Here is a 144179-nt window from a genome sequence, read left to right on the forward strand (position 1 = left end):
TCACTGTGTATTCATTATTGCCAGTTTAATCTAAACATTCAGTTGTTATCAACTTAAATTTTAAAAGAAAAGAACCTCATTGTTTATTAAAATACATATTAAAAACGTAATTCTGTCAGTTATAAAAAAATGTCATAAGTTAGTTGCTTAATAATTACAAAATTTCGGGAATAAATGTTTTTTTTTCACTGAAAAACATTTAATGGCTATGTGCTAAGATTACCTTGTAAAACAACATGTTTTTCACATTAATAAAATAATGGATTCTGAATTTACATGAATGACAAGTAAATGAACCTTGATTGACATCCACTGCAATAATATTGATGCTTGGATAAGTCATTTGTGTCATAGTATATTAGGAGTTTTTGGGTATTTCCACAACTTAAACTTTGGGTTTTGCCTCCCATCAGTAAATTTGCAGATGTTTGCCTATTTAATTCTTAACTTTTTCGAATTATAGAGGTTCTACTGTATCATTTTCAAACTGCATTATATGAATGTTAATATTTATTAAGTGAAATAGCACCACGGGCGCCTTTATTTTACTAATGGGACAAAATTGCAGTGTGTTCATCTCGTAACTGGTCAATCCTTGATTTTGATTCCTCTTCGTCTGGTGTAGAAACAATTATTGTACATGTGCAAACAATGTAATGTGGCATTATGTGTGGAATCTTTTTTCGAAATGTACCATTCCTTAGAAGTGTATTAAAAGTGATATTTCGGTAAAGCGACTAAGATGTGAAGTTTTGATAGTTTATGTAGATTTTCAAAACAACATTAATTATTATTAAGTGAAAATGTTGACAAAAAAATAGAGAAATGTGTCAATTTGGTAAGTTTTCACATTTTTCATCATTCTATGCGTATTTCATATTTTTCAAATGATTTATTTTATTCCAAAAATAGCTGGCATAGCCGTATCCGCCTAATAAAATTTGGCTGGCAGTGAAAAGGTTTAAGATACGTATATATAACAATACCACATCTTGTGAAGGAAAGGACAATGGTTGAATTAAAAAAAAAAAAATGATTAACAGATTTATTTTCTTAGTACCTTACTCTACAGATATACTACACTAATTATATATAATATATATACACAGAATGGGCCTTCTCAATTTGGAAGGGTAAGTGCACTTGGAAGTATATTTTCTGATAATCTTATACATGTCATATTATTACCCGATGATATTTCTTTAATATAGGTATTGAATTAATTATTAGCGAGAACAATATTTTTGATGTCGCCTAGTAGTCCAGTAGTCGCATAGTACAGCTTTTAAAATACAATAAATACAGAGGTAGCTACTAAAATATTTATCCAGTCATGTGTAAACTTAACTTAACTAAAAGACGCTGTCGACTGTTTATTTATATAGTAATGGCAATCTTTAAACACGTCAATGTTAATGAGCGTCTCGCTGAGGAATCGCTGAATAAAATATACCAACTTACTTTTATTAATTTATACTTTGACGACCGAAAATGATCGAGTAGTCATTTTTCATAAAAATAATAGACCTTAAAAAAAATACAATTTATTGGCAAATTTCATAAGGATAAGACACCCGATGCGGAGTCTCGGTCATAATCATGAATACGATCTGAAATTTAGATTGTCACGTTTTTGGAATACAATTTCTTACAGTTAATATTCGAAATTTACAGCGAACGAACATGAAAACATTTTTTGATTACGAGAAGTAGTCTGAATCGCCGCGTGTCCGTCTCGGCTTTCAGGGTTTCGGTAAAACCCGGAGAGCTTCTCCCTTCGGCGGCGGGGCATGACAACTGCCACCGATGTAGCGGTTTCGTCATAAGGTACGTCATATTGTATTACGGCATTGCAAACGAAAGCACTCAGGCTACGTTGATCGCTTCGCCGCCTCTTAGACTATCGTTGAAGTAGTTTGCGTTGCCGTACTGGAGCTGAAATTTAAATAAACATTCATTAATTTACTTTTTATCATTGAATAATTCAGTCTTACACACAAGTAGGTAGGTGGTAGGTGGTTGGTAACCACTTGCTTATATAAAATTTAATGATCAATGTTATTATTCTTATTATTGATGATACATAATTTATGTAGGCGCGTCTAAAAATGAAAAAAATTAATTATAGCATTACTGAATGATAGCTTGCAATTGCAAGTGTGATAATTGACAACATTAAAATAAAGTAGATAAAATATATTTGCCATTGGCAGTTTAAAGTTCCAATCTTTAGTTTTATAAGCCCCGCACAAAAATTTACACAAGCCAAAGTTTGTAACTTTAGTTCTGACAAATATCTACTGACATAATTTCTCTCACATAATAGTTATTAAAAATGACTGCTACTGGATAAGCGGACAACAATATAATTGCTGTATAAAATCTTATTACCAAAATATATTTTAGATTATAAATCGGCCATAGCAATGGACATCATTATTATTTCACTATCTTCTGTATTCATCGGAAAATATTAAATTAGCATCAAATATTTTGAGGCATTCATTATCAATAAAAAAAAACCACAAATTTAAGAAAATTTGATTGACTTGTTATTCAATTTCATATCCTACTAGTTATTAAAATATTAAAGTAGGTACCGTCAAATGGGGCGTCATTGAAACCGAGGGACTACTTTGATACTTTAAAAATATTTTTGAAATTGGCAACACAGTACCCACCGGAACGTTATAATTATAAGTTACCGGTCTATTTTAAAAGATGTATCTATGGTCTACCTGTCAAACTACAAATACGGTAATTAAGTATCCGATTTGTTGTGTATCGGAATCCGTAAACATCAAGGTTACATCAAACACAATTATTTGAAGAGCTATAAAATGTGAGTACCCTTTTATTATCATCGTAGTAGTCCAATGATTATTTAAATACTATAGTGATATCACTATTTCTCTTTCATATTTTAAATTCAAATTTATTGAGGTGAAGTACACTTTTGTGTAACATGCTGATTTAGAGTATGGGGCGTCATTGATACAGGGTATCAAAGTCGCCCCCACACCTAATACCTATACTGAAAATAGTTTAGTTGCTAAATTTTAAGCTTTTAGGTTTAGGCGAGCATCAGTTTTCCCGATACAAACCGGTTTGCGCAGGTAAGCTTGTCGTAAAGCATGAGCGTCTAGCCAGCACTTTAGAGAAATAAAATAAATATAGGGAGTATTTTATAATAAATTACCGCTTAACAAAACTCCTGTGGCATGATTCTTTTGAGTTTTGACTAATAATCTTCTTTTTAAATGTTTGAAATGCAAAGAGTTATATTAATCATTTAAAGTGTATACAACATTATACCGCATGGCTGTAACCTAGTCATATCAGAGAGAGGTCAAGACCTGGCAGTTTTCCCCGGGCCTCATGATTTCAACTCAGTTACAAAAAATTGATAATTTATTCGCGATGCTTAATTATAAATCTCATTGTTTTACAATAATAATTGATTAACACAGTGTTAATTATAGCGATTCAATTTTTTTAAAACCATATTTGTGAATGTAGAAATAGGAAAATCGAAAATTTATTTGGTTACCACAGAAATAAATCTTCATTAAAAAAATCGGATGCTTACTAACCAGAAAATTCTGTGGAAGGTTTAAACTTTAAATGGAATTCCACCGGTCATCTTTACTAACATGATAGTTGAGAATAATAGAATAACCGGATAAGAACAATATAATGTTGACGTATACCTCATTGTCATCTTCACTGTCGCTGTCACTGTCACTGTCTTCATTCTCGGATTCGTCTTCTTCTTTCTGGTATCCGGCAGCGAGCAACTGTTCTCTGACCGCGCCCTGACCGAGCTGCAGGGCCGTCCGACCCGCATACGTCCGCGCCCCCGTGAACACCAGAGTCTCCGTCACCAAGTATCTGAGGAGTGGCAGGTTTCCGCACTCGATCGCTATATGCAAAGCTGTTTTCCCACTTTTGTTTTCCTTAAGAAATGAAATAGAAATGGGTTTTTCATTGATAACAATTCATTTTGCAATATTAGAATTCACTTCATTTCATGAAAATAAAAGTACAAATATTGTTAATGAGAGATAATTTTACAAACTATTTATATTTAGCTCTTAATGCATTCAAAGACGGTTTAAGTGTTACATATTTCTCGACATCTACTCGAGATATATTTTATAGCGATATAAAGAGACGCCGCATCATCAGACAGAGTAGATTCCAAAATTAATTTACACCGTTCCATTAGAGCCTTTCTTATTTATACATGTAATTAAATTTTGATCACGGATGATTGATAACAGCAGGTTAACTGCTTTCTCTCTGGACGCACCATTTTAAATCACCTGCACGGTCTGCCACCGCCCACGATGACGTGGTTCGCTTTTAGCAGTATTGACAGAGGTCATCGTCAAGAGCTGCTTGCTACAACCCGGGGTGGCTCTTACTCTCGACTTCCTCCGACAACCTCCGCCTGCCTGTGTATTGTGCTGAATTCTTTATACAGACCGTAATCATATCTTCCCTTCCGTATGTTGCCGTCTCTGATTATCCCATAAATACAGTGGACATTGACTTACAATAATATTCAGGATATGTTTCCGTACAGATTTCCGAGGCATATCTTGTGAAGAGGAGTTTTTAGTTAGGCGGAACTTAAAATGTCGTTATAAACCAAAGTGATTCACTGACATGATTTTGTCATGTCCTCTGTGATATCATTATGTCAGTTCAAAAGAGACTCGAGGTAGATGAAAATGTATCAAACTTGTTCGTACCGATTACCAATTAAGGTACAGATTCATGTGGTATCACAAAGACAGGAATATATTTTGTTTTAGCCTCGTTTATCTGTAGGTATGTCCATTCTTTTACCTTAGGGTGAGGCTTACTGTGCTGCAAATGTCTTAAGCAGTGCTAATTCTAACGTGGCAACGAGACCGCACTCTTCCATTAAAGAGCATATCGTCGCCCTCAAGGAAGAACTCACCAAATACAGTTTTTGCTCAAAATGAGTTATTTATACAGAAAGTCTTGCAATTTTTAACTCTATCTTAGAAAAAATCACCAAAATTCTATCTATAGGTTTTATGTTAAAAATTACAAAAACAAAAAATTCACCAACTACATAGAAAAGATATTTGTGTTATGGAAAAAGTCAGGAAAAAGGTTACATGTTTTAAATGTAATGTACATAAACATACAAAAAACCAATCAAACAAAAAAACCGTTTCCTTCTATGTATTTTCGTTTTCTAATGAGAGCAATTTAAAATTTTCAAAAAGTTTAAAAGTCGATTATCTCAGGATTTTACTTTTGTTGGTTGGTGAGTTCTTCCTTGAGGGCGACGATATGAAGAATTTTAATTCTAACTGATCATAAATACCTCAGGTAATCTCAAAAGCTGTCATTAATGTATGTTCTATGCTTAGATTATAGGTTCTATGTATATATTGTGGTTAAAGTATGTATAGAAGAAGTACTCACTGTGGCATTAATATTTGCTCCGTACCAGACCAAGTATCTCAGGATGTCAATGTGCCCTCCTAAAGCAGCCAGGTGGACGCAAGTTTCTCCTGTAATTAAAAAACAATATATGTATTACAGTGCGCTTACAATTGCATCGGGGTATACAATATTATTATTGATCAGTGTGTCAAATATTTCCCCCCAAAATATGTCTCCGGAGAAGGCAGATAGGAAAACAATGTTTTGGAAAGGCACATTGTCGACCACGAGTGAGAGCGAGGCCACAAAAGCCTTGCCGGTGCGTCCTCACTCAAATTACATCGCGCAAGAATTTCGGACCTTCAATCTTTTTCGGATAGCGCAATTTGTTTGATGTCGAACAAAAAACCATCGAGCCAGATGGTACACACGTTGACACATGTTGGAATCAGCGTAAAACCATCAAGCAAGCACGTGCGTGTGTACGTACTATTATGTTCAATCGATTGAAGGACAAGTACGAGGGCGGCTGAATGCAGAGATCGCTGGAGAAATATCAGCAAGAATTTTAAAAGCAATCAGGATAATCAATAGTGAGTGACGCGACACCAGACATATAGAAGAATACCACACATTTAAGGATGTCTTGTTATTATAAAATTTAATCGTCGTTGTGTTTCTAAAAACAGTTAGGCTAACTGACTGACTAATTATTTATTATTTTATAAACTTTCATTTTGAAAATCTACTGCTCTGCCTCGTGGAAAAATTTAAAATTGCATTCCGTTGATGAATTAAATTCGGTTTCAAAGTTTAATATGAAACTTGTCAGATGCATATTGTAAAAATAATATTTATGATATAAAGTAAACATCTATTTCTATAAAAAAAAATATGCTTTTGTGTTATTTCGCTGCAATTCAATTTCTAATCAAGTTTGGCCTTCAGCGAACAAATTTCGTTGCTATACGAGCAGTGATTTGAGTGATGTCCTATATGTCTCAGGAAGAATATGCACTGCTATATAATAAAGTATAATATTTCGAAATTGTATTTATAAAAAACCTTCTATAAAAATGGAGCCTAAACGTATGAAATTGAAGCAAAAAAGGGACCATAGTCTACTGATTAAGTTAGCTACAAGTCATCATGCAAATTTTCCAACAAATTATTCATTATGGGAAAACCTAGGTTGGAATGCCATTCACGGGATATCAGCGTATTCAGTATTGTGATTGAAGAAGACACCGATAACATAATTTTTAAAGATAATATTTTAGTTTCTAGACCTAGGTACCTATATTAAAAAAAAAAAAAAACACAAATTAATTAGGTACCTAAGAACCTATAACCTTTGTGTAATCTTAATAAGGTATCGACTTCTGTAAACAATTTATAAATTAAAACATAGCCATCTTTATTCATGATTCTTAATAAAAAAAATTATACAATAAATAAGATAAAACTTTAAAACTAAATTTAAAAACACAATTAATTACATGACAATTTAATAAAGAGGTATTTGATAGAAATTCATTTAGTTTCATTGAAACAGATTTCACTGTATCTTTGAACTTTATACAATTTATTGTCATGGTAAATATAATATATGTATTTAAACAAAATGTTGATGTTTTTCCTTGAACATTTCAAATGTTTAATTCAGTACTTCTCAAACTGGGAGCCGCGAATTATATCCGTATTTGAAATAAAAATCATAAAAACGTGATTACTGGACGATACCTGATACAAATCAGTCAAAATCTCGAGGTCGAATTTTCACACGAACACAATACTTATCCGATATGGTTAAATAATCTACTAATATTTATAAATTATTTAGCTTTTTAGTTAATTTTTATTGGTAGACAAGCAAGTAAATGAAATGTTCTATTATTTTTAATAAAATGTACCTATAACATGGCCCCCACATACCAGGATCTTTGGCGGGCCCCCCTACACATTAATAGCATGTGTGATGCACAGCATAAGCATTTTCAAAATTGTGTTAGAGGTAAAAGTAAGGGCCTTCAGTTTATTTTAAGCGATTTTTTGCAGTTTTAATACATCTACTTGAATTATGGAGTTCAAATATGCAATCAATTGAATTGAATTATGCAATCAAAAATTCCATCTTACATTCTAAATGTTATTAACCCTGTCGTGAAATAGCGCCGCAGGCGACTTTTTTTCTATTAGAGCATTGTAATGTGTGTTTATCTCACATATCCGATTGACCCGGCACGCCGGGCCCCTAGGCTAGAGCTCTGTCAGACCCCCCCTTGTGGGGGCCATGACCTATAATACTAATGAATAGTAAATAAAGTACTGTCGCGAAAGACTAAAAGTTTTGGGGAGGGGAGCCTTGGATTTTCTTTTCTGATTTAGGGGGCCGTGGTATAAAAAAGTTTGAGAAGCACTGGTCTAATTGACATTGTTTGTATATTACTATATTGCATAGCAACCAATGATAGCAACTGACAATGACAAACTGACAGTGGCTTCAGCTATTTTGAATGTAAAGGGAAGGAAAGAAGCCTACGTCTCGTATATGCAACATCTTTGGTCCTACTCTTTAATAGAGACGGTTGTTAGAAGTCAAGTAGATTTGAGTGGGTATATAGCTAAAAAGTCGAGCGCACTTAAATATTTTCGAAAAATTATTGAGAGAGAGAATACCTGCGTGAGATGATTTTTGCACATCGAATGTGCATATTACGTACACTTCAATTATGACATATTCATCAATTACTTACCTACCCAATTAAATGAGATGGCTCCGCTTTATTTGTATTATTTTTATTTCGTCGCGGGTGAGCTGCGCTACAGAGTGACGAAAACACTGTGCTACATAATTATATGTAACATGTAATAGGAATGTAATAATAATATTATTCTATCTATCTCTGATATGATAATAGTATTATTTTTATTATTATAATCGAATGTGCGTAATGCGTATGGTAAAAAACAATGCGTACCTATCGTATATTATTTTAAGAAATCTCTGACGGTTAATTAAAACGATAATATGAAAACGTCCAATTAAATCAAAACATTCCAGCGAAGGGGAGTCATTGGGTAAATCCAAAAATAGGTACAAAGCTCGTAAACTTTCTAATGAATGTTTTAATTTTATAAAACCATTTAATGGCAGCAACGATTCCGTATTATCTAAATTTATTCTAGGAAAACATACTTACATATTATTGTATGTCCGCAGTGTGTGGGTGTAAATTTATGTCATATTCGAATTGTGTGAAAAGTGCAAGTCACGAGACCATGACCAATGATCGACTTCATCGTAAAAAATACTTCATTAGGTAATCATAATAATATTGTACATTGTTCTAACACCTAGTCCAGACAAAAATACATCGGTTCGAAAACAAAATATGAAGGTTCGAAACTAGGGGCGGCAGGTTATATGAAAGTATGGTGAAGCAGGCTGGTATGGTGAAAAAGTATGGTGAGGCGGGCTGGTAATCAAGTTGCGGCAAAATTTCCACGTTAATATTATATTATATGGGTACATTATAATGACTAAAGTAAACCCTCCGTGACGCCCTGAATTTTATTTATCGCGTCGCTATGTCTCGTAAGTTGTCGGCTATTGTTGGCCTGCTTCATTCAGTTGTATGAGAAATCGATTCCTTGCCACATTTAATACCTCTATGATTCGAAAGTTGTATTAAAATTGTCTCCGAACATTTGTATACAGTCTTTTAATATTATGTTCTAATACTAAATGTCTATGTATGTTTGTATTCCAATGCGGATGGAAAACATTGTTCATGTACCTGTTCTCGGTCTGAACAAGGAAATAATATCAGATTAAGAGTATATAGGCTTTATTGACTGTCAGGGGTGAATTTACCAGTACGCAATGTTGTCCCGAGAGCCCTCAAATATAAAAATGTCAAAAATAATAACCGAAAATAGTCAAATCATTGTACTCCGTTTAAAAAATATTAAAATAATTTTCTTCATTTATTTTGTAACTCTTTATTACATTAGTACCTAAAGTGACGCACAAACCGCGGCCCAAAATGGCATTTGTTACAGCCCAACATAACAAATACTTCATCGACAATATGTAATTACTATTAAACACTTTTAACTACTGCGGCACGTGAAAAAATAGAAAATGGATAAATTGGCCCTTCGTCCAAATAGGTTGTGCATCACTGCATCAGTAGAATGAATGCAGTGGGTTATCTACCTACCTAAGTAAATATCTGCAGTAAAAAATTGTCATCAATTAATGTCTGCAGAATTATTATCTTCTCTCGAAACATGTAGGTATTTTCGAATGACGTAAGGGTAAATAATATGACCTTTGGGTATTTTCTATATCTGTGAGCTACCTACGAATATAATCGAATATATTTTCAATTATAATACCCGTATGAAAGAAGATGAGTTATTATTGTCATAACTATGGTTTTAGCTAATAAAAAAATAGGAGATTGGATGGCAGCAAACAATTTATATTGCACGGAAGACAGCTTAATTTACTTTGGAGCGACAAAAAATTAAGAACGAGGATATTAGCGAGACGTATCGATCGATAATCTGCGGGAATGGCGTTCGAATTTCGAAATAGACGTCTCAATCGAGCGTCGTGAAAATTCTCAATAAACAACGTCACAGCTAATGGCGGAGTGATGAGCGTATATTTGGCTTCGGCGTCCATCGGATGAACACCGCATAAGGAGTCAAACGAAGAAGCGATTTCCCCGCGCGTTTCCAATGCTTTTCCCGTCGGCAATCATGCGCCTGTGAATCACGGCGCCGGATCGGGAGCAGGATATATTTAGCCCACGGATTCCGCAGCATTCTGTGCTATTTCTGCACGGAGGGCAACACTGTCGGCAATGTGGCGCGGACCGACGCAGCGCGGCCGCATTTCCGACTGATCCATCATACTTCCACTAAATCAGCAAATAAAATCATTCACACCGCGCTGATATCGCCAAGAAAAAATTAAAGTAGAATGGTAGGTATGTAGTGAGAAAATATACGAAAATCGCAGAATATCAGCAGGTCCATATTCCTACCTAAAAAGATAATGAAATAGCGAAAAATTGTGTAAATTCGGGGTGCTGAGGCTATATTTATAAAAAAAAAAATCACAATGTTGTTTCACACTGCACACTACACTCTACAGGTCGTTCAATGGATTGATAGAGGGACGCGGACAATGCGACAGTGGCGGCAAGAGGGGGAAACATCTTAATCGAAAACTCCGCACGTTGACCTTCGCGATATTATAAAAAGCGTTTGTAAGCCGTCTCCTTCATTTCCGAGCAAAAAAATACAATATTCACAAATCGATGAATGACTACTTGTTAGAATAAAAATGTCGCGTCGGCCTATAACGTCGCGGGTCCCAGGTTCGAATCCCGGATCTGGCAAGTACTGCACATCGTCGGTGTTTTATAAAAAGGACGAATCAATCATTTTGACGAAATTGAGATTTTAATGAAAAATAATATGTACCTCACCAGCTTTGTTGTGTAAAAACGGCGAATTTGTATCTCCACAGGAAAGTACTTAAAAACGATAATCGTAAGGGCGAATTTCCACTTAGTGTTACGGATAAAAAGCGAATGTGACATATTACGTATTATTAAAATATTATAATATAATGCCTATTATAAAGACAGTATTCTTTCTAAGCTTTCAACAATTATAATCATCCACAGTCCACAGGTAATTAATAAAGAAATGTCAAAAGTTGAAAATCCTCCTCCTGTAAAATAGCATTTTGGTCAATTCGCCCTTTTTTACAAAACATCGACGACATATTGTTTTTCAAGTCGTGCATGAATCACCCAATAGGTTGAGCAAGTGGCCAACAACCGTTTTTCGTAAAAAAAAAAAAAAAAATTTGGTAATACAAACCTCCACTCTGTGGAGGCCCATATGATCTTATTAGAATCGGACATGGTCACAAAAATAAGTACTTATCTAGATACCTCAGCTGTCGCCTGCCCTACGAACAAGCAGGAAACTATGGAGAAAAAATCAAGAAACCATATAAAATGATCATGGAGACATTATGAAGTCAGACAGTACACTGATGAAGTCGTTATCTGCCCATGTTTTAATCAAAGCTGATGAGAGACGCCACAGGAGGCCGGCACAGACAATGATTCCATAATTACAATAGTGAATACCTAGTCTAGTTATAGAAGATAAAAAAAATAGTTGCGTTCGCAAAACGACCACCCCGGCCCTGCACGTGTGGCATGCTATGCTATTTCTGTTCGCTCGCTCGGCACGCGGAATCTCTTGGCGTCGTAACGCGTCTCGCCTCAGGAACGATGGGGTTTTCCCAGACGCGTGTGACGGCGGGGACGAGATTTCCGCGGGGCGGGGAGACCGGCGGGGGCCGCGACCACCGGCTGGAGACCGATTGAAATTGAAAACAAAAAACACGCGCCGAACGCAGATGCAAGGGAATTTCGAAAATAGAACGCGCTATTCGAAATGATAAAACACTTTTAAACACGTAGGCATGCGAGGGTAATCTGACAGGCGTGGCATTAAATAATAAAGTGTATTAAAAGTGACTGAATAAATAAATATGTGCACATAATATTCACAGGTAGGTACGATAAGCGGAACAATGGGTGAATACGGCAATTAGCGCAAGAATGGAAACTAAGACATTTGAAAAGATCGTTTTTTGATTTATATCCTTGCAACAATGTGCTATGGAAATACACGTTATTTCACATTTTAAAGTTGACCTTATAAAAGAGGTAACTACCTAACCATCCAGATGTAATAGCAATTTTACAGAATGAAGTGTGAATCAAATTTGTTGTAAGAATCATGGGTCGTCTTCATAAATGTAAAATATTTAATCATCAGCGAACAGAGCGTTTATATTTTCATCTGTAAAAATCCAACGAATCATTTGAAACAATAAAAGTGAAACACGTACTACGCCATTGGCAACAAACAATAATTATGCTTCCGCTAGTAATTAAGGCTATACCTCAGTTGAGGCATGGTCTAAAAATATCGTGGCTATGCGATGCGCGGATTGCGGGTGCAAATGACGCATGCCGAACGAAATATAAATCCAACATGCGTCCATTTAATGTTCTGTTTATTGTTCTATTAGTAACAATCATAGAGGTATTAAATTAAAAGAGGGGCAAGGAATCGGCTTTCTCATAAAACTGAATGAAGCAGGCCAAAAATAGCCAATAACTTACGAAAAATAGCGACGCGATAAAAAAAAATTAGGGCATCAGAGGATTTACTTTGGTCATTATAACGTACCCATATAATATAATGTTAACGTTAAAATTTTGCTACAAATTGATTACCAGCCAGCCCCACCATACTTTTTCGCCATACTAGCCGGCTTCACCATACTTTCATATAACCTGCCGCCCCTAGGTAACAATAATAATATATTCATTGACATGTTTTCATTTTCAAATAAATGGGTAACGTTTTTAGTCATCTTTAGACGATTTAAGAATTAATACCCCAGTCGCCATCACGAAACAAATTGACGCGTTCCCAGCTCGACGTTCTCTCTCCGAATGACTGCGAGTCCAAAATTTCGTCATAAGTTTATCCCATGCCTGTAACCCGGTAGCCGGGTAACCGGGTAGACACAAAATTAATGTTGAAGATTATGAAAATTATTATCATTTACTTTTACACAATATTAGCTGTACACTGTGGAAAAATACACCTTTTGTAATTACCTACCTACGTACATATTATTTAAATTAACAATTAATTTTCACTTTAACATGTCACATAATTTTATTATAACAATGATGTTGCCGTAATAATATGAAAGTGAAGCTGAAAAACGGTTACTGAAGCTAATGATTAGTAAATTAGAAATGGCTAACAATGGCTTACCTCGAGGTACAGTCCACTCTTTATAGAATAACGAGCGGATAAAATAATTATTATTAGGTAGGTATGCAAAAATAATTCGACCGCGTAAGTGGAAGGGATTTAGGTAGAATTTGAAAAGTAAAAAATGTACGGTAGATATCCGAATAATCCAAATGGAGAATTTCTTACGAAATCGAGTCAGCGGCCTTTGACCGTCAGCGCCGTCTTTAAAAGACCACATATCTTTAGAGTGACGGAATGAACAAACAACATTCGCGGATTTCCCCAAAATTCAAGCATCCAATCAGAACAATGCTACTTTATCCTCCCAACAGATTCCACTCGAGATAATTCAACAGCATTCATAAAATATGTCCGTGGAACACTTGTATTATTTTTATTCACATTTAAGATATTCTGGATCGAACAATACAATGTACGATACAACGTACAACAGTGTAGAGTGCCTACGTGGTATTATAGTGTTTTATTTTTAAGACTCTCGCTACCTCTTTACATATGATACCTATATTATAATAGTACACCTATGAGATGACTGACACAAAAATATCAATAATATTGTAAAATATACTTATAAGGTTTATCACCCATCAAAACTATACGGTTTTAAATGTTTACTAGAGCTCCAAACCTACATTTTTTGTTATTTCTATTGATAATCTTGTTACAAAAACTTTATTAAAAAAAATGATGAGTATTGAAAATAAATAAGTACCCCTCTGAAATGACAAACATATTAAGTACCTATATATCAATCTTTTAAATCAGGTTTGGCGATCGCTTTTGGTCGATCGCCCCACATGTCATACAAATCAAGCCGAAAAAATGTAAAAAATGTTTGTAGGTATTCAGTTGTAATATATTAAAATAATGTGATTTTGAAGGGTAAGCCATTCATATGTTTATTTCTTAATCAACTTACGTGGTCAATTTTCCATGAGGAAGCGCGCGCGACCCGTAATAGCGCTTGATTCGCATTGTTTGACCCCGCAGGTGCCACAGGAGTGAGGGGAAGAGCAGATGTCAATCCTCGCACTTTAAATTGAGGCAAAGTTTCCCTTTACCGTCGTGCAGCAAGCTCGTTGCACAATTTATGATAACGGTTTGACAATGAGTACCCACCCAAAAGAAGGCTAAACAATTTAGTATTTCTTTGCCACGGTGGAAGTCATGTGTTGTAGTTTAATAATTGTCTGAGTCTGTTAGAGTAAAAAATTACAATGGAAGAGTGTGATAAGACGACTGCCTGTTTTGCTACTGTATTATAGTACATCACAGACAGCAGAGATAGTCAAAAAAACAAAAAAAAACTTTCTTAACTTTCTTCTTTAAGCACTACGGTGCATGGATGCAGCATCAGTCCGTGCGGCTCCGTCTCGGGACAGAATGAGCACTTAAAATCACTTCTTTCAGACACGTTTAAAGCGTCATGGAAAGCGGCCGTGCATATCCACGGCTGTGCATATATGACGGGTGGTGGAGGGAACTTTAACGTAGTACTTACATCACAGCATACTTGAAGTTGAAAATGCTGTTTTAAATAAATTCAACTATTTGTAGGCTATGAAATATAATCCCAAACTCCTGCGATTTTCGCTTATGTTTCACATCAAATTGGGATTGCGCTTGCAGATATTTTATAAAGTTGACTGAGAAAAAACAATAAGAAGTTAAACACTGACCGAAACATTATATCTACCGGGAAGTTCTCAGCGTCAACACAACCATTGCTAATAGTACCTATTAGCAATGTCAATATCAATTCGATTGATTTTATGATAGTTAAGTATTTTCATAATAATCAGCTGGGCATTTTGTATACCCAAGCCGCAGAAGGCGTCGCTAAACCTAATAGGGTCATCTCTCACTATTGGAATCCAATCTGGCGCGCACATAAGCAACGATCAATGGAGGTTGCTAAAACGAAAACAGTTAATAAAAAACCTGTTTTCACTTCCACGTGAATACGTACCTACTGGATTTTCTTATTCATGCTGCGGCAACGTTTATTCGGTTGTGAAGCAGATATAAAGAACCTATCTTCTATGATAACATGTATGATGATATATGATAAGTCATTGATAACATACAGCACATTAGTTTATCGATAACTAGCATGTCAAAGTACCTACTATAAATAATAAAATAATTAAAAGAAATAAAATACATTTAATTTTTGGGGGCATTCTTATTTGGTGTGCCGCTAAACAAATTCCTGTTTACCAGTGTGCCGTCAGTGTAAGGCCCGTTTCAGACGGGACACCGGTGTCGCGCTCGATATAATATAGGGAGGCCTTTGTATTCGAATAAAGGGGCCTTTGTATTATGTTTATGAACGCCCTAGGGCTAATGAGTCAACGCATAATTTCTCGTTATAAATTAGAATATCAAACTGGCTGCGGTAATAAAAACAAGTGTATCAACGGCTTGAGAATGTAGCGGCCGACGGAAAAGTGTACCGGACACGCGTTAAATCATTAGCCCTGGAGCGTTCATAAACAAAATACAAAGGCCCCTTTATTCGAATACAAAAACCTCCTATATTATATAGAGCGCGACACCGGTGTCCCGTCTGAAACGGGCCTAAAAGATTGGCAGACACTGATTCTAAATAATTATTATTATACGATACATATACAACGAATATGAATTATCTACTGTTCAGAGGTAGCTCTACTAATCCACATAAATTTACCTACGGATTTCAAAAGTAACGGTAAACTACGCTTTTATTTCTGACGAACTCAATATTACTCTTAATAAACTGTGTTTAATCACTTACATAATTATTATGTCCGGGTTCGATCCCAGTGAGGACACAATATATTTATATGATTTTCTCAAAACCTGGGTGTTTGTGATTGTTCAAACTACTAACAACCACCTTGTACGAAAAAGCAATGGCATGGTTAATAAAAAAATAAAAATATGCTAATTGTATAATTATTAAACAAGATTCCACCCGGTATTCGTAAAGTAAAACATAACACGGAACAACGAAAACGGAATTTACTCATCGCAGACATGAAAGGTGCTGACAATGTAAATTTATTTCTTTGCGTGGAAATTAAAAATAACCAAGAAATACTTTGGTTTTCCCGAGCGTCCCAGAATAAATCAATTATACATTATAAACAATCCGTCGTTAGAAAGTTGAGGAGTGAGGAGTGCGATAAGCGGAAATAGAAATTCACATTCACATGCATATTCATTTAAATTTGACTGCGGCGACGAATGCTTCGTCTGAAAGTTTTGCATTGTTGTTTCGTTTCGTTTCATTCCATACCCTGTCCGTGCCAAAGAATATGATGATCATTGATCAGTATCACTAGGTACCTATCACTTACCAGCTACCTACAGATCGACGAAATAGTGAGACACAGACACACACACTTTCAAACAATTTTATCGTACCTATATCCTAACGGTATATTAATATATTATTATAAAACATCGGGGTTTCCCCAATATTTCGGCGGTCAATAAAATATCGCATCCCGATGTTGAACAAATTGATTGGGCGCCAAGGTACATATTATTATATATTTTATAGATGAATTATATTATAATTTATAATAAGTACAGGCATTGAATAAAACCGTAATATTATTAGTTATTACTTATTAGTTATTACGAAGCCAAGCGGTATAAAACATAAAAAAAAACAAGATTTAATATTACACCAATATATTGCTAAATAATTATTATACTATTAAGCGGAGCACCACTTCCCATTGGGGGGCTGCATCCTCCCGCCCTTCGTCAGAGCTTCTACCTGCCCCCGAGGCATAGCTAGAGCCGTCTAGAGCCCCTCCCCTACCCACCCTATGTTTATGTTTGAAAACCGTCGAAAGAAGGTCGTATTTCAAATGTTAGTAGAATGTATTTTCATCGCATTATCACCTGTGTATCATGACGAAAGGTGATAAAACCTGACAGAAAAGAGTTGCAGATTTTAAATTATAGATCGGATATAGGTACTCCAAACTACAATAATGATAAACAAACACAAATAGCATACTTAGGTACCTAGGTACCTACTTATCAAAATACAGGTATCACTCGGTATCAGTATTGAATGACTAACAATAAAACTGATTATTATCACTGGAAAAGTGAGATAGCGAAAATAATAAAACCGTTATTCGAATTGATCAATATAGCAAATCTGCACCTCACTAATCAGTCTAATCACATTTGGAATTAACATGGGAATCCCCAGTTTCTTATCGCGGGCAGGTATCACCCATTGCAAGATAAATAATTCACAAATAATATAATAAGTATTAACAAATAAACAATAGCATACAAAACTATCAGGCTAAAGCTAGAGATTTAAATCTATATTGATTGTGTACCTTCGTCTTGTAGAATTTTGATAGGTACGAGGGTGGGTCAATAATTCCTTAGAAAAAAGCATTAAAACAGTTTTTATTTTTGTATTTTTTTTATATTTCTCAACATAATCTCCTTGGAGCTCAATACACTTGGTTAGACGTTTCTCAATTTTTTTTAAACCGTCAGAAAAATAAGTTTTCGGAAGGTCCTCAAAATAAGCATTTGTCCGATCGATGACTTCTTCATTTGAAAAAAAAACGTTGTCCACTTAGCCATTTTTTTATGTTTTCGAAAAGGAAAAAGTCACTGGGGGGGCTAAATCTGGCGAATACGGTGGGTGGTCGACCAATTCGAACTTCAATTCTTCAATTTTAGCCATTGATCGTAAACATGTGTGAACACGGGCATTGTACTGATGAAAGAGGATTTTTTTCCTGTTTAAATGAGGCCGTTTTTCTTCAATTTTGTTTTTTAGCTGGTCCAATAAAGATGCATAATAATCCCCTGTTATTGTTTTTCCTTTTTCCAAATAGTCAACGAAAATAATTTCACGTGCATCCCAAAATACAGTAGCCATAACCTTACCAGCTGATTTCACGGTTTTCGCCTTCTTTGGACATGGTTTGCCTTCGCAATCCACTGCTTTGACTGTTCTTTCGTCTCGGGAGAATAGTGGTGTATCCATGTTTCATCTACAGTCACAAAGCGACGAAAAAAATCATCCGGATTGCGTTGCATGAGCGACAACAGGGCTTTAGAGGCCACCACCCTATTGCGTTTATTGTCGACTGTGAGCAAACGCGGCACCCATCTTGCAGAAATATTTTTCATGCCCAATTTGTCATGTAAAATAGAAATGACGCTACCTTTTGAGATCCCTGTAACCTCAATTATCTCACTCAACTTTAATCTTCGGTCACTTAACACCATAGCGTGGATTTTATTGATCATTTCTGGTGTAGTCACCTCTACAGGACGTCCTGAGCGTGGTTCATCCTTTGTTGATGTACGACCACGTTTAAATTCATTTAACCAGTTATAAATAGTTGCAAGTGAAGGAGCAGATATGCCGTGAACTAAATCCAACTCATTTTTTATTTCCTTTGCTGTTAACCCTTTTATATTAAAATGTTTAATAACAGCTCTAAACTCAATTTTCTCCATTTTCCATTTTTCCATTTTCCACAAGCAATTTTTTTTTTAAATGTACGAGAAACACACAACAACCCGACCAATCTGATTGAAACTTCGCAGCATACTGAATCGGTAGTGCCGCTGCATGAAAACAAACCGCTTACAGTTTTAGTCGCGCCACCTGTCGGCTTTTCTAAGGACTTATTGACCCACCCTCGTACCAATGAATCAATGAATGACAGACGAAGAGTTATAATGAATATGCGTACCTGAATAGAAGGTAGATGCGCACTATTACTAACATTACTATACTATAATTGATTGATGGGACGAGTTAATTTTCGATCCATTGACAGGTATAGGACATACCTAAGTGATGCAAACTGCAAATTGAATGGGCCCTTAAACGAAATAAATATTTTATTTTTAAAAGTACCACTACACCTACACCCTAGGGGCGGCAGGTTATATGTAAGTATGGTGAAGCAGGCGGGTTAGTAATCAAGTTGCGCCAAAATTTCCACGTTAACATTATATTATACGGGTACGTTATAATGACCAAAGTAAATCTTCCGTGATGCCCTGATTTTTTTTATCGCGTCGCTATTTCTCGTAAGTTGTCGGCTATTGTTGGCCTGCTTCATTCAGTTGTATGAGAAAGCCAATTACTCGCCCCTCTTTTTATTTAATACCTCTATGCCTACACCTAACTAGGCATATAGTCATAATCCACAGCCAATACATTGAGAGGCCATCCATGCATGGCATGGGTTTCACACGAAGATTGCAAAAAAAAACAAAAAAACTAGACAACAATACGACAATCAAACGTATCAAAGCAATGGAACGGGAATACCGTACATAAACGATAAAAAATGTTATCGGTATCGAGGAGATAAGATGCCAATAAAAATATTTACATATTCACAGTGAATTTCCCCACTTGTGATAAGACACGCGAATACTAATCCAGCAGAAACCTTATCATGGCTACTTAGGAAAATACTGTTTTGCCTCGATTGTCAGTACATATACATGTATTTACCCTCGCTTTACCTGGGGTGTCATTGTTTCCTTTCATTGGAAGCATGTAATTCGTAATGAAACCTACCTGTCCCCCTTCACATATTATACCTACATCGCAGTGTAGTAATTAAATATTATTTGCGGTCGGCATCTTAATGACCCATTTGAAAGCTTGTCAATTCATTTACCCCGAAGTGCGGTGGAATGTAATGAGCGGAAAATATATGAGCAGCCGAATTATTGGAAAATCCAATTTCATATTTCAGTTTAGCCACAATTATCATTATCTATCTACATATATTATAACTGGAAATGTGACGTTTATCAAACCATAGCTGCTAAACTAAATTAAATGATTATACATAGTATTGATGGAGTTTATATAAGCAGTAGGCACCGAGTTGATATTTGAAATATATCGATTATATTAGTTATTCGAACGTACGTGAATTAGCTTTTAAGCTAATTAACAAGATAATCATAGATAAGTATTATATCTTTATACAAAATAAAGATAGACAAATTGAGAGACGAAAAACAGATAACAACAATAGGTACTATTGAATGGGAATATAGGACGGTAAATATTATAAGTAAGTACATATTTATTTCCAATTAAAATGACTACAAACTAAATATATTTATAATCAGTCAGCTACTAACAAACAATGTAAAAGAGTTGGCAAATGAAGCATTATTAGCTTGCGTAAACGAGAGAAGGGGTAGGAAAACCACGGCCGAGAAAAGTATTATTATTGAAGCAGAAGCTTCAATTCTTATCGCATACGCAACAAGTGGTTTAGTAAACGATTATTTATCCGTTTATCACTAACTAATATCAATAGTTTTTGTCAGTAGCCAAACTTTGGCACTGTAGTTCACTGACATCATTGATTAGGATCTGGCCGCATAGCAAATGATAAAATTAACAATATAAACGGTGATGACTGATGTGTGATGCTGATGACACTGATGACTGATGAGATTGTAAATGTAAGCAATAATAATGATACGTAATCGAGTAAAATTACTTAATAGTTGAAAAAACTTCCTTTCAAATTTGAAGGAATTATATTTTATTATGGAAATATCGCTTCTTTTAATCATATTGTCACTGTTCTGGCAGAAGACACTAATTCGAAAAAATGACATATTGAGTTAGTTATACCAAAATGTTCCTTATTTCAAACTTTACCGTCCGGAAACCTTCTTAATAAATAAACAGTCTTTATTTTAAAGTCATCCTTTTTACGATTACTTAATAAACTCACATGATAGACCATTTCAAACATTTTAACAACTTCAAAGTCAAGTTACTCAAAACTAGTATTCTCCAGTTAGTGTGTTCTGCCAGCACAGAGACGATATATTACGTCATTACTAGGGAATCCAATCCCGAGCCAAAATTCTGATCCCGGGATTACAATTTGACAATCCCGGGACTAGTCCCGGGATTGACATTTTTTTCCATTGAATATAAATTTTTTATATTTACAAATAACATTGATAAAATCAGTCAAAAATAAATCTAGTATAATTTATACTATTTAAGACATTTATTGTTAATATTGTGATATAAATAATAATGTGAATTTAATATGAGATTGCTGTTTCTGATAGTAAAGACTTAATGAATGGGTTAGCGAGATTTAAAATAGTAAAGCAAATCATGGTGTACTTATGGCCCTTCCGCTTCATAAATCTAATTAGTCAGCCAAATATGAAACTGCCGTAAAACGTATGAGATCATGGTGTAATTACTTTGTGAATAGTGCGAAGCATTGTTTTTTTTTCAATCTTTCTCATTTTTATTAATTTATGTGAAAAAATAAAATGCATCAGAAACTTACACGTGGGTATAAATCAAAGTTCATTCAAACTCAGTTTATTTCTAATGTAGTTATTTGTCATTAAAAGTATTTTTTTCTGTTATATTTTATTATCCATAAAAAATTGATAAAAAAATCAATCCCGAAAGCTTCGGGATTATGTTTATCAATCCCGGGATTCATAGGTATCGAAAATAGCTCGGGATCCCGGGATTTGAATCCCTAGACATTACTATGTAGGTACCATTTTACGATTTTTTTTTGTCGATCCTAAGCTATATGGGCCTCTACAGAGTGGAGGTTGTATTTACGATAGTTTATACGAGAGATGGGTGTTGGCCACTTGCTCAACATACTACGTCCACACTCTGGGTCCGAGCACACATTGACAAACAATATGTGTATTTGACAGACCCGGAATTCGAACCCGGGACCCGCGGAATGATAAGCCTGACGATAAGAAATATTTATATAATATCGTCTCTGTTCTGGCAGAACACACTAACTGGAGAATACTAGTTTTGAGTAATTTGACTTTGAAGTTGTTAAAATGTTTGAAATGGTCTATTATGTGAGTTTATTAAGGGGGGACATGCTCGTCGAAGGTCAAAATTGAGTTTTTATTGTATATTCAAACCATGATCCTGGACACTCCTTAAACGTTGTAGATGATCTATTTATATAATTTTGAAGCCTTATTATTTTTTATAGTTATTTTAAACATTTGATGACTGCATGAAGTATTTTTGTTACATAAAATAGTATTCTTTTAAACCTCTCGCTCTAATGTTTTAGAATATAGTCATATTTCGGTACATAACTGTGCAGTGGTGTTAAGATTTTTTACATTTATTAATTTTTAAACGCATTTATAAAACCATTAGCATAATTTATTACGGGATAATTTTTGTAAAATATTCACGATAAAAAATTATATTGATAATCTCTGTGATCCCAAATTTGACAAGAATTAGGCATTTTATTATTCAAAAAATCGGCAAGATTAACACATTTCAAGATGATTCTAAAGATATTTATTATAAGCTATGTCTCTGACCATTCAAGTGTGATAAACATCTTATGAATAATGATTGCTTTATAATAATTATTGACCTAAGAATAAGGTAGTGTTTTTTTGAAATACGCCATTTCTTTTGTCATTCCCCAGTAGTTAAGCTACAACATACGGCCGTAGCCATAAATTGACAAACTATAATTGAAATAGGGAGTAAAATGATATTGACGCGCGTGTTTGAACATGTACCGTTTAAAAAAAAATAAAAAAAAATTCGGTTAGGTACATGTTCAAACACGCGCGTTAACATAATTTTACTCCCTACTTTAATTATAGTTTGTCATTTTATGGCTACGGCCGTATGTTGTAGCTTAACTACTAGGGAATGACAAAAGAAATGGCGTATTTCAAAAAAACACTACCTTATTCTTAGGTCAATAATTATTATAAAGCAATCATTATTCATAAGATTTTTATCACACTTGAATGGTCAAAGATATAGCTTATAATAAATATCTTTAGAATCATCTTCAAATGTGTTAATTTTGCCGATTTTTTGAATAATAAAATGCCTAATTCTTGTCAAATTTGGGATCACAGAGATTATCAAAATATTTTTTTATCGTGAATATTTTACAAAAATTATCTCGTAATAAATTATACTAATGGTTTTATAAATGCGTTTAAAAATTAATAAATGTAAAAAATCTTAACACCACTGCACAGTTCTGTACCGAAATATGACTATATTCTAAAACATTAGAGCGAGAGGTTTAAAAGAATACTATTTTATGTAACAAAAATACTTCATGCAGTCATCAAATGTTTAAAATAACTATAAAGAATAATAAGGCTTCAAAATTATATAAATAGATTATCTACAACGTTTAAGGAGTGTCCAGGATCATGGTTTGAAAATACAATAAAAACTCAATTTTGACCTTCGACGAGCATGTCCCCCCTTAAGTAATCGTAAAAAGGATGACTTTAAAATAAAGAATGTTTATTTATTAAGAAGGTTTCCAGACGGTAAAGTTTTAAATAAGGTACATTTTGGTATAACTAACTCAATATGTATTTTTTTCGAATTAGTGTCTTCTGCCAGAACAGTGACGATATGTAGAATTGTAGATTGAGATGTTCAAGTCTATATCTTTTATTTAACATAGTTATTGTATGAACTAAACAGTAAAAGCTGTAAACAGTGTCGTTATAAGTTGATGTGAAATTTGAATCTTAAGTCATAGTTCATATACAATAATAATTAATCATCATTGCGTGTTTTAATATCAAATAAACATTTATTTATAAATATCTCTATTTTTCGAATCGAAAATCATGTGACCAAGTGTCGCGGTCGGTTTTCCCTCCATATCGAACACGCTGCGTTTTCCCTGGTAAACACAAACAAAGATTATTGCGACGTCATGTTCAGTGTCACCATTTAGGCACCGACGGTCTACTGATTAAGTTTTTTTTTTTTTTTTTTTAAATAATAACCATACCCTTGCTTTTTCGTACAAGGTGGTTGGGTGGGTTAGTTGCACAGGGCTGCAGTCAGACATAAAACTAGCATTCCTTATCAAAGTTCTGCAAGCCAGCATTGAACCAGGTTTCGTCTTACGATATCTTTAGACGTTATACCTAATATGCATTTTAAAAACGTGCATATAATTTCGCCTATTAAAATACGAGTTTTCCCCTGCACAAACTTTCATAGAACATGTCAAATATCACGGGCCGTTTGTTTCTTAGCAACTAGGAAACATGACAAGACAAACATTTTTTACTTCAGTGATCTTGTTGAGTGAACCAAAAAAGGCTCTATCTTCTATATTATGCAACATCTTTGCATAAATGCAATGTCATCTAATGCACAGGAATTGCACGACTGAAGTTAGGTACATCATCACTTTCTCTCGCACGGTGCCCCTCCGATTGTCTTGTTTCGTGTCAAATCTATCAAACCACACGATCATGTGGCATGTTTATGACGATTGAACGCCATGTTCAGTTTTATGTAATACATAATGTTATTAAGACACCTACAATATAATACAAAACATACAAAAACAACAATTTAAATAACTCCATGTATTTTAATATAGGATAATGAAATTTGTTTTTCGTCTCTTGAACAATTGACATTTGGTCTATTCGACAAACCAATCCTACAGCGACGGTATTTGTATATTATGTAATGTAAGGTAATTATGAATGTGGGGTATCTTCAGGACTTAAGTCTGAACAATATATAGACTTTGTAGAAAAGATATTATATCGCTTCCTGAAAGAAAAAGTGAAAAAAGTAGATTTTGAAATAAATATGCCAATCGACCGATGAAAGCTACTACACCTACATAATGAATCACTGAGATTTGTAATACCCCATTTAAAAGAAAAAATGTCGCTGTTGCACTTCTGTGGAATAAATATGACGCCCACTCTTAATAGTGGTATACAAAAGTCCTACAATTATCATCTATTACCTATTATAAACCGCAGGAAAAATAAAATAAGCATAATAATATAGGTAACTATTTCATTTGTATGACACAAGCATTGAAGTTCATTTATAGATAAATCATTCTACAGTTGCACCATAGGCGTTTCGCGTGTGTATTGGAATTGTCTGCTGCAATGCATGATTAAATGCTAACAAAAATTAATAAAAAAAAAATAAAAAAAAATGCTAACAAACAATACCACTACAACTGCAAGTCGCTTTTTCCGTACCCATGGTGCTACTGTAGAATGATTATATACCTACCTCGAAAATAGTATTTTTAACTTAACCAACTTTTGCTTTCATATATGTAGCAATGATATATAGGTACAATATACACCATACATAATAATATTATGCTCTTATTACGCCGTCTCTACTTCCATACTAGAAATTTATCAATGCAATATAAATAATAGTTTATTTTTAATGTACCTTTTCCAAGTGGACGGAGACGGTCTTGATTCATAAATCATAATCAATATTACATGTGGAAAGCTACAGTGGAAAAATAATAAACTAATAACCTAGTTATGGTTTTATTATTTTATTAAGAAATAACAGAAAAGGAAAGTAATTATATTATAATATAGGTATACACCAAAGAGATAATGATTGGACTCCTCCCAGTATACACGTACTAGACAAATGCTAGTTTAATCGATTAATTAACACTCTTTTTATTATGACACCATGCTAACCGGAATCGATTTAAAGATATCATAATGGCTGTTGATACCCATACCAAAATGTAAAGAAAGCGCAATTATAACACAAATCTAAATTAAATTTGCACTTGGTGGTGCCTTACATATCTGGCATGTCCAACGCGTCGATCGCGATCGACCGACATTAACTATTCCTATTTTTATTTCTTTTTTTTTAAAACTGTGAATTAATTTGTTTATTTACTATAGGGCCCTGTTACAAACACTAATAATAACACAAGCGACGAAATAGATCTTCTAAAGAACAGGGCACTCTCAAGGGAAACCAAAACACCCTTAACTATCCTACGCCCAGTATTAGCGTATGGATCAGAATGCTGAGCACTCGGCAAACAGGATGAGAGAAATATGGATATCTTCGAGGAGATTTTTGAGAATAATCTTTGGGGCTGTTTAAGAAAGTGGCATTTGGGGGTCAAGGTATAATGAGGAGCAAATCTGAAATTATTTTTAAACAGTTTTTTGTGTGTGAACAGCCGTAAAGAAATATTTAAAAAAAAATCAAATTTCGAACATTTCTCTATGTCACTAAATCCAGTGAAGGCGCTGTCAAACAATATTTACATGTGAATTGTACCACGATTACAGTAGTCTCACCGGAAAAAAAATAATGGGCGCGAATGCGTACTGTACATAACTATATTTGAATTAAAAGAAACAGTTTTATCTATAAATAAAGGATTAGAAGGTAAGCGATGTAAATACTATTTCGTTAGACGTCAGCAGTAGTATAGTAAAACGTATATTGTGTGCAAGGAAATCTCCATTTAATCTGTAACTGTGTAAGTGTCCAAATCAATTGGTAAACAATTCGTGAGCGCACAAATCGAAGTGAAAACGTTTAAAAATCAACAAAACGGCATTTAAATAATAAATTGTTATTTTGTAGAAGATATTTTGGGATAATAATATAAGATATACCTAAGCATTAGAATCATTCTTCGAAAATCCAAGGCTGTCGAGACGAATGCAAATCGATAATTCGAAATATCGATTCTTTATCGAAAACTTAAATAAAAATACAAATCTGTTTAAATAAAGTTTACATATTTTATTATACGAGTGTGAACAAAGAGTATACTGTATATTGATAAAAAATCACCCGGGATTTCGCCATCAACAATCGGGTGGACGGCATGGTACACCATATCCACTACAGAAACTGGATATTATAATACCTATATTATATTACGAGGGTGGGTCAATAAGTCCTTAGAAAAGCCGACAGGTGGCGCGACTAGTACTGTAAGCGGTTTGTTTTCATGCAGCGGCACTACCGATTCAGTATGCTGCGAAGTTTCAATCAGATTGGTCGGGTTGTTGTGTGTTTCTCGTACATTTAAAAAAAAAATTTGCTTGTGGAAAATGGAAAAATGGAAAATGGAGAAAATTGAGTTTAGAGCTGTTATTAAACATTTTAATATAAAAGGGTTAACAGCAAAGGAAATAAAAAATGAGTTGGATTTAGTTCACGGCATATCTGCTCCTTCACTTGCAACTATTTATAACTGGTTAAATGAATTTAAACGTGGTCGTACATCAACAAAGGATGAACCACGCTCAGGACGTCCTGTAGAGGTGACTACACCAGAAATGATCAATAAAATCAATGGTGTTAAGTGACCGAAGATTAAAGTTGAGTGAGATAATTGAGGTTACAGGGATCTCAAAAGGTAGCGTCATTTCTATTTTACATGACAAATTGGGCATGAAAAATATTTCTGCAAGATGGGTGCCGCGTTTGCTCACAGTCGACAATAAACGCAATAGGGTGGTGGCCTCTAAAACCCTGTTGTCGCTCATGCAACGCAATCCGGATAAATATTTTCGTCGCTTTGTGACTGTAGATGAAACATGGATACACCACTATACTCCTGAGACGAAAGAACAGTCAAAGCAGTGGATTGCGAAGGCAAACCATGTCCAAAGAAGGCGAAAACCGTAAAATCAGCTGGTAAGGTTATGGCTACTGTATTTTGGGATGCACGTGAAATTATTTTCGTTGACTATTTGGAAAAAGGAAAAACAATAACAGGGGATTATTATGCATCTTTATTGGACCAGCTAAAAAACAAAATTGAAGAAAAACGGCCTCATTTAAACAGGAAAAAAAATCCTCTTTCATCAGGACAATGCCCGTGTTCACACATGTTTACGATCAATGGCTAAAATTGAAGAATTGAAGTTCGAATTGGTCGACCACCCACCGTATTCGCCAGATTTAGCCCCCAGTGACTTTTTCCTTTTCCCAAACTTAAAGAAATGGCTAAGTGGACAACGTTTTTTTTCAAATGAAGAAGTCATCGATCGGACAAATGCTTATTTTGAGGACCTTCCGAAAACTTATTTTTCTGACGGTTTAAAAAAAATTGAGAAACGTCTAACCAAGTGTATTGAGCTCCAAGGAGATTATGTTGAGAAATAAAAAAAAAATACAAAAATCAAAACTGTTTTAATGCTTTTTTCTAAGGAATTATTGACCCACCCTCGTATATTTACGTATAAAGAAAATAGTAGGTACTTAAATTGTTTACAGTTTTACACCGTAAACCGTCGTTTCGAACCACACGATAACAATGTTGGATTATGGGTTTTCCCGAAGAGCAAAATGTCAAAAGCAAGTCGGATTTTATTATCAGCCTTATATGGTTTGCACAATTCAATCAACCGATAAAAACATCCCAAATGAAAGTACCTACTCAAAAAGACAAAAAACTACGTGATAAAGTTTATTCGTCAAGTCCTGTCGGGCTCCATATTTTTTTCAAGATTTTTTCTATATATAATTAATAATATTGATATTTTTCTGATGTGTTTCCAAATTACGGATGATCATCATTCATAATTAGCTCTACCAACAGAATAGTTATTACCTCAATTTACTCCACCTATTTTTCCATGCTCTGGATCCAATTACACTGTATTTCACCTTGGAACAACGTGTGAAATTATTGTCGGGCAATACATTCAGAAACTCCTCCTAGCATTCCTAATTCCGGCTAGCTTCCTAGCATTAATCAAATTCTGAATATTTTTTTTATAAACGAAAACTAACTTAATGAAAAGGAAAAATCTTCAGGATCTTCGAGGGCATTTTATTGCTGCAAGTCCACCTCCGATAACATATACAAACGAAATAAAGCGACAGAAAAATTACATATTGATAGTGCTGCGATTTTCTTTGCATTTACATTAGGATACAATAGTCCTAAGTAGGGAATCTAATCCCGAGCCAAAATTCTGATCCCGGGATTTCGGGATCACAATTTGACAATCCCGGGATTGGCATTTTTTTCCATTGTTAATATAAAATTTTAATATTTACAAATAACATTGATAAAATCGGTCAAAAATAAATCTAGTATAATTTATACTATTTAAGACATTTATTTTTAATATTGTACACGTTCAATCTTGGAAATACATAAGTTTAATGGAGTAAAAAATTATGTAATATAAATAATAATGTGAATTTAATATGAGATTGCTGTTTCTGATAATAAAGACATTAGCGAGATTTAAAATAGTAAAGCACATCATGGTGTAATTATGGCCTTTCCGCTTCATAAATCTAATTATACAGCCATATATGAAACTGCCGTAAAACGTATGAGATCATGGTGGAATTACTTTGTACATAGTGCTAAGCATTGTTTTTTTTCAATCTTTCTCATTTTTATTAATTGATATGAAAAAATAAAATGAATCGGCAACTTACACATGGGTATAAATCAAACTTCATTCAAACTCAGTTTATTTATAATGTAGTTATTTGTATTAAAAGTATTTTTTCTGTTATATTTTCGTTTTTATTTTATTTTCCATAAAAATTGATAAAAAAATCAATCCCGAAAGTTTCGGGATTATATTTATCAATCCCGGGATTCATAGGTATCGAAAATAGCTCGGGATCCCGGGATTGGAATCCCTAGTCCTAAGTAGTTAAAAAGCGACGGACGCAATACATTTTACGGGATAGGTTGGCAATAACAATGTAAGAAAGTAAGCAATAAAGCCGACAGATTAATTTGTCCCTTATTATCGCAGGCGAGATTATAGAAACACCAATGAGCTGCGCAGCCAAACGCTTTCACCTTGGCAATAATAATTAATTGTCGTTGAATAAATTGGCAACCTTACATTTTCCACGTAGGTACACAAATCGACACAGCACAAATACCGATGACGGTTGGAAAATCCCAGTAGAAGGAAATCAACTAACAAGATAACAACAATAGGTAAAAAAGACCTTTGGATCATTCCAACAAAACAAGCTCACCTTTAATTGCATTATGGTACGTTTACATCTGACACTTATACCGTTATACTTATTTTATGTGTCCGACATAAAATTTCATTTACTGTTTACACCTGCATGGATCTGACATAAAATTCTGGTATACTTCTCGTTGAAATAAAGTCTCGACACTTTATTCAATGGCAACATTGGAATAAATATATGCGGTATTTGGGCATTTTCGCCAAAGTTTGTACATTGCGTTTTTGGCATGTCCCATGACTTTGATTGATTTTTTCATAGTTATTATATTATAAAATGTTGGAAAGTTATGTACTTTTAACATGCAAATTTATTAATTTACTCTATTCAATCAGTTAAATACAACTATCTGACCTGTATATATTTTTAATTGATTATTTAGATCGAAAGGTAGTGCGTTTTTACCATGTCCCACCCATAAATTCAAATAAACAAAGTCTGATTTCGTCATTAATTTTGAGTGTGTAAAATTAAATTCGTAGTGTTTTCAACAGCTTACATTATATATTTTTGGAAAATATATAGTTTTTTCGTAAATTTGTACCAATATTGAAAAAAAATCACGTTTAAAGTGTGTCCCAGGATATTTGAAAAAGTGGAACTCCACATTCCGTTACCACGATTTTAGCATGAAGGCGAAAAATTTTCACTATAAATATGTTTTTTTTTTAATGTAGCAACATTTTTGTATAACACTGATCGCCATGTACACTTTAAATTGTTGGTGTGTGTCGGTATCGCTATCGGAACAGGTTGCTTTCTGGGTTGGTCATTTAAGAAGTTCCACTACTGTTACCACGATTTATAAGGTAAGAAAACACATATTTCTATTTCACATACTACACATATGGAGCTTATCTTTCATACTACAGATATAATAAAACATATCGCAGGTTTAACAATAAAACTAAGCTAAATTTTGGCTTCAAACACTTCTGAAACAGAATCCGTTACTTCCACTCCGAAACTATATTGGTGGTAACGTATATGTGGAATGTAAAAGTAACGAAATGGCATGCATAAAGTTGGGTTTACAGTGTGTGTTTAGTTCTTCATAGATTATAAAAAAAATTATTTTGTCTGTTCGTATGAAAAACAAAAATATTTTCATTAAAAAATATAAAAAATAACCTGACTATAATATAATAATATAATAAAGATTAAAAAAGTATGTGATATGTCTGAATACGCAAAAATAGCGCACATAAAAGTATGGAGATAAAAAAAAACAACAGAAGGAAAAGAAAAAACACCAGACTGAAATAATTGCGAGACAGGCACTGGCTCTGTCATACTCTTTCTGTTATACGCCACCAAAATTTTAAAACTTCTCCATACATTTTAGGCATAGAAATTTATAAAAATGTATGAAAAAGTATTTTTTTGTCACGTTTAACAGAAATGTGTACTCGATTAGATTTAATACCTAGAACTGTAGGTATTCACGAAATGTCAGAAAAGTACGTCTTGATTACAATCAACCTGTATAGCTACATTTTATGTTGATGAATACAATTAAATTTCAAGACAACATAAAGTCGAACTTGGTTATTACGAGGAAGATGGGACCGACTGAATTTGCTTGTTATAAGCGTTACTCGTTATATCAGAGAATAGGTATTTTTAAATGAGCATGTCACATTACACAAAAAGCCGAAAATAAAAAATTTGGAAACCATCGTAAAAATCCCCGAAACGAGCATGGCATTCATAAACTACAAAAGAAGTTGTTTATTGTAATTAACGCTGGTAGGTACCTACGGACTTCACAAACCTTGGATTTTTCAACCATATGCGTGGATACTTTTTTATTATTGTCGGTGAAACACCAATAAGGTAGGTACTTAGACACTTTACTAGTGTCATAAACGTAATCCGACCCCGGCGGCATCCTGTCCAATCGGATTTTATTGCTTAGGGTCGAAATGTTTTAAAACGGTCGACACATTAACAGTATTTTAGCTCGGTATATCCGATAAGTTGCTCGTTATAACAGTGAAAGAATTAAATGTATGGCGAAAATCATAAACCAATTGTCAACAAATGTTTCGTTATTACATCCGAGATCTCGCTATGTCAGAGATCGTAATAACCGAGTTTGACTATAATTATTTTCGTAAAAGTTATATACTCCGTGCCGCGCTAGGAACTCGCGTCTGAATCCCTTGCTGATTTTTTTTTTCATATATTGTTAATTTGCTTAAAAATATTTTTTATCTGAGTTACAAATAATATAAATGCCAAATAAAGTTATGGTAATGTATAGTGTGTCAAAATTATTACCTACCTTATTTTACAAGTATTGTGAAATTTATTATAAAATATGTCTATTTTAGTGATTAAGTTTGATTTGTTTTGTTATTTTGACGCACGTTGAATATTTATCTGTCTATCAAAAAATTCAAATAAATTTCATAAAACAAAAATTTGTTTTTATGGTAACATGTAACTTAAGCTTTACAAATTACACTCCGTTACCATTTCGTTCCATTCCGAAAATGTCCCCAAAAAAGTTGAACGTTAACTATTTTTCATTTGATTATTAAATAACGAAACTTATTTATTTTTCCAATAAAATTTAGTAAAAGTGATTATTGTCTTTAAAAAAATAGCAGAACGAACATTGATTGGTTTTTTCAAATACTAAAGGAAAAATGCTCTGCCATTATAGACATAGGGTAACGGAGGGGAACGAAATGTGCCCAAGAATTAAAATTCAATAATATTTTTTGACTATTTGTAGTTTTATTTTGAAGTGTATGGTTTTTTTAATCTAATAGAGCTCTTTTAAGTGATAAAAAGTGTTTCATTCATGTTTTAAAAGCTAAGTTTCGTAGTCACGGAACGGAAACTTATTATGCCCAATTTCATAATAAAAATGATATAAATATTGTATTAATCAATATTTTGCTGAAAAATTGCTATCACCAATTCAGCAATAGAACAAGGAATCTGCTAGCTATATAAAAATGGTTAATTTGAGTGAAAAAATAATATTACCCAAATTTCAAACATGTACAAACTTTGGCGAAAATGCCCATTTACATATGATATTGTAATTTATTCGGACACTTATTTTGTATACTTCTCAAAAACGTTATGTCAGTTGTCAATATGGGAATGTTAAAAAAGAAAGCAGCGAATGTTATTATTTTAAGTCTTTTGGCAACAAAAAGGAGGAAAAAATGGTCTAGATGGGTGCGGGAATGGATTCAGCGACGAGAAGAACTAGGTGCCTTCCGTTTAATGTCAGAGTTTAAAATCGAAGATCCAACTCAATTTGTGAACTCTAGTTTGCAAGATTGGACCTTTTGCCAAAAAACAAGACACACAATTCAGAAATGCGTAGAAGAACGATTAACAGTAACATTGCGATATCTAGCACTTGATCGTCATTGCATATTCAATATAATATTATCGTACCTAATACGAGTGCAGGTGTGGGCCAAAATGAATTAGGTAATACCATTTGAAGCGCATTTTTTCTTCACAGAGTGCATCAGAATTAATCGTATGTGCCGAGAACAAGCGATATTTTATTTTCGAACAAAATCCATAGAACACGGCACATCCGATTTATTTCTCATTGTCTATGATTTTTGACAGATCGCTACAGTACATTTATTAACGTAAACGTTGGGCATACATTCATGGTTTACCTATGATTATTGATTGTCCGTTGTTTTAGAAATATACATATGCAATTCACTAGGTACCTGTCAAACTACGAATATTGTGTCAGGTACTTGACATAAAAGTAGACGGTGGTCCAACTTCGGTGATATATCGCTCCAAGTTCGAACTTGTCGAATACGCGGTGTTTACATTTGCGTATATAAGTAGATTGAATAAGTGGTAGGTGAGAGTCGACACACGCAAAATAAGTGGCAGATATAAATATACTTACTGTTTACACTTAAGTGAATATGGTGTCATACATAAATATGACGATATTAGTGTCAAATGTAAACGTACCATTACACCATACGGCATACAGGCATAAAAAGAAATACTGAAAATCAGTGCGTTCCCAAACCATGTGAGACATACGACCGAGGACATTGACGGAAGCTAAGTGTTTCTAGTTATAGTCAATAATTATTATTGTCGTTGATATAAGAGAGACTGACTCTAATATACACCCCCCAAACGTGTAAGTGATTTATTGCAATGCGGTTCAGTTTTTTTTATTATTATTTAGGTGTACGAGATCAACCAACAAAATATTTATATAGAGCGTAATTTGTTACTACTTTCCGTGTGTTACTAACGAATATTTCCCCGGTAAAAGGGTGATAAGTGAAAACTGCGGTGGCTTCCTGGTAAAGAGCGGGCAAAACCTCGAAGCGAGAATGTCATATTATTATGTTCTATAGCAGTGATGACGAACCTATGGCACGCGAGACAGTTTTACATGGCACGCCGATGATTTATTTTGAAAACAAAATAATGACCTATCATTAAAAAAATACAAAAGAGTTTTACAAATACCTAAATTTAAAAATAATGACGACATAGCCATGCGTATTTTCTTCGGTTTTTAATTTATATTTACGAATAATATTTATCTATCGATGCGCAAACGAAAACAACAAAATGCGTAAATGACAGATCGCATTGTATAAAAAAATACCATGCAAATATGTACCTACTACTAATTTCAAGAATAAGCATTACGTTTATAAAATTAATGAAAATATATTTTTTTATAGGTCGGTCTTTATACTTTATGCGCACATATAATATTATCGCACTGACCTCATCAGGCGGCAAGAGAAACCGTCTCGTGAACCTCTGATTTTGATCGATTTACAATGCTTTAAGACCAATCAGGCAATTAAAAATGAAAATATTCAATCAACAAACCTGATTTATCGACATTCGTTCAAATACAAATAGCCGATTGTTACTTTGGCTCAAAACATTATCGCTCAAAAAGGAAAAATATATGAAGGAAGCGTGGTTAAAATGCTTCCACGACCTCTTTGCACGTGGAAACAATTATTCAAAGAATAAAAGATATAAAAAAGGCTAGAAATACGGCGAAAAATAGAATCTGAAGAACTCAATCGTAATTTTCCAACTTTTTTGACAGAATTCTTAAAAATATATTTTTTTCTTTTTTCCCTATGAAAAACTGCTCGGCATGCCAGACAGTCGAAAAATAATAATTGGGAAATTTTGGCACGCGTTCGCAAAAAGGTTCGCCATCCCTATTCTATAGCTAACCGAGCTAGGAAATATATTATTGCTTGCACCTACCATGCCAAATGTCGTAATATGGTAAAATCTCTAGGACATACATACCTATATGCTGTCATTGCACTATTTTTCAATCGTAGTGTTTATTGAGGGCACATATCGTCGGTGTTTTGTAAAAAGAGCGAATTAACCAAAATGCTACTTTACAGGAGGAGGATTTTTAACTTTTGACATTTATTTGTTTTTTACCTGTAGATGATTATAAATATCTAACAAGTTTATAATAAAGCTTAGAAAGAATACTGTCATTATAATAGGTATTATTATATAATATTTTAAAAGGTCTAATATGTCACATTTGCTTTTTATTTCGTAATTTTAATTAATTTAATTTTAGTCGATTATTGTTTTTAAGTACTATCCTGTGGAGATAAAAATTCGCCGTTTTTACACAACAAAGCTAGTGGGGGTACATATTGTATTATCATTAAAATCTCGATTTCGCCAAAATGGTTGATTCGCCCTTTTTACAAAACACCGATGATATTTATTTGCATTATTAATATATTTACTATTAGATACTCTAGATCTAGTATTCTGTCCACAGTAGTATGTAAATTAGTTATTAATTAAAAAGACACCTACTAGCAGTATCTCCATAGCAATAGTTGAAAGAGGTGAGCTTCTAAAACAGGGTTGGCGAACCTTTTTATGCAAGCGTGCCAAAATTTTCCAAATAATATTTTTCGACTGTCTGACGTGCCAAGCAGTTTTTCATGGCTAAAAAAGAAGTTTTTCTTTTAAGTTTTTTGAAAAAAAAGTTTTAAAGAATTATTTATTCCATTGAAAAAATTTACAATTGAGTTCTCGCTATTCTCTCTTTCACCGTATTTTTAGCCGAAGGCATATATTTTATTCTTTGAATATTTTTATCCTTGTTTTCAAAATTCTGAAAGAGGTCGTGGAAGCATTAAAACCAATATTCATTCATATTATATTTTCCATTACTGAACGGTTTTTCATTTTTAGAGATTATGTTTGAGGCAAAATAACAAGCAGTTATTATATTTGAATTACCTACTGCCGAAAATTATTTTCATAAGGTTTGTTGCTTGAATACTTTTATTTTTAATTGCCCGATCCTAAGGACCGACCTATACCTATGCAATTGGATTTTTACATTAAACGTAATGATTAGTATTGAAAGGGATTTGCATGCTATTTTGTATACAATGTGATCTGTCCATTTATGCATAAAATTCGTCGTTTCCGTTTGCGTATCGATTGGTAAACATAATATGAAAAACCGAATAAAATACGCATGGCTGTGTCGTCATTATTTTGTAATATATATAATAATATAAATAAGTACTTCTTTATATATTTATTTGTAAAACTTTTTTATCATACAAACAAATAGTATTGCATAATATACGTTTGAATTAATAGGACTCATTCCCCCCCCCCCCCGACACATTTTATTAAATTAAAAAATGAGCAATGGCCATTTTGACCATAAGGATTTACATATTAGTGATCGTCAACAACTTGACGTCAACAGCAATCTTCGTCTAAGATTAGAATACCTATAAGTATAACAACGAGAGTGGGATACCTATCGCCCAACAATAATCTGTCTGAAACATGTGTAGGATTGGAAGTGTTAAGCCGAGAATAAATAAACTGAAACCAAACAATGATCGCAAATATTATATCAATACATAAATTGTAAAAAATATAAATTTTGTGAAATATGTAAACTAATAAAAATATGGTGTCTAATCGTCTTTGGTAAATTTACAAAAAACATGATTTTTTTTATTTAACCTTTTCAATATACTTTGACACGCGCATAGAAAAAGTTTCGCCATGCCTGATCTATATAATAATCTGGCATACAATATTACGTCACCATATTGCGTTGTTAATTATTATCTTGTCTGCCTACTGAGAGATAATAACAATATGAGAAACGAAGATACCTACGTCATAGAATATTTTGACGAAGAAAAAAGTTCTTTATGATAATAATTATTGATGAGTTTTAACAAAATATACAATAAATAAATAAATGTTAGCGTATTATTGGTGACGTGTGACGTCGTATATGGCAGTGTTTTTTATTTTGCTTACAAAAATATAGTGGAAATGGTTCACAGTAGTTAACTTTACTAAAGACAGTTATGTGACTAAAGTAGTATGGTTAAATGAGGCCAAAGGCACACTCTAACTACTAATATAAGTAAACACTAAATAGACGAAACAATATCATTATGTACCTACATGGTACCTACCTATAAACCAAAAATATGAATATACCTACTCTGCGTATAATGCGTTTTCATAGTCTACCAGGGGTGGTAAACTTTTCGGATGAAGGGCCAAATTCAGGAATTCAAAATGAGCGGCGGGCCGTCGCAAGTAAAATACCATTTTTATATATGTACACTATTTATTATCATAAAAAAGATATTGCAAAAAAAACAATCTAATGAGAGGAATGGAACCGTTTTGCGTCTTTTAACATTTTTTTTTAAATTCAGATGTTAATTTTGTAGTTGAGAAAGGCGTTAAAAGATAAAAGCGTGAATCTTTGTCAAAAATATAATATTGCTCGCGGGCCGCGGTTTGCCCGTGCCTGCTCTACGCCTACATTATTGTGTTACTGTAAAGTGTAAATAGTCAGCGACGCGTTTCTTTAACGCAGATGACGCAATAGATTCGTCATAAGATTTAAAAGAGGGCCTCGAGACGATTCAAACCAGTTTACAAAACACAATTATTAAATTATACTTACCAAATTCTTAAAAATATGCGTTCATTATACAAATTGCGCACAAAATAATACCGAAAGCATAACAAACTCCCTGCAATTGACGTCAAAAAACGTATAAGATGACCACTCAAATAAATAAATAGGTACATAATTGTAGACAAAAAATAAACTACTAATAATCACTAGTGTCACCCTGTCACTGGGGAAGAGATACCTATATTGATATTTTTACTAGGTACATACGTTGGTAGTTAGAATTATTTAGGTATGGTTTTATTATGTTTTGTCATATGGGGCGTCAAAATCATTCAGTGCCGCGGGCCCCCGAGTCCCTGAGCCCACCACTATAAATAGTGTAAATGTAAAAAAAAAATAGGTTTAAATATTATGTTCTCTTTAGTCCTACGTTATTTTCTCTGACCGCATTATTACGCCTTCCTGACATTTTTACCCGAATTACCCGAATAAGGAAAAATATATTGTAAAATTGATCATTTATGTAATTATTATATGGGCTTAATTAAGGAAAAATGAGATAAATCAAAAACACGAATTGGATTGTATTCCTGACATTCAAAAAATCTCAATTTCACATTCATTACAACGTTTTTATTAGCTCGTATTCTTATTTGTCCGGTGGTTGTTTATCCAGTACAAATCTTGCAATCGATTGTTAACTAACTTCCCGACTAACTAGACATTTGAAACTTTTAGAATATATCAGAACATGATGCCAATGCATTCTTTTAATACTTTTAGCCATCTTTAAGTAGAATTGAATCCATTTCCAGTTAATTCTGTTTTGTATGAAAAGTTATTTCGGAAGAAATCTGTAATCCAATCCACTATTATTGGTTGCTAAGTAGGTGGTCCTAGCAACTAAATTATTAGTATATACGTGCGTTACTATGGAAATCAAAATGACATTTCAGTATTCTGTATTTGTTTGTTTTTTATTTACTTCATATCAAGTACAAGTTTGAGCATATTGAGCATAATAATTCAACAGAAAATTTAAAAACGTTGTAAGTATATAAAAAGTTTTTTTTTTATCTTGTATTTTTTTAAACGTATCTCACTTTTCCTCTCTACCCCTACTGCATAATTAACCATGCACATAGCAAACACATTCTCAAACTCAACTCTCATTCTCAACAAACACAAAGTGTATGATTTTTGAGGTAGGTATAGAAATCTTAATAATTTCAATAATATTGTCAAGGGCAACGGCGCGACGGGGTCAATGAATTACATAATACTATTTATTGCAACATAACAATACCTCGACCGCGAAATATTTTTTAACCACAGAGTTTTCCCAACAATGAAAGTTTTCCGCATGAGTCAAGGTTTCGTCTCTAATTTGAACAATGTAATCGGGGGAAAATAAGTGCCGGCAGATTTCTAAAAGAACTTCCATTATCGAAACATTATTAAATATAGAACAAACGATATTCGATTAAATTCGCAGTAAAACAACTGAAAGTCATCGAGCTTCCCGGCCTCACGAAATTTCCCGCACATAAACGACAAATGGCCGACATTCTTGCGCCGTGCATCGGCATTCGAATAATACCTACGGCCGGTATTTATTCTGACCGCAAAAATACAACGGTTCGATGATGATGACGACCGTTCAGGGAAATTGATGAGATAAAAGGCGATAGTTATCCTCGATTCTCAAAAAGAATCATCACAGGTATTTTCCGTCATTTTGACAGATCGAATCTCCAAAATTGTAATAAATGACCTAATGCCGGAGTTGATTATTAATCTAATCATCCAAGGGCCAGTCATGGTCCTAGTTGCGGTCAACGTCACGTGAAGTCCTAAAATGCGTAGAGATACTTTAGAAAATTACGCAAGAACAGGATTCAAACTAAAGAGTACCCAAGTAAATGGGTGCTCCAGAATCTAGCTAGAGAGATGTAGTATTATTATAAATTACGTTTCAACACGGTTAACTGAGTATGTAGGTGCAGATAACCTAATATTGAATTAGTGCCAAACGTTTTATACATTATAACATAACCCAACACAATAAAGAAATGTAATTTGAAGGGCATCGCGCAAAAAAGTACGAGTATATCTAATACAATTATAATCATAATCAGTTGCAGAGTACGTGCAGCAAAACATGTAGGAATACTAAAAGTTTGATTACAAACATATAAAATTTAATTGACAATTATTTATAGTTCCGTATAATTCAATTGGATATTTATAAAAATATTTATTTTTATTCATATTTTCCTGTTATAATTGTTTTATTGTAACATCATCGATCGGAGTCAACAAGTCAGTCGGACTCGGGTGAAATTCATGACTTATGATTTTGTAAGAGCATGACAATATTCTCTAAGGTTTTCTCTTGTCCTTCAATATTTTCCATCCCCCTAACTAAATCAAGATTGAAGTACTCGTACTAAATACCTATGAAGCGTAAAAAGTATGTTACCCATTTATGGTACCTAGATACACCAGCTCCTTCCGACAATGATACATATACGCTAATAGCACACATACGAACACAATACTGTAGCTATCCGTAACGAATGAAGGTATATTTTTATAAGATTTGTATTTGTATATTATATAATTATGTAAGTATACAATCCATACATATATAATGGAAATGAAAAAAATATTGACGATTTTTTCGTAATGTCATACGCAAGGGCACCTTGCGGAACTGATGGTTCCATAGTTTGCAAATACCTAGGGCCTAGGCCAACATAATAATATTGTAAGGAAACATAATTATTTCGATGTTATATTAACGAACAACCCACACGACACACACCGGAATACGACTTGCCAACAATATAAATATCGGAAAAAAACTGGAAACAGATGATTTGAGCTAGAACATAACGGATTAAAAAATTGCAAATAGACCAATGAACAAAATATAATGTATTTCGTGATAACGTAGAAACCGCGATGCATCAGTCATTGATAGGCATCAGTTAACTCGATAATTAGTAAGTTACAGGATTCGAACCATACCGGGTCGGCGAAGTTCCCGTGTTACCATTTGGCTCCAGTGTAAATATGAATAGGTAGGTATACTATAAATTTTATTATAAATTCTTTTTTCTTTCTTTCAACCATGTCCAATCCTAATAGGATAATATGGACCTCCACAGAGTGGAGGTTTGTGTTAATAGATTTTATTTTTACGAGAAATGTATTCAGCCACTTGCTCAACCTATTAGGTCCATACTCTGACTCATACACAAATTGAAAAACAATATGTGTACTTGCCAGACCCAGGATTTGAACCCACTATAGACCGGCGCTTAAGCCACGCGGCCATCGTTGGTGTCAAATATTGTAAATTACCTTAATGTAAACTTTGAGTTCACGACCGTCAATCGATAACCACAAGTGATTAGTTTGTCAAAAAGATATTTGTGACGATATAAGGGTTCATGTTATAATAGAGTAGAAGGGGTGGTTTACATTACTATCAACACTATTACCATTTGTAAAATGGAATTCTACGAAGTAAATGCTAACTCAATTAATGATATTCAAACATACCTTGATGGCTTATTAGTAATCATGTGCATGAGTGTATGTACCGATATCAGAATAAGTAGTAAGAACCTACGTAATATTTCGCACAAAGGTAAACGAACATGACGTATATTATGTGTTGTTACGTTTAAATATGCATCTAATTTTCATATGCATTAGCTATTGAGACATGACATGACATTTACAAAGTTTAGGAATGCAATAATTAGAATATAAACTAATACATAATTAGATTATATATAACACAGTTTATCAGAAATGATGAAAATTAAAGAAAACTAAAAGGAAATAACTAAGTACATACTAGTTTTTAGTTGTAGTGTAATCGGCAGTTCAATTACATGTAGGTGCACTTCTTTCAAAATCGTCCGAATGGGCCGGCCGAGCTGACGCTATTTCGGTGATACTAAACAAAGATATTTCACGATGCCTATAATAATGTAATTAAGTACATATCGTTTGTTCTTGAAAACACCTAATTTGGCGTAATGAAGATTGCATTCTTGGCCGAAAGAAAACAAATTATACCTATAACACAGGTAAAATATATACCTATATTTTTTTAAAATATCGAATGAAGATTCGTGTTAATAGATTCATTGATTTGAGGAGATTCTGACTCATTCATCATCGACGTCATCTCAAGAGCTTTTTTTAATTCGTCATTTAAACGAAATATGAAGGGATCGGAAACGAGTTCCGTAGTAACGTAACGTTGATTATTATAGTCGTCATCGAGAGATAACATCTAGTTATCGATTGTACAAAATCTAAACTAAAAAAAACTCACGCGAATCTATCAAAAACAACAAAAAATCAAGAAGAAAACCTAACGAATATTTTTATTTACATACTAGATACGAGGGGAGTTCCATAAGTACGCGGAATGTGACAGAAAGAAAAGAATATAATATTATTATATATATGTTTTATATTTTTATTTTTCAATATAATCTCATCGGACATGAATACACTTCTTAAATCTATCGATTATTTTTTCTAAACCTTCGTGAAAATAATTTTCCGATTTGCCTTCAAAATGCTTGTTTACGCTACTCATCATCAAAATGTTTTCCACGCAAGTCTTTCTTCAAATTTGAAAAAGGTAATAATCACTAGGTGCCAGATCAGGACTGTAAGATATGTGAGGTAATTCCTGCAAGCCGCATTTTCTCATAGCACCCATTGCAACCCAATAGATTATTTTAAGTGATTTAAAATATTAGCGTTGTAGGTACTGTCCTGTGATGTTAGTGCCTTTTGGTTTATAATGCATTAACAGGATTCCTTGTGAATCCCAAAACACTGCTGTCACAACTGGCTGAACCACCCTTTTTATGCCACTGCATGGACTCCTGTTTTGACTCAGGGTCATAATGATAAACCCACGTTTAATCTCCCGTAACAATGTTGTTGATAAGTTCCTCTTGATTGACGCCAGACAGCTTTAAAAACTGCTTAGAACATTCCACACAGTAATTTTTTGACATCCCAAGATTTTCGTGTATAATTCTGAAAATTGTTATTTTGGATATATTGGAACCTTTCTGTGATTTTGATTAGTTTTAGCCGACCATTTTCCATAAGGGCATCTTCGATTCTTAGTATCATTTCATGTGTAGTGACATCACTTGGCCTTTCACAATGATCATCATCTTGTTTAACTACCTTGTTTAAATAAACGTGACCATTTTTATAAATCATGGTTTTACCACAACTGTCATAAACCAATTTCATTTCATTTTGGATAGCACACTTTTTCTGTATTTTGTGAGGAATTTAATTACTGCACGGAATATTTGACATTTTTAAAATTATCATAGACTTCCATTTATTCATTTGAATATTGGAAGCGATTTAATGGAAAAATCTACTTGAAATTACACAAGTATACCTAAAAAGGATTAAGTAGATACCTAACAATAAAAACATAATTTAAACCCCAATACTTGCTACTTTCACCACCATTCCGCGAACTTATAGAACTCCCTTCGTACTTATTAAGTACAGCCATTCAATAGATCAATGGTCATTAAAATGCTATGTTTTTGTTGTTCGCTGATGACTTGAAACTTCTCATGGAAGTTGTCACCTTGGACGATTGTCGTCAACTCTAACTTGATATAGATAATTAATATATTAGATAGGGGAAGGCGTAACAAACTGGACTTCAATATTGAAAACTTTACCAGTAATAAATGGTAAAAGGAGACAGTATAAAGCAAGCTTCCGTTATTTGCTAGCTTTGATTCGTTTCAAACACAATTAAAGATTAAATGTCTAAACGTCTATTGTATAGGTAGATACTATTTTAGTATATAATTATGATGTGCATTTTGATACACACCGCTGCATGAAAGTATGCGAGCGCATGAGTATTAAAATGAACAGTCTAGTCTGATTACGACGACACTCGCTAATCGGCTAATGGTTCGGAAAAACCTATGATGGTAATGCATACTAATGAAATAACCTGCTCGCTTTACTGCCCGCCGGGGTACGGAGTGCAATATATATTGCATACATATATATGTACATACCTAAGCTCTATTGTATGCGGATGGAATTGCATCACCTGTCCAGCCTGACAACAGAATGACAGTATAGGCAGGTACCGACTGCGTCACATCTTCACGCATTCACGCGAGAAGAGATAGGTACATATGCTTTTCTAAAACCATCTCTTATAATATTACTGCATAGGTATTACTCACATGAGTATGTAAGCCACGATCGAATCACCTAAAATTGAAAAACATCGCAACGAGTGCATACATAGGTAGATAGGTATGCGGTGGTTACAATATGTATAGAAATAATTAATATACTGCAGTGTGAATTTTGACTGGCATAGGTAGTGTTTAGTATTGTTGGAAATAGTCATTTCTATAACCAAAGATTTTCTCCAAAAAATACCTTCTTCTATTAATATGAATGCATTAGCAATGAATACATAAAGAAAAGTTGAAAACTGTTAAATGATCAGAATGGTTGAATTAGCACCAAGCCGATTCGCTGTGCGGAGTTGTATGTAGAAAGCACATTTTTGTCCTTATGAAATGACAAAAGGCACGTCCAGTGTTGCAAGCTCCAGAGATTTTTTTATACGATGCATAACACTAAGTAGGTCAACAATTGCGAAAAGGTCACATATAATCATAATTATAAAAACATTAGTAACCAAAGCGAGTGGCGGTGGATATTCGGTTGCCGTCAAAATAAAAAAAAAAAAAAATTAAAATCGGGATCTAAGGTCGGCCGGAGCCTGCAATTCCACAAAATCGTTGTTGAAGAGTGACTGAAAGCGGAAAGCCCACTGGGACTGTCGTTGAATATCGGACTCTGTGTTGCCATATTTTCAAATTGGAATTATAGTACTGAGCCTCCAAAATTATAGTATTTCGCCAAAAAATATAGTACGCGTTAAATGACCTATACTTTTCTTCATTTTCAAAAAATTACACGTTAAGTGATTAACGAGACCTTTTTTAGACAAAATTGAGACTAAAGTAATTAACGTCACCTTTTTTTAGACAAAATTCAAAAGTTAAGTGATTAACGTCACCTTTTTTAGCAATTTCAAATGTAAAGTGATTAACGAGAGATTAATAGAGACATTTTTTTCCCGTAAATTCAAAATTATAGTATTTTCGGACTTTTATATCGTACATAGTACGCGTGCCAAAATTATAGTACAAATACTATAATTATAGTACGGTTGGCATCACTGAATTCGGAGTTGACGCTGCTCGTTGTTGCTTGGCTCGATGACAGCGGAAAATCCCATCATAATTTAGCAAGGCCCACCCCACGCTCTGTGCCCAGCACCGGCTGCGGAGTGCGGGCACACACACACATACATAATATATTATTACACACACACATACCACGGCAATGTGATCGGAAAAAGAACAAAAAATGATTATAATAACAGCTATAAGCAATAAAAATACAACCTGAGAAGACTACATCGTTGTATGTATATTTTTGCCGTGAAATTAAAAATCGCTTGTTTCGATCGAGCAGAGTGAGAAAATAGTGTTCTATAAACAAAACGTCATAATATATTGTAACATTAATACTTTGGACGCTGAAGACGCACCTGGCGTGTAATTAATTTGCATTTTAAATGTGGTAATTTAAAAATCATTATCTAGTCAGCAGCGAATGAGTTTATTACACCATACCTATTTATATTCTACCAATTCTATTTTTCCATACCTATCCGCTCTTAGGCGTAAAACCCACTTAACGCAGCAAGTGGGGCTCTCGCGCAAAATTTCACAAGTGGCGCATAAATCATCGAAAATACAACGTAATCAAATACGCCAGCGCACACTGGATTTGACGACGCATTGTGCCCGCCTGCCCCATGAGTCATCGTTTTTTGGCGATACAAATTAACGAAAATACAACGTAGTCCATTCATTGAACACGGCTAGCAAAATCACGCTCCTGGCAGCGCCGTCGATAGACGGGCGAGAAGGCATTATTTAATAACAGTGAACTCTTTGTTTAGTTATTGCGTGTCCGATATTTCGCTGGTATAATAATGTCATCGTGAATATTAATTACATATCCCGAGAAATTTAATATTTTTATTGCTTTGTTATGAGATAATAATTATTTTGTGCTCCTTGAGCCCCTTATTACATAGGTGAAGGGTAATGCGCGGGTGGGAGGGGGCCTACTTCGTAGAGAGCGCACCGAGTGCCGCGTTGGTGGGCTTTATGCCTTATACGCAACATACGCGTCCACGCATGACAATATAATATTATAATACACCTACATACCTATGTTATTATATTATAACCCAGGAGCGAAGGGTGGAGGTGGGCTGTTAAGATTTAACATAATCGTAGCATACTAAACTTTGTCAGTCAAACGTACAAATGTTTGTTTTCATTGAACTAGTACTAGAGACTACAATGTGTTGATAGAATTTGTTAGTTTTTTTAATTCAATTAAACCCCGCCTAATCCGAACCATAGTAGATAATAGTAAAAAAATATTCGTTTATCTATAAAATATTTTTTATCGATTATGGTTTGATTTGGGCAGGGTTTAATTCGAATTTTAAAAACTAACCAGCACCTCAGCACAATCTGCAAATTGTATTCCTAGTTCTAGACAAACTTTAGTGTGCACTATTTATGTCGAATCTTAACAACAAATCCCCATCTAACCTAACCTACCTACCGTATGCACAGGGACAACCACTTATTAGGGTGCTGGAAACAGAGAATAACAAATCACAAATCAACATATCTTGCTGACGTTTAGTTAAACAAACCAACGAGTCGATTACCGAAGATATTGAAGAAATCCATATTTTATAGAGATGCGACGTCTCTGTCTTTTAATTATTTATTTGTCAGGGCTCGAAATGAACCGAAACAGACCGGATCTCAAATGCAAGAGAATGACGTTTTATCTCGTGGAAAATGTAAACAATTTCGGTCAGGTTGGTGGATTATTAAGAGCATAATTAAATAATTCAATTCATATACGTACCTACATTTTTTGTTATTCTTGAAGTTAAACACGAAACTTGTTGGACGCATGGTAAAAAATATGACATGGAAAACCCTACTTCAAAAAATAATGAGCGTCTGCGTCTATGATATTTTGTTACAAATAATTTCAATTTCTATTGAATTGCAGCCTTCGTCGAACAGGGTTTATTTTCTATGGGTGTTCCTGTTTACAGACATTGTCTCTGTAATAGCTTACGACTTAAGGCTATACCTCAGCTGAGGCATGGTCTAAAAAGATCGTGACTAGGCGATGCGCGGATTGTGCAAATGACGCGAGCCGAACGAAATATAATTTGTCATAAAAATTCAACATGCGTCCATTTAATGTTATGTTTATTGTTCTATTACTAATAATAATATATTCATTGACATGTTTTCTTTTTCAAGTAAATGGGTAAGGTTTTTTAGTCATCTTTACACGATTTAAGAATTAGTCCCCCCGTCGCCATCACAAAACAAATTGACATGTTCACAGCTCTACTTTCGCTCTCCGATTGCCAGCCAGTCCGAAATTTCGTCGAACCTATAGTTGAAAATTATTTTCTGTTTGATTGAAGCACCGTCGGCGTCGTAATGAATAATTTAGTAACGAATAGGATATGAAAATAATAGCGTTTTAGGTTGCTCCTTAAAATAAACATTTACGATTGTCGGAATTGTTGTGTTTATCTGTGTGAATATTTTGTAGAGATGAGAATATTTCCGCCAGTCTTGCTCGACAACTTTTATCCGACCTAATCTTCGTTAGATATACCTACATGTCAGAGTTTAAAACTATTAATGCATCTATCCGTCCAAGGTACGTAAGTATATAACAAATAATTACAAGATAAAAAGATTTTTTTATATAGGTACAACGTTTTTAAATTTTCTGTTGAATTATTATGCTCAAATTTGTACTTGATATGAAGTAAATAAAAAACAAACAAATATAGAATACTGAAATGTCCATTTTGACATTTCATTTTGATTTCCATAGTAACGCACGCATATATTAATAATTTAGTTGCTAGGACCACCCCCTTAGAAACCAATAATAGTGGATTGGATTACGGATTTTTCTGAAATAACTTTCCATACAAAACAGAATTTACTGAAAATGAATTCAATTCTGCTTAAAGATGGCTAAAAGTATTAAAAGAATGCATTGGCATCGTGTTCAGATATATTCTAAAAGTTTCGAATGTCTAGCTAGTCGGGAAGTTAGTTAAAAAGCGATTGCAAGATTTGTACTTGACAAACAAGAGTACGAGCTAATAAAAACGTTGTAAAAAAATCGAACACACTTTCATATTTGTATATATATATTTCAAATCCTAGTAGGTACTTCCGGTAAGATTGCGCGACAGCACATCACTTAATAAGGTGAATGTCGCACAATGAGGGCGTGATTGCTTACTTGGGGAAGTACGCAACAACCGCAACAAAAAAACAGCTTTTTTTACATGTGGGGAAATACGAAGTAACTGGGTCGTTGCCGCGCCCGCCTAGGTGCATCGCAAATAGATTAAGAGTTGATACTCGGCCGCCAGAATCGGTACATCTCATAATACGATTCATAAAAGAACGCCGAGAAGTGGGTACTGATGAATACGACATAATTACAACAAAAAAGACAACGGGCAATCCGGCGAACACTGCACGAATGAATAAAACATTGTTCGGCTTGCTTTAAATCCAGATTAATATCTCGATGAGAAAGTTCGCACGGTTTGGAAATCGCACAGCCGAATGAAATATTTTAATATATCATGCGTGAGATGATTTTCGCGCGTCGCTTCAACCAACAACCGCCAGACAAGATTATTTTTTTATTGCCGCTAATAACTAGATTTTGAAAAAATAAAAATGTGGTGCACACATAATATACAATACCATATTATTATGGCATATATTCAATGTTCCCTCTAAGGTGCGCGCGTGTGCGCGCGCACACCTGCCAAAATATGTCCGCACACATGTTTTCATCCCCCGCACAGTCCTCACGCAAATATATTGTAAAACAAAGTTTCAAGAAGGGATCACCATATCCGTCCCGTTCTATCGCATGTCCAAATATAGCAATGATCACGCCGGGTCCTCTTCATTTCCTTTGACATATTTCAACTTGCAAGAAACATTGTCAGTACAGTCTCATAGTAGTCCTTATTGTGAAAACATCACAGTTCTTACAATAGTTTTTAAACGGTAAAAGTGATCGTGCCAAAAAGCAGCGTTTTTTACTTAAAATATTTATAATACAAAACTAATAATCAATTTTTGTAATAAATAACTACAGGTGTGCTTAGTGTACGTAACAAACAATTCAAGTGAACAATTAAATTGCTTGCACAGTTACATAATATATAGTACAATTATTATACTTATTAATTGTTATAGAAAACTTATCCGCTAAAAATGTCAAAAAGGAGTGGATGTGATATTTCAAATGCGATCGTTAAGAAATCATGCGATAAATTTAAATTGGAATGGGTCTCTGACAAGATAATCATAACCATGCATAAATACACAGATATTCCCGAGTATTATGCGTTCGAATTCGTCGAACTTTGACTTAGATTTTAAACTTTGTCATTAAAAAATAAATTGCATGTGTATGTTTGTGGGATGGGGGGGGGGGGGGGGTGTAAATTTACCGCACCGGATGAAACCAACCCTGCACAGATGCGTTGATGATCCGCACACACAATATAAAAATTAGAGGGAACGTTGCATATATTATGTAGCCAACGATGGTTATGGGGTGTCGTATGTTTTCTCTCAATCTGTGTAACGGGGTGAGATGTGACTTACCATCGTAGTTTTTCTGGTCGAGCGCGTGCGGCAGAGATCTGGCTGCGGGTACTTGTGAATTGTGGGCGGGGGTCGGTTTTGTCGGCGCGATGAGGGGGGCGGTGAGGGCGCGCAGGCAGTAGATGTCACCGCTCGAGCTTGCCAGGTGAAGGGCTGTATTTCCTTCCGCATCTCGTGTGTTAACCTGCATTAAACAATTCATTCAATTACGTCTCCAACAATACAAGCTAAACCGGAAAGAGGTGATAAATACCAGGCGGTCAGATATTCTATCTATGGATTGGACGTGTGGAATAATAATTGGTATATTAAGTACTACGTTCTAAAATAAACTAGGGCACGATTAACACATTTGAAGATAATTCTTAAGATACTGATTATATAATGTGTTAATCGTGCCCATTTTTTGAATAATAAAATGCCTAATTCTTGTCAAATTTGGGATCACAGAGATTATAGATATAATTTTGTATCGTAAATATCTCACTGTAAAATGTTAAGATTAATTTTACTAATGGTTTTATAAATGCGTTTAAAAATTAATAAATCTAAAAAATCTTAACACCACTGCACATGGATGTACTGAAATATGACTATATTCTAAAACATTAGATCGAGAGGTTTAAAAGAATACTTTTTTATTTAAGTAATAAAAATACTTTATGCAGTCATCAATTTTTTTATTATTTAATTTTTTAAGGATTAAAAAGGATAATACGGCTTCAAAATTATATAAATAGATTATCTACAACGTTTAAGGAATGTCCAGTATTATGCTCTGAAAATACCATAAAATCTCCATTTTCACCTACGTGGCCGTTAAGGAGAGGTACATACGTTAGTATTCATAAAAAAAAACAACTGACAACTTCGGTACCTATCACCTTTGAAAAGAAAACTTTGCAGAAAAATGTGAGATTTTTATTTTATGAGTTTATAATATTTTAAGTAGGTATTGGGAAAATAGATGTATACGTCCATTATGGCAAATATTCTCAGTGGGCTCAGAATACGAGTATTATTATTATTAGCCATACCTACAAATTTATTATTTACCGATGTCGCAAAGTCGTGTAGTTAACGTGTAGTGAAACTTATGGCAACAAAATGAACTGGCTCCACGTTTCTGTTTTTTTAATCAGCAAGCATACATAATATTGCCATTGCCTAGTAAAAAAATGAAACAAAAAGCCAAATGGCCAAGTGGTTACTCGTCAGGCTTATAATGCCGTGAGGAGACCTGGTTTGAGTCCCGGGTCTGACAAATTTTCACAATGTTGTTTTTGAACCCGGCGTATGGAGACTTAATAGGTTGAGTAAGTGACTAACATCCATTTCTCGTAAAAAAATCTGTCAAGAAATCTCTTTGTGAGGCAACCCAGATCTACGTAGGATTGTAGAGCCAATTAAAAAAAACTATTGTATCATACAAAATGAAAATTGTTAGCAATATCGCGTATGATCAGCGTGTGCCGTTATTACACCTGTCCTAATTTCTTTGTATTTATTATATTGTAAATTTTAATTTGATTGCAGTTCGACGATTTTTAGAAAGTTCAAGTTCGATTGCTCAGCTTGACCGCAAAACACTTCTCAGGTATTATCTAACCGCACCAAATCCCGTAATAAGTAATCCCGATCAAACGTCATAATATTAGTAAATTATTATAACACAATTAACATTAGGTAGGTAATTAATGATCCAAACATTTAAATAAATTACTCGTTAATAACACATTGTGGCAGTTTAGTTCGACGAATGGGACAGATCATTGCCCACTGAAGAAGGAAGCCGATACATTACACGGCTGGTCCTACTTTTCGCCCCTCCCGTTGTCAATGGATGACCCGTCATTGTCTATAGAGTGCTCATAATGACGCGTCTGTCGTGTTCACTTGTCGGAATATTCTTAGTTTCAGATTTCTTTCAGATTATTTTAACGTATCTTGGAGACCTTGGAGTTCATCTGATTTAGTGGTTATGTGTTATTAATAATTAATTGGAAGTGACGATCAAAGTAAGTAAACTTCTTTTGTGTATAATAATATCATAATACACTAGGGCATTTGTCAATGTGACAGTCGATTCTAAACGACAATAACTAATAACTTATTTATACTCTTCAGTCATTATAGAATACCAAACTCTGCTTGCAAGTACGTTATCATTAAATAGTATGGCAGTGGACCACTCGTTGCTTGTGCAAAAAGTTATGTTCAGGCTTTATTAATCTAAAGATGGCGGTGGACAGATTCATTGAAATTTACCTTTTACTGTCGATTTCCACAAATAATTTCATGATAACGAATCTACATTCATTTCAAACGTACTTTGTTGATCCCCACCTAACTAAATAATGTTCAATACCTTCAAGAAAAGATTCAAAAGATCCTAAGTGTTATCCAATCAAGTAGGCACTATATAATATACCCACTGATGCACGCCTTTAATTTTATTAATGTTGCCGGTGCCGCTGAAGTGGTGAAGGATTCGGCAATGATAGGACATGTCTTGAGACACGGGTTTGCACCCTGGCTATCTGGTGCGACTCTAGTATTTACCACTACTGGTTAAATACGTACTGCGAGAATCGTTTATTAGAAGTTCAGAATAGAAGACAGAAGACGGAGGGAGAATGTTTCGACAAGTAAACCCGGTTCATGCACCTCGCTATTATTTATTTCAGTGAAGAAAGAAGAGTATGTACCTTGGCTCCGGCGATGAGCAGCCGTCTGGCGATGTGAGGCTGTTCTGTGAGGACCGCGAGGTGGATGGGGGCCCTACCGGAATCGTTGCGGACGTCCAGGAGTGAAGGGTGCGGCCGCATGTGCAGGAGCGCGAGCACGGCGTCTGTCATGCCGTGGACGATAGCTATGTGCAGCTGTCTGTCGGGGAAAACAATTGCAATTATTATTTACATTACTCTGTTTGATCGCTGCTGGCTATAACGAACTTTCCACCGTTAGGTAACATAATATGCGATTTTTTTTTCGTCTCGCATGTGGCAACTGTCGGCCGATGTTGACAAACTCTAAGCATGAAAGCAAAAATAACCACCCCACCCCATTGAAATACGATGAACGCCGGTTTACCTATATGTACAAAAAGTGGAGGCTAATAATTAGATACCTTGTGGTATGCAATGAAAAGCATTGAATTAAATATTCCGTCTTCTTCCACACATTTTTTGATTATATACTTCATATATAATATAATTATAAGCTCGTAAGTTATAAATATTTACGTCATCCGAAATCATAATTGAGTAAAAAATAACATATTTCAAATATCCGATATATTGTTTTGACCAATTCATCGATTCGTATAGTATGGAAGTAAGTAGCTTTGATTATACTATAATGTAATTTTGTAATAAATGTCAGTACATGTGACTACTAAATAATTGAAATATTACAGTTAGTCAAGTGAACGCTTCGAAACTATGATGATAATTGATAACTATATGAACGGTACGCACACTGAAAAAACATCAGTACCTACGTCGATACAATATATTAGGTACATACTTACTATTAGGTGTTGCTTATGTATGCTGTATGCTTGCAATTAAAAAGATTTAAAAATAAGTAGGCAGGTACCTAATGCACTTGAAACGAAATTGTATTATAATCATTGGCAAATATAAACAAATTAATAAATTATATACCGACTTAGCACATATGCGTTATATTAATACGGTTTAAATAATGATAACTTGAATGCGGAAAATCCTGAAAATATACGAACCCAAGAAACCATTCCCGCGCCGTCATCTCGCGCCAACTAACCGCAAAGAACAATTCCAATGGTACCTACCTACGTAATTAGATCGCGGTAAAGGTAAAAAATATTCAGGCAATGACCAGAAAATGGAAAACACTCAACTTAATTAAAGAATGTGAAATGCTAATCTCAAAAACATGTCAGGTAATTGCCGTGAATAAAAAAAAATAATGAGCGTGCATCCAGCGTTCAGACCGCGGAACAGAGTTCTTAACCGGGTAAGCGTTTCCCAGATGCATCCAGAGAGACTGGTCGAACGGGAAACTCGTTTGGCAAAACCCGAGCTTGGCAATAAACGCTGGAGAGGGTAATGACATCGTAATCCAGAATCCGAGCCGGCAACGGCGAACAATGGCGAATGTGTAAAAAAACAAATTAAATAATATAAAGGTGGCCGCGCGATAGCAGGGGAAATTGTTTCCAAATAGATATCGTGGGAAAGAGTCTCGGTGAGATAGACAGGTATACATATTTAGAAACCCGATATATTGATTAGAGCAACAGGCTTATTAATTCACTGGACAGGAAACGTCGTTTCCGAACCGCACAACACTTTTTTGAGCTTATCAATTCCATTTGGAAATACCCAGTTTAATGACTCGTTGAAGAAAATGTGCAGTTATGACTTATCTTATTATGCTTAAAAAATGAGCACATACATATAACATATTCCCACGTCATCCATTGGCAAGGCCGTATTTATCATAGGGCTGGGCTATAATAGATCGGGCCCCCTACCCGGTAGGGGCCCCGGGGTCCATAAAATATTTTTTGAAAACTTTTATGAATAAACCTCGAGGCAGACGAGGCAGCTGCCCTGATTCAAATAAGGTGCAGAAGCTTGGCCAAAATAGTTAGGTACTTAAGTATGTATAAAATATTACTGAAATCAATTGAAAAATATGCCATCGGAATAAATTAATGTACCTACACTATAGAATAGACAAATTTGCATATCAGGTCGGAAGCCATCGTAGCTTTCAGACGTATGGAAAAATTACCCAAAACATTCGCGGTTCAAAGACGTGCAATACAATACAGCAAGAAAGCAATAAAACTATTAAAAAATTTGAACGTTTTGTAAATTGCCGTGTTGTTGTTTATTCTGGAGCCAATAATACAGGGCCCCTTCAAGCAATCAAGCGTCAATCCGTCCTGTTCCTTGGCTCGTGTTAATAGACTCGGTAAATAATATGCTCCTGAACAAATTACAGTTGGGAATCCCTGATTTACTGTGTCCAAATGTAACTTACTCTATACTATATACATATCGTAATCTTACGTAAATCCATCTTATCTCTCCATGAGAAATACTGCGTTTTTTGATGTAAGCGAAATACGAGAGCATTGTATCAGCTACCTACTATCTAAATTCTAGATTATAGACTATGGATCAAAATTATACGTATTTTGTAAACAGCACGACTAGGAACTGTTTTTAAAGTTCGCAAATGTTTTACAGGTCTACAAAATGAACGAGGGCCTCAAGCAAACGTTTGTTGTAATGAATGCATTATTAAAATGATTTGAAAGTGACATATAAAGCAGCCATTTTGAATGACGTGTGACGTTACGTCACAAACAGTGCTATACGCTATAATATGGTGGAAAATCGGTTAAATAGCTTATAAAGAATTTGGGAATCTCATACATACGGCCCTTAGACTTTACTGTTCAGATGAGTTTATGATCGGCAGACAGAGTAGAAAGAATCAACAAAATGATCTGTGCAGAGAACACACGGAACAAGTGTAAATTAGGTACTTATATGATGAAATCGACGAATGGTTTTCTCGGTTTTAATAAAATAGTCAAACATAGAGTTTCATCCGTCGATTTCTGTAAACTCTTCATAGCCGCGCTCGGCACCAAGTTATTGCGCGTTGGACGGTCAACTCGAAGAGGTAATGCAAGAAATTAAAGCAAAGCAACTCGTAAAGCAGTCGTGTAATTTGCTGTTCCCTAAAAATGCAATCGGCAGTTCGTCTTGCAAGTTGATAGACGGGTGGTTCAAACCAGACCGATGGCAATATTCTTTTTCGTACTAAATAATACATAATAAAGTATCGCAGAAGATATTGTCGCCAATCTGAGCTCGGGGGTGTAACTAAATAGCAGATCGCCGATCAAATCCAAGGGCTTTCGTCATTTTTCATTTCAAAATTGTCGCATTCCGAGTCCGCTGTGACGTTTTCTCGCCACACATCAGGTGGATTCACTCTAGCGCGCGTAAAAAGTTTCACTACAAAACTACTCGCTATTTAAAAGAAATATGTGAATATTTATTTTAAAATTGCGATGTGTTCGAAATAATAAATGTAATATAATATTATGTCGGAATGATACGGGGCCATGTTATGAACACGGCAGGAATCGGTGAAAGTGACATTAGTTACAAGCATGTATAGTCGTAGTATTTTTGTAAAGTTTGTACGAAAAATAGATGTTCGCTTCCATCAGTTTCGCGCATTTATTTTGTTCAATAAACCGGTTTCCCCAGATAACTGTCGATGTTGATTTTATGTATGTACCTACGTATAATGTCTTTTTAGTAGATATTATATACTTATTAAATTTTGTATTCGTCGAGTTATTCTCAAATGCTTTAGATTCGTCCTCGAACCAGTCGAACCTTCTTTTAGATTTAAGTGAAAAGCTGTCATAAACATTATTTTGACAAACAGAAACGGTGACGGATTTCGAAAAATGGAAAAACCTCGCCTTGCTTAACTTACTTTTTCAAGTTTCGAGGTTATACTATGGTAATATTATATCAACGACCTTGTTGCTTATTTTTTACCACGTTTTTCTTAGCTCGTATTCTTGTTTGTCCGGTGGTTGTTTATCCAGTGCAAATCTTGCAATCGATTTTTAACTAACTTCCCGACTAGCTAGAAGACATTTGAAACATATCAGAACACGATGCGAATGCATTCTTTTAATACTTTTAGCCATCTTTAAGCAGAATTGAATTCATTTTCGGTTAATTCTGTTTTGTATGAAAAGTTATTTCGGAAGAAATCCGTAATCCAATCCACTATTATTGGTTGCTAAGAGGGTGGCCCTAGCAACTAAATTATTAATATATACGTGCGTTACTATGGAAATCAAAATGACATTTCAGTATCCTATATTTGTTTGTTTGTTGCAAAATAGCAAAAAAAAATATTTGTTAACAATTGCCTTATTTGCCCTAAATTATTAATACATAGAAGTGTCAAGTTTATATGATTCAACAGAAAATTTAAAAACGTGGTATAAGTTCTTTTTATCTTGTAATTATTCCGTGTAACAAGAGCTTTAGTTAGTATACAGATGCCAATGCAGTGTCCATGCGTTCTATTCAAATTCATCCGTCTAAACCAGCGATACTCAACCTGCGGCCCGAAACACATTTATTATCAGGAATTTCGTATATCTTGAGATTCGTTTCGACTTTGACGCACAGATAGTGACACCCGAAGAGGATTGTCATTATGGTCCACATCAGATCTGGTATAAGAGTGTTGCTATTCTATTGCACACGATTAATTTTAAAAAACATACATCATTTTTTAAATCTCAAAAATATTTTGTAAAAAAGGGGGGGTTTCATGATTTTTTTCGTCACACCAGTAGTGATGCGGCCCGCGTTACTTTACAAATATATGTATTTGGCCCGAAGAAAAAAAAGGTTGAGTATCATTGGTCTAAACTCTAAAATATTCACAAATCGGTTTCTTGTAATTGTATCGATTCCTCTTATGTTTAACTTTCAGACTTCTTGCTTTCCGTATACCAGGGATGACGAACTTCTGGCACGCGGACAAAGCTGGAATTGTGTAGGTATGCAAACAATTAAGTATGTAGTCTTTTACACATCATTTGTCTAAAATCTACTGTATATTTAGAATTTACTTTATCTGACATTGGCGTGTTCGATTCTCGTATAAGCCGCGTCCTTTAATTGTATTATTATCACAATTAGGTACTGTAAAATAAACAAAATTGACATCGTGCAACTAAGAAAGGTTTTACTAAATATTGATAAAAAAATGCGGTGTTTATTTTTTTAATAAATTTACAATAAACAATTGTATTTTGGCTTTTTATTTTATTGATTTGACACGCGATTTCCTACATTTTTTTGCACCAGACTGGTCTCGTTAATCACGATTACTGTATTTTATTTTCAAAGTTACAAAATGATAGTATTTTCGCATTTATAAGTATCTACCAACTTTTTCTGTCCTCTGTTTTCCTATAAAAACATAATATATGTCCCCAAAGGTGCCGGTAGTTCACACGGGTTCGGCGGCAAAAATGATGTACGATTTTGAAAATATAGGACAGAAGAGAACTAGGTTTTTCAGAAAAAAGATCATAATTATAATATGAAGTACACCGTGCTGAAATAATGCAGCCATGGTCACCATATAAAATGATTTTTTCAGCAAAAAAACATTAAGTATATTTTTCAACATAGTCCCCTTTATATTTGATACACTTAATCCAGCATTTTTTCAAATTTTGTGATCTCTTCCAAATAATATCTACGATTTTTCAACCCTTCAAAATAGGTCTTATTTTCTGTGATGACCTCGTCATTAGTGCCAAGCCGATGTATCTATAGTGTAAGGCCAAGCCTTCATCCGCCGAGCCATTTCTTTGAATCTGGAAATAGTCGCAGGGGGCTAAATCTGGAGAATATAATATGAGGAAACAATAATTCATACTTCAATTGGTGCAATTTTGCCATGAAAACGACACACGCGTGCATCCGTCCATTGCATTGCAATAAATAAATTGCAGCAATATTCCTCAGTAATCGTTTACCCCTTTTTAAGGTGGTCGATTTGGATTATGCCACGTGCATCCGAAAAAACTGTGACGATAACTTTTCTAGCAGATTTCACCGTCTTTGCATTCTTCGGTGCCGATTCACCAGAATAAGAAACCGACTGTTTCCACCGTTCCTTGATCTTTGGTGTATAGTGACGGATCCACAACTATAAATTGACGCAGAAATGCATTTGGATTACGCTTAAACATCTCCAAAGATAGATGCCTTTGAATTTGTCCCTCGTCGAGCAACCGCGGCAATCGACTTGCGGAGAGCTTTCTCATATCCAAATGATTATGAAACATGTGTTAACCCGTTAAATTGGGATGCCTACAGCGTCACCGATCTCGTGCATTTTCACTCGCCGGTCTCCCAATCACAATATCATGGATTTTCTCGATCATTTTTTCTGGTGCGGTGACCTCAATTGACGTCCCGAACGTTCGGCATCACTTCATGTGCTCGAATGCCCACAACAAAAATCGCTAAACCAATCGTGAATCATTTTAATCAACTGAGAAGTGTCCCCGTAATATTTTTCAAGCTTTGTTTTGGTTTGCGAAATGGTTTTTCCACGCAAAAATGTTTTATCAACACGGAAACTCACCTTTTTCTCCATTTTTACATATCTACATACTAGAGATTGTCTGCTTCAAGAGCTGTTAAAAATAAACTAAACTACATATCTGCCCAAAAATGTTAATGTTGCCTAGTAACAGATGATACCTACTTGACATATTATGTTACCTATGTGAGTTTTGGATTGTGAATTCATTTCTTAGAATTTTACCTAACTTATCATATAACCCTCGTATTTTAACATTTATATTAGGCATTGCATGCTTACGGCATTATTATAAAGTAAACAATATAAATAATACAGAGTTATTATAGTAAGCCAGGGCCATGGCCCCCACAAGGGGGGGGGGGGGCTGACAGGGCTCTAGCCTGGGGGCCCGGGCTAAGGAGGGGCCCGGCGTGGCGAGTCGGTGGTCGGCTTTGGTCTTTGACTGATCCACTGTACAAATACTGATGAACTACACAAATGATTCGGTTTTCGGATAGGTACCTCATTACTCGATATCTGGGTACATATAGTATTTTCTACAAATCACTTCAATAGATGTTGTCGAAAGGAGAGTAAGTACATACTTTTTTATCCTCGTCGTCTTTAGGACTTTTACGATGCAAATATAGTGGTCTTAACTTTTTCATCCACCGAGAAACAAAAGTAGGTATTATCCCATTGTCTAATAATTACAAGATAAAAAGAACTTTTTATATACCACGGTTTTAAATTTTCTGTTGTATCATATAAACTTGACAATTCTATGTATTAATAAAATCTTTTTATTGTACTTGATAGAAATACTGAAATGTCATTTTGACATCTCATATTGATTTCCATAGCAACGCACGTATATACTAATAATTTAGTTGCTAGGACCCCCTTAGCAACCAACAATAATAACTTTCCATACAAAACAGAATTAACTGAAAATGAATTCAATTCTGCTTAAAAATGGCTAAAAGTATTAAAAGAATGCATTGTCGTCGTGTTCTGATATATTCTAAAAGTTTCAAATGTCTAGCTAGTCGGGAAGTTAGTTAAAAATCTTCAATCGTCCAATACAAATCTTGGACAAAGAAGAAAAAATTTATACTGGACAAACAAGAATACGAGCTAATAAAAACGTGGTAAAAATATACTACGTCGAATACCTAGGTATACTATTGCAACAACACTATTAATAGGTAATAATAATAATCAACTTATATTATTATAATTTATAATATAAATATAAATGATACTTAGGTAACGGTTGCATGATAATTATAATAGTGCTTGTAAATTAAGTAGGTACTAACGTCAATTCACTTGATCTCCCGATAGTATTAACCATGTTTTATCACTGTTTTAAATACTTATTATAGTTAAAAAATACACGAAACTATTATTATTTATAAAAATCACATCAATTTTGCACACTCGCGAGAAATACGTCATAAGGATTGCATTATCTATAATTTATTAATCAGGTACGACGAGAATATTACAAAACAAAGTTTTCACAAAAGTATTGTATTATAAATTATAATACCCAATACTGAATATCGTTGTTTATTAATTAAGTTAATTATCGAATATTTTGTATAATAAATAATAATTTTATTATAGGTACTATTTAATAATAAATGTTTGCATTTAACGTGTGCACGCGAAAATAGTGTTGTCTTCAATATAATTAAGCTGGATATCGAAAATATCGAAAGTAAATTAAAACTGGTATAATATTGAATCCCCGGGCGAGATATAATTTTTTTTTAAAATACTTTTTGGTATTGAGTTTTTTTTTTAAATAAAATCACGCGTATGCCTATAAATTCTGTAAATATTTTCTCGAAAGAACTATAATTTCGAAAATCAGAATACCATCTTAATAATATTATTTATATAACAACAGTTATAATGTCACTTATAAATTTACGCGGGAAAAAACACTAACATCCGAATTAAACCGACCTAAAAGAGAGACGTGCAGAATAGTGTGTAATACGTAGTATAAGGAAATGCAATTGCTGTGTTCCCTGGAGGGATAGTCGCAGGTGTAAAACCCAACAATATAATATAATCCAAGTGATCATCGCAAAAATATATCTATTGTTGACGTTTAATTATAGTTAAACACAATATAATAACAATAGTTATGAACAGCTTTGTCCCCCTTCAATAAGACATTATCAACTGATAATTTTCGAGAAACTCGTATAATTGCGCGCCTAGAGAGTAGAACCCCAAATTCTCTGATTCCGGCATTGATACCAATAGATGGCAAGATTTATATTATTGTTAGTTAAAATGAAATCAAATGCAGCATTTTTTATGTGCACAGGGCTCCTCAAGAGTAAATTTGGTACTGGCAGACACGCATTTTTTCCACAAAACGTAGCGCTGGTGTCGAGAATTTCACGACAGGACGCTGCACTCCGGTCCATTTCGAGCCCTAATAATACCGATGGATAAACGAATTAATTAGCTCAGTGCTAGCAAAAAACCAATGACCGAAACGAGTCACAAGAGATATGGGGAAAATTGTATTTATCTAGGTTAACCAAAGAATATCATAAAATTATAATATATAGGTAGGTAGGTAGGTACCTATCTATTTTGTTATATTTATAAGTTGGTTCCTTTTAATACCAACTTGGCAATTGAAAGATACAAACATGCATAATAATAATCTGTAATAAGTAATTATTTTCTTAATAATGTATAAAAACTATTGAAAACAAAAGTCCACTTCGATATATTTTTTATATCGAATAGGTATCGGAATTATGTTCTAATCACTAAAACTTTCGCGCATCCCTCATGCAAAGCGACCGAGCCACTAGCCAGTGCAGTGTTGCCATGTCTACTGAAATTTCAGTACATCTACTGAAATATTGGTCAGTAAAAGAAGATATTGTGATGAATAAGTCATTTTTTACATGATTTTTTAAAATACTCTTGTGAGATTATGTCAATATGCACGCTTTCACCAAACACAATCGTTGAATTTCATACATTTTTGTCAATCTACTGATATTTTGAAGAAAAAATAGAAAATCTACTGAATTTTGAAAATGTTAGTTGGCAACACTGAGCCAGTGTAGCCACACAAGGCCATAATGCTCGTACAAATAACAAAGTAGGTAGATTTTTTAGTGAATAATGGCATGTTTATCAAAAGGTAACACCTTTAATTTGAAGAATATTGAAATAAAAAATACAAATTCTAGTGAAAATGTTACACACTGAAGTCAGACATTCTTTAAATGTTGGTAGAGAGTACAATTTATTGATAATAACTATATTGTTGTAAATGTAAATTGTAAACAATATTAATTTCCCCCACTCAAAACCACAAGATAAAACTTTGCACGCACATAATACCAGCTAGCCGCGTGAATAATAAATCAAGTTTCCCCGGTCAAGATAATGACTCTATTCATAATCAACAAAAATTATATTACTACATAGAACTATGGCATACTTTGAAAAACCAGCAACTTACGTATCTCCGTTGTCATCTTGTCTGAAATACAGTTCCCACGGTTCAGGTTTTGGAGAGATGTTTGAAATCATGCGTGCAGTGGATTTTTGTATATCTGTCTGCCCCGAATTAAGATTATTCCTCGGTTCATTCTCTAAATGAAGATCAGAAAATGATTCGCCGATGTCGAATCCGCTGTCAATCTTTCCCATGTCAGGTTCATAGTCTTCGGCGATATCTTCATCGATATTATCTTCATTTACTCGACAATCTGTGTCAGACTTATATTCTTCGCTTTCAAACTGTTCACAACTTAAATTTTCACCAGATATTAATCCAGAATCCACAAAGCAATCATCTTCGACGTGACTCTTCGCATCATCGAGTGAAGTCTTTTTCGGTTGATTCGATGAAGTGTGGGAACTCCTACTTGACCTTCCACTCATTTTATAAGGCTTGTATATACTTTTAAAAGAAATACAAACAATTATTCTAATAAACAAATACGCGATTCAAAACTTGCACAAACGTAATAACATTCAACTAATTGATATTAGCCCGTGTCAGACAAACTTATGAAACGGATAAACAATAAAGAAATGTTAGAATATTATGTATATGAACACTAAAAACAAAAAAACAACATCATTTCAGCAAAACAAGAATACACTTTGACGTTTAAATAACAGCAGCTGTTTTCGGAAAACTCGTTCGATGCTCGGCGCGATATACACTATCACTACTCAATGTTCGTTTCACAATGGTTTGTGCGTTTGTGATTGTGACGGATTGTGTTTTTACTATATTGTCTATTCCTATTGGAACCAAAGAGAATTGGAACACGTTCCAAAACTACATAAGGTGGTATGTTGTAAAAATTCGTTTCCCCCACTTTTAATTCGTTGGTTTTTCCAAAATACGTACCTACCTACCTACCTTTTTTCAAAAGATTGACTTTAAAGCCTCCCCCAAACCAAAGCGAATATTCGCAGCGAATTCGCAACGCCCTCGCTATCGCTGTCGCTACCGCTTGGCCCCACACCAAAGCGTCAGCGACGCAGCCATAGACTAAATAATTTTATTTACGCGCCAGATTTAAAATTGTAAATATTATTAATATTTTACGCCAATTATTCTATAATTTTTATGAATTAAATATAAAAAATACACGTACACTATAGCGCTTTCAGAATTGCTACAACTTTTACCCACTTTGCGTAAAGTGTATTTTAATTATCTGAAACAAGGTGGCAGCATTGGATGCAGCCATAGACTAAATACATATACGAATGTCAAAGTGACAGTTGTGTGTTGACAAAATGTACACGTCTTCTGAATGCTTATTACACGCTGAAGATATAATGAGATGGCGTGCGACAAATTACATCGACATTTAATATAACCTTACTCTATGACAGGGCAAGATTGCCATGGCTCATAGATAAGATAGATTTACTCAGTTTCATAACTGCACATATTATAAATAAGCATTTACCATGAAGGGTTAACAGGATTTGAAGGTAATATGCTATTGAAATAACATGTCTCCGTTATTTGAATTGTAGGTTTTGACTACCTATTTTGCGTTTCTACGCAGAGGGAGCGTACCAAAAACGGGTAGGCCTAGTCTTCTGCGCAATGAGCCAGGCATCAGTAAGCAGATGCATAGGAAACGTGTCCGATGCTATAATAGCAGTGCTTAGTAATACTTACATACAGTCGCCATACAGCGCTGACAGTCTTTAGTGTTGTGTTGATACCCTCTGATCAATTTATACAATATTACAATGTACATGTCATGTAACTAGAGTAACTGCGCATAGACACAACAAGTAAATTACCTACTCAATAAGAATTTAACGGGAATATTATTTTGTGTCGGTAAAAATATTTTTTAATTTCAGACTTCAAGAAAGGGCAGGTTTCCCGAAAATCATTGGGTGCATTAACTGCACCCATGTGCGAATATACCCGTCATACTTGGAGACTTTCAAAAATGAGCGCAGAAAATTTTCTGTAACTGTGAAATTCGTAATAAAATCTATGTTGTTTCTGATCCATTCATATTCATTACGTATAATATCATAACATGACATTTATTTTTATGCAGGTATCTGACAAAGGAAATCTGGCACTCGAGTGCCAGATTTCCTTTGAGTGTTTATGACCAATTCATATTTAGTGGATCGTTGGTAAAAACTGAAATGAAACATCTACAGAACGACAAGAATTGGGAATTTTGTTTTATTAGGGAAGTATGTTAAACTTTACTTTACTATGGCAGTACCAGTAACAAATATTTTTGTTTGGTTTATATTCATCCGTATTTTGTATAGGTACTTCAAAGGAATCAAAATTTTGCATAGGTATGAATATGATATTTAATGAAACAGTTTTTTAATTATTTAAATCCTGATTTCTAATATTTTTACAACTTTCAGTCGAAAACATATTCAAATTAACAGACTGTGTATATTGAAATCATTCTAGTGCCACCATAGGCCAGCCAGACTCACTACACGGCTGCCCGCTGTTTGACCAGGGATGTGATTGAGTGTTTTTGGATAATGGACCACACCAGATCGCATAGCTACAGCAACAAGTGCAAGACCAACCGTGGCTATACATACAGTATACATGTATATATTAAATATAATTTATGTATATTTATTTATGGCTTATACACCGAAACAAAATATGTCACTTAACTGTACTTGAATATTTTTGCAGGATCATTCAATAAAAAATACTTGGTTTAGGTTAAGAAAGTTTTAATAATCATTTTTGCACAGAATAAAAGAAAAATATTTATATAATTATTAGAATTACAATGAGCTTTAAAAGTAACACGATATTGTAATAAAATGGACAAATATGAAAAAAAATAACAATAAATTGTATATAGATAGGTAGACAGGGTTCAGATGATTCTGGCAGTGCAGGCGACTCATTTAGGTGTCGGTATTGTTACTTTCAAATGACAATAACACCGTTCCAATGTGATTCGGTCGTGCCAGAAGACTGTCCTTCCTCTATTTAGTAACCGGGCGTTTTACAAATTTAAATGAAAATTAAGTGGGTATATAGATAGTATATTTTTTCTAGTACAATATTATTTAATTAGGTGACTTTTTATTTCTTTATTACTTGAAATGGTGTTTATATGGTAGATGGATTATAATGGTTTTGAAATATAGTTATTTTTGTTAATTCTACTTTAACTGAGTCATTTACCTTGACAGCTGTTTCGGCACATAAACTCATTTTCGGAACATTCAACAATAATTTGTGATTATAAAAGAGCTACAGGTCACGTAGCAAATTAAATACGCTTAGTTAAATAATAAATACGTACCAAATATTTTACAAAATACACCACATACATCCATCGAATATGGTATATAAAATACAGATTCAAGTATCAAATAATTCTTGGATAAATAGATGTTTATGTAAGTATATGTTTTTTTAAATACTTACATGATACTGTGTTGTATAACATTTAAATTTATATTTTTGATTTTGATTTACATACTTAAATGTACCTACATAAATTTGTAATGTACAGTAGGTACTTAATTACATTTTTAACATTAGGAAATTACCATTATTCGATTCTATCCACCCGCCATGTCTATAATCACCCCAACGCTGGATAGAAAGAGACATCACACAAAATTGGCTGTTTGATAATAAATGGTAGTTTAAAAATATTTTAGAGTATGATTATGTCCATAGAAACAGGTTTTAAGTCATTCATATTTGTCCGAATAATGTGTAGCAGAAAAATAGAAATTTTAAAAAGGGTCTATTCAGTATTCACCCCATTCTACGGCAAACATTTTTCTTAATAAAAATAGGTACATCAATAGAGGAATCATAAAATGGACCTTGGCCCTCGCCCACGCCTTATTCATCCTTGTATATTATATTATCACACTTAATGTTTTGGAAAATTCATTAACATTGTGCACAAATGCCACTTTTGTTGATTGACACTTCACTTAGTTGATCTCTTTGTTCACGTGAAGTACAATAAAAGTATGTAGCAGCGAAGAACTAGAGACCGAAAATAGTAGAAGGAGCTAGAAGAGGCTTTCATCTAGCAGTGGAATGACCCCGACTGATGTTTATGATGAAATATTATTTTATTCCTGTTAATGCCGGGGGTTTCATTTTTAATTTCTTCTGGTGCTTTGTACCTACGTTGAAAGGTTGAAGATCTTTGCGAAAATTAAATTCATCACAAAGCATTAGTATATCTCCAACATCATTCAGGTAGGTATCCATGATGATAATATAATATTATGTACTTAGAGGAGGTACCTGACCTTTATATTTACATGCACATAAAATTATTAATCTTATTGCCTAATGCAGACCAAGATATACCTACCTACATAATATTACATGAACAGAAGTTTAAGAACATCTCAATTAAGTTTAAAATGTTTGTAGGTATACAAATTAATGTGAAACAGAAAACATTGGTTATGTTAGATAGGTACATGGAACATGTAGATATTATCTTGGTTCGCGGTCGGCACTGGGCAAAACCAGTTTATTAGCTCAATATACCTATACATAATGAAGGAAATATATACCTAGTAGGTATATAGGTACATAATATCGTTTTTGTGATTGAGGTCTCTTGAGATCAAAAAACAAACACAACCTAGGTATGTCCTACTGTAAATAACCCGATAGTAAGTAGTATGTAAGGTTTTTGGTCTAAAACCTTACAAAATACCACAATGACGACATGGAGTACCTACTTATCTACCTATATGTATATTATATCTTTAGCTACAATAGAAATGCTATGCTGCATAATGTTAGATGCAAAAAAATAATCTTAAAGACTAGGTACCTATCTAACCTAAAAAAATATTATCAACGAATATAACATGGGTATTTACGTGACCGATACCGAATATGATTGAAGTAGGTATTGTAAATGATACCTAATTATAACATTATTGATATGACTGCTCGAAAGTCGAAACCAAAACGTCAAACGATCGCAATAAGTTAGAACTGTCAGTGCACTAACAATCAAAGTTATAAAGTTTCTGTTATTAAAGGCTGTGCATGACGCAAATTAATAATATGTATTTTTTAAATATCGGGACCTTAGATTAAAGTTATTTATTTATAATAGCGTATTCATCCTGTCAAAAAACTTTACATACTTTGGTTAGACAAAGATACCTACATAATATTATTATGACGACCTTCATACCATTTTCAACAATTTCCCTGCCAATTTCATCCCATATCTTATCTTTCTTTCTTATGTTTTGTAGTCACTGTCAGAGAAATCATAAAGGATTGGATATTTCCGGACCAACTCGATCATCTGCTCAATGTCTTCGCCATTTTGATTTTACTAATTCCCTTGGCGAAATTGTCCGCCGCGAATAAATTCGCTGTCGACAGAGTTCCCGAAAATCGCAGCGAATATTCGCTGCAAATTCGCACTCAAGACGCAAGGCGGTCGCGCAAGCGTGCTCTGTCCCGTAAGCCAATACGAGCTTGATTGGCGAATAATTCGCTGCGAATATTCGCTTTGGTTTGGGGGAGGCTTTATACATCATTTTTTTTAAATAGGTAATATATTCGATAAAAATATTCGAAATTATTTATGTATATCAACGAAAAAAATTCGTGCACTAACGATACACAAACGAACGTACCCAAAAAAATTGGAGTTTCACATCGGTAATCTAGGTAAATAGGTCTCAGAATTATTCGTCCGTCAATCACTTTACGAATATATTCTGACTAAAAAATCTGTATAATTGTTTTACAAATTTTTATTGATTAATTCGATTAATTTGTTAATTTCCACATTAGAAAATGAGAGATTTATCAATTTTTTTAATTACCTATGTATTTATGAAATTCATAAACGAAAACGTACCTAACAATAGTGCTGTTTTCACTATTATATTATTTTATGCCAGTCTACATAGGTATACATAACACAAATTTGTGGGATAATCAGAAGACATTACGATAATCGCAACTTTTGACTTTTGACAGCTCAACTCTTTTATTCGTTCGTCGATCAGTAACAGAGGATAGACAAATCGGACGGTCGCAATGGAGGGCCTGCAATTATTGAAGTCAGGGAACATTTTTCTATTCTGTCACTGCAGTTTTGCCAACCGTACTATAATTATAGTATCTGTACTATAATTTTCGTCTGCGTACTATGTACGATATAAAACAGGTATAGTACGCCCAAAATACTATAATTTTGAGAAATCGAAAAAAATGTTGCCAATAGAAGAAAAACAACGCCAAAATAATCCGTGAGAAGCAAAAAAAAAATAATCCCCATGTCTAAAAAAAGGTGACGTTAATTACTTAACACAACGATTTCCAAACTGGGAGGCGCGGAGTGTTGCAAAAGGAGGCGCGAAAAGTTTAACACAATTAATGTAGCCACAGGTTTGCACAGTGACGTCCCTAAATAAAATGCCGCCCCTAGGCAGCGCCAAAATGCCGCCCCATTTTTTTTAAAGTATTTTTATCATCCTTTTATGAGTCCAATATCTAGGAAATGTATTGTATGGATACATTACTAACAAAATATCAGACTGTAATTACTCGCAAATCTGCACGTGTTGTTTTTGGTTACCAAGGACGTAGAAGGGCAAAGGAAGTAAACTAGATGTTGCGAACCCGACAAAACCACTTAGCTGAATTTTTTTATGATATTTTCGTTATTAGTAAGTTTAGATAGCTATTTATATACATTCCAAATGATTCTCCTCGATTTGCCGCCCTTCGAGTAACTGCCGCCCAAAGTGACGCTCAATCTGCCTACCCCCACGGGACGTCACTGGGTTTGCAGTTTGCATATGCATAGTTTATAAAACGGCCGCTAGTTTTAAACTACATAAAAAACAGTCTTATAAAAGGTTGTTTGCAAACTTTTCTGCAAATATGGAAAATAATTTTATAACCCCTCATTTCTATACTATTGCGAAGCGCAATATCTCGTAAATAAAAGGGTCAAATTAATCATAATGTTGAAATTTGAGGCAAATTTGTTTAGGAACGATAATTTTGTTATTAAACTTGTCTATTTTTTTTAAATTAAAAAAAATGAATGAATAAATCAATCCAAGGACCACTAATGCATTCACTGATTTAAAATGACAAAGTGAAGGCATTCATAAAAAATGGAGCTTAGGAAATCAAATGACAAAAAAAAGTTCGCCATCTCTCCACTTTTAAATGATTTCTACGCCAGATATATTGAAGCAAACAAAAATCTATTTACTGAGTTCTTGGTTAGTTTTCTAATGCACTTTTCACATTATTTTATTAATATCAAAAACAGTCGCCTGCTACTTTGTTTCGGAACTATTAAATATTTTAAATATATGGTTGAAAAATCCTGACCCGGAGGGTCCGCTTCAGGATGTGTTGTCCATGATAAAATCCATTTATTTTGTCAATGAACGAAGGTGAATTTGGATTGTTTTCTATTGAAATTGATTGTGCTAATAAACAAGCACATTCGTCAAAAAATAATGTTATATAAGTAGTAAGACCTTTTTATTTTTTTTTTCATTTTTGTATTCGTAAGTTAATAAACTAATAATTTGTATATTTTGTAAGTAGGTACATTGTTGACTATTTAAAAGGTGTATGTATTATTTAATGAAATAAGGAGGGAGGCGCCTAGATTAGATTATTTTAAAAGGGAGGCGTAGTAACATAAAGTTTGGAAACCACTGACTTAAAATTTGAATTTTGTCTAAAAAAACGAGACGTTAATAAATTATCCTTCATGAATATTTTGTCTAAAAAAACCAGACGTTAATTACCCCATGTTTAATTTATTGAAAATGCAGAAAATTATTGGTCACTCAACGCGTACTATATTTTTTTGCCGAAATACTATAATTTTGAAGGCACTGTACTATAATTCCACTTTCAAAATATGGCAGCACTGACTCTGTGATTGAAGTAGGTATATGCTTTTTGGTTTAGCCATTTTACCATAGATGGCCAATTATTTGAACTTTTGAAGTATTATGTACTTGATTACTATTTGATATATTGACAGCTCCGTGATATGTTATTTTCCGTGCTCCCTATAATATTATTATGTTTTTACAATTCGCAACCACGTAGTCTTACGATTACGCTGCAAGGGAAAAGGCAAAATAAAGTAAATATTTATAGCGCGGACAGGGATGATGTTTTCTGAAAGAGCCATTGAACTTTTAAAAGATACCCAACGATGTAGTGATGCAATGCCTGCATACAATGTGAGAGAAATATGCTTTTTATTTAATTTTTTGGTAATTTTATGGTACTCCATAATATCGTCATTATGGTTAAGGTGTTTGAGACCAAAAACCTAACAACCTAGTGGAAAACAATCCAAAACTTAACATAACTACTTATTTTTCAGTTACAGAGGGTTGTGTGAGGATTTTTTTTAGTTATTGGTCTCAAAAGACCTAGATCACAAAAACGATATGGAGTACGACAAAATAACCCACTATATTCGACAGTAAAAACAAATATCATACAATTATCATAAAATAACATACTGAAAAGATATTCAAACAAAAGCACTGTCACAAATCACAATAACATAAAATCACATTATTAAGACAACATTACAGAGGCACCGGTAAAACCTCAATCCATGCCAGCACGTTTTCATCAGCTTTGGTGAATACAAAAATTTTATCATCACAGTTGCAATAATTTTCCTTTCTGATTGTGTGACATGATATTTACAGGATGACGCAGTTCGTAATATTCTACAGGAAATGGAAGTTTTATTCAAGTCCAATATGACAGATGCGTAAGTATATTCTTATTTATCAAGATATCTTGAGGTTTATTGTCTTTCCTAATATGTTGACACATTTCTGCGATTTACACTTCATTGTAACCCTTTGGCTGCAACAATATATTTCAAAATCCGAGCGAGGATTGCTACCAATTATTGTCGATAAATGAAAATATTATAGGCTCAATGTTACGAGAGCCTATCCGGATGAAAATTTGCAATCTCCACTTTAAAATACTACCAATAATTAATGTAAATGCAAATGAGCAAGTTTTATTTCACTTAACTAGTGTCATAAACGTAATGCGATCCCGGCGGCATCCTGTCTGGTCGGATTTTATTGCTTAGCGTCGAAATGTTTTTAAACGATAAACATATTAACAGTTTTAAGAAAAAATTTGACGGTATTTTAGCTCGGTATATCCGATAAGTTGCTCGTTATAACAGTGAATAAATGCATGGAGAAAATCATAAACTAAAATGTCAACGAATGTTTCCTCATTACAACCGAGATTTCGCTATATCTGTCATCGTAATAACCGAACTCTCGTAGGCTCTCGTAACATTGAGCCCACAACAATAAAACTAGATAGATAAAAAAAAATCGTACCACTGGGGCAGTAGTATGTTCTCAAATTAACTTAACATTTCAACAATCAGAAGCAAAATGACGATAGGATTCCCGGCCATTATCAAAAACAACAATATATCATTGCGTAGCATCTGCCAATTAGAAACATTCAATTCAGCAAAATTTAACTTATCAATATTAACAAAATTATATTCATATTCAACTTGTATGCATGTTGGGTTGTTAAGTAGTTGAATTTTCAAAGGTTTTAAACAAAGCTATTTTTGTTAATCATAGACAGCTGTTTCTAAGCCGCGAAAAAAAGTACATACTTAACATAGAAGATTAGTCTATGCATAGAAGTATTTTTATGTTAATTTCACAATATTCTTACCTGATTTTGGTGCTTTATCTCAATATTTAATTTTACTTATATTTGCTCCTCTTTTTCATGGGAATATTTAACTTAAAGTCATGTAAATTCAGTCAAAGCACACTCAAGTGCATGGCGACCTCAGTCTACGGTAACTGCTTTTTTTTGAACATACATAATTTTGAAAAACACTTACTGAGAAAATATATTAAAACCAATAGAAAAAATCTTTTTGAAAAAAGTAAGCCACCCCCGGCAGGGAATCGAACCCTGCATCTCCTGGATTTACGCCCCGTCCGTCGCATGTACCTCTATGCTACGCAGTGACATACTAATTGCGACAAATTTTAACTATTGGACTTTTTAATACCGACTGATCAGCGTTCTTCTAAATCCAGCTACTTTGGCAATCGGTTTTTGTTTTTATTAAATCAAAGTAGATACCTATTACTTCAATTACTAACCGACGTCGTGGATTTCTCCAATATTTTTTATGATGTAACTTACTTGAACTTACTAATAATTTAATGTAATTTAATAGTTTGCTTTTTTTTGTTAAAAATCAGATGTACACAAGGGTACCGACTTCAGATTTTGAAAGTTTTATAGAAAGTAATAAACGACATTACAATCAATTTGTGATAGATGGATGGAAACACATGAAAAATTATGGTGTTGGATAGAAAATGTCTTTTTAAAAGTGATATATTTCTGAAAATGTGTTTTTTTTTTTTAAATTATGCTTGATTCAAATCTAAGTAATTTAAATATTGCAAAAATCAAAGTGAGAAAGCTAAAAAACCAAACTGGTGTTTAATAACAAATTAATGTGTGTTATCCAAGATCTTAGCATATTCATAGTATTTTTGAATCGTTATAAACTAATTTTGAAAGAAACCAGTCACACGATGTCCGGAATAGCACAGCTGTTATTGTGGTTTACATGAGAAAACAGAACGGTGGCAAAACAGAACATGAAAAAACAGAACAGCGACAAAACAGAACAGCGATAAATAGAACTATGACCTTTCAGGAAAAATAAAACATTTAATATTGAAATTGTCCTATCTCTATTATGTTGGTTGATTTTTAATAGCATAGATTTTCAATACACCGTAAACAAGAAACAAAATACATAATATATAATTTCTGCATTAAACTCTCTCTCAATCAAACGGGACTCGACTCGGTGTTGCCGGCAAGCTTAGGTATATCTAGTCTTAATCAAACTAATATGTTCAAAATGATTGGGTGACCAGGTACAACGAAATAATGAATTTAATAAATTCTGTAGAGATAAAAAACGGAAATTTAGCTATTTGAATATGTATTGTAATTTAGCATATTATTAACATAATATTTAATTATTTGGCATTTTTTCAGCATTCTTGAATACGCTTGAATTAAACATTCCCATATAAAAAAGGATGGATTAATTTAATCCTTATATGGGCCTCCACAGGGTGGAGGTTTGTATTAAGGGGGAAGGTGTTCCATGTCAGCTATTTTCTGGTATTTTCAGAGGTTAAGCCTGAATAGTACGTAAGATTTGTAGAAAAACTATTTATATCATTATGAAGCTTATTCATCGTCAAATATTTATGTAAAACATTTGATAACTACATAAAGTATTTTTATGACGTAAAATAATATTCTTTGAAACCGTGAAACGTGATAATTGAGAACGAAGCCATATTTTTGTGACATTAATAGGCTGTGATGATGACAAATTTTTCCCTTAATTATTATCTCAAACGATTTATTATAGATAGTTGTAATGTTATAAAACATAATGTAGTAAAATATATTCAGTATAATTATAATATTTGCAGTTTCTATTGGTTCTAAATCTAATGGAAGCGAGTGGACATTTTGTTATTTAAATATGCTACAATTATAGACATACGAAATAATATAAAGCTACGTATCAGAAGGTTTATCATTAATCATTGAATAAATGATGAAATATCTTGTTAGTTATAAATTTGTAATACTAAATAGAGACCTTTTTAAAACAACTGTTTCCACGAAATATTCGACCATCTTGATATCCGCCAGACCCACCTGCGAATTGGTGTATGATGTATGGAATCTTTAGCTGGTATTATTTTAACTTTATATGACCAAAAAAATACGCCAACACACAAGTATTGTACAAAAATATGTTTATAAAAGTGAATGCTACAAATTGAACACAAAAATAGGCGAAACAAACACAAATTCGAACATATTATTCAAAAGGAAAACATATTTTGACATTTGAGGACAAAACAAAAAAAAATCTGAAGAAATTTGTATTTGCGTCAATTCTACGTTATGTCATACTAAATCATACATTATAATTTTTAACACTGTTGCAATCTATTTTGCCTAATATTGCAACATAGCAATCAGTTTTCTGTCCCTTTCTATAACTATCTCCCTCTACATTCAAAATAATTATGATTGTAGTAGGTATGTATTTTATAAATTGTGATAGATTTTATTTTATTTCAGTGACATATATCGGGTCGTCCAGTATTGCCATATCTACTAAAATATTATTGAATTGATATTTTAGTAAATAAGAGAATGAAGTTTTTCACCATTTGTATCTACTATTAGTTTTACTATTTTTATTTAATAAATAATACACATGAGGTTTTACGAATTTCACATTTGTTATTAAACATACTTACATAATTTAGAACACCCCAAACACATCGCGAAGTAAAAATATCTATATTTTTTACTTAGCCAAAATTATGAATCAACATAGGTTAGGTACCTACTGATGTTTATATTACAGAAAATTTAACTTTTACTAAATTATGAATTTGCGAGATTATAATAATACAGATGATTTTAAAGAATACTTTCATCAAATAACATAATAATGGATGCCTGTACTTACATAATATTTTCCAATGTAATTTTTTTTTTAAAAACTAACTTTAATTTCGAAAGTTTAGCCTGGCAATACTATGAACGTCATTTATTTCAGCGGGAATGCGAAATTTTCATCCTCGGTTTTTGACATAGGTACCTAACAATATTATCACAATTATTTATATCGATTGTACTTACAAAAAATGCCACGAACTCACTATCCGATGGCTGGAAGTTCCAAAAAAAGACGTAGGAGAAAAGATGGAAATATTAATACATTAAAAACACAAAGGTTTGAAATTATTATTTTATAATTTGACATAATTATACATAGTTGAAAAAACCACATTTCACAGAAAATTTTGGTTCACAATATTTATTTATCTTGCAAAAGGAAGTTTTGCGTATTACTTATTAATACACACAATTAAGTATAATGATCATTTGTACTTATATTATTTTTATATTATGTTTGTGCCATGTCTTATTCGAAATTAGTGTGTCTGTGACAAAAATTATAATCTGGTACAATAATTAATAGCAGCTATACATTTTGTTTTCTGTTAACTATCTACTAAACTAATATTTTTGAATGTATTATAGTATTGATATATTGCCGAAGACTATGCCTGAGCATGGAAATCCTCAAAGCATACTACCTGAACCAGAATTTCATCCCACATTTGAACACGAACACGAAGAATTTATTATAGAAAATGAAATTGAAGATTCAAGCCCTAAATTCCGTGTAGAAGGCCGTAGAATTATAGACTTTTCATATTTTTTCCAACAACTTCAATTAATTAGCCACCATGATTCTCCATTTAATTGTAATTTATCACATTTAGAAATTTTTGGGGAAAATCGGGATAACTTTAGTAGTACATTTTTTATTCAATGTAAACTTTGTGGTAAAAAATTAAAATTATATACCACTGAAATGAACAAAAACAAAATGAATCTGTGTGACGCATTTGTATCCAGTATAATCAGTATCGGCAGTGGATTTTCAAATCTGGAAGAAATGTGTTCAGCAATTGACGTACCATCGATTACAGCAAGAACATACAGAAAGAGTCAACAGAAGGTGTACGAGTGGTTTGAAGAAACCAAAAATAAGAGTATGGAAAACGCTGCGAAAGAAGAGCGACAACTTGCAATCGAAAATGGTGACGTCGATTCTTCTGGTATTCCCATGATATCAGTTGTTGCAGACGGCTGTTGGTCGAAACGTTCATACAGATGCAATTATTCCGCAGCATCTGGCGCTGCCACGATCATTGGTCAAAGAACCGGAAAGATTTTGTACATGTCAGTGAAAAATAAATATTGCGATTTGTGCGCCAAAGCTAAAAATAAAAATATCCCTGCTCAACAACATAAATGCTTTTTAAATTATACCGGTCCGTCAGGTGGAATGGAATCTACAGCAATATTAGAAGGCTTTAAAGAATCTATTAATACACATGGATTGATTTATTCAAAATTGATTGCTGATGGAGATTCCAGCACATACAAAAAAATTCTTGATTGTCACCCTTATCCGAATGTAACTGTCGAGAAAGTTGAATGTAAAAACCATTTAATTAGAAATTATTGTGGCAAAATAGAGGCATTAACCAAAGACACAAGATATCCCTTGAATGTAAGAAAAATCATTGCGTCAAGAAAAAGACGTCTGCGGAAAGCCGTCATAGGTGCAATCAAGTATAGAAAACTACAAGATAGTACTTTCGAAGAAAAGGTTATCGCTCTGAAAAAAGATTTATTTAATGGACCGCACCATGTTTTTGGAGACCATACTTCTTGTCTACCATATTTTTGTACAAATGAACCAAATACAGAGGACATGCTTGATGTAAATTATGTACCAGCATTAAAAGAATGCAGTCTATTTTCTCAATTAATGATATATAATTCTCGTTTGGTGCTAAATTCAAAAAGTTTAATTTATAATTTTTCTACTAATATTTCAGAATCTTTTAATAACATGATTGCAAAATTTGTAGGCGGCAAGAGAATTAACTACTCTCAAAGACAATCGTACATGGGACGATGTGCAGCGGCGGTAATCGCATTTAATACAAATAAGTTACATTGCACAATTCAAAAACAAGTTTATAAAAATAGCCCAAAAGCCTTCATAAATCGCTTAGAATCAAGAAGGTTGAAAATAAATAAAAAAAAAATAGGAAAATCTTGGCGAAAACCAATACATACTGTTCCTTTATCTAATCCAGATTATGGAGAGAGTTGCCAAAAACCTGATATGGACAAAAATCAATATCAATTGTTAAAAGAAACTTTTTTGAAAAAACTCAAACTGACAAACTATGAGAGGAGGGATATAGAAAGACGCACCGTATTACAATCTGAATGTGCAGAATGGCTAGAAAGGCGACGAAACCTTCTTACTGCCTCTGTTTTTGGTAAGGTGTGTAAGCGGCGAGAAAATACAAAATTTGGGCCTTTGGTAAAACGTTTATTATATAGCCAATCATTAGCCAACGTGAAAGCGGTAAAATATGGTAAAGAAAATGAATCAATAGCTTTACAACAGCTTAGTGTACAAGAACGGATTAAGATTGAGAGATGTGGATTGTTTATCGATGATGTGTATGATTTTATCGGTGCAACGCCAGATGGCATCAGCGATGATGATACAATTATTGAAATAAAATGTCCTTTCTCAGCTGCTAGAATAAGTGCAGATGAAGCTATTGTACAGAAAAAAATTAAATTTTGGAAAGTAGATAAAGACAGGAATATGGTAATAGATAAAAATCACGATTGGTACTTCCAGATTCAGGGGCAGCTTCATATTACTAAGAAAGATGTCTGTTTATTTGGAGTTTGGACGGGACATAATTTTCCTGTTAAAATAGAATTAATCAAAAAAGACGAGACATTTTGGATTGAAAAGATTGAAAAAAAGATATATCACTTTTATATGAATTGTCTACTGCCAGAAATAGTAGATCCCAGAACCAGTAGATCTATGAATATTAGAGAACCAGAAAGGCTGAATTTCTAAATTTTTATTTTAAATTTTATTATGCTTAATATATTTTCAACAAGTCTATATTACATCACTATTTTATAGTTCATCAAGATATATCTAATTTACTAATATAGTTTACTGTTACGAGACACCCAGAACGAGTGTAATTTTATGAAATTCAAAATAATATGTATACTTACATCTAAATAATGATACCTGATCTTGCTGGCGATTCCACTGCGCCATATTTTGTATAAGCATTCGTCTCTGCAGCCGTGAGTTTTGGTTCCGTGTAAAAAGTACATTTTGTTCTCAAGGTCAAAAACCAAATTGGTTGTGCCAATGGCTTATAACCATTCCTCATAAATGATTATAACTGATATCACCTCATGATCAGTGCCACGCACGAGTTAACTCGCGGGATCTTTTAAACGTCATAACTTCTGAATGAACTGTTTGTGTATATTTTCTTAACAATATTTATCATTTTAGTGTGAAAATATTCACGTTAAACATGTTGATTTGGTAAATTTTCACAAATATTTATCATTCTATTCTTATTTCATATTTTTTAAGGGATTCATTTTATTCCAAAAATAACTGACCTACAAGTACCCACCTGGTAAAAATTGAATTTGGATTGGATGGAATTTCCTAGTAGATGTTCCAACTAAACAACATGACGCTTTCTATATATTATTTACTGTTAGTTTTGAAATTATTGTATTTGAAATAAATAATGTATCAATAATACACATAGAAATCAATAGATATATAAAATAGATATCACAGTTTAAAAATCAGAAAGATCAATGCATATTACCATTGTTTATGTTACAATATAAAACAACATTTATCATTGAACGTAGGTACCAAGAAAAATAGACTTCATTAAAATGTGTCAATATAGTATATACCCGATATAATTATATAAATTATTATATTGTTAATTACTCTGTGGGGTCCATATATACTGCTTCAATTGTAATTTAATTTTACAGTATAATTATTTATGTTAAGTACTTGATTTACTTATTATATGTACAAATGTAATATACTTACCTACTTATTAGGATATATCTTGGTGAATTTTAAAATAAGAGGAAATTAAATGGAGGTCATCGTGTCTAACTAGATGTCTAACTAGACGTTGTTAAGTCTTATATAAATATTTATACATTATTAAATTGTTTTTCTGTTTTTTATTGATGTAAAGACATGGCATGTATTCAAAGTAATAACAAATTAGCTGTGTACTATTTATTTAACTTATATTAAAACCCCAAGATTGATTTCGTCTTACGACATATTTTATTCTTCTAAGTTTTACTATGACATTGTAATATGAACCATGGATATAGTATAGTACTTAAAAAAATCAAAACTGGTAATATATTATTTCAATATTTAATAGTCAATTTTCATTTGAAGTCAGCATTTAATTACTGGTATAACACATAATTATTAACTGATATCTACAACTTCAGATGGACAAATTAATTGATATATCATATTATCAGTTTTCATTTCCTTTCAACAATGTATTCATTCTAGCAGCTATTTTAAATATCTTACTAGTTTTTATGTCATGGCACCTTACAAAGGCTCCGAGCAACCGTATACTGAGCTTCGAGAACAGATGTTTACGACGGATACTGGGTGTGCGGTAATTTTAGAAGTAACGGGAGATAAAAGAACGCACCAAATAGCCTCGCATCACGTTGAGAGTGAATACGCAACTTTGTACCTGGCCCGGCCACGTGCTGCGAGTGCCTGAAGAGAATCCCAATCTGGTTTGCCTGTTCTTCAAGCCAACCGGATTCCGGCGTCCTGGATGGCCGCTAAATACTATCTATATAGCATATCTGGCGGAGTTACGGGCTGCTAGTATGACCTGGAACGATGCAAAAAAACTAGAGTGACAGAGATTCTTGGAGGCGCCGCATTGTATCCATATGCTGCAACTAAGATGCAGATATAGCCGAAGAGAAGAATTAATATACAGCATCTAGAAAACTTAAAGTCTTTGAAATGGTGTTAGAAAGACAATGTTTCTAATATCAAAGTGATATTGAGGATGAAAAAGAAAAGACTTGGAGAGTAAGCTCTACCAAATGACATACCTGATATGATACAAGTAACTGATATGCAAAATTATATTATATTTTAGAATATTATGAATCAATTTAGCAACTTTTATATCATTATCGATAATAAATTTAGTGCAAAAATGTAATTATAAAATTGTTTTATTTTTTAAATATGTATGCGAGATAGACATAGCTATAGGTTACAAACATTAGTCACTTTATATTTACCTTTTGTAATTGTACTATTAAATCTATAAAATGGGTATATATGCTTGATGGTCTACGTCATAAATAATATTATATGAATCACGCCATGTTCGGATCGTACGCCGAAAGTCGGATTTATTTCATTATTAATTAAAAGATTTATTTCATTCCATCTTATTCATATGAAACCGTCGACAAGCAAAGATCTCGGTAGACATTTTCTCCATCTGCAAAAAACATAACATATGAACTGTTAATAGTGTGATTTTTAATCTTTTATAGTGTGCGACTGTTTGAAGAATGGTAATTAAAACGGATTAGTGATAATACAAAGCATCAAAAAAGATTGATTAACTAAAATAAAGTAATCAGGTAGGTAACATGTTTAATAACAACTAGAACGCCTTAGATTATATCAAACAAATAAATATGAAATCACAGGCATTCTCGCAATAACCTCTAAACTAACCACGCAACTAATGTAGACTAAGAAAACAATAAATTAACACTTGAATAATATATGCAAAACACACAGAATACTACTACAGTAATAAATAACATAATATTGTACTTACAGATAGTGTTTCTTATTCCTGATATAAAACACAATTCCTTCGTTAGGTATCTTGCAATTTGCTATCAACATAATCTGACAGCAGAGAGTTTTTTCTATTAGTCTATGGCCAAAAATACGGATTTACTTGGCCGGCTAAAAAAAAGATTTTAATATAGCAAGAACATTTTGAATATGCGACAAATAAATAAAAGTATATATAATATAGTTGTTAAAAAAATCTGTGTACATTATAAAATATATTTAATATTATAAATACATATATTTTTTAAATTCATGTTATAATTTGTAAACGACGAAGCACGTCAGCTAATACGCATAGTAAATGTTTAAACTTTGGTAATCAAATTCGAATGTGACAGAAAGAGAAAGAAAAACTTTTTAATCATATTAGCATGCGTAAAAGAGATGTAACATAATATCACTTTCACTTTAAAAATCATACCTAGTATTCAATGTCATAGTTCAACTTTAAATGAAAAAACAGAAACTCTAGGTAAGCATGTGTGCCCTTAACAGATTTTGTTTTTACGAGAAATGGATGTCAGCCATTTGCTCAACCTATGAGGTCCATACTCTGACTCAAACACAAATTGAAAAACAATATGTGTATTTGTCAGACCCAGGATTCGAACCTGGGACCCACGAAACTATTGGCCGATGCTTAAGCCGAGCGGCCATCCTGGGTTGCGGATAAAAATTATTTCCAAAGCGCCATTAAATAAATGCATTTTATGATCCGTTGCGTATCTTGTATTATCTGAAATTTAATCATTTAAGTGGTTTTACAGTAAATGGTGCTAACCTACGGTAAATCTAGCAGCTCCATAATTGACAAAATGTCGGTTTTATACTACTACGGTTTCAAATATTTAAACTAATTCAAATATTTAAATAGTTAAAATAATTTCTTTAGAATGATAGCAATATTATTATTGATGTGTTTTCAAAATGTCACACAATATGTATCATGTTTGCTATTGGCGGTACGATGGTAGGAGGGTCACATCCCTCGAAAAATGGCGATGTCAATCAACCAAATGTGATTTTATTGTTTTGCCTCATTCTTTTCTATCAAAGAATATTCTGATATTAAATTATTGACCTCTTCTACAAACTGTGCTGAAATGTGATTGTTTCAGGAATGCAACTATCGATAATCGGGCACTATGGTCTACAGTCCAGGTTCGCCATAGTGCATTGGAACGCAACAAGAGATGTCTCATAGCTTACTTGTATAACAGAATTATCAAAATACGCACAATGCGGTGGCAATTCGGACCTGTACTTCCCGCCGATGTAAAGGAACTCCTATCGGATGACGAATTTAAATGGTTTTCAAAGTATTCACTGTCGTTGGCCACATTCATGAGATCTCTCGGTCAAGACATAGGCTATTGGGGAATAGATCTGACTGAAAATCTGAAGCCTCCCAAATCGTTATTCATCGAAGTACTCTGTCTGACGGACTATGGGAAACTAGAACTGGAAGACGGCGATGCAGTCCTTTTGAAAAAAAATACTCGCCACTATTTACCAACAGCCGAATGCCAGACATTGATTAGACAAGGAATACTTAAACAACTGATATCGTAATCTAACGTGGTGCACTTAAAAAAATACAATTATATTAATTTAGTAAATGTGGCAACTTGGGAAATTGTAAGTACTCACTGATACACGAAATGATATGAACCGGCTGAATATTGACAGCGTTCTTATGGGTTCTTTTAAATTGTTCTGATGGGTGAATTTAGAAGATAAGCTCTTGAGCAATTTAGTTACTGCGTTATTCATTTTTTATTTATCTTATTTTTGTCATGTATGCAGTTAATAAATAATCTTGTGAAAACATTTTTATGTATACAATTTTTTTTATAAGTATTTACTTGTTGCTGTTTTGTTCACTTGTAAACTACACAGATGTATCAAATTTCGGGATGCCTGTTATACCAGTCGCCTGTGGCAAATCCATATGGAAAATATGTAAGTATGATTTTCAAAGTGATTGAAAAATGTATAACTGTATACCATGGCAATACTTTACCTACAGAATTGACATAAATTACGGGCGTTGACATTTAGAAGCGGAAACCACGTGTGGTGAAATTGGAGGGGGTACCTAATTCATAATTTGCCATTATGCCAACTTATGAGAGTGGGTCTATAGCTGTATATTAGATAGTAGGTAAGTAGGTACTCAAACTGATGCACAAATCGCAAATATTCTACGGATCTTGTGTAAACTGCAGTACGCTTAATCCAAAATCATTTTTGAGGCCTTCCACTGACATCATTCCTGGGTTGATTCCATTCCAACAACTATCATCAAAAATGTACCTGGGATATCGACTGGTGGATTTTGGCCCCTCATTACTTATCCATTCATGTCACAAAATGTTATTAATTCCACATTGAAAAAAATTATAGAATTATGCCTACATTTTAATAAAAAGTAGCGATCCTCTCGTGTGGCAATCATGTCCATATACCTAATAGCTAATTACATTAAACTTAAAATTTTCCACAATCTTATGAATCGCTATATTGTATTTCAGTTTTATTAAGATGTTCAATTCTAAAGTAAGTGGACTTGACAGGAGCCTAGTTAAGTTGGATATTTACGGTGAAAATACTTTGACCTCTATTCTAAAAAATGTATAATATAAGTAGGCTTACGATAATTATGAAACTCTAAAAAGGGACAGAAACGGGAGGTCAAAGAAGCAAATTTAACCACCAAAAATTGTTTTATTATTAAAAGTATGTATAAAAGAAAAATGCAGAAGGTCTGCTGCAGCAGAAATATAAATTATTTTATTTGTTTATTGTACCAGTCATACATCTCGCTGGAATGAGCTTTTTTCATAAAAAAAGTTGCATGTAATGCCGAAGTGGCCAAATGAGTTACTCGAACTGTGTAGATATGAACATATTTAAATATTTTGACAACGAGAGCTTCAATTTCGATTGGCAGACCATCCACAGCGGATTGAAGTATATTGTGCACAATATGTGCGCCACATCCAATGTCGAAGATATTAACACCAAGTTCTTGTTTGAGTCGGCTGTAAACGTTATTTTGCCCTCTTCTATGTACACCCACAAAATTCGTGTTATAATATTGTCACCACAAAATGCAGCTATCTTTTTATCAATCTCATGACGACGCAATATTCGAATTGTTTTCAGTCAATATTTCTGATGTCTCGCTGTGAACAGACTCAAAATCCAGGAGTTTTACGTGCACACCTTCCAATGGTAAAAAGTATCTAACAACAACAGGTGCTAGTTTTATTTCTTTTCTAATTGTAGTGCCGTTAGTAAAATTTATAAAATACGTCTTCTGTCTACGGTCAATCATGACAATTTATTATTGACAATCATTCATAAGCAGATTAACACATTGACTGCGGACTAGATAATTACTGTTTAATTACCACATTTAAATATCATGCTAATTGCATCAAATGGCCACCTAATCGTTATGTCTTTTGCATCGAATGTATTAACAGCCAGGACAAAATGCCAACCGGCCGGGACCAATGTGTGGAACCGGGACGGATGGTAAGCCTAAATATAAGTAATGCTAGAACATAAAGTTGCAGGTTGAGGGATGGCTTGTCTGAGGATTAATGCGACACTATCAATGTGTCCTCAATTTATCAGAGAGGCATTAGCAGATACAGAACATTCAGGTTTATTGAAAACATAATATGAAAAATATTTACTTACTGTTTTTTTTACGTGATTAATAATGAAAGTGAAACTTTCAAGCTTTTCACTGATTACTGTGAAATTCTTTTAAATTCAATCAAAACCAATATAATGATTATGGGTACAAGTCGGTTATCCTGGATACAGCGGCAAACACATTTTGAAAATAGCTGTTACACTGGATTATTTGTTAGGATAACCTAAACTAATCCAAACAAACAAATAATCCAGTATATCGGCTATTTTTTAAATGTGTTTGCCGCTGTATCCAGGATAAACGTATAGAACCTGATTATGTATTGCATATAGGGATTATAAGACGAATGCCGGCTTATTTTTTCTGGCCACTGATTAACCTTTGTAGAATGCAAATGGAATTTCCCCAAATTCCACCTACTTGTAGGCCATCCATAGACTGAAACCGTATGCAGTTTAGAACCATATACCATGCTAAACTTATGATTTCTGTTCATGAAAATATATTTTATTATTATTTATAAAACTATAAACCAGGGGTAGTCAACCTGGTCCATACCGCCCACTAGTGGGCGGTCCTGCTTTCATGGTAGGCGGTAGGGGTTTTAAAAACATTTTCATCATGTTTTCATAAAATTCCTAATATAATTTTATTATACCTTTCCCTACCTAATATCTTGTGGAATCAGGCTTTAGTGCTGTTAATCATATTATGACCAAAGAAAGAAACCGCCTGAATATTTCCAAAAGACGACACCTTCGTTTGTTCCTCACAAAAATTGAGCCATATATCCAGTATTTAGTTTCGCAGCATCAGCCTCAGGGATCTCGTTAATAATTTAATTAATTAAACGTAATTTCATCAGACTTCATACTTCTATGAATGCAAAGTATAAATAAAAAGATACATTTAACTACAGTATGGTGTTTTATAAAGATTTATTCTGCCAAACTTAGCTGACTTAGTCTGACATAAAGTATTTGGTAAGTAATTATTATTATATGCTTTAACTTGCTGTAACTCTGATTTATAATTTTTATTAAGTGAAGTTACTTCCCTTCTTTATAAATCACCATTACTGTGGCACCGGTGGGTGGTTAGAAAATTTTACTACTAACAGAGATACAAAAGTGGGCGGTAGGTATAAAAAGGCTGACTGCCCCTGCTATAAACGGATACGATCAGATACTTATAATATACTTTGTGAAAATATATTTCTATGAACAGAAATCATAAGTTTAGTATGGCATACGGTTTCAGTCTATGGATAGCCTCGTAACATGGTTCATGTCCCATGTGCACTCGGTTATTCAAAAAATAAGCCTGTTTGCTTATTTTATGAGTAAGCAGATGGTTTTTTTGAAAATAATTTATAGGTTAGCGGCTAGATAAGTACCTACCTATTGTTTTATTAATATTATGGAAAATACAATACCAATCGGAAGATTTGCAACACGATAATATATATTATAATGCCGATGAGACAGGCTTATATTGGAAGTGCCTACAAAGACACTTGCTATGTCTAAAGCTGGGTGCTCATTAGCAAGCCGTAACTGTGACCGTTGCAGATACTGTAACCAATTAGATGTGGATACGACGTCAATGATTTCCATATAACCAAATCTTAGCATCCCTATATTAAAAAAACCAAGCATCATTACAAGTTATAAGTAGGCTTAGGATTCTTTTTTTTTCCCTTTCGACCATGTCCGATCCTAATAGGATCATATGGGCCCCCCCACAGAGTGGAGGTTTGTATTAACAGATTTTATTTTTACGAGAAATGGATGTCAGCCACTTGCTCAACCTATTAGGTACATACACAAATTGAAAAACAATATATGTGTACTTGCCAGACCCAGGATTCGAACCTGGGACCCTTTTTAAATAAAAATACTGGACTTCAAACGCTGCAGAATATTAAAGCTGTTTTGGAAAATCCATCAGATGCCTCAGATCTTTAAATTTTTTCTACTTCAGAAATAGTTTCATTTACATACACAATAATAACATCTGTAAAAGTGGAAAGAAGTTTTTCCATGTATAAAAATATGCTAGGATCAAATCGTCAAAGATTCACTTTAGAAAATTTGAAGCATTATTTTACTATTTATTGTAATAAAGCGTTTTCTGTTTGTGAATAAATAATAAATGAAACTGTTGAAATATATAATATGATTTAGTAATATGAGGTAATCCCAGAAGTACCCGAAATAAAGATATTTTTTCCCAAATTTTTTGTGTTTTCTTTGTTAGGTAGGGTACTTCTGGGTACCTAGTACTTACTTAAATTTTTAGCGCCTCCTTTTGTTTTTTAGCACATAATTATTATGAAATTTTAATAACATATTTTCCAATTATATCTACATATTTTAGGTACCTATTATTAATTTTTTAGCTACTAATGAGCATACCCAGAAATATCAATAAAATAGTACCTATAATCTATATCATAATATCGTTTGAAATGCAGCATATCCATATTTTGTTCATTCGATTATCAATTTAATTCAGGGTTTCGAACCGGAACTGAATCGAGACCGTAAAAACCTTTATTTTTATTAAAACGGAAACCGAACCGAAAAAGAATATCGGTTTATTTTCGGTTCGGTACATGTTCAAACATGCGCGTTAACATGATCTTACTTCCCACTTTAGTTGTCGTAGGCTGACATATACTTTTTTACTTGAACCAGAACAAAAATCAAAATGAAAATAATAACGGTTCGTAGCCCTGATTTAATTCAACTAATTTTTGTTTAAAAAAATACATTTTTTTTTTTAAATATTGCGGTTTTGTTATGTTTAAATATTGTCACTTTGTCGCGTACACAGTACCCACCCACCTACCGCTTAGCCATAGACTCTCGGCGATGACTGAAATCTGAATAATAATTCTACATTTCACACTCCAACAAAATGCATCGCGGCGCAGCGACTTTAATTTGACGTTCTTTTGTTTGGTATACTTATAGCGCTTGTACACATATACACCAATACTTAGTGGGCATTTTAAGCTATCGCGATAATAACTATTTACACCTAAAAGTGCTGACTGTCTCTCCAATCTCATTCTTCAAACGTAAGCAAGACGCTATGTTATCATCGTATGGTGCTATTTGACAGATTTAGACAAGTTTGTAGATAATCGGTAGACATCAAAATATTCTGTGCGGTGTAGTTCGTATTTCTTCTGGCAGGTTCGCCACTATCGTTCTACTGTGCATGCGCACCGAACTTGAACCTGAACTTTTTTGATACGTGCATGCACTTTTGTAACACGAGAATACGTGTTTAAATGTGCATTTTCTTGTTATGGCCGCGGTAATACTTACTGTCTTTATTAATTTAGGGTATTAATTATTGTGAGAATTATTTCCATATTCACACGCTGTATGCTATACGTTCGCTGTTAGATACAGAATGTGTTTATTATTGTTTTGTTAAGCAAGATAAATTGATCAATGCAGCCGAGTACTTCAGCTAGTTATAATATATTTAGTAGTTGCTGTATTTATTATATTATGAATCCGACCATTTGTATCCATATCACTCGCTAAACCAACCGAACCCACGGGCAATGGTTTCACATACCAGGATAATTATCAGTCTGAGGTGAACACATCTTAGTCGATAAGTTTTAAAAAAATCCCTGGCCATGTAAAATTGAACGAAATTGAAGCTTTCAATTGAATAGAATATTAAAAATCAAATTTTTTAGAGAAAATAATTTTGTGTTCCAAATATTAGTGATTGAAGTAAATTTAACATTTTGATATGATTTTAAATAAAAAAGTTATATTTACAGATTCCCCACAGGTATCTCAAGTGAGACAGTTTTACAGTAACAAAACCACGGTCTGCAGGTAGAGTAAGTTACGAGCCGCCACGTGGCTGAAGTTTGCTTTTTTAAAACTTGTTTTTATTTCCGTTTATCAAATTCGAATTATTAAATTTAATTACCGAATTCGAGCATGATGGGTAATCTTTTTGATGAGTCAACCAGATTGTAAAAAACAAATTAACTGTTACAGACAGAAGGAAGATAAATAAGGACGACAGGTTAATTTTTATAACATATACTAATTTATTTTATTCACATAGAATTTTCATTTACATGGTAAAAAAAATACTTTTGCATAGTAAAATAAATAGAAAAATTACAAATGACGATGATCAATGATGGATGGCTATAATGAAAGGTGTAAGGAATATAACAAAATAATGAGAAAATGAGAGACGATATTAAAATTAATGCTTATACTAAATACAATAAATAGACTTTGGCAATGCGGAGATAAGTATTCTGTGTAAATAAATAACAAAAACAAATATTATTCATTTAATTTACGCTAACGATAATTTCTGGACTACTAATTTTTTCAAAGTACGGCCGCTGAACGAGAGGAGTCCATTCCCTCTCGTCGACGGTGAAGATCTCGGCATCCGGATTGAGAGGGGCGCCCGAATTGGCCGCCATGTCATTCACCAGGATGTCGTTTGACAGATCGACGGGCTCGAAGTCCACATTGTTGCTCTCGATCTCTCGGACAGGCGGCGCCAGGTCCACCTCATTGGACTCCGCATACTCCGGGCTAGAGTATTTGATGCTCTGAACGGACTCCCCGGGGAAGGCGTCGGAGGTCATATCCTCTCCGAATGACTCGACGTCGTCGAAAGGGGATTCAATCTGTAAAAGGTGCACGGTGATAGAGTCACACGGAGTGCCGAGAGATGGTAGTGCCGGGTTATGTTAGTACACAAATGTATGTATGACTTTTGGAAGAGGTCCGATGCCGTCATTGTAATATTGTATCATTTTACCGATTAGCCACAGTTCAATCTTGAGTTTAGATGTATACAGTAAAAAGTTTGAGAAAGGCTTTATAAAAGAAAATACTTAATTTCCACAGATTCATTCGAGATTATCACAGAAATATAATCTATTATTAAATTGAATTCGAAAACATTCTAAAAATGATCAATTGTAGATGTAATTAACGGTGGTACAAATTATTATAATTATAAATATGCGATTGACTTTTTATATAGCAGTAGATAATATTTAAATTGATAAATGTTAATAATTTCATGCGATGGAATATACATTCAAGGGTTATTTTTTCAAACAAAGTATTAGTTACCAGTTTAGGAAAATAGAGTTTGTAATTGTATAATTATTACATATTATGTAAAAAGTACATGACTTACATGACTCACCTGTACCTGCCGATCGATGTAAGTTTTATTAGGACATCATGCGATCAATATTAGTGAAGAACTAATTTCTAGTGTTTGTTATGTTTGTTATAAGAAGTTGCATTCATGCGCGAGTCAAAATAATAAGGATCAGGAGGGGATAAAATAAAAGACCATTGTTTTATAAACAACTTTAATAAAAAAATACTTGATTAAAATACATGCACTCTATTAAAAAATAGGCTTTCTATAATAGCTATATACAAATTACAGATTTTTCAAATACTGTTGTTTTAAATACTGGTAAAATTGTTATCGGTTAAGAGTTAAGCGATTCTATTAAGTAGGTATTAAAAAAATTTAAAGACTACGTCTGGGAAAAATAGCGATTAGCATGCCATAAAAGCAGGAATATATTCTTATTTTGTTGATAATACAGAATTCAATGAAGCATCTTTGAATCATGAATACGCATCATGAGCGGTTTATTCAGGCGCAATATCAAAAATCAAGCACTCTACTTTCATCAATATAAGATAAGAATATCACCGATACTACAAAAGTAATGCAAAATAATTTTGAATAAAATTACAGTTGTAAAAGTAAGTAATTAATAATTATCAAGGTAATGATAACCATAAGACTATTAGATTAATATTTAAGCTTTCAAATCTACCTCTTGTTTTCCTCTCGGGATCTCGTTTGCCGCTTCTTCAATAAGCTCGGGAGATCCGGTATCGATTTCTTCCTTTGTATTTTTAGGTGTAATTTCTTCCTTTGTATTTTTAGGTGTAGTTTCTTCCTTTGTATTTTTAGGTGTAGTTTCTTCTACGTCTTTCGTAGCAACAGCTAGAACTAAGATCAAACAACAACATAAAGTGCATACAATCGCAAAACCTAAAAGAATATCGATAATGAATGATTCATCATTCATTCAGGGAAAACCCGCTTTCAATATTATGTAACATTAAGTTAAAACCTAACACTAAGTTCAAATTTTAAATGGGTATTTCTAGCTATTTATTGTTTTCTAGGTCACTACCTAGAAAAGGAAGTTCTATCTCCATTTTTGTGGCTAAACTATTTCGACAGCACCTACATATAAGGTCAGAACAGCAAAATGGTAACGTTTCAGTATTACGATTTCAATAAATTTTAATGACACCACAACGTTATTAAAAATGTTGGAATCGTAATTTTTTAGTTATGCCTATAAAATATTGATTAAATTTTTGTTTTTTTTTCTACGATATTGTTTTATTATCTTCAGAATTATTTAATAAAGGCAAATATGCCAAAAATACAGTTCCGACATTTTACATAAGAGATGTCGATTTGTTAGTATACTCAATTAAACAAGAGATGATCGGTCATCACTGGGGATACAGGAAAAGAGGCTGCACAACTGACTAGATAGATAGAGAGAGAGAGAGGCGGAAATGCCTGGGTGCTGTAGCACTACTTTATCTAATTAACTCAACCGCATTAGACGCAGCGAGCATGAACGATATAAGGCATTCACTTCATTCTTATAATCATTGATTAATTAAGTCCTCATTCACATTATAATTATTATGAGATGTCATTAATCACTAAATGGATCAGATTTATAGAATTGATAAAGTTACTCTGTTAGAATGGTTTGAAAAACAAAGTTTTTTGTGAATTCTACGGCTTTTGACTTATTTATCTTGACAGATGTTTTGTACTATGAATCCATCTTCAGAATGAATGCAAGATAATTAATTATGTATCTACATTTATAACAAAACAAAATTATAGATGGTAATAAAAATAAACATATAAATAAAGTAAATATAACCATGCCACTGTTGGATGAAAAAAAGAACATAACTATGTCTTGAGAGTAGTTGCAAACGTACAGGTTTAAGTTTTGACAATTAGTTATCTTGGAGTAATTCTGAAGATGGGTTGAGCTCATAAACATCAACATAATTAACTGTGATTGGCAACAAAGTTTGTTTTTAAAACAATTAAAATTGAGTTTTATCAAATAAACGCCAATTCAATTTATACCTATGTAATGATGAAAATATTCATTGTCCGTGGAATGGTTTTACAAGACATACACGGAATAACGTTTTACCTTGAGACTTTGTGCTGACTTTTTCTTCAGAATCTTCCGATTCCTCTTCTGAGGTGGGGTGCACGTCAACAATTCTAATTTTGAAAACTGATCCGGAGTCGTCTCCTTCGTTAGTATATGTGGTTTCATTTATTGTCACTTTGTGTCCATTGATGACCTGAACGACAGAACAAAATATTAAATTACAATACCTACTCATATGGAAATTTTATGAGAGATTTATTTATCAGAAGATATTACAATAGTAAACACGGTTGCCATTGTAGGTATTCGTTTATCTAATCATATAATGATATTTACTGTCTTCTCTGAGTAACATTAGATTTTCGAATTGAGTTGGAATCAGTGTAGGGTCTACAGACCGTAATAATTACGGCACCTGCGACAGACGAGCGGTAAAGCGTCCGCTTCTGAAGCGGTGAATGGCGGGTTTGAACCCCACACCTGACACGTTCATACATTGTTTTTTAAATGTGTGTTTGGATCCAGAGAATCAACCCAATAGGTCAAATGAGTGGCTAATAACCATCTCACATAAAGAAATAATCTGCAAAAAAAATTGCTACGGGAAGCAGCCAATATCCACATCACATTGTGTGGTCAAAAAAGAGAGGTCACTGTAGACTGTAGAGAATAGTAAAGTTAATGTATATGTAGTATAATATTTTTAAAATTATCTTTGGATAATGGTTAGGTGCAGATAGGTAGCAGATAGTTGCTCGTAATTCGAAATTGATCTTTTCTCTATAGATTACAATTTGACAATAGAGATTTATTATTACAACCGTCAGTGAATAGTATATAGTAGTTTATACCTTTGTTGTAGATGTGGTATTTCCTTTTCCATCAGCGATCTCCTTCCATTCCACATTATCTGGGGGGAGTCGGTGCAAGACTTGGGACATCTGATCTCGGAGACGTGTCATCATATCTAAAAATAAACATGGAAAACATTATAGATAATTTATTTTATTGTCTTGAACTCAATACTGTATGTTTGCGATGGAAGGCCACTGCGAAGCTAATATTTTTTGTACCTACTACTTAATTCCATTTATTATAAGTAGTTGTATTATCAATTAAATATTTAATATTTTTTATCTTGGGTCAAATAATGACTTGCTCATTAAATTATTTTCTTAAATGAAACATAGATTCAATAAAATACGTAGTTTCATAAGTAAAACATGTGCAGTCAAGTAATCTTAATTCAATGCGCTGATGCATGATCACAATTTAATTTTTTTATGCAAAAGATCACATTAAATTTGTTTTTTATACTTTATTGTCATTGATGTTTTCAAAAACGGAAAGTAGGTAAATACTTAATACCTACAAAAAAAAAAAAATGCTTCGCTAAAATTGACAGAGATGAAATGTCTAACGTTAAATGTTAAAAATTGGGTTTTTTTTTTTTTTATGTTTATGTTAAACGAAACAGTTTGAAAACTACTGACCTAATAAATAAAAATACCTAATGAGAACTTCATTATCAATAATGACGTCTCACTATAAAAAACATCCACCAACACATTAAGTTGTCACCTGACTGAGGGCGCCACATGCTAACATTTGACATATCATTCAATATTTTTTATACTGTGATAAGCTTAGTTTTAAATTCTAATATATAATTAAAAGGATTTCAAGCTATACACATTTATATTTTTATAAAAATCGATGTTTTTTAAAATAAATATAAAAAATATTAAAAGATGAATTAGTCAAAAATCTACAATCTACTATATAACATTTTTTTACAATTATTGTAAGTTTATCTTTTTTTAAAAAAATCTTTTTAATGTTTTCAGATACATATTTATTAATTACTTAATACAGTTGAAATAGTAAATTATCAAAAAAATGTCTCAAATTGCAAGGTTCGTATTTTTCCGCTAGGTGCCTCTGCTGGCATGCCTCTCCCCCTTAATACAAGTATGTAATTAATAACAATTATAAGTAAAATTACAGTAACGTTTCTTCTTCTTTTATATCTCAAGTACTTATCTATTAATACCTACTCAATTGTTATATTTAATAACAATAATGATATTGCAATAATGTTTCTTCCAAAGAGTCCATTCTATTTGGTTTCGTCTTATTTGATATTGCAAATAATGACATAACACATGTTTGCTACTTTCTCACCTCAAAACACATGCTTATAGGCAAATATAATAGTCAATTATGACCATTTTATACCATAATTAGGTACAATAAGTACGTACCTATACCATATAATAATATAATATTTTTTACAATACATTGTCTTGACTTTCATGTGGTCATATAAGATATTATATTATGTATTATTATATGATGCCAGAATACTGTTAATAGTTAATAGGTACAGTCAATTTAATTTTACACTTATGATGAGAATTTTAATTTTCCCATTTTTGTATGTGTTAAAAATAATAACATTTTTATTTCCTCATCCAGATAACGTGTTAAATAATAAATTGAGAATGTTGCAATTTATTCAGTAGTGTGTAGTATATTGAGTACTTACTAATTTTAAAATAAAGTACTAGTTTTGCTCCTAAACAAAATATATGGACCCCACCCCTTCAGAGTGGTAATTATCTGAAAATACATTTTACTATAAATAGTTTTTAGTCATTTTTTTTTCAATCTAATGGGATCTTCCTCCATCGAATAAACAAAACATCTAATTAGTACCTACCAGTGGCGGCTCAACGACTTTTTAGGTGGTGGGGTTTAGCCATTTAATATTAAATATAGATAAGTTCCTACCTACTTTCTCACATTATACACTATATATCAAGAAAGTTATAATAATATGATATACTTAATATAATGAGGAAATGAGTAATTTTTCAGAATAAATAAAATAATTATTTGAGTCGTCACTTAATCACATCTAAAAAGCGTGTTTAAAAATAAATAAACTTAATTAATACCATGGGGTCATTTGATTCGCTCCCCAGTATGATAAAATAAATTAAATAGTTAATTTAATCATGTAATTAAATACTTATGTATATTATGACAGTGATAAAATATCGAACGTGTATTTTTGACATAACAATGTGGGGATGGTCCCTACGAATTCTTAAGGTAGAGCCGCCCCTGGTACCTACCTACTGCAACAATCTAAATGTACGAAAAATAAAACAATCCTGTCAATTGAATCACGTTAAATTGAGCAAAAATCTATTCTAATGAAAAAATGTTGACTATCCAAACTACTAAAATAGTTTTAGCGTGCCAAGTCAATAGGTTTCATGTTTGATTTTTTCATCATGTTATTAAAATACACTTATTTATATTAGATTAGAACGCCAAGCGACTTGCAAGGTCTAGCGAGGCGCTGCTAGCATATTATAATTTTGTATTGTAGTTAAAAATCACTTAATCGTTACATTACGATTGCATACCTAATGAAAGAACAGGGACCAAAGATGAGTGCTCAATGAAATTTATTGTAACAAAATAACTAACTGCTAAGCGAACGAGAAAGGTCAAGATGGTATCCCTAGATTGTGGATAATGTCCCAACAAGCTACCGATATTTCTATAATTACACAAACCTAATGTATAATTTTTAAAATATTTCGGACTAGCTATCAATGTAGGAAAGTTCTTTACAAAACCTATGCGCAGCGCTCGAAATGGAAAATTTTACGAACCGGAGCGCTCGATAATTTTACGAAAATATTTACATACTTATCTAACTTTATGAGTAGGTATTTTATAAAAATAAGTGTTAGATTTTGGATATGGCCAATTTCGCTCAGACGGTCAAATTATTTTTTCCACGTGACAGCAAAAAATTTGAGGATTTTATGAACCGGAACGGCGCTCCGGTGCGTTTCGGTCCATTTCGAGCCCTGCCTATGCGAATTTAGCTTATCATAATACAATTACGGTAAATCGATGACAGAGTTACCAACGAATATGAAATAGGCATATAATATTGCACGAGAAGGTACATGCATACTTGTACATTTGTCGTTTATAGGTAGGTACCTACCTGATCAATTTTGTAAGATACAATTAAATAAATACTGTTAGCAGTATTTTAATTAGCAATATTTCCAAAATGTTAGAAGTAGGTATCTACATACTGGACACTATTATGAATGGGAAAAAAAATATATGTACCAAACTGACTGCCATTCGGAATGTCGACGAGATTTCCACTGCGAGATAATTTTTTTAATTTCACCTTGAAATACAGGTATGCTAATTTCTCATATTCGCGGATTGCTGATCATGTCCCACCTACGCATATGCATACAAACTTTCATAAAACATACGTGATCACTGATCAGTTGATCACCTTTAACACTGTTGCGGCACCCAGCCTACATAGGTACATACATGCATAATAATACTTAGCTGAATATATCTACTGATGTATGACTTCAAACTCTAATTTTTGATCTATACACATCAGCTTAATAATTTCTAAACTAAAATAATTATTAAAACTGACTGGGCTTACACAAAGTAAAATTGTAAATAAGAAAGGATGAATCGTGAAAATATTTCGAAAGGGTTTTATTGCATCAATTATTTGATTAGAATTGATTGTTTATGGCGTTCATGATATTAGACTACTAAATTGATAATAATTAAAGTTGTTAGTTTTTTCTTATTGATCAAAACACCTACCTAAACGACACTCTTCTGGGTCTAAAGCCCAATTACATTGAGCTTCTTTACGAGCTGTTTATTGGCGAATTTACAATTTGCCTGTAAAGACGCCCAGTGTAATCATCGAATAAGCTAATACGCAGGTTGTAAACACTCTACCGAGAAAAGTTGAAAGCCGGTCAATTTTACACGCTACACGCCGGCGTGTGGGCCTACTGCGTCTATGCAGTAGAGCGCAGTACCAACCTTCCGGTAAAAAAACGAACTACGTTCCGTCAAAATAGTCGCTGGCTTGTGGCTTCTCAGCGAATGGAAAGTTTTGTGTGTAATCATCAAATCGCAGTAGCTGAATCGCCCGCTTTTAAATTCGCCAATAAACAGCTCGTAAAGAAGCTCAATGTAATTGAGGCTTAATAGACATGTTGAATGTATTAATTAAATTATGTACCTATTACAAGCTGTTAAAATCTGATAAAGTAGGTATTAGTTTACCTTCCATACTCTGCATAAATCCTGAGAACGGATTGCCGAATGGATTCACTGAAAAGAATCCTCCGGGAAAGCCAGTGTCAACGATGCCATCGTCCAAATTGAACATGTCGGGATGTTCAGCTTCCAGCGGAACTATCACCACTTCCGTATCACTCGTCGACTTTTGGGTCACTGTAAACAATATCAATTTCAATAGTTAGCGATTCAAGACGTACATATTGTAACTTTCATATTCCTATTTATATTAAACTAATATGTTTCCAACGAATCAAATTACCTGGATAATAGACAATCATTTTATAAACGATTAAAGTGGATTATTTGTGTGCAGTTCTACGTTATACAATACAATTCACAATAATAATATTAAACATTGGAAAGGCATTCATTATACGTAACTCATAACATAAAGAAAGTTACAGAAATTATCAAACTTATAATAATAATAAAGATAACATAAGTAGGTAAAATTTCTCTCGTGTTCACAATTGTTACTTATTAGGTAATAATAAATTTCAATTACTAGGGTTTATTATATAGGGATCTACCTATTCTGCTCGTAATAATAAATTACATTGCAAAGTAAAATCTACGAGTATTATAATTATGAAAAGAAACTTTCGATAACACACACTAGTGAAATAATTAATAACACAATAATAATGTAAAGGTGTATGTATGCGTACAGTTTTTGAATAGGTAGGTAATAAATAACTATCGTAATTCTATAGAAACTATACCTACGCATACACACAAGTAGGTAAAACACTGTTTATCCATTTAACATTTGATACAAATCCTCACAGACCCATAGTTTTAAAATTTTGTAGTAGGATGTTTGTGATCGTTTGTATTATATCTTTTCCAACTCTACAGAAACGTTGGTAGGTACTTATAATTAATATGTACCTAATATTAGGTATTTTACTGTAGTGTGCACGTATTTTTTTTATAGATGTGACAACTTTACTGATTAGTGGCCGAGCCATATACCTATTATGAGAGCTTTGATAAGGGTGCGAAACACGAAGTTAAGAGTTAAATACTATTAAACAGTTAAACAGTTATGAAACCTGAAATAATTGTTTATTAAATATGTACAAAATATGTAAGTGGTATCTAGTCAATACCTATCCAATTTAGCGGTGTATAGTGCAATTTAAAAACAACGTAAGTTAGGTAGATCCTAAATCCTAGATTCTAAATAGTGAGTAAATTTAAATCAAATAACTGCATAATGATTTAGGTATGTGTACCTATCTACAAAATTTTAATCGAAAAAAGCCCAAAATAATACTTAATAATCCATAATTTATTATAATAGTAACATTCTATCCCCACTCCTATTTAGGTATATGAATCTTATGCATATTTATTCGGGTAGCTAGGTAGGTATGTATTGTAAACAAAAACAAGCTTAATATTTTAAATACCTTCCTAATAATTTATTATAATTTCAAAGTACGTAGGCATGTATTTTTACCAAGTTTTTATTAGCTCGTATTGACAAATTTTTTCTTGTTTGTCCAAACCTTGCAATCGATTTTTAACTAACTTCCCGAGTAGATAGACATTTGAAACTTTTAGAATATATCAGAACACAAAGACAATGCATTTTTTAAATACTTTTAGCCATTTTTAACCAGAATTGAATTCATTTTCAGTTAATTCTGTTTTGTATGGAAAGTTATTTCGGAAAAAATCGTACAAAGTAAAACACTATTATTGGTTACTAAGGGGGTCCTAGCAAGTAAATTATTAATATACCTATACGTGCGTTACTGTGGAAATCAATATGAAATGTCAAAATGACATTTCAATATTCTATATTTATTCAGTATTTCTATCAAGTACAAAAAAAGTATTTATTTAACATACAATTGTCAAGTTTATATATGATTCAACAGAAAATTTTAAAACGTGGTATATAAAAAGTTCTTTTTATCTTGTAATTATTATCGATTATTTTTATACGACCTTCTAAGTTTCAGGCCGTGTTGCGATTTGCCGATTAATAATTAAGATACAATTATTTTAAATATAGAAATAACAATATTAAACATTATTTAAATGTAAATATTATTATAAAATGAATAAGAGACAAGATTGACTAAATGAAAAGCGAACTATAGAATATTTTAATTTCGTATTATTTTTGTATAAGACGTATGGGTATTATGAATAAATTATTATAAACAGATCGACAATGCATTTTGGATTTCGCGGGACACCTAGAATAATAATTCGTACCTATGCAAATGCAATAATATTATAACGAGAACAGCAACGGTAAATGCTCGATAAAACATGTTAATTATTGAAGAAGAAAATTTTCGCTTCGGGCTGAAGAGAAAATAATAAAATTGAAAATATTATTGACCTGGCACACATGTCACCGTGGTTACAGCTATGGCGAACACACAAAACAGGGAAATTTGCTTCATTTTCACTGCACAGGTTTTCAGAGTCGGTGTTTTAAAAATGTCACTATAGAAAACAATAACAGATCCTGAGAACGGCGTTGTGGTTGTATGCGCACTCACTGATCGGCGATCGCGGTCCCGGCGTATTCGTATCTGTTCGCAAACGCGCTCGTTTCGGCTATATAGCTCATGTGAACTGTGAAGTCAATACTTTGTCAGGAATTGCACCAATCACGGCTTGGCGTTTTGTGACGTTGCGTTGGCAAGAGTGACGAGGCTCTTTGCAGGGTTGTCAATTACTTACCTACCAATTTTCTTATTTTCCCAACTTTCGAAATATAAATACACAAAGTTAATTGTGATAAGCGCAGATATCCAAATACATGACTGAAGTAACAATTAGTAAAATGTCATCACAAACATAGCGATAAAGCGAGCATTTATAATATTTCGTACCGTATTATGGTACATTTTTTAATATTATTTTTTCTATGATATACCTATAGGAAACGTCGCAGGATCCATTCTCAGGCGGTGATATCGAGCGGCAGCAATTAAGAATAAAACCCCCAAATACAAATGGAATAAAGCCAGGGCTCTAAATGGACCGGAGCGCCGTTCCGGTTCGTGGAATCTGTAAAGTTATCGCTCCGTTTCGTGGTTAAAATATTTTGACCGTCTGAGCTAGATATGCCATATAACAAAAAATCTAGTATACTTATGTTTATAAAATACCCATAAAATTTGATAACCATGTTAACATCCTCAGAAAATTTTCGAGCGCTCCGGTTCGTAAACTTTTCCATTTCGAGCGCTGAATAAAGCCATTAAAATAGCGTAAATCTAGACTTTGGAATAGAAACGGTTATAACTAAAATAGATCTTTTGACAAAGTCCGATCCTAATAAGATCATGATATGGGCTACCACAGGGCGGGTTTGTGTTAACAGATTGTTTTTACGAGAGATGGATGTTAGTCACTTGCTCAACCTATTACGCTGACTCTAAACACACATTGAAAAACAATATGTGTATTTGCAAGACCTAGGATTCGAACCTGGGACCCCACGACATTATAAGCCGACGGGTAAGCCGCTCGGCCATCGTGGGCGAAAATAAATAACATATTTACATATGTGTTTTGTGTTTATTCCGCATACACATGTAATATAAATTCACAACAATTATTTGATTAAAAGTATCGGGAAAGCTTCATGCAATAATACAATTATGTGGAAAGGTGCGCCTCATGTTTGTGAGTTAGGTATTCAATACATAATGATGAAAAATGTAAATTTGAAAGTATTTTTTTTAAATCCCGACAATGTAAGTATTGTTATATTTTTACACCTAATGGTAATTTCTCACAAATGTAAATTTATCATAGAGGAGCTTCCAAACCTTTCAGCTAAACGAGCAAATAATTATTAATATGCTATATTTTATTATTTTGTTATATTAAGACACATAATTTGTTTGTGAAAAATAGATATTAGTCGTTCGCCCACCATAATGAACCCTTTCACTGAATCAAACGTGCCTATATTTAAAAAAAAAAACGTATTTTTGACGGACGAGGAATTCGGACTCAAAAGACTGGCGCTGCACCAACTGCTTGAGTGTTATACTAAAAGCTATTAGATAAATACCCAACATAAAAAATAATGTAAAAAATGTGTAAAATATAATATTATTTATATGAAAATGCATAACGTCGCAACCCTAACCAATGCAAAAGGTCGGCGAGTATCGTTTTCATTTTGAGCAAATTTGAAAATTCGCAGAACTGCTGATCTGTAATCGAGGATACGTGGAACACGGATCGAAGACAAGTGTATATGGATCTATTATTCCATTTCCAATGTGTGATGTTATTGTTTGCGTCACAGGTACATATATGACGTTTTTAATATTATAATTTGATTTCTGCATCCTCAATAGATAATAAATCATTATCTATAAATAGAGAACCACGTGTCATGCGGTTGTAGGAAGCTAGGTAGGTATTATGGGTACCTAGTGACCGGTCAGCCGGGTGCCAATCTAATTATTGTACTATTAATCATATTTTGACGTATTTCAAGAAGTCGTAAAGGCGTAAAGACTGTTTTTCCGTGAAAATCTATGAATGAAAATTTGAATTCGTAATGTTCTGTATGAAATTTAATTATTCATTCGTTTAGCAAGGGAAATAGATTTTTACGACATTGGATGCAAGGGTATATTGAAGGAAGGAACGCACACAGAAAAATGGTGCATTTCAAAAAAAATATGAATAATAATTTATTGATGATTTAAGGCGGCGGGTGGGGCTGGAGTTAACAAAATCTAGCAGGTGCCACTAACTTCCGCATTTACCTACGGATTTCCGCATTTTTCTGTGCACATACGCCATGCCCAGGCACTCCACAAGTACACTGGCCTGCAGCTATAACTACGGGTGCTCACATACGAGTTATTGCGATCCCATGCCGCGTCAGAATAATAAAACAAACATTGGATGCACCCGATGATTGCACCAATTTATGAGTTCTGTGGGTCTTCCACTGACATGGGCCTCGCATACCCTAGATTGCCAAGAAGAGGGGAGATAACCCCTCGAGGAGGGTGTTCGGCAGCCAAATAATCCGAGTCACGATTCTCAGTCATGAGGTCCTGACGAAAAAAAATAAGTAATATTTCGTATTTTTTGCGGTCATGACTGGGTCCGGACCGCTAACACTATGAACCCTTTCCCTTGTATGCAACGGAGACGTAGATAGAAGAAAGCCTCTTGACAGTGTTGACTTAATTTATATTATTTTGTTAACTATCAATTCATGGTGGAACTGCATTGTATTGTTGTTTAATTTAATAAAACGCAATTTTTTGTAGTACTTATTCCACTTTCAATCAAACAACAATATAGTGTTGACTTATTTGAGAAATTTATAAACTGAGCTCGGAGCGTTGGAGAGTTAATCCAGATGACACTTGACATGGAGACTAGTAGAACTTCTATTCGGTTACCAGCACAAAGAAACTAAACAATGATTTGTTTGCCGTTTTGATGATTAATTCATGCAAAGCTCAAGCAAATTATTATGAACATTATTTTATTTTAAAAAAAATCACAATTTTGCTGCGACAATGAAGAGCTCTTCTATAGTGGAGTGAGACAAGGTTCGCACGATTCTACACCAAAATAAAGACGCTCCACGACTATCATTCTAAGTTGTAGTAGGTATAATATCTATACTTATAATTTGTTACAATAATTGAATATGTCAAATACATAGTTTATTCTCCAAAATCATCGATGAAAATAAATAAATGACCGAACATATTATACATAGGGAATACCTAGGGGCATATCAACCGGTTGATCGCTGGATGAATTTTGGTCGATCGCACTGTAGGTACCTACACAGCCGTGTAGGTTTTATTTCTGTTCAGTTCGGTGATATTTCTGATTTCATTGAGTTTTGAAGGCGAAGGAAGCGTCAACCATTGTTATTTTTATTTCTTTGACGAGTTTACGTAACGGTCATTTTCAAATTGACCGTGATGAAGTCCGCTCGATCTCGTCGTATCTTTTGATTCGTAATCAAAAGCTTGCCGCGGGAGTTAAAGAAAGAGAAAATGTGAATTCCTTCGCTTTAAACTGGGATGCAGTTTCCCATTACCTAGCGTTTCACGGTAGAAGAATAGTTTGGTGATGAGCGCAATGAGTGATAAAGGAAGACGTTTGGAACAACGACGGTGAATTCAAGTGCTGTTTAATTTGATACACTTCAATGTCCTCATCCAAATATAATAAATTTTATTCAAGGTAAAGAATGACAATGGGAGAGTGTGGTACAGTGACGTCCATAGATACAATGCCGCCCCTAGCCAACGCCAAAATGCCGCCTCATTTTTTATACAGTATTTTTTATCATCCTTTCATGAGTCCAATATCTAAGAAATGTGTTGTATGACATTACTAACAAAATATCAGACTAATTATTCGCAAATCTGCACGTGTCGTTTCTGGTCATCAAGGACGTCACGGACGACGCAACGGAAGTAAATTAGATATCGCGAACCCGATAAAACCAGTGAACTGATTTTTTCAATGGAAAGATATTTTCGTTATTAGGTACTAAGTTTAGGTAACTTTTTTTATATATTCCAATAATTCTCCTCGATTTGCCGCCCTTCGAGTAACTGCCGCTCCCAAGCGACGCTCAATCTGCCTACCCCCACGGGACGTCACTGCCAGTTTTGATACTATACAGAAAATCATAGCTTATTTGAAATTGGACAACCCGAGTACCTAATGCATTGAATCATTGTCTTCCTCTACGTATTGGTTGTTTACGAATTTCTTTATAGGCATTTTTGACATACAAAATACTAATAGCAGTATTTTGATAAATGATAATATTGATAATATACTTGTGCACTAAGTTCAAATACCTACGTCAAATTTGACATAGACCCATAATGGGTATGTAGGTATCAGGCATGTGTATAGGTAGATAATATGTGAATGATATTGTATTTAGATAGATTATAGATTGCTAGTGTTGGAAAGCTCGAATAACATTTTGGTTCTCAGAAATCGCAAAATCCCCGATTGTACCTATATTTGGTTACTTAACTTAGGTATCTACCTACTTTAAACTTTAAAGTCCACATATTGAGAATTAATTATTTTTATTGGTACCTACTCACCTACCAATGAACTTAATTTTTCGTGCATAATAATAAATATTGACGACAATAAAGTCGCTTATCATTTTTTTGTTCTCCAAAGTGTCAGAGGTTTGATAAAATACGAATGATTACAATATGTAATTATTTATATTATAATATTATAGCATTGCAAAATCACTATCATTAACATTTACGAAACTGGGGCAATTAAATCTACCAAAATAAAAACAGTAAAAATGATACAATGAACAATATTATTTATTCGTTGATTTTGTCTCGGTTGCCGTTTATTGAAAATTCACTATTGTTTATTAATTTATCACTACGTCTAACAAACATATTTATTTGAGATTAATAGCAATATTATTGCGACCTACCTGATATTTCCAGAATCTTGTTTTGGGTTCACACGGTATTCTGGATTGGAAAATCCCGATGCTCCGGGTCATTGCCGACTGAAGAGGAATCTAAAATCTCTCTATTAATCTAAAGATGGCGGTGTCCGGGTTCAACATCATATTTTATGCCACCTTCAAAATAAGAACGATAAAGGTTGCAAATAATAATCTGTTAGTTGGAATCATTGATCAATGGTTAGAATATAACAAAATAATATCAGAATGTCTTTACAAATAAGCTATTCAAAAATGGTATAGTTAGTATAGTAGATACATAATTTATTTTTAAACGTACCTACTGCATGCGTGATAATGATAAATATTAAATACATTATGAGCTTTGGTGTTTTAATATTAATACTATCGACCTAGGGTACCTATTTGATGGAATTTGAATTTAAATCTATTAGAATTAATGTTTATGTTAAAGAAATAATATTAATTGTGTTTATCTTGGCTGTGGCATTAGATAAAAACACTTAAGATTGTGAAAGGAGATTAATCGTACGTACCATTACCCTAGGGTAGAAAATCGAAGATATAGAGCGAATTGTACAAAATATATTACGGACACTAAAAAAGTTGCATGTGGCGCAATTTTCTTCCGTTTTATTATTTAATATATTAGTTGTGCTTCCGTGCTCCATCGACCGCTCGAACCACATATCGATCGTTTCAAGTCGCTTCACGATATAATTAAAAATGTTATATATTAATATGTCATAAATCTATCATATTACTACTTATTATTATGTACAACAATATTGGAGTAGGGGTGGGCAACCACCCTTGGCTCAGCCGTGGACAGGCTTGAACAAATTATGGGAAAATAGTACCCATATCAAAATGAACCAACGTTCCACACGGTTAATAATAACTTAGGTTTTCTCTTTCTTTCTTTATGGTGCAATGATGCTATAATATACTTATATCAATGTTATGGTGTTAAAACTTGGACTGCAAAAAAAGAAACATAAGCGAAAAAGACCGGCTCTCGAAAATATGTACATATTCAAAAAGTTGTTCATTTATTCGGACACAGCCAGAATGGAAATCGATAATTTGGAAGGCTCATCGTCAGTGGAAAAATCGAGGCTCAACGCGTATGAGGGAGGTTGCCAATTGCCATCACGATGGTCCGATCAACAATTGAAGTCCGTTACGCGAAACCGGAACCGGAACCGGAACTCGGGGATCGCTGAAGAGACATACATAAATAGGACATTCAATTATTGAAAGAAGTAACGGGAAATGAAAACTGAGATAATATTAAAGAGCTGGTATTTTTTTTTATAAATAATATGTTAAATTTATGGCTGATCATACTAATTACTAATACAATACTTAATGCAAGTTTTATGGGAACGTAAAAAAAAGGGGCATTGATTTATTTTGTCATTGATGGAGCTAATATGCATATGCACAAAAACATGTGTCTTTAATTACCTATCTATACCAATAGTTACTATATAAATCTTTGTCGGGGTTTTGCCATTATTTTTAGTCAATGGAGAAGATAATATAGAAGATTCCGATGAGCAATTTGATGTAAACTTAATCAAAAAAATAAACAAATCACTCGAAAAGGAGTGAATCCGTCATGGTCAACTCAACTCAGTGATGAATGACATGAGAAACAGACTGTCCCAAATGACTAGGTTATTTCTCGAAGGTTTTAATCGACGATCGAATTAATGAATTGCTAATAATAATAATTAAAAATATGAAATATTTTAAACCGTAATAAATTATTATTTACATTAGCTTGATTTGTTTAGTGAGCTTAGTCTAAACACCGGGAGAAAGTTAAAATGGCAGATGTCTAGTGAACTACGTTTCAGACTCTGAGACACCCGTAACCCGTTCCTCTTACCGCTTTGTAACAACATTAATTTAGCATAATTCCAGCATTTAGCCGCCACTTTTGATGAATTCCTTGTAACTTGTAACGCTATCTCTATGAAACCGAGCAATCCCGTAGTACAAGTAAATATTCACTGTGTCACCCAAAAACATAGCACTTTTTGACAGTTCAGACGGCAAACTTATTGTAATAATAATTAACCTCAATACATCACTATGATAAACTACAACTAGCCGCCGATAGCAGCATTGTGTACCTATAGAGTAGATGCGCTGATGTATCTACAGTCGTGGTGATAAATAAGTGCATTACTTTACAGTTTACACGTTTATTTATTTTACTACACGTACAATATCTATACATTCATATAAGTACTATGTTTCTATGTATCGAAATCCCGCGCATAACGATCAATGAATCGGTATAAGATAGTCTATAACAGTACAAGTAACAGACATTTTTTGTCAAAATTATGTAGCATGCTTTTATTAAATAAAAATATTTTAAGCCCTGAAACATAAAACTTATTGGAACCTTATATTATACTGAATCAAAAACAGCGAGTTTTGATTATATGGTCAAAAAACAACTAAAAATTCAACATTGGTTTAGAAGGTTAAAATCATCTATTTATACCATGACCAAGGGCATTGATTCGCGTACATACAAAATTGTTTAGTACCTACCTAGGTACATTCAAATTAGAACAAAACGGCAAATAATTTTCAACTATAGGTGCGACGAAATTTCGGACTGGCTGGCAATCGGAAAGCGAAAGTCGAGATGTGAACACGTCAATTTGTTTTGTGATGGCGACGGGGGAATCAATTCTTAAATCGTGTAAAGATGACTAAAAAACGTTACCCATTTACTTGAAAAAGAAAACATGTCAATGAATATATTATTATTATTAGTAATAGAACAGTAAACATAACATTAAATGGACGCCTGTTGACTTTTTATGACAAATTATGTTTTGTTCTGCACGCGTAATTTGCACAATCTTCGCGTCCCGTAGTCTCGATCGTTTGAGACCGTGCCCCAGCTGAAGTATAGCCTTAAAATTTGCCTGTATATATTGTTTTCTATATTTTGATGACCCATATAACATTTAAAACATAACACAAAAATACTGTTAGATACCTATTTAAATGTTATGTAGTGCAGACTCAGACACACAGGATTTAAATTCAGAGTACACTGATTAGATATTACTCTTACGTATGATTTTTATATATTTTGTTACTGAAAAAATAATGTCTAAAAGCATTGAAAAGTTAATATGATTTTCACAAATATAGATACGTAGGTACATTAAACCATTGATTGACGGGTCCTTGTTGGTGCCAATTATTATTTTCTGAGAAATGCACCGAATAAAATATAAATTTAGACATTAGCCATCTTTTCGCGGTGCTCACTTTAAGGTGCAGCCAAATATAGATAGAGTTACAATATTTCAATATTTAAATCATGGTTCCATTTTTGGAGTCGAATAAGGTGTCTGTAACTTTGAGATCACCGTTAAAACCATTTGTCTTGTTTTATTGTTTGGACAAAAATATAATAAATCATTTCCGTTCCCACTCTTTTAGAAAATGAATTCTTAAATACTACAAGTCGAGTGAATAAGGTGACGAATGTGCCTGTATTATAGTCGCATATTCATATGATCTTGAATTCATCACTCCGTACCTACTGTTAAGGATCGCGATCTCCACGGACTGGAACCTCTCCGTTACCCTCGGCGATCCTGTGCTAGTACCTACTTCTTGCACTCCGCAGCTCTGAAAGCCATCGATAAGGAGAAGTCGGGACATCCTTCCAGTGACGTCCCTAGACAAAATGCCGCTCCTAGTCAGCGCCAAAATGCCACCCCTTTTTATATAGTATTTTTTTTATCATCCTTTCATGACTCCAATATCTAATAAATGTGTTGTATGGATATATTACTAACAAAATATACACCACTGAAAACAAAATTTAATCGTGGACGAGGAGCGGTAGGTGGGACGCTCTGTAAGAGGGGGGTACATCTTCAGTTTCGACGGCCAACTCAATTTCCGTGAGTACTGGTTAATAAATCAGATCCGTTTCTGGTTACCAAGGACGTCGAATGGCAACAGAAGTAAACTAGACATCGCGAACACGATAAAAAAATTACAGCCCTGCTTAAACTTTCATGTTTATTAATACGTTTTGTTTCCAACCAGTGATTTTTTTATTGAAAAGATATTTTCCTTATTACTAAATTTAGGTCTATATATACCAAATAATTCTCCTCGATTTGCCGCCCTTCGAGTAACTGCCGCCGACAAGCGACGCTCAATCTGCTTACCCCCACGGGACGTCACTGCATCCTTCACATTATCACAATATGGTCACTACGGCATATCGAGATACTGCGTCCGTTATCTTTACCTTTCGACGTCTATATATACCAAATAATTCTCCTCGATTTGCCGCCCTTCGAGTAACTGCCGCCGACAAGCGACGCTCAATCTGCCTACCCCCACGGGACGTCACTGCATCCTTCACATTATCACATGGTCACTACGGCATATCGAGATCCTGCGCCCGTTATCTTTACCTTTCGACTTTCGCGTTGACTACAAGCCTCTCCAATTTGTCGGCGCTAGCTAAGAATCCGTGCATATGATTTACGCATAATGCCTATAGCTAGAGCCTATCCAGGAATAATTTTGCGCTATTGTGCAGCGCCTTGAGTTGTATTCGAAAGACCTAGGGGCGGCAGCTTATATGAAAGTATGGTGAAGCAGGCAAGTATGGTGAGGCAGGCTGGTAATCAATTTGTGGCAAAATTTCCACGTTAACATTATATTATATGGGTACGTTATAATGACCAAAGTAAATCCTCCGTGATGGCTTGCATTTTTTTTTTATCGCGTCGCTATTTCTCGTAAGTTGCCGGCTATTGTTGGCCTGCTTCATTCAGTTGTACGAGAAAGCCGATTCCTTGCCCCTCTTTTTATTTAATACATTTATGCGAAAGACTATACATACACAAGTTTTAACATTATAAAACGGGACCTCGGTTTAACTCGCATATTAGATCTCGAAAAAACATGGAAATGAAGATGTTGTCAGTGTAACAACTCGTTTAAATAATAATATACATATTCTGAAAAAAATAATTACTTATAATAAATATATTTTATGAAGTTGTCAACTTTTATCTTCAATATGTACACGGCTTAAGATAGACTAATGTTTCACTATTATGTTCTTTAAAAGGATGGAAAATATACAATGATTTAATAATAAAATTAACACCTGACTAATTATTAGCCTTCTTGTTTTTTTTTATTTTCCCTTGATTAACTAAGTAGGTACTGTATTCAGTTTTTTTTAAATACATATTATAGAATAAAGCACTACTTATCTGATACAATCGTTGCCAACAGTCAAACTGTGGCGTAGCTACCTCATCGCACGAGTTCAATACTGGGCTTCGGGGCCTTTTTAAAATTCAGTCCACGAAAATCATTTTGAGCTTGTATAGCCTGGTTACATATTATTATCTACTATATACTTATAATGATGGTATCAGAACTGGTAGTAAGCGATGTAGGTATAAATAAAACCTCTGATCCAGTGTTCGAAATGGACCGGAGTGCGGCTCCGCTTAATGACATCCCCGAGATCGTCGCTTTGTCACTTAACAAAATGGTCTTCTGAGCTAGGTTGGCCATATAACAAAATAAGTACAAGATAAAAAGATTTTTTTATATACAACGTTTTTAAATTTTCTGTTGAATCATATAAACTTGACTTGACTAGCTTTAACGATCAAAAAAAATTGTATTTGATAGAAATAATACTGAAATGTCATTTTCATTTCCATAGTAACGCACGTATATATTAATAATTTAGTTGCTAGGACCATCCGCTTAGCAACCAATAATGGTGTCGAAATAACTTTTTATACAAAACAGAATTAACTGAAAATGAATTCAATTCTACTTAAAGATGGCTAAAAGTATTAAAAAAAATGCATTGGTATCGTGTTCTGATATATTCTAAAAGTTTCAGATGTCTAGCTAGTCGGGAAGTCAGTTAAAAATCGATTGCAAGATTTGTACCGGACAAAGAACCACCGGACAAATAAGAATACGAGCTAAGAAAAACGTTGTAAAATAAACACACTTATTTTGATATAATACATAAAATATGTTAATATTTTCGGAAAATATTATCGTGGTCCCCGTTTCGTAACATTTTCTATTTCGAGCGCTATTCCGATTCAAATAAACCGAGAGGTAAATATATACACCATTATGTTTTGATTACATAAATGCAACCATTTATGACTAAGTATGATGTAATTGACGTAACACGACAAAATACGTTTGTGCTATTATTGTTCTAGTCACTAGTGTCTAGCACTGGTATAATGCCATTTTTTTAAAAACAACTCTGTTCCAAAGTTCAAGGACAATAATAATAAAAAAGCAGCAAAGCGTAGTTCCGTTTTTGAAGTAAAGTTGATCCAAGAGTGGGTACCTACCTACCTATCTGTCTGATTATAATTAATTAAAACAATGGTCATAGAAACATGACTTGATGCACATTTTTTTATACTGTTTATAATAATAAAATAGTTAATGAGATAAATAAACAAATATGAATAAGTAAATAGTACCTACATTTGTTGCGTTATGCATAAAAACGAAGCAGTATCTACCTAACCTAACCTAATAATCCATTGTCAATTTTATTGACCATGTCACTGATAATAATATTTGATCTACTTACATTTTACTTATCATTTTATATAATATAAGTACTTACACCATTTTATTTTGACTTTGATTAGTTGAGATTTAAAAAATTAAAATGTTCTTATTTGTATATTTTTTACAATGTTATTACTTATTTGTTATTAAGATTATTCAATAGAAATCTACAGTGCCAGGCTACGAACCAAATCAGAAAATATTACAACTTCAGTTGAAAATTTTACACTGGACCCAATAATAGGTGGATACATTACAGCTTTCTAATTAATTTTATATTATAATAATATACTTAATGGATACTAACCAAAATGATACAACTGCAACCTGATAATTTACAACATTGACAGTAGGAATGCAATATAGTTTATATTAGTTGCGTCTGATGATGTTACAGCCAAAATTATGAACAACATTAATTTATAAAATTTAAAATTATTAATATTATTCTACTTATACACAGTAAATGCCATTTCCACATGCCTGAAGATCGCAATTACTCTGGAAGATTTCATGTATTTGTTTTATTGCTTTCTGTCAGGTTAGTGACGTCTACTAGAGATTTTTTAGCGATTTACTTCACCTGTTCACTTCATCTCATTGGAATGCACCATCTGCCTTTTTCCAAGACACTGGCCATAGCCAGTGACGTCCCGTCGGGGTAGGCAGATTGAGCGTCGCTTATTCAGCGGTAGTTACTCGAAGGGCGGCAAATCAAGGAGAATCATTAGGTATACCTATATATAAATAAATACCTAAACTTAGTAATGACGGAAATACCTATCTTTCCATCAAAAAATTCAGCTCACTGGTTGGAAAAAAAATGTATTAATTAACACGAAGTTTTAACAGGACTGTAATTTTTTTATCGGGTTCGCGATTTCTAGTTTACTTCCGTTGTCCTTGATGACTTTTGATTGATGATTTGCGAATTATATTTAGGTAAGTACAACCTTACCTAATTAATTTATACAAATATTTTTGCCAGTCACTCGCGAGTTTTGAAAAGTGTCAGGTGTATTTTTAAATGTATCTGAAATCGTGGATTCGCAATATTGTCTATTGAAGTAAAGATGGCATTTAAATTAGATGTAGTGAGTGGTATATATTTTGTTAGTAATGTATCCATGCAACACATTTCTTAGATATTGGAGCCATGAAAGGATGATAAAAAATACTGTATAAAAAATATGGCGACATTTTGGCGCTGCTCCCTAGGGGCGGCATTTTGTCTAGGGACGTCACTGGTTACGTAATAATAGTAAAAATAATAAACGATTTATCCCATCGAACAATACATGCGTTTCTCACACTTAAATGGTATTCTATCACCTATTAATTATTGTTAATCAACTACCTTTAATACAGACGAGACATATTTTATTTTAATCTATAACTTTATTATAATTTAAGGGCGGAATGCAGAAACATTTGTCATAACTAAAATGTCGTTAGCAGAAAACACTATGCATAAACATTGTCCTTAGTTAAGATCATTTCTATTGAAAATAATACCATATTTAAAAATTCTCTTTCCTTTAGCTGAGGTAAATTATTTTATAATTGTTAAACGATGACAAAAATATGACAACTGCATTTTATAAATGCAATAACTATAAATACATATTAATATTTAATTATAATACTCTTATGTTTCCATTATAAGTCATTATACGTGATTCCACAGGCACCGCAAGATATTTTTTTAACATGGTAACACTAGCGTCAAGTGTCATTCTTCACCTGGCATTTTGTATTTCTGCGGGTTGGCGTATAAAAGTAAAATAATATTCTGCAAGTACATGCCAAACGAATTAACACTATCAATATCCACATTGAGATACATTGTTAAATGAATTTGAGTGTATGGACTGTTTTATAGACATGCAAATTTATTTTGACAGCAGCTGTCAGTGGTAAATGGTAATACAGAGGAGGGGCGTGTTCATAACAAAAGTAGTCTATGGTTAAGGATTCCTTAACTCTATACTCAGGATTGTCTATTGTCATGCTTTTCGGCGACTTACGGAACGAAATCTTAGATTGTGCATGCTGCTCTAACATCGCATATTTTCGTTTTTGTATTTTGTTCAGTTACAAAACACATTATTATAATATTATTAACTCTTACCTATACCTATTTACCTATCACCCAGTCTAAGGTCGTCATTGAATGCTTACGAGCGATCAATCTAGAAGACATATTATTCTCTTTATAAAGTTTTCGTTTTGTATCCTGTGTAGGCGAGTTTAGAAATTGTGAAAAAGGTTTTGTATTATTTGAAGGTTGGCATGCCTCACCGGCCCTAGCATTATTCTTCATGTATCATTAGTATCACTCACCAAGTTCCAGACTTCCATAAAAGGAAAGATAAATAAACCTCCCAAGATTTCTAAGTAAGTTGGCATATGTTTAAAATAAACAATGTTATTGAAACAGATCCGTGGGTTGCTTAAAAGCGTTTGTGTGTTTTTTACAAGACTCTGCCATCAAAGATGGATAACTACATTGCTTACAGTATTATCTTAATAATTAATAGATTTAACTTGCAAAAGGGTAAGAAGGTTCTGTCTAATCATCAATGATTGTTTGGTAGTGTTACCGCAAATCGATTCAGACGTGAAAGAATTCTTTCTTAAGACTTATACCTCAGATGAGGCATGGTCTAAAACAGGGGGGGGCAAACTTTTTGGATAGAGGGCCAAATCCAAGAATTCAAAATGAGTGGCGGGCCGCAAGTAAAATACCATTTTTAGATATACACTATTTATTATCACGAAAAATAAACATTTCAAAAAAATTAATGAGAAGAATGAAACTGTTGTAGATTTTTTTTAAATTCAGGTGTTAATTTTGTAGTTGATATTCTCAAAACTGCTTGTAAATGGCCATCGGAGATATTTGATCGTAAAGAATTTTTATTGAGGTTCATGATCGAAAATGTTTGTTCACATATATAAATTGATCCAAAATAACGAAAATTTTTCTTGCATAATCTTTAAGTTGGTCGAATTTGTCTGAATTAAGGACATTGTAAAATTTGGAGATTTCTTCACGACGATGCAATTCTCTTAAATCAGTATCACACTGCAGATCAATAATCTCAAGTTGTAGCTCTGTCGGTACACTATCAATATCTATTGAAATCGATGTTCAACGTAGAAAACAGTGGTTACATAGTGTGAGACGAGACGCAAGGGAGACATACTGAGATAATACATTTACGAAACAACAAATTCTTCAAATTTTAATCTATCGTCAATATTTTTTAAAAAATTATAAAAAAAGTTATTCATAATCAGAAGTACAATTAATGATGGCGGGCCGCAAAAAAATACCCGGCGGGCCACATGCGGCCCGCGGCCCGCAGTTTGCACTCCCCTGGTCTAAAAAGATCGTGACTAGGCGATGCGCGGATTGCGGGTCGCGGGTGTAAATGACGCGAGCCGAACGAAATATAATTTGTCGTAATAATTCAACATCCGTCCTTTTTATGTTATGTTTATTATTATATTCGTAATAATAATAGTATATTCATTGACATGTTTTCTTTTTCAAGTACATGCGGAACGTTTTTTAGTCATCTTTACACGATTTAAGAATATATTCATCCGAATTCATCACAAAAGAAATTGACGTGCGAACAGGTCGACTATTCCTCTCCGAATGGCAACGCCGCCGAAATTTCGTTCCACATAGTGTTGAAAATTATTTGCCGTTTCACTTATGTACGCTCTTAATAATTGACCTAATTTTGTCTTTATATTCGAAATTACAAAATTGTGATGGTATTCTTTACATTTTATTCCACGAAAAAGACATTCCTGGTATAAATGGGTTCACATTATTTTAAGACACAGGAATAGCTGATTCATCAATACATATTACATACCTGATGAATCTGTTACCGCCTGTTGGTAGGACTCCTTCATACGGTCGATTGTACCTACCTTATAAATTCCTCAATCGTAATGAATACTAGTATCGTAATCAAAATAATGCATTCAGTATTGTCAGTTTTGAAGGCATTCTGGCCAACAACCGGTATGGTAAAGCATACACGACTGCAGATAAGTCGATGTACCTTAAATCAGCTGTGCCTGCATTTTGTTGTAGATGTAGATGCAGTGACGTCCCATGGGGATAGGTAGATTGAGCGTCGCTTGGGGGCGGCAGTTACTCGAAGAGCAGCAAATCGAGGAGAATCATTTGGTATATATAGAAATAGCTACCTAAACTGAGTACTTAATAACGAAAATATCTTTCCTTAAAAAAAATCAGCTCACTGGTTGGAAACGAAATGTATTAATTAACATAAAAGGGCTGTAATATTTTTGTCGGGTTCGCAATGTCTAGTTTACTTCCGTTGACCTTCGAAGTCCTTGGTGACCTGAAACGACACGAGCACGGATGATAAAAATGTTATATAAAAAATGGGGCGGCATTATGGCGCTTCCAAGGGGCGGCATTTTGTCCAGGGACGTAATTGTGTAGATGCCAAAGAAATAGAACGAGTGTTTAATAATTATATAAAAACGGTAACCACCGGGTCCATAGGCACGTAGTTTTTCACTAACTGTCCAAAGTTACTCTCTCTCAATTAAGCCCTCATTATGATTCTATAATATACTCATTCTATCTCTACGAAGAGTCAGGATGAGACCCTCAAACGACACACAACGGTCCACGTAAACGAAGACATCATCGACGTCTGACTATGTTTCAGTTTGCATGCGGCTCGATTCGATGATACAGTGGGGATCAAGACGAAAAGGCAGCAAATCCAAAACAAGTACCCAGTGACGCGTTTAGTGACGTAGTGGCTCGACACACCGACTGATTTTTAGGCCACCTACGATAAAAAAAATTAACATATTTTCATATCCATGAAATCCACTATAAAACATGTAGGTTGGTGGTGGTGGTGGCACAAACGGTGGCCGCGCGGCATAAGCGTTGGACTATAAAGCCGTGGGTCCCAGGTTCGAATCCTGGGTCTGGCAAGTACACATATTGTTTTTCAATTTGTGTGTGTCAGGGTATGGACGGTTGAGCAAGTGGCTGACATCTATTTCTCGTAAAAAACAAAAAAAATCAGTCAATACAAACCTCCACTCTGTGGAGGCCCATACGATCCTATCAGGATCGGACATGGTAAAAAAAAATATATATAATAGTAATATTTTCAATTTCTATCTTTTGCAACGCATTTTATGTCTCTTAGTTTAGCTCATGATCTGCATACTCACATCGGACATCACTGATTTTAACGTTGTTGAATGATAGTCGAGCGTTTGTCCTGTGTGATCTGAATCGATTTTAAAAAGAAATAAAATCATCTAATTGTTAGAAATAAACAACTTGGTTTGCAGGCCCTCTTTTAAATTTTCAGACGAGTCGGATGCATCAGTTGCGTCAAAGAAAATCGCCGCTGCAAGTAGGTACCTCTGCATAACATTATATATAATATATAGAATACAAAATGTATCAATAGACTATTCCAAGCTTGTGTATATCATCTATATTGTGGCTATTGTCCCTAGTTTTTCATATAATTTTAATGTTTGCCAATGAATTAAGAATAAAACTAATTTTTTTGACACTTGTGACTTTGAAGCGCGGATTATAATAGCTGTCCAATAAGTCTCAAAGCTCTGCAAAAAGCAAAATATTATTCATCTGAATATTCGGAATCCTGTTGTAAACAAACTCTCTTTATCGCATGCGACTCAACAGATCAACAAATACAAATATCTTACTCATTATTGAATGCACCGAAGAACGTCATAGGGTTTATTATTATGATAATATTATTGCAAGTTGCATCTGGCATCACGAAGGGACTGTCAGGGAATTCCCGCGGCCATTCTCGACTTTCCCGCGTTCGTCACTCCGACTACGAGTCCTGCTCAATGTCAGCAGCCGAACACGACGCACGTACGCGTTTCAGGTATCTTCAACTTACTTACGCAAAACCATTATTGTTATGTCAACTTAATATTACAACAAAAATACTTACCTATATTTCCCATCGGAAACATAACAATGATTAAAACCGTAATACGAAATCATAATATTTTCCGACTTCGCGCAAGTGCACACCGCATGCTAACAGTATTTAGTTTGTAAATCAATGATTAACTCAGAATCAGTCTAAAAATGTTTTATACATAAAACACGAATGACGCAACTTTAATAGAGCAGTTTTCTTTACCCCAATTATTGTTATTTAGTACCAATGACACTCACTTTTTTGTCGGGTCTGCCGAATGGCGTAATCTGTTCTAACGCCATTACAATAAAGGTGATATTACTATAAATTCCCGATGCTTTTTGTCGGGTCTGCCGAATGGCATAATTCATATTTTAATATCAATATCGCTCGCTCAAATGAACATTGACACTAGAAACACTGTTCTAACGCCATTACAATAAAGGTGATATTACCATAAATACCCGATGCGTGATTGAAAATGCGAAATTTTGTCACGTGACGTCTATCTATACATGTGCGAATGTCGCTATGCGCGAATTTACTTGCTAGCTACTGTACTGAGTGCGTTGTCCATTAATAATGCCATTGTTTAGTACTGAACCGGAAGACGACCTGTATCACGTATACCTATAGGTAAATCACAAGTATTGAAACAAACGGAAGTTAAGATTTTCCATGCCCTTAATGTTAAAGTAATCACGGCTTTACTGTTTTAAGAATTTCGGGTTTCTGCTATGAATATACTAAAAGTGTGAATTGGGACTGAGAGATAAGATAATTTGGTACAAAATCTGTACTAAACCCAATTTCGGAAAAATGGGCATACACCATCTAAGGTAAAAAATATTTTTTGAGGGCCCTCATGCCCCAATATGTATCAAGCGTATAACTGGTCCTACTCACCGAGCTATGTGAATTTCTGTTGGTGCTCGTGGTTCAGATTTTAACTATATTATATTATAACTTTGCATACGCTTACAAAATTAACTGTCTGTTTTATTAACTTAGGCCTTAAGCGCAAAGCCCACACTTCACCACGTCGCTTCTGTGGCCTTTACACCTTAGGTTATTTAGCCACGTTTCCACAGCACACAAACAAACATCGCTATATTCGAATACACAACTCACAGCAATGGTGAACGTGAACATCATTCTACCATAAAGATTACACTGACTTGAGACTGTATGGCGAAACCAGATATTGTTCACGTTTGAGTACATTGGTATTGTTTTAATATTGTTTTTGTGTCTCTCACTGTCGAGAATTATAATTCATTTTATGTCCCTCTAGTGTCTAGCGAATCCTGTATTTCACTATCCGCATAGCTGAAGGTATTGAAAGATCCCTAGTGTCCTTCAGTTGGTCAGATCATCGTGTAGCTGAAGGCTGTCTCCATTTCCGCGTTGCCCCTCGATAGTTTAACTGAAACGAGTATTTACAAATTATCTATTCCTTCTGGGTATATGTACAAACAACTGCAGAATTCTTTGATAAACAAAAATGTCAGTCAGCTCCATTCGTGAAATTGCGTTGTTATTGAGAGACTGTTTGTTTCAATATATTATCATGATTTTAGTTTTGTTTTCGGTTAGGTACCTACTCAAGAGAGCTTTGCTTACCACGTTTATTGGTTCAATGTGTGCAGATTTTTTTTCGGATTTGACAACGAGATTGCGAGAGATTTTTCCACCTTCCCGGTTCTCAAGAGACTAGTGAGTTTTATGTACTACACACATTTTAGTAAAAGTGAGTTAGTATTAATGAGAGCAAGTGTTCTTTTTACCACGTTTTTCTTAGCTCGTATTCTTGTTTGTCCGGTGGTTGTTTATCCAGTAAAAATATTGCAATCGATTAGACCCCCCCGACTAGCTAGACATTTGAAACTTTTAGAATATATCAGAACACGATGCCAATCATTGATATACTACTAGATGAGGAGTTCCCATACAAGTTTCATTTTAAACCACTTTTTAAGCCATTTTTTACCACAAAAGAAGATATTACGAATATCGTCTTATAATAATTCCTTGTAGGTATAATGCGTTAAGACCGTTAACATGGATTCCCGAATTTCACCCGTATTGCCCTGGCTGTAAAACTAAATTTGCGTTCTTGGAATAGTGACCCTAAGGGTGTCTGCAACCCAAAGCTTGCAAGCTACCAAAAATCATGTCAGAGCGGACAGAGCAAGTCGTCATGCGCGACTATTAGTTAGAGTAAGATGCAAGCTAGATCGGGCTTACTCATAATTATTGCCAGGTCGTTTTCGAGACAAATATTAAGTGAGCTTATATCGAGTTAAGTCCGCTGATATTAAAACAGTAAGTTTTAACACTGGCCGAGTCGCTGAAAATCGGGCGTCATTTTAAGAGGCATATGATTCATCCAGTAGTATATCAATCAATGATGCTAATGCATTCTTTTAATACTTTTAGCCATCTTTAAGTAGAATTGAATTCATTTTCAGTTAATTCTGTTTTGTATGAAAAGTTATTTCGGAAGAAATCCGTAATCCAATCCACTATTATTGGTTGCTAAGGGGGTGGTCCTAGCAACTAAATTGTTAATATATACGTGCGTTACTATGGAAATCAAAATGACATTTCAGTATTCTGTATTTGTTTGTATGTTGCAAAACAGCAAAAAAATGATTTGTTGACAATTGCCTTATTTGTCCTAAATTATGAATACATAGAATTGACAAGTTTATATGATTCAACAGAAAATTTAAAAACGTGGTATATAAAAAGTTCTTTTTATCTTGTAATTGTTTAAAATATTTTTTTTGTTTTTTTTCCCGACCATGTCCGATCCTAATAAGATCGTACGGGTCTCATCACAGGGTGGATGTTTGTATTAATAGAATATTGTTTTTACAAGAAATGGATGTTAGCCACTTGATTAATCTTATAGGTCCATGCTATGACTCAAACACAAATTGAAACTAGTTCATAGAAATAGTTTATTACACATGGTTTTATCGAATAATGGGCCTAGACATTTTGCATTGTGGTGCGTTGAACCTAACGAATGTAATTATCTACCTACCTGCATGTAGATACATACATTCTATTGTTATAAAGTGTAAGAAAACTAGAATGCTATACTATATATTATAATTTTATTCATAATTAAAGGTATGCCTTGACAATCTTGGCATCAATAACGTAGTGAGTATCCATATCTGCTATGGATAGCTTCATAACATGAAATAAGTATTTTAGCTTGATATATTTTGTCTACATATCAGTGGTTCACTTTCAAAACTGGACATGTCTGTCCATATATGCTGAAAATGAGTTATTATCGGAATATCACTCTATAACCTCATACACACTTTGTTGACTTTCAAAAATAGCCACAAAACACTAATTTCATATTGAAAAGAGGTTTCAAAAAGTAGGTTGACATTCAAATAGGGACACGTCCAACGTTGTTGACATTCGAAATGAGACATATCACTTTCAGCTAATGGCGGTACTGTATTGAGTCACGTGACCAAGTATGTTGTCATACAATCTGACAGTTTGGTTTTTGTCGCGTGCGTGTTTTCGCTCTGTGTTTTTATTTGAAAAGTTCATTTATCTCTGAGGAGTGAATAGTGGACATGTCCAGTTTTGAAAAATAACCACTGATATATTATTATATGTCTATACGACAAGGGAGATGTAAAATCAATGTCAATAATAAGAACAAAAGAGTCCATTACACAGCCCAATAAGTCATATATGCGGGTACACTACCAGCTAAAAGCCTTTTGTGTTTTAACCCAAATATTTTCAGAGGAAGGTCTTCTTTTTGGGAGCTTTCTCAAAGTCTTTTAGTGACATAATATACCTACTATCTAATGTTCTTATTTACCAAAATATTAAAAATGATAGGCACCTATCTACTACATTCATTATTCTTTGGTTAATTCTTCTTCTTTGTGTGCTCACAATATCGGTTATCTGACGTCGGCTATGGTTTTGAGTTTTGACAATATTTTCCTTGTCTGCTGCTGCTCTGAAGATGTATGGAACTAGTATTTGAAATTCCGGAGTCAGGATGTTCTTCTTCTGCAAGAGCTAGAAATCTTCAATAAAAAATAAGTTCAAGGAGTTGATACTTCTTGGGATGTTGCATCACGTGACCAAAGTATGCTGGTTTCCAATTTTCCAAGTTGTATGACTGTGCTGTGTGGGATGAATACGCATAGCATTTCATCATTTTATTTCTGATTCCCGTGTGTTAGTACCCATGTCATGGCCATGTAGTCAGTTGTGTAAAATGAATCCTGTCAGTGTGGCGAACTGCCATTCACAAAAATATACCAGACAGGGTAAGAAAATAAACTAAATGGCAGAAAAGATGCTAGAAACTGTTATTCCAAAAAAATATGTCGAAATTATTAAAATTGATTTTACAACAACAAATAACGAAGAAGAATTTCGTATTTCATATCTAATAACATAAAAAAGCTGCACAAAATAATTTTGTCGTCATTTATTTAATTTATAAGAAAGTCTCAGTCGCTTAGAAGATAACGGAATTTCAAGGTGATCACGATCCTCAGCCATGAGGGAACAACCCAGAAGAAGTGAGGTACAAAAGGCCGGCATGTACATTTTCATTTTCATGCAAATCTGATATAATATTCTGACTGTATTATGAGAGATTTGAAGCAAATTTGTGGTTTTTGGTGATGAAAAACACTAGATGTTTTCTCATACGCCGGATGAAAAAAATTCCAGATAGATTACCTAATACAAATGATGGATCTGGCAAGAAAAATACTAAGTTGGCAACGTTCCACCCTGTCCATCCAATGGGTTCCTATCATTTATAAAATTAATTTATTGATCACGTCCTGATAAATTTGATATTCATGAAAATTGCACCTAGTTTTCAACCAAAGCCCTCATCCCATATAGTCGATAATATAATGTATTATATTACCATGCCCGATCCGAAGAAAAAGAGTCTCCACATGGTGAAGGTTTGTATTGACAGATTTTTTCACGAGAAATTGATGTTAGCCACTTGCTCAACCTATTAGGTCCATACTCTGACTCCAAACCCACATTGAAAAACAATATGTGTATTTACCAGACCCAGGATTCAAACCTGGGAAGCACGACATTACAAGTCGACGCATTAGCCGCTCGGCTATCATGGATATAATATAATATTATAAACATGGCCCCCACAAAGGGGGGGCTGACAGGGCTATTGCCTGGGGGCCCGGACTCAGGAAGGGCCCGGCGTGGCGAATCGACCAGATAAGTGATTTAAACAAACATCAAAAATTCTCTCGAATAGTAAAAAAGAGTCGCTATTATTCAATTAGTCAATATTAGTATTATTTAAAATTATGTGGTTGTACGATACAATGTCTGATTGTGTATCGATACTAGACAACTCCATAATTCAAATAGATGAATTCAAATATACAAAAAACACTAAATATAGGTACACAATAATTTTACCGCGTACACTATTTGGAAAACGCTACTGTAGAGCGTCACACTGCCTTTTTTTTTTTTTTTTTATTTATTTATAAAAAAGAGTATTACGGCATTACAGCTTTTGGCCAATGCGCCATAATACATAATACATACAAATATATAAAAATATCTTAATTACAAATAACAACTAATAAGACAGCATGTGTAAATATTAAAGAAATATGATAATATATACAATTATAAATTTATCCTATTTAAAACGTCTACAAACATTATATAATTAATAAAAAACAAATCAAACTTTATGGTGCCATCAAATAAGCTAATTGCACGATACACAGCATCATGAAACATAACATCTGTCCTGCGACGAGGTATCTTGAAGACCGTGGAGCTGCGAGTGATATTGGTGGGAACATGAAAATTAATATTTGCCAGTATATGCGGATTGTAAATGAACCCACGAAGAAGTAAAAAGAAATGCTTTAAAAGAACAATCACTCTTCGGGTAGACAGGGATTGCATTGATAGCATACCCAGAAGAAAACGAGTCGGGAAATTCATTTTATTGTCATTGTCATAAGGAAAGAACCCGTATGTTCTTAAGTAGAGAAATCTAAGAAATCTATTGTGGACTCGATCCAGCTTAATTGTGTGCATGAACCTATTAGGACTCCAAATAATGCTGGCATATTCAAGAATACTCAACACAAATGATACGTATAATGTACGTAGCACTCGGACGTTTTCGAATGATTTTGAAACCCTCATAACAAAACCAAGCATTTTGCTAGATCTAGTACTGATGTTAAGAATATGCTGATTGAAAGTGAACTTTGTATCATACAATACTCCCAAATTTTTTATCTCCGTTACCCTACTCAATATTATACCAGACAATGTGTATGGGAACAATAAGGTGTGCCTTGAACGATTGAATGAAATAATATTACATTTGGAGGTAGCGAATTCAAGTTTATTTAAGATAGACCATTGCGAGATAGCATCTAGGTCAGACTGCAACATCGCACAGCATAATGGGGTTTCAATAGTTTGAAAAAGTTTAAGATCATCTGCGATGATACCTTTAGCGATAGGTAGGGGACCCTTCAAAGATTCTAGTCTAGGGACCCGCTTCAGGATGTGGGGGCCATAATTATAAACATGTTTAAAATACCACGAAACTTACACTCAAAACGATTGTCGATTTCGTGTACCTACATAATTTAAATAATACCTAATAGGTTATAATTTATACTTTTCAGTGACAAGATATTGAGGTATTTTTCTTCTGAAAAAATTGAATACAATCATGCATAGTATCTCGTTCGTTGTCATTGATAAAAATTCACGGTTGACGTTGGCCATTGTGTTCGGTAGCGGTCACCGAAAATGTTACCTTATGCAAATGTCATTATTGTGATGGTAACATTATGATGTGAGAATAAGGATGCCCGTCCAATTTTGTAGGCAGGTCAAGGATTGAACGGATACATCACGGATGTTGTCCGCCGAATGGCCTGGCCTCTTGGTAATTCACTCGGCGACACCTCCACTCGGCGATGGACCTGAATATCAATCGCTCCATCGCGACCGAACATTATTCATCACTCATCAGTAGCGACCGCATAATGGCTATTCTTTGCAATTTGGTATTTTATCATTAAACTATTATTTATTAATTATTATATATACTATAAGCTACGTCTCGTCTATTTAAAGCACTTTTCCTTCTTCTTGGTTTATGTTTATTTTATTTCATTGAACCACTTGACTTTAACCCACCGAACTGACACTTTATGTGGAATACCATCTATGTATTCCGTTCCTGCATAATACTCCATTTCTGTAACCAAATTTAAAACAAACATTCAGCATCTAGTATGTCATGGGCCACGCCCCCCACCCTGAACCGCACCCCCAGGCCAGGATCTTTGGGAGGTCGTCCTATCTATGCTCTACATTGTTACAGCGTTTCCCAAACAGTAATTCGCGGAGACCCAGAGTTCCACGAAAATTGAGGGTGTTCAGTGTTTTTTTGTATTTCTAAATAAATTCCTTTAATTATTAAGTTGTCGGCACTCGGCATCATATGAAGCACTGATCGCGACCCCTTTTTTGGTGCTTAAGGCTATACCTCAGCTGAGGCATGGTCTAAAAATATCGTGACTAGGCGATGCGCGAATTGTGCAAATGACGCGAGCCGAACGAAATATAATTTGTCATAAAAATTCAACATGCGTCCTTTTAATGTTATGTTTATTATTATATTCGTAATAATAATAGTATATTCATTGACATGTTTTCTTTTTCAAGTACATGCGTAACGTTTTTTAGTCATCTTTACACGATTTAAGAATATATTCTTTCGACGCCATCACAAAACAAATTGACGTGCTCACAGGTCGACTATCGCTCTCCGACTGGCAACGCGGCCGAAATTACGTCCCACATACTGTTGAATTTTATTTGCCGTTTCACTTAATATGTATACTCTTGACCAAAAGGAGCAAAAAGTTTGTTTTATAATTACATTACCTATTTCATCTCTTTGTCAAGGTGCTAAGATTTTTTAAAAATTTAGAATCACTGTCGTATACAAAATTGTGATAGGTATCTAGGCCAAATTAAAATTATAAAATAGGTACCTATACCTAATAATTTTGATAACCACAGTGTTGTTTAATTTTTTGCAAGAAATTGACGACATAGAATCATTGTTATTTATAAGAAAATTAATATTTCCTTTGTCGGCAGAGTAGGTACCTAATACGAAAACCAAATCTAGTTCTAAAATCTAAGTGCGGTTTTCAAATTTGACTTGTCAACCTACAAAAGATTGACTTTATGATAGAACGAAGTACCGACAATATTATATTATTATTTAAATATTAAAAAAAACTCATAAACTATAATACTATAATAACTACAAAATAAGAATTACTGCAAAAAATTCAAACGCTATTCTCTTGGAACAAGGTTTTATGAGTTGTTCCCCTATTGAACTATCGAAAGATCAATAATCATGGAAAACGGCTTGTTTTGTCAGGTTCTCTCAACGTTGGCAATCACTGTCGTCTGTCCAGCCCAGCAGATTTTGGATATTCCTTGGAAGCCCGACCTCTGCCAAATGACAACAATTATGTTATGTCACCATTTTCCAGGATCACACGGAATAGGTTATTCATATACTTATTCTTCGCCTATTTGTAGTATCAAACCAAATTTCCTTAAGGCCATGCATTAGTTGAGGCACGGTCTAAAAAGATCGTCGCTAGGCGATGCGCAGATTGCGGGTGGCGGGTGAAAATGACGCCTGTCAAACGAAATATTAATTGTCATATAAATCCAACATACGTCCATTTTATGTTCTGTTTATTGTTCTATTAGTAACAATAATAATATATTCATTGACATGTTTTCTTTTTAAAGTAAATGGGTGACGTTTTTTGTCATCTTTACGCGATTTAAGAATTAACACACCCGTCGCCATCACGAAACAAAGTGACGTGTTTCCAGCTTGACATTCTCTCTCAGAATGCGAGCGAGTCCAAGATTTCGTCGCGCCTACAGTTGAAAATTATTTGCCGTTTCACTGATGTATCACCTTAAGGAATTGTGGTAACGTCCTCTAATAATAAACATTGGATAAATAATCACTTAAAACGCCGAGAAATGCGTATATTGGTTATGTTAACATATCAACAGACTTCAAACCAGAACGCGAACCGCCATTCTGTTTTTGGAGCTATCAATAATGACCTTATTATCAATACATCCACACGTACAATCGTTCGATTTGATAATCGAACTGCCTTCAAAATTCCTAATACGGAATAAGAATAGGACTCCTATCTAGAGTCAAAATTCTTTGGCCAAGACACTTTTTTTCACTGTGCAGCCATACCTATAATGCTCTAATCTTTAAATGGCTGAACCCGTTGGATTCCAAGATGGCGGCAGCCGCACTTACTGGTAACTAAACTGCTACCTATGCATACTATGTAAATCCACTCTTTTACGGCAATTATTTATCCACGAGTAAAAATCACAATTAAAAACAAAAGAAAACCAAGGTATAAAATTAAAAATACAACTGATAAAATAATACATTAAAACCACCAACGGACTGGACTATAATACAATATAATATACATACTGTATTGCAGAGAGTTGTCAGTGAATTAGAATAAGTACCCACAATTTTAGTTGGGTTTCGGGAATTTCCCGACGGGAATTCTCGAGAATTTTTCGAGATTTTCCATCCCGAATCTCGAGAATTGAAATCCCGGATCTCCAGAATCTTTTCTCGGGATTCGGGATTTCTTTATTATAAAATATTAATTGAAAAACGATTTTCAATATGAAAAAAGTGGACAGCAAACACAAAACGTTCAAACACTGATCGGGCATTTTCGAGTCAAAATGAGCGCAATTTTTGCAACATCGGGGGATTTTGTGTCTCAAAAGCGTACGAGATTGTCAGACGCAGCGATTGACAGTCTTTTTTGACAGTGTTTTTTGAAATTCTATTTTAATAAGTAATGTTTTGAATTATTTTTGTTTTCCTAATTCTATTTTGTTTGACTTCTTACATAAATAAAAAAAATCATATTTTTTGGAATTTGTCTGTTTTTACACTGATTGAAGGATTTTAACAGGCTTTTTTTTCAATTTCCCGACATCTCGAGAATTCTCGAGAATTCTTTTCTGGAAATATCGAATCTCGAGATTGAGATTTTCTCGGGAAATACCCAACTCTACCCAACCCACTACTGTAACAACTAAAAATGAGTTTGATGAGTGATGACTGATGTCATATTGCGGTTTATCTAGTACTTACCAACTTATAATAATTATTAAATTAAATTTGTGAAAAATTTGACTGAAATTTATAGATACCTTATGGGGACTAGGTACTCATCAGTTGTGGTTAGCTTAAGATCTAAGTACCTAATTATTAATAATTACATAATACCTATTAATAAACTATTTTTTAATAATTTAAGACATATTGGCATATTCTTCTTTTGTGATGTGATCATAATATGTTATTAAAGATTCTTTGAGTGCTTATTTATTTCACCAACGCGCTTCAATAATTTGGCATTCAAGAGTTTCTGAAAGTTGAAGTCTCAGATTGCATATGTCTGTTTATTATGATGAAGGATTCAACGAGATTGTAAAACCTTATTTAACTTACAGTCATATACTATACCCATGGCCCCCACAAAGGGGGGGGGCTGACAGGGCTCTAGCCTGGGGGCCCGGGCTCAGGAAGGGCCCGTCATGTCGAGTCGACCAGATACGTGAGATTAACACAGATCACAAATTTGCTCTAATAGTAAAAAAGTCGCCGTAATATGAATAATATTTGGTTGTATGATGCAATTTTTTACTCGACAGCTTCATAATTGAAATGGATGTCCATATTAAAAATACAAAAAATCGTTAAAAATACACCTTAATTTTACCGCGTACCTATTGTCGAACAAGAACTTCTTGTCAACGTGTTAAAACTGTGAACTAACAAGCACCTCCTGTTTTAGTCGCACTTCGACCACAGCGACTTCAGGTTATCGACGAGTTGTCCATATGTTAAAACTGTGAACCAACAAGCCATTCCTATTTAGTTAATCGCAATTCGACTACAGCGACTTTTTTGTCGGTACACCATTTGGAAAACGCTATTGCAGCGCGTCACACTGCCTTTACCTTTAGCGATAGGTAGGGGGGCCCGCCAAACATCCTAGTCTGTGGGCCCGATTCAGGATGTGGGGGCCATGACTGTACCTATTTCTTGTAAAAGTAGAAACGAAAGCTACAATGAATATAAAACCAAATACTTGCTTTAACCCTGGTGTCGATAAAAGTGATAAATTACACCGAGGCTGCTCGAACCATAATCGGATTATTATCTAATTTATTCACCGTTAAAAGTCAAGTCACCGATTAGAGTTTTGATGCAATCATTGCCCTAAATTAGGTCAAGTGTCATATTAAGTTCATATAGAAAGACGTTTCACACAAAAGGACCTTGCAATATCTCCAATGAAATGTATTACGGCCAAACTACATGATTATTGGTCATCTAGTCTGGCGTGTGTCAATATTATAAACACTCAATAATCTCAATGATTGTGTGAGGTCATGCATTTGATTGTTTAATGGGAGAATACACTGTCTTCACGACATTTTATCAGATGATACTCAAATGCATTATTCAATTTGCAATAAGCGGTTATGCCTATGGCAAGTTACACTAATAGCATCTAGTTAGGGTCACTTAATGTAATTATTTACATAGCCAACGTGTAACGATCGTATAATAGGTACCTACTGATAATAACAATAATATGGTCAATATCAGCGCCATCTTTAGTTTAATAAAGCCTGAACATAATATTGTCTTTTTGCACAAGCAACGAGTGGTTCACTGTTCAGCTGTCAAAATCAGATCCCAGATTGCTTGACATATTGATTCGCCCTTTCTCGTTTCAAATTGAATTATAAAAAATTCTCAAGTCAAATATATTAATAAATTATAAAAAATATACATTCCTGTTATTCATCAGCTGTCAAAGTCAGACTAGTCCTTAACACAAAAACCGGTGGTAATATCGATTTCAAAAAAAATATGTAGCATTGATCTATGCATTACATTTGTAGAAGGTGTGTTAATGCTAGTGTATTATTTATCATGTAACTTATCTATTCAAATCAAACCATTCCCTGTGTGAACACGACTCGAACTCGTTAAATTTTACGATAAGCATGATAATTATCGTAAAATTTCTTAAGCAATTATGATAATTATCGTAAAATTTAACGAGTTGTCGCGCGACTTGTTGCCGGTGTGGCCGCACTTTTAGGCATAAAGTCCACTAAAGCAGGCTTGCGGGGCGGGGCTCTCACGCATTTTCTATGTGAATCATCGAAAATACAACGTAATCAAATACGCCAGCGCACACTGGACTTGACGACGCATTGTGCCCGCCTGCCCCATGAGTCACCGTTTTTGGCTTCTCAGCGATACGAATTAACGAAAATACAACGTAGTCCATTCATTGAACACGGAAAGCAAAATCACGCTCCTCGAAGCGTCGTCGACAGACGGGCGAGAAGCCATTATTTAAAAACAGTGAACTCTTTGTTTAGTTATTGCGTGTCCGATATTAATTACAAGCCCCGAGAAATTTAATAATATTTTTATTGCTTTGTTATGAGAGACGCTGATAATAATAATTATTTTGTGCTCCTTGAGCCCCTTATTATATAGGTGAAGGGTAATGCCCGGGTGGGAGGGGGCCTACTCAGTAGTGAGCGCACCGAACGCTTTTTTGGTGGGCTTTATGCCTTAGACAACAATGGGAGGGGCGGAAAAAGTAGGACCAGTCGTTGTGAATGTATCGGCTTTCTACTTGAGTCGGCAATGTCAATATGCATGATATTGATAATATGCATTCACAGTGGTGAAGTGACTAATATTCAAGTACATACATATAATATTAATATTAGGAACGACCTACGTAGTTAATTCTGTCGTACATACAGTCATTGTAACAAATTAATTTATTGTGAGGTGTACCTAATTAGAGTAATTAGTATTTAGTAATTACTCTGTTACATTTCTCCCGCGGGACTCGATGAGTACGCACTGACGGTATGCATCTTTGCCGGATGGTTTTATACAAACGAGGTTCTGGTACTTAGTCGATAAACAGACAAGAATAAAACCAACATGATTTGGGAATTTTTTCGTCCGCCCGGTCACATTTATTTAATTAAACATAATAAACATTGAAAGTTAGGTACATTGAAATTATAATAACAATAACGATTTTACTATTTTCACGGCGAAGTATTGTTAAGATTATAATATTCTCTCGTCTTGGTCGTCCACTCATGGCTGAGGATCGTGACCACATTTGAATTTCGCCATCCTTTGAGCGACCAAGACTTTTCATCCTCCTCGATCTTCCGCTTCTCTCAGGGCAGAATGGATGGTTCCCCAGTCAGCTCTTTCACTTGGTCGCTCCAGCGCGCAGACGCTCTTCCTCTGCTTCGCCTTCCCTGTAGGCCACCCAAAACTAACAGTCTCTCCAGGTTGTCTGGTCCGCGCCTGACAATATGTCCAAGAAACTGCAGAATTCTTCTCAGACATATTGTCGAGAGCCATTCTTTTATCTTCAGTATCTGGATGATTGACTGGTTCGTCCTGTGCTCTGTCCAAGAAATACGAAGCATTCGGCGCCAACACCAAATCTCAAAGGCATCAATTGCCATCCGTTCCCTTGCCTCCAGAGTCCACGACTCGACTCCGTATAGAAATATCGAGAACACCAATGTTTGCACAAGCATCATTTTTGTGGCAATCGAAATTCCCCGATCCTTCCATATAGTGGTAAGTAGTAAAGAGTAAATAGTGCGTTTTCTGAGAGTTTCCGAACCGAGAAGGGAGTTCGTCAAGGATGTGTTTTATCTCCCCAGTTATTCCATATATATGGAGAGCATATAATGCGAAGAGCCCTAGATCATTGGCAAGGCGGAACCTCGAAACAGTCGACGAGTTTGTATATCTGGGATCGACCATCAGTGGAAAGGGCGGATGCGAAGCGGAAATAAGAAGGCGCGCACAGATTGCAAAAAATGCGATGACACGCCTTACGGAAGGATCGGGGAATTTCGATTATAATATTATCGATAACATTATTATGTTTAGTTTTACGAAAGGCTGAACGAAAATGTCGTCCCGCACAGTGAAAGAAGGGACCCAGGTAAGCTTCGGTAACAAAAATATAATTATCATTAGATACCTTGATGCCACGAAGTGTAACTCATGATGATACGTAATACATGCTTCAGGTAGGTATTAATTTACATGCAATATGACAAGTCTATGATGGGAAGGGTTACATGAAATATAAATGAACAGAACATGAATAAACAGAACAGTGACAAAACAAAACAGCGATAAATAGAACTATGGCCTTTCAGGAAAAATATAACATTTAATATTGTAATTGTCGTAGTATCTCTATTTATGTTGTATGGATTTTTAATAACAAAGGTTTTTTCAATACGCCGTAAAAAATCAAATTACTTATATAATTTCTAATCGCTGGAAAACCTCAATTAAACAGCACTCAACTCGGTGTTGCTGGCAACCTATGTATATTTCGTCGTAATCAATTTAATTCTGTGGAGTTGTGCATGATTATTATTTTTTTTTACGCCAAATGGCCAACGTGCAGTGATTATATAAGTATATTAAATATGTAAGTATATCTATATATTTCGTTTATAAACTTTATAAGTATTTAATTAATAAATAGATATGACAAAAATTAATGTTTTATTTTTCCCTGGCTGTTCTGTTTAGTCACTGTTCTGTTTTTTCATGCTCTGTTTTATCGTGTTCTGTTTTGTCCGGTTGCTGATGGGAAGATTATCTAGATTCTAGAGTCTAGATATGTAAATACGTCTTTTATACATCATGTTCAAATTTTTAAAAGCATTGTCTGTTTCAGAGGTACAATACTATTTTAAAAGTGAATAACATTGAATTATAATTCAACAAAATACATGGTATCATTTACTTCCGTTGTCATTAAATGCCGTCGTATTTGTATACCTACTTATTTATTTAATGTTACTATTTTGGAAAAAAATATTGGATACGGTTTTATTGCTGTACTTATGCTATTCTGCAAAATTGTCTTATTGTCTGTGGAAATAAATGGACAATAAAAAGAGGATTCTGGTTCTGATTAGGTACACCGGGTCTATTATTTAAGCTTTCTTTGCTAAATATATAGATTGTTACACCCCCGAATGGTCCCCATTTGGGGATGTCTCTGTGTATCTGGAGAGGCCAGAATCGGTATCAAATCCAACAAATAGTAAGGGTTGATTACGAAAATAAATAATAAAAAAGCCGGCAATGCTGTAAATCACGGCCGTTAAAAATATCTGCAACGTTGCCGTTTTCGACAACGCTTCCATAATACGCGGCAGACGGCGAAACAGTAAACATCGTTTACTAGCGCTTCATATAAAAGAAAACTGTGAAAAAATGTAACCATTATATTAAACGTAAATACATCTCGTCGTTTCCACCACAATTCCGGTGTGTTATTTGTCCACCTCCAAGTCCTGAATCCAGACGAAAATCCATAAAAAGAATAAAAGTGACAGCGTGTTTTCACAACTCGAAAATGGAGGGAAATGACAAGATGCTATTTTAATTATATTATTTGAATGTAGGTATATCGTCAAAAGGGAAGCAGACCATTATTATTTGTAGGTACCTACTAAAAATAAACCTCGATTCAACGCGCAGATAATAATAGATTCAGTAAATTATGGTGAATTTATTCACACTTAAATCTTTTTAAATTAACTTAAATCTTAAATCTCTTTTGTGAGTAGTGTTTGTTGTGTATATTTTTTCCACTAAAAATATTTACATATAGGTTTGTAGATCTAGGTACCTACGCGGATTGCAAAAACGACCCAACATTCTGTGGACGAATATTTTAATATTTGTTGTTTTCAAAATGAATTTAATAAGTATGCCAATCTAGAGTTTGTTTGCTTAGAATGGTGTTCCGCATGCTGCACAATATAAAAATATGTTAATTACTAAACCATGAACATTTTCATCACATAACAACTATTTAAATTTGAATATTACACTATAACAACTACGAGGGTGGGTCAATAAGTCCTTAGAAAAGCCGACAGGTGGCGCGACTAGTACTGCAAGCGGTTTGTTTTCATGCAGCGGCACTACCGATTCAGTATGCTGCGAAGTTTCAATCAGATTGGTCGGGTTGTTGTGTGTTTCTCGTACATTTAAAAAAAAAATTTGCTTGTGGAAAATGGAAAAATGGAAAATGGAGAAAATTGAGTTTAGAGTTGTTATTAAACATTTTAATATAAAAGGGTTAACAGCAAAGGAAATAAAAAATGAGTTGGATTTAGTTCACGGCATATCTGCTCCTTCACTTGCAACTATTTATAACTGGTTAAATGAATTTAAACGTGGTCGTACATCAACAAAGGATGAACCACGCTCAGGACGTCCTGTAGAGGTGACTACACCAGAAATGATCAATAAAATCCACGATATGGTGTTAAGTGACCGAAGATTAAAGTTGAGTGAGATAATTGAGGTTACAGGGATCTCAAAAGGTAGCGTCATTTCTATTTTACATGACAATTTGGGCATGAAAAATATTTCTGCAAGATGGGTGCCGCGTTTGCTCACAGTCGACAATAAACGCAGTAGGGTGGTGGCCTCTAAAGCCCTGTTGTCGCTCATGCAACGCAATCCGGATGAATTTTTTCGTCGCTTTGTGACTGTAGATGAAACATGGATACACCACTATACTCCCGAGACAAAAGAACAGTCAAAGCAGTGGATTGCGAAGGCAAACCATGTCCAAAGAAGGCGAAAACCGTAAAATCAGCTGGTAAGGTTATGGCTATTGTATTTTGGGATGCACGTGAAATTATTTTCGTTGACTATTTGGAAAAAGGAAAAACAATAACAGGGGATTATTATGCATCTTTATTGGACCAGCTAAAAAACAAAATTGAAGAAAAACGGCCTCACTTAAACAGGAAAAAAATCCTCTTTCATCAGGAGAATGCCCGTGTTCACACATGTTTACGATCAATGGCTAAAATTGAAGAATTTAAGTTCGAATTGGTCGACCACCCACCGTATTCGCCAGATTTAGCCCCCAGTGACTTTTTCCTTTTCCCAAACTTAAAAAAATGGCTAAGTGGACAACGTTTTTTTTTCAAATGAAGAAGTCATCGATCGGACAAATGCTTATTTTGAGGACTTTCCGAAAACTTATTTTTCTGACGGTTTAAAAAAAATTGAGAAACGTCTAACCAAGTGTATTGAGCTCCAAGAAAATTATGTTGAGAAATAAAAAAAAAATACAAAAATAAAACCTGTTTTAATGCTTTTTTCTAAGGAATTATTGACCCACCCTCGTATTATAATATGTTGCAGAAATGCACACTGTATGTTGTTGCTTGATGTATTTCATGGATATTTCTTCATCTCAATGCTAGAAATGGAAAATTTAACGAACCGCTTAAAAACTTTTCAGAAAAATATTTATTTATAAAAATAGCAGTATTCTGGCAGTTAAATTATTGACCAATATGACATAATACATTACAAAATCTAACGTATGTATGTATACAATAATTATGAAAAGTAAATATGAATTCGATGAAAAAATACTTTATTATCGATGACAACAATTCTTATTATAAAACAGATGTTATCATATCACAGAGAAAGTAAGTTAAGTAAGGAATTAAATTAATAAAAAATAATTATAAATTGAACGTATTTACTTAACAAAATCATATCAACCTTTATGATGCCGTCAAATACGTTAATCGCACGATACACAACAACATGAAACTTCAGATCCGTCCTACGATCGGGTATCATGAAAATCGAGTTACGAGTGATATCGCCGATATCTGTGAAAACATATTAATATTTTGCCAGTGTGTAAGTATACACGAATTGTAAACGAACCCACGAAAAAGAGAGAAATGTTTTCAAAGAACAATCAGTCTTCGGGTGGACAGATTACATCAGGCCCCCTACCTATCGCAGGGTTAAAGGCCGTGTGATGCTCTTCAGAAGCGTTTTCCAAATGGTGTTCCAGGTAACTCCACAATAATTTAAAATTGCATCACACAACCACTGTTTAAAATTTTAATACTTATGAAGTAAAGTAGCGTCGCAGGCGACTTTTTTACGATTAGAGCAATTTTGTGATGTGTGTTTATCTTACTTATAAGGTAGACGCGCCACGCAGCCCCCCCCCCCAGAGCCCTGTCAGCCCCCCCTTGTGGGGGACATGGGTTACATTGATACCATGCATATAAAAACGCGTCAGAATTGTTTTTTTGATAATCGTCATTTTTATTTTGTATGTGATGCAGATTAATTTAACAATCCAATACTTCGTACCAGTTATTCCATCTGGGATCCGAGTCACACTTTAGAGTTTAGACCTTTAGAGAGCAACGACGATTTACACTAAAGGTATTATTATATTGTTATAAATGTAAAGTGTCCGTGAAAGCGAAATGATTATCTATTATATTATGATATCAGGAAAACTACATCTCTCTTTCCTATTACCTACATCAGGGGCTCTTAACCTTGTTGTGGTCGCGGGCGCATTTGAGATTTAGGATAATAGTAGCGGACGAACGCCGGTTTTCAAAAAAACAAGATTTAAGTATTATGTGCATAATCGGTAGATTGTACAATGTACATGTATACTAATCGAAGATGGGCCGGGTTGTACCTGCGGGCATGACCAACAAGACGCTGAACACGTCCTCTGGGATTGCCCGTTTATGGAATCCGAACGAGCGGAGCTGTATGCCAGGGTCCGTCCTCACATGGGCCCAATTGGCCACGCGGACCTGATTGCAACAGAGGCCAATTTTGCGACATTTGAAAAATCTTGACGCGTCGTATGGAGAGCGGTATAATCCCGACTCTTCCGTAGAATCAGATTAAAATCTTGAGCATCAGTACGCGGGTACACAGGGCGTATCATGCCGGCGGCCAGCAGAGCTGGACGTCACTTTTCTAGATTCAGTCTTAAGCACCGATGTGCATGGTTGTAAATAATCGGTCCCGTGCGGCTCTGTTCGGGACGAAATGTGAGCAATTAAATATTCATTATGTCGCAATACAGCGCTGTGGAAGGCGGCCATGCATAATCCACGGCTGTACAGACACGGCGGGTGGTGAAGGGTGTATTTTACAAAAATACACCTGTACCGAAACAAGTACAAAAATTTGCTACTGGTAACCCTTGAACTCACAGACAATGGAATTAAAACTGTTTCATAAAATAACATAAATGTTTATATATTTATGACTTCAATAAACAATATTGTTAAGAAATACTATTAAGATTAAATTGAGGTTTTTTCATTATTAAATACTTTGTAGCGGGCGTATGAAAATATCTCCGCGGACACATGGTTTAGAACCCTTGACCTACGTCCTACGACCTACTCCTACACTGTCACAGTGTTGTATAAAATTATAAAATCCTGGGCTTTGGAGCCCGTCTGACTCGGTGTCGACGACTATTGTATTTCGCGATCCGGGAATAAGCGCAAACAGTGTTATTATACTCTTGAACATCCATTGTCTCGTAAGATCCTGTTACTGTGAATATATTAACTGTTTTTTAAAGTTGTTTTTATATGCAAATACGTGCCTTCCATGCGTGATATGTATTTATTTATTTATATGCAACTCCCATAAGATTGTAACATGACCCAATCTGGGAAATACACTTTTTGTATTTCCATTTCTTCGCATGTCTCTTGGATGGAAGGTGCACACTGCATGTATATTTATTTCAGCGTTTGTTATGATGCCATGTCAGTGAAATCCTCTAGAAAAAAATCTGTTTAATATATTATAATACATCGTCAATGGTTTGAATGATGTCGCTTATCGTTATAATACAACATAAAATATAGAAATAGTGTCAATTAAGGAGAAGTTAGGCAAGCCTTAGGGCAATTGGACCGATTGGGCCCAGTCGGGCCTAGCGGCCTACACAGATAACTTTGGCCGTCGCAAGAAAAAAACCAAATAATTACAGAATAAAAAGAACTTTTTATATACAACGTTTTTAAATTTTCTGTTGAATTATTTATGCTCAATATGCTCAAACTTGTACTTGATATGAAGTAAATAAAAAACAAACAAACAAACAAACAAACAAATATAGAATACTGATATGTCATTTTAAAATTTCATTTTGATTTCCATAGTAACGCACGTATATATTAATAATTTAGTTGCTAGGACCACTCCCTTAGCAACCAATAATAGTCTTTTACTTTTTACGGATTTTTCTGAAATAACTTTCCATACAAAACAGAATTAACTGAAAATGAATTCAATTCTGCTTAAAGATGGCTAAAAGTATTAAAAGAATGCATTGGCATCGTGTTCTGATATAATTATTCTAAAAGTTTCAAATGTCTAGCTAGTCGGGAAGTTAGTTAAAAATCGATTCCAAGATTTGTATTGGACAAACAACCACCGGACAAATAAGAATACGAGCTAATGAAAACGTGGTAAAATAATGAAACGACAAGAGAAAGGTTACTTTTTAAATTTAATCAAATATTTAAGACGCAATAACTATGTGTATTAAAATCATATAAACCTTAGTAAAATTAGACCTCATTATCCAAGAGATTGATTTGGTATGTAACTATATAGTTTTGTTATAGTTAATATGGCCAATAAATCATTATACTATTGCCTACTTAAAAAAATGAGGATTTATAGAAAAAAAATGTTTTTATATAAATAATTCGCACAATACGAAATTAAAGCATATTTAGGTTTATTTATTCTTCGTGAATGCAAAGATTAATGGCACCTTAGGGGAGAAAATACAATTTCTAGTAATTTTTCGTAATTGTTCATTCTTAATTATTCATAGTAGCATGGCCCCCACATCCTGAACCGGGCCCCCAGACTAGGATGTTTGGCGGGCCCCCCTACCTATCGCTAAAAGTAAAGGCAGTGTGACGCACTACAGTAGCGCTTTCCATAGTGTACGCGGTAAACTTAAGGTGTATTTTTAGCGATTTTTTGTATTTTTAATATGTACATCCATTTGAATTATGGAGTTGTCGAGTATCGGTACACAGTTAAAAATTGCATCATACAATCAAATATTTTAATTAATAATAATTATTTAACTAAAATAGCGCCGCCGGCGACTTTTTTTAATTTTAAAGCAAATTTGTGGTTTGTGTTTATCTCACTTATCGGTCGACTCATCACGCCGGGCCCTTCCTGAGCCGGGGCGCTTAGGCTAGAGCCCTGTCAGCCCCCCCCCCCTTGTGGGGGCCATGCATAGTAGAGTCTACGTTGTTATAATAATTTTATCGATTATTTGATATTAGGCATTACGTAAGAAATTTTGAAAGCGTGCTTATTTTATTATAATTTAGATTGTCTACAATAACAAAAATAATAAAAATATTATTGTGGCCAGTATCGATGAGGGCGAAGGGGGTGAAACTGACGAGCGGTGCACGAGCCCTTCTCAACGTCGAACAGTGGAGAGGTTACCGCGAAGGATCACGCCGATAGGAGGAAGACGTCGGATGAGCCCAAGTCTCGGATTGAACTGTAGCACTATTGATCAAGCATCGATGTTGGGCACCGTGAGTCATGACCATGGCCTTCACATCATGATGCGGGCCCCAAGGCTAGAATCTTTTTCGGGCCCCCCTACCTATCGCCAAGGTTAAAGGCAGTGTGACGCTCTACCGTAACGTTTTCCAGATGGCGTTCACGATAAAATTAAAGGTATTTAGTGTATTTTCAATAGGTAGGTACTTACATCGACTTGAATTATGGAGTTAAAATCAATTAATAATGACACAATTAAAAATTACATCGCAAAATCACATATTTTAAAATATAATCATCATTAAAGGAAAATGTCGACTTTTTTAATATTAGATTAAATTTGTGATGTGTGTTTATCTCACTTATTTGGTCGACTCGCCACGCCGGGCCCCCCATGAGCCCGGGCCCCCAGGCTAGAGCCCTGTCAGCCCCCCCTTGTGGGGGTCATGGTCATGACCTTCGCGGACACTGCCTTGCGGGTCACTGGATTTCATTATTTATGATTACCCCAGTTCGTTTATGACCGAATGTAGGTATGTTGTCAAAATGTCAAGAAAATTGATAGCATATTTAGGTACATCGTTATTGATTATAAACACAAATTATTCCCTATCTTAAAATGTTGTAAATATATATTTATATATATATACCCACATGTACATATAATATACATATTACATCGTGTTGGGCATCAATGCATTGTGCAAACATGTATTTATTCACTTGAATAATTTAACATAAATGGAGGATACCTGATCTATTCGCTGGGTAATGAGATGTAAAACGACCGTATTGTGTAAATATTATAAATAAATATTTTTTTCAGAATAAATTGCAATGCCATTTCCTGTTTCAAGGAAATTTTGTCATCGTTTAAATTTTGATTTAAATAAATGACATAATTTTCCACTTAAATCGAAATGTTATAAAATATTTACTTATTTCATACATTATATATATTGCTATGTAAAGTTACATACTTATTACAAACAAGATGCACTGGCGTCACCTGCTGAGTACATTTACATATTTATTAAGGCTATACTTCAGCTGGGGCACGGTCTAAAACGATCGTGACTACGAGACGCGAAGATTGTGCAAATTACGCGTGCAGAACAAAACATAATTTGTCATAAAAAGTCAACATGCGTCCATTTAATCTTGTGTTTATTGTTCTATTACTAATCATAATAATATATTCATTGACATGTTTTCTTTTTCAAGTAAATGGGTAACGTTTTTTAGTCATCTTTACACGATTTAAGAATTAATTTCCCCGTCGCCATCACAAAACAAATTGACGTGTTCACAGCTCGACTTTCGCTCTCCGATTGCCAGTCTGAAATTTCGTCGCACCTATAGTTGAAAATTATTTGCCGTTTCACTGAAGTACCGTCTTAATATTTTGTAATGTTTAATTTTCAGAGGTAGTATCTGAGAAGACTTAGGTCGGAGTATTTTTAGAATTTGATAGCTGCTATCAAATCTATCATGCATAAAGACTTAATATTATTATGTCGCCAGTAATGGGATTTTTAGATCTCTCAATTTTATGTAAATATACATTATTTACACTATTTACGGGATTATTGTCAATAATAACTAAAGTGATAATCAGTGAAAATTGTGCCATCGGGTTTTACTGCTGTTATTTTGTGTAGGTATATTTTATGCTGTAGTGTTTTCTGTTTGACAGACTGCCAATATATTATTATGACTTTGAGTGAGTTTAATTGACATATTTTTTTTTCATGTTATGTAATGACCCCTAAATTAAAAAAGTAAAAGAATAATAATCGAAAAAGTAAATTTTCGCCTACGGGAAACGAATCAGTCACGCGCCGCTCCCAAGTCTTATTATTGGTAAAACTGGACCATACTGGAATGCAGCGATTTCCAAACTGGGAGGCGCCCCTCCCCGGAGAGGCGCGGAGTGTTGCAAAGAGAGGCGCGAAAAGTTTAATACAATTAATGTAGCCACAGGTTTGCAGTTTGCAAATGCATAGTTTATAAAACGGCTGCTAGTTATAAACTACATAAAAAACAGTCATATAAAAGGTTGTTTGCAAACCTGTCTGAAAATAAGGAGACTAATTTTATAATACCTCACTTACATACAATATCTCTTGAAAAAATGAAATAAAAGAGTCAAATCATAATATTGAAATTTCAGGCAAATTTGTTTAGGAACGATAATTTTGTTGTTAAACTTGTCTATTTGGTTGAAATTTTTTAAAAATTGAGTGAATAAATCAATGCAAGGACCACTAATGCATTCACTGATTTAAAAAGACAAAGTGAAGGCATTCATAAAGCATTGGAGCTTTGAAAATCAAAATTACGAAGAAAAAAAATTCGCCATGTTTACACTTTTAAATGATTTCTGCAGCAGATATATTTAAGCAAACAAAAATCTATTTACTGAGTTCTTGATAAGTTTGCTAACGCACTTTTCACATTATTTTATTAATAGTAAAAAAAGTCGCCTGCACTGCTTTGTTTCACGACTATATAGTTAAGCGTTGTAATTTGATGTGATACCTAAATGATGATTGATATACTTAAATGATAACTCCCGTGTATAATTTAGGAAACCCTGCATTAGAGCACTACACTGCCTTAGCCTCAGTGATAGGTGGGTGGGCCCGCTTCAGGATCTGGGGCCCAAGATAGAAACCATTTATCAATGAACGATGATGCATTTGGATAGACTACTATTGAAATTGATTGAGCTAATAAACAAGCACATTCATCGCATGAAAAACAAATTAATTTAAAAATGAATATAATATAAGTAGTAAAACTTTGTTTATTTAATGAAATAAAGGTGGGGAGGCGCCATGATTAGATTTTTTTAATAGGGAGGCGTGGTAACATAAAGTTGGGAAACCACTGCTGCAATAATTAATCATACCAGAATGATTTTATTGTAAAAGAAAATAACTGCTAAGCAGCGTTCTAAATGGACTGTTCGGAAATGATGAGACCACCGTTCCGTCTCGTGGAAAAATGGCGCTCTGGTTCGGGAATAATGATTATGGAAATAATATCATTAATTGATTTTTTTTAAATAAGGTTTATTAAAGAATTTGGCATGTTCTAAACCCTTATTTCCACAAACAATAATAAGATTTTGTGCTGTTTTGTTACAAAGATTTTTAGGTGATCTTAATATTATATCCAATTTCGTCCTTCAACCAACAGACTTTGTTTTTAATTAGATGTTTCTCATAAAAACAAAGTCTGCTAAGTATATCAAAACGTGCTAACCAAAGTGTAACATACAGTAGAAACAATAGTTTATAATTAATATTCATGAATGCATGTTTAGTTGCTATAACTAATTAATAATATAAAATCTATATATTATCTATATATATGAAAGCAGCTGAAATGGTGGACTGCTTTGAGAGAAAGATCCTGAGGCGGATATACGGACCCATGAATGATAGTGGGGAGTGGAGAATTAGGTACAACACGGAACTATACCGCTTATACCAAGATTCAAAACTCTCCACCTTCATAAAACTCCAGAGGCTAAACTGTGCAGGCCATGTCCAGCGCATGCCTGAGTCACGGATACCAAAGAAGATCCTCGAAGGAAACCCAGGGGGGAAAGGGCCAGTGGGAAAGCCACGCACACGATGGGGTGATAACATTACAAAAGATGCCAACCAGCTGCTAAAAATCAGGAACTGGAAAAGACGTGCGGAGGACCGTTCCGGCTGGAGGACGGCGGTGGAGGAGGACGGCGGTGAAGGAGGCCAGGGCTCGACTTGAGCTGTAGCGCCATTGAAGAAGAAGAAGTATATCAAAACGTGCTTACCAAAGTGTAACATACAGTAGAAACAATAGTTAATAAATAATATTCATGAATGCATGTTTAGGTGCTATAATTAATTAATAATCTAAAACTGATTAATGAGAATTTGTATGATTTGGGTTTAATACTCCAGGATTCGCTTTCAGACACCTTTAATGGCGCTGAAAAACGTTGCCTGCCCAAAACTATAGTAGTAGAGCACATCAGATGTCTGAATACTGTTGCTGCATATTTGTCCCTCCAATGTAGATGAGTTGGTATATCATGTATAACAAAAAATCTCGCACACTTTAATATTTTCGGAAAATTATCGAGCGCCCAAGGTTCATAAACTTTTCTATTTTACAACGTTTTTCTTAAGTCGTATTCTTATTTGTCCGGTACAAATCTTGCAATAGATTTTTAACTAACTTCCCGACTAGCTAGACATTTGAAACTTTTAGAATATATCAGAACACGATGCCAATGCATTCTTTCAGCCATCTTTAAGTAGAATTGAATTAATTTTCTTTCATTCATTCTGTTTTGTATGAAAAGTTATTTCGGAAGAAATCCGTAATCAAATCCACCATTATTGGCTGCTAAGGGGGTGGGTGGTCCTAGCAACTAAATTGTTAATATATACTTGCGTTACTATGGAAATCAAAATGACATTTCGGTATTCTATATTTGTTTGTTGGTTTGTTGCAAAAAAATGATTTGTTGACAATTGCCTTATTTGTCCTAAATTATCAATACAAAGAATTGTCAAGTTTTAAAAACGTGGTATATTATAAAAAGTTCTTTTTATCTTGTAATTTATTATTATTTTCTATTTATGTAGGTACCTACTGACAATGGTTCGTACCTATAATACTATATTATGTATTAAGTACTTAGGTTAGGTACTTAATTCTTCTTCGTCGTGTCGGGTCTTCAATAGCTACAATGCGTCGTTCCAGAAGTTGACGAAGGCAACAAAATTTTCATCGGCTTGTAGGATATCGTCGAAATTGCATCTTACTGGGCAAACCTTGCATAGAAAAGTGCTCCATGCTTTGCATTACACCGCACTCACAGGTTTGGTCATCGGAAAACCCCCACTTCTCCATGTTGTCTCCAGTGTGCCCTGTCATGGTTCTCAGTCTGTTTAGGGCTTACCATGTACGGTACCCGAGACTGGCTTCGGGTGGGAGATGCTCTGCTGGATTTACCCAATCTTCGAGACCCTGATATAAAAACCACCACTGTATATCATATGTAGTCG

General features: G+C 34.0%; 3 protein-coding genes and 1 long non-coding RNA gene across 4 annotated transcripts; 1 reads left to right on the forward strand and 3 right to left on the reverse strand.

Moving 5' to 3' along the window:
- Positions 1 to 1031: 1031 nt before the first annotated feature.
- On the reverse strand, positions 1032 to 63452 carry LOC147078681 (uncharacterized). Its single transcript, XM_085960358.1, has 6 exons — positions 62697 to 63452; positions 52741 to 52918; positions 50033 to 50216; positions 5467 to 5555; positions 3711 to 3956; positions 1032 to 1935 (listed from the first exon to the last, which is right to left on the reverse strand). The coding sequence occupies exons 1-6, from the start codon at positions 63119 to 63121 to the stop codon at positions 1867 to 1869; spliced, it is 1191 nt and encodes a 396-aa protein (XP_085816484.1). The 5' UTR covers positions 63122 to 63452; the 3' UTR covers positions 1032 to 1866.
- A 7285-nt stretch (positions 63453 to 70737) lies between these two features.
- Positions 70738 to 83040, forward strand: LOC147078682 (DNA replication complex GINS protein PSF1-like). The gene is made up of 3 exons (XM_085960359.1): positions 70738 to 70966; positions 71450 to 71514; positions 82329 to 83040. The coding sequence occupies exons 1-3, from the start codon at positions 70892 to 70894 to the stop codon at positions 82780 to 82782; spliced, it is 594 nt and encodes a 197-aa protein (XP_085816485.1). The 5' UTR covers positions 70738 to 70891; the 3' UTR covers positions 82783 to 83040.
- Positions 78889 to 81263, reverse strand: LOC147078683 (uncharacterized). Its single transcript, XR_015072201.1, has 3 exons — positions 81188 to 81263; positions 80634 to 80839; positions 78889 to 80209 (listed from the first exon to the last, which is right to left on the reverse strand). It is a non-coding gene; the product is annotated as an uncharacterized LOC147078683 (long non-coding RNA).
- Positions 83041 to 89139: 6099 nt separating the features above from the next.
- On the reverse strand, positions 89140 to 99882 carry vir-1 (virus-induced RNA 1). Its single transcript, XM_085960360.1, has 6 exons — positions 99685 to 99882; positions 97305 to 97475; positions 93005 to 93120; positions 92190 to 92346; positions 90747 to 90937; positions 89140 to 89573 (listed from the first exon to the last, which is right to left on the reverse strand). The coding sequence occupies exons 1-6, from the start codon at positions 99746 to 99748 to the stop codon at positions 89226 to 89228; spliced, it is 1047 nt and encodes a 348-aa protein (XP_085816486.1). The 5' UTR covers positions 99749 to 99882; the 3' UTR covers positions 89140 to 89225.
- Between the last annotated feature and the right edge of the window lie 44297 nt (positions 99883 to 144179).

This window comes from Rhyacophila brunnea, unplaced genomic scaffold, assembly GCF_057557595.1.
Source record: "Rhyacophila brunnea isolate RB1 unplaced genomic scaffold, BYU_Rbru_1.0 scaffold_11, whole genome shotgun sequence".
Lineage (NCBI taxonomy): Eukaryota > Metazoa > Arthropoda > Insecta > Trichoptera > Rhyacophilidae > Rhyacophila > Rhyacophila brunnea.

What these genes read in the sequence shown, in the direction of transcription:
- vir-1 (XM_085960360.1), bottom strand. Translation starts at nt 99,748, where the DNA reads ATGAAGCAAATTTCCCTGTTTTGTGTGTTCGCCATAGCTGTAACCACG. An exon ending in ATACCACATCTACAACAAAG is followed by an intron (nt 92,347 to 93,004) that starts GTATAAACTACT and finishes TCTGTCGTTCAG; the next exon opens with GTCATCAATGGACACAAAGT. An exon ending in AGTCAGCACAAAGTCTCAAG is followed by an intron (nt 90,938 to 92,189) that starts GTAAAACGTTAT and finishes GTTTGATCTTAG; the next exon opens with TTCTAGCTGTTGCTACGAAA.
- LOC147078681 (XM_085960358.1), bottom strand. Translation starts at nt 63,121, where the DNA reads ATGAGTGGAAGGTCAAGTAGGAGTTCCCACACTTCATCGAATCAACCG. An exon ending in CAAGATGACAACGGAGATAC is followed by an intron (nt 52,919 to 62,696) that starts GTAAGTTGCTGG and finishes TTTCCCCGACAG; the next exon opens with ACAGCTGCACATAGCTATCG. An exon ending in CGACCAGAAAAACTACGATG is followed by an intron (nt 5,556 to 50,032) that starts GTAAGTCACATC and finishes TTTTAATTACAG; the next exon opens with GAGAAACTTGCGTCCACCTG.
- LOC147078682 (XM_085960359.1), top strand. Translation starts at nt 70,892, where the DNA reads ATGATGTTTTCTGAAAGAGCCATTGAACTTTTAAAAGATACCCAACGA. An exon ending in ATGCAATGCCTGCATACAAT is followed by an intron (nt 70,967 to 71,449) that starts GTGAGAGAAATA and finishes TGATATTTACAG; the next exon opens with GATGACGCAGTTCGTAATAT. An exon ending in AAGTCCAATATGACAGATGC is followed by an intron (nt 71,515 to 82,328) that starts GTAAGTATATTC and finishes TGATTGTTTCAG; the next exon opens with GAATGCAACTATCGATAATC.